At 49.6% G+C, this 143,017-nt stretch overlaps 2 protein-coding genes across 2 annotated transcripts; one reads left to right on the plus strand and one right to left on the minus strand.

Moving 5' to 3' along the window:
- Window positions 1-22,191: 22,191 nt before the first annotated feature.
- CSPG4 (chondroitin sulfate proteoglycan 4) lies at window positions 22,192-105,986 on the minus strand. The gene is made up of 10 exons (XM_084640927.1): window positions 105,834-105,986; window positions 57,505-57,668; window positions 50,759-54,343; window positions 48,942-49,421; window positions 47,058-47,231; window positions 34,640-34,838; window positions 33,496-33,630; window positions 32,084-32,250; window positions 27,737-27,920; window positions 22,192-27,096 (listed from the first exon to the last, which is right to left on the minus strand). The coding sequence occupies exons 1-10, from the start codon at window positions 105,919-105,921 to the stop codon at window positions 25,142-25,144; spliced, it is 7,131 nt and encodes a 2,376-aa protein (XP_084497053.1). The 5' UTR covers window positions 105,922-105,986; the 3' UTR covers window positions 22,192-25,141.
- A 22,277-nt stretch (window positions 105,987-128,263) lies between these two features.
- On the plus strand, window positions 128,264-140,127 carry CIMAP1C (ciliary microtubule associated protein 1C; the record flags this gene model as incomplete). The annotated part of the gene is made up of 4 exons (XM_084640928.1): window positions 128,264-128,381; window positions 129,711-129,821; window positions 130,435-130,545; window positions 139,652-140,127. 4 exons carry the CDS (start codon window positions 128,264-128,266, stop codon window positions 140,125-140,127), a joined length of 816 nt encoding a protein of 271 aa, XP_084497054.1.
- Between the last annotated feature and the right edge of the window lie 2,890 nt (window positions 140,128-143,017).

Here is a 143,017-nt window from a genome sequence, read left to right on the forward strand (position 1 = left end):
CGGCCTGGCTTTGGGTGAGGACTGTGGCCCCTCCCTGCCCTGTGAGTGCACATTTTAACAGATTGATTAAACGATAAACAAATCCACTTCTGCTTCTCTTCACCCCGCAAAGCTCGCTGCAAAGGAATATGCTGCCTTGGGGGTGGGGGGAAGAGGTCAGGCAGGGGATTTGGGAAGGAAGTGCAGGGAGACCATCTAGTGATCTCCAGTAAATCCTTGCCACAAAATCTGATATCTTCTCTTTGTGCATCTTTGTAGCACCCCTACCCACTCCACCTGGAATCTCACCTGTCTGCACCTACATAGTAATGGAACTGGGAATGCCCATTGGTTTGGGTTGGCAGGGTTAGAAACTATTACATTTCAATGTGGCTAAAACCAGCCCAGTGCAAAATAGCTGTTGATGTGCAAGATCAGTAACTCCAGCTCAGATTCGCATATCAAGGTTGGGCTCAACTAGCCCAAGAGTTCAGCTTGTTCACACTTTCCAGTCTAATCCATGCCACCCACTCCTGTTTTAGCTAAGGTTTACTGAATAGAGCAGGAATGAGTACCTGCAGTACACACTTTAGAACACTAGAGGGTGCTCAGGTAGGGGAAAGGAGGAATGAGATGAGAAAGTGAGATGGTTGGTCTTTTACACTGGGGAGTTGGTGAAAATAAAGGATTCTTGGTCTCCCGTTTATGGTTAGATGAGAATTAACAGGACAAAGTTCCATTAAATAACCTGCCTAAGGTCATACTGGAAGTCTGTGGAGGAGCAGAGAATTTCATGTCCTAGGCTACTGCCCTAACCAGACCATCTTGTCACACAAGTCCCACTTGAGCCCTCCAAATGAGGCTTAAATGGGACTTAAGCAGCACATAAGCACAGTGCTGAGCCTCTGCACAGAGTAAATTTAATCCTGCATGAATGTTAAGCTTGCACTTTTAAGCACTCCAAAATCTGAGATCATCAAAATTGAACTCTCCCTCCTTGAGCACAGGTGTCCTTACGATACTGTCTTTCACTACGTAAGCCCAGACTGCCTCTTGATACATCACATGCTGCTTCTACAGCCTTGGACCCAGGTACATCAGTCAGAGTCCATCTAAGGCATGTGTGTGGAAAAGTGCACAGTAAGCTGTACGTACGCAGCCCACTCCAGGAGGAGTGTAACATCATGGGGTAAAGAGGAGAAACATGCTGGTGTGTGCAGGCCCCACCTAGCTTTGCGGCTCAGCTACTTTTGCAGATTGCTGCCCCAAAGCCAGTGAAACTAAATCCAGCTTTGCACAAAAAGCTGGACATTTGGGGAACTCTACGTAAGGGCAGTGTGAGCTTGTTTTCAATTTCAGCGGCTCCTCTAATTTCCAGTCTGCCCAAGAACGGTCTCACCAAGCAACCCTGGCTTTTTGCCTGCCCTTCCTTTTAAGGGATGTAGTATGGGCCTGATCCAAAGCCCATTGAAGTCATTGAAAAGATTCCCATTGACCTCAAGGGACCTAGCGATACAGCCCAGTAGGGGTTCCTGCTCAGGGAATGGATGAGGTACCTCACAGTGGCTGAGGCAAGGGCTGCAAAGTTTCCTCATGTGCTTCATGTACAGTCACAGCTCAGCTAGACACACACATGCATGCATAGCCTGGCCTTCCTTAACTGAGTTTACACCCGTGGAGGAGGTGGGTAAGGTGTGCTGGAGAGGCAGAGTATCCAGTTTTTTTCTCACAATGAGGAAAAGGGTTGTTTTATTTTCCAGGCTCCATGTTCTTAAAAAAGCCTACCCCGTTTTGGCTCAAAACTTTCCGAAAGAGTTCCCCTTTGGGCATGGATGAAAGTCTAGAAAATATCTGTCTAAAAGGTGAAAGTTTCAGAGAGTTATTAGTGCACAGGAAAAGGGGGTTGGAATGGAGACTGTCATGCAACATGCATTGGGGCACTTGTAGTGGGTGCCAGCAGGGCCCGTACATGCCAGCTAGTGTGTGACCCTTTGGCACAGACTAGAATTTACACCCCACGGGTGTGCACTAATGAATCGTGTAGACAAGCCCTACAACACCTCCTAACCTCAGCTGGGAGTTAGGGAAATGTCCTTGTCCCTTAGTGGGAGAAACAGAGGGCCCAGCAATGTTAACCAGTGGCTTACCCAAGCTCACACAGTCTGTGACTGGCAGACCCAGAATCAGAATCCTGGAGTCCCAGCTTCCAGGGCTAGATCTTTTGCTTCATCAAAGTCACCTGGGCTGTGGAGAGTTGCAGCCCCTGAGTATCTGGCTGCCTGGCTTCTGCTCTAATCAGGCTGGCAGGGAGGGAGGAAGCTGCAACCCTGATAGGCTGAAGCAGCCCAGTACATCTGGGGCTGGGCTTATCTTGCTCAAGTTCCTCTCAACTGTTTTTACGCATTGGCTAATTACCCAAGGTGATTGTGAGTAAACAAAGCCTTTCCTTGTGTCCTGTTTAACCCGGCAGAAATAACAACAATTATAAATACTTCTACAGCACTTTCCATCTCAGGATCTGAAAGCCCTAACTCACATGCGTGAACAACTCTGTCTCCCCGCAAGCTTCTGTGTAAATATCACCATGAGGCATACAGGGAAACCAAGGCACGAGGGACTTACACAATTAGTTGTGAGATACAAAGTTATACACTGTGATATATAACTTATTGACTTATGGGGAGAGGCTGAGGGAACTGGGATTGTTTAATCTACAGAAGAGAAGAATGAGGGGGGATTTGATAGCTGCTTTTAACTACCTGAAAGGTGGATCCAAAGAGGATGGATCTAGACTATTCTCAGTGATAGCAGATGACAGGACAAGGAGTAATGGTCTCAAATTGCAGTGGGGGAGATTTAGGTTGGATATTAGGAAAAACTTTTTCACTAGGAGGGTGGTGAATCACTGGAATGCGTTACCTAGGGAGGTGGTGGAATCCCCTTCCTTAGAAGTTTTTAAGGTCAGGCTTGACAAAGCCCTGGCTGGGATGATTTAGTTGGGATTGGTCCTGCTCTGGGCAGGGGGTTGGACTAGATGACCTCCAGAGGTCACTTCCAACTCTGATATTCTATGATTCTATGTGTAGACAGGGAATTATGATTCCACCGCAGGGCAAGTCAGGAGGAATGGACCAAGCTCTTGTTCAAACCTCCTTTCCTAGATCTGCAAATGGAGACCCTTGGCCAGCAGATCTCCCTGCTTCTGTGTGGAAGGGGGCCTGGCTCAGCCATGTCCATGACACTATCCCATTCCCTGGACACAGGGGGACCCGCATGCAGACTATTTCATGCACCCTGGAGTCTCCATGAGGGAGGTTGTGGGAGTGGGCTGGCAAGCTAGGAGGAGGAGTAGATGGAATGGGCTGAAGGGAGGATGGTCTGGGGGCTAATAACCAGGCCTGGGAGACAGGTGACTTTGGTTTCATTCCTTGCTCTAGCCACGCTTAAATAATTCATGTAACCTCTCTCTCCCTCAGTTTCCCCCACCTGAAAAGCAGAGCTAACTCCTGCACCATGGGAGTTGGGCAGGGAGGGTCAATAATGTTTGTCAAGCACTTTGAAATCCTTGAGGGAAGGAGTGAAGCACAAAGTAAAATAAAACGAATGAGGTTGAGTGCAAAGGAAGTGCAGGGAATGCGGGGCAAGTACATTTCCTTCAAGTGAAATCAGCTTCCCAAGGTTGCTCTCGTGTGAAAATCCTCCTTGAAGAATTCTCCGCTGGAACAAAATGCACCAGAGTGACACATGGAGGGTGGCAAGGTCAGAGAGAAGAGGGAGGATACAGCCATCGGATGCTTCCTTCCTTAGAAGCCCCCAGCACTGGACATGGCTGGAGACAGGAGATCGGCCTGGCAGGATCATTGGTGTAATCCAGTCTGGCAGTCCCCATGTCCTGTTATCTTGTTTCCTGCGCTCAGCTCCCCCACCAGCCAAAAAACTCAAGCTCAGCTGCTTTTATTCTCCAGTTCAACTGTTGTAACCCCTCAAAAGGCCTTCTGGGAATGAATCTCTCCAAAGACCCCCCACGCACAAGGGAGGGACTTTTGTGCCGAGGCTGGGCTGAAAAATGAGCCTCTTTATTCACAAAGCAATGGACTCTGCCGGGAAGCCAGTGCATTTCGCTTTCCTGTTAGTGCAGAGACGTGTGTTTGGATTAGAGATTCCCCCACACCACGCGCACGCATGCAGCTTCTTCTATGAGAGGCAGGCCCTGAGGTTAAGGGCAAGGATGCGGGGGCAGGAGGACTGGCTTCTGTTCCCAGTTCTGGCGCTGTGTGAGAGCTAACTGTTGTTATTACTCAGCTGGATCGCCCAGGGAAGCTATAGTCCCATGCTACTGTGTGTTCACTTCTGGGGCACCACAGCGTCACCAAAAGCTCCGTGCGGGTAACATAGAGCTCCTACTCTGTGCACGGAGGAGGGTGTAGCAGTGCCACCTACCTGGATGGGCTTTGGGCCAGCTACTGCCTCAGTTTCCCCCTTAGTTCGGGGCCAATCGCTTGCCTACATTCTCTGCCACATGTGGGCTGCTGATCTGATGCACTGACTGCCAGGCCAGACTGTCTTTCCAGGAACAGTTTGATTCTTCAACATAAAACTTAGGTACAGTGGCAGAGACAAAAGCAGTTCCCCTTTGCCCTCGGGGCTTTCCCCCGCTTCTCAGTGCTGAAAGGAGGACACACCCGCCTCTCTATCCCCCTGCTCCCAGGTGACCCACCCAGGGGTGAATCCCCCCCGCCAGGGCACCACTGGCTCAGGGAAGTGCAGTTTGTAGCTTCCTGGGCTGAGAGGAGATGAAGACCGTAGTGGATCAGCATGGAGGGGATGATGAAGTGGGGCTTTGACTTCAGCACTGGATGAATAAAGGGGATGGGGCAGCTGGGCCATGAAGGAGATCAAAGAGCCAGGATATAGCACGAGAAACGGCTGAAGCCACACCGGGTGAGCAGGGCTGCCAAAGTTCCACCCCCCCACCCCAGGAGAAAAGCCTCTTTGAGGAAGGCGGGAGTGGGGAAAGACACATAGACTGTTAAACAGCGCAGTGTATTCCCATTGTACATTGTAACCAGGAGCTCTATGGTGGATCAGGGAATTGAACCCGGTTCTCACATGTCCCAGCCTGACCTGGGCTGTCATACCCTTAATGGTTTTCAGCTGAGCACCGTGGGGGTGTGGCTTCTCTGAGTGCCTTTGTTTCCCCACCCCATCATCACTAGGCATCAATCTGGCCATGAAGTCTTGCTGGGAGCTCCCTCCAGAAGCCGTCGCTGCCCTTCCAAACATGGTTGGACAGCAGGGATCGGCACTCTGGAGCAAATGTTCAAATGGATGTTTGAGCAGGTGGAAGGTTGTAGAGCATTGAGTTAAACTGCAGAGTCCGGTTTCTGATTATTTCATAGGCCCATTGGAGTTGCTACACCAGACACAGCCATTGGCACAGATAGTCTCAGGGGAAGGCAATATCCCCAGCTGCCTGAAGGCACTTGGTCAGTTGTGCAGTGTTCCTTCCTGACTTTTGTAGTGAAGCATGAGACTTGATTACCCCAGCCTAGAATATTCTTTGGATGTGCTGAGATATCTTACTTCAACTGTGACTGGTTTCCTGCAAAACTCGGCCATCCCCACTGCCTTGGTGAGCACCTGCCTGACCACACATAGTCGCGAGGGTGAGTGTGGAGGCGATGAGAGCCCACGGGCCCCAGTTTCACATTCTCACCATCAGTGGCTTCTGGTTTTCCACACTGAAAGAAATACTGCTAGGCAACTGTGTGCTGGGGGAGCCAAGGGAACCAGAGCAGCTGAACTTTGCTTTGCGGATTGTTAGCTGGCCGGTTTGGAATTACACTGTTGTTACCCTGTTTGCTTTAGCCGCTCCCTGGGCACAGGTGTGTACTGTACACCATTACGAAGAAGCAGGAACAGGTGGGGTGAGGGGGAGTTCACGTTCTGAACCTAGGGTGGAACAATTTAAGTCACTGCATGAGCCTTTTTCTTCCTTTACCCACCTGTGTGACACGACTTGCTTTGTGAGCATTTGCCCAGTGGGAAGGTTTGCAAAAGCAGCAGAAGAGTGCGTGTGTGTGTGTGTGTTGCCTTTACTGGACTCTCATTTCTGAGCAGTTTTTGAAACACGTGCAAGCAAGGTTAAGGACTGACACAGCTGGGGCTGGTGCTGGCAGATCAAAGTGCTGGTGTGGCAGTTGGCACTGACAGGACACTGCTGCGAGGAAGCTTGCAGTCCTGGAGTTTGAACTCACATTGCCAGGCCCCAGAGGAGAGGGCCCTCTCCTTTCTGGAGTCTCAGCTGACTGTGGCAGGGCAGAATTTCCACTGCCCAAGCCTGAGACAGCTCTAAAGATAGGTTCCCTGTGGTAACGTTAGCTGCTCATGAGTCTGGAGTCCCAGCTGCCTGGTACGAAGGCTCTGCTGTGAAAAGGATCACCCTTTCTGAATCACTTCCAAGGCCAGCTGATAGGAGGGCACTGCTGGAGGAAGATCACCTTTCCTCCCAGTCAGTTATGCAGAAAGTAATGGGATGGCTCTATTTCTTCCTATCCTCAGTTTCCATGTGGGTAAATTTATGACCTCACAATCTTAGCATCTATGACATCACAGCTAGTTACCGTGGAGAGGTGATGTCAGAAGTCAAAATTCCCCAAGGCCGCATTTGGTTCCAGATAGCTTAATGGCCAGTTCCTGTTAGAGCAAAGGAAAAGCAAATCATCTTGCCAGGCGAGAAGAGAGAGCTCTGCTGTGTGCGAGGCGCGCTGAACTCATCTGGCTTTTGACAACAGCTGAAGCCCAGAGAGTGGCTGCAGCTCGCGGTGACACTGCAGCCTGCCGGTGGACAGAGCTGGACCTCTTCCAAGTAACCCAAATGACTGAGCCTTTCCTCTGTTTTTAATGATTTCCTATGATGTCCTGGGGGACTGTTGTGCTCGTGAAAATTACTGTGTGTGTTGCCTTTGCTCTCATTCCTGGGCAGTTTTTGAAACATGAGCAAGCAAGATTAGGGGCTGACACAGCCTTGGAGGCTGAACTCCTTGATTTATCCATGGACAGGCATGGGGAGTAGCAGCCCTCCCCTTCATCCCCCAGTAATGTGCCTTTGCCCAACCTGGGAAGGGCCTCCTTAAGTAGGGTTAGGGGCTTCCATAGACCACTGGCATCCTTGGTCTCTGCTGAAACTGCCCAGACATGAGTCTCTGGGTGATGGGCACTGATGGCCTTGGGGGGGATGCTGGGGAGCAGATGGTTTAGGAACCCGCACTGAGCCCTTCCTGGTGACAGTGGCCTATCTTCCATCACTTGAGCATGTGTGTGTGTGTGAGTGAGAGGAGTGTGTGTGAGAGACAGAGAGAACCTCGTTTGGACTGATTCAGGAGTGACTCCATGGGATTAGTTGGTCAGGCCCAGCAGCACGGCTGGCTCTGGGCAAGACACAGGTCCCTGTCCCAGGAGTTTACAAGCTGCATCTGAATTACAAAGCCCCTTTTGCAACAGCTCACACACTCTGCCTCTGATTTCTGCAGACTCAGGGCAAGGCAGTTGTGTCTCCTGTGAGTGCTGGAAGGTTCTTGTGGGTCGGTTATCAGAGCCAGGGCTCAAGCCAGAGTCAGAACCAAGAATCGAAGCTGAGGGTCAGAGCTGAGGTCAAATACTAAATGCTAGAACCAAGGGTCACAGAATCATAGAAGATTAGGGTTGGAAAAGACCTCAGGAGGTCATCTAGTCCACCCCTCTGCTCAAAGCAGGACCAACACCAACTAAATCATCCCAGCCAGGGCTTTGTCAAGCCAGGCCTTATTCCACCACCTCCCTAGGTAACCCATTCCAGTGCTTCACCACCCTCCTAGTGAAATAGTGTTTCCTAATATCCAACCTAGACCTCCCCCACTGCAACTTGAGACCATTGCTCCTTGTTTTGTCATCTGCCACCACTGAGAACAACCTAGCTCCTCTTTGGAAACCCCCTTCAGGTAGTTGAAGGCTGCTATCAAATCTCCCCTCACTCTTCTATTCTGTAGACTAAACAAGCCCAGTTCCCTCAGCCTCTCCTCGTAAGTCATGTGCAGCAGACCCCTGATCATTTTCGTTACCCTTTGCTGGATTCTCTCCAGTTTGTCCACATCCTTTCTGTAGTGGGGGGCCCAAAACTGGATGCAATACTCCAGATGTGGCTGCACCAGTGCCGAATAGAAGGGAATAATCACTTCCCTTGATCTGCTTTCAATGCTCCTACTAATGCAGCCCAATATGCTGTTAGCCTTCTTGGCAACAAGGGCACACTGCTGACTCATATCCAGCTTCTCATCCACTGTAATCCCCAGGTCCTTTTCTGTGGAACTGCTGCTTAGCCAGTCGGTCCCCAGCCTGTAGCAGTGCATGCCAGAATCAGGGTTAGAGGTTGGAGGTGAAGCTAGGAGTGGTCACTGAGACGTGAAGGCTAGGCGTCCGGGGCAGGAGGAGATATCTCCCGGCCTCAGGATATTCCAACCCCAGTAGAGCGCTCAATTCCCCCTTCCCCCTCCCCCTCCGCCCCAGGACATCTTGTTCTGCAGAGGATCTGAGCCAGAGAGCTACCTAGAGTGTCTGATCTCCTGCCCTCCCTGAGTGCAGGATTCCCTCAGGATGTCCTGGACTTTATCTGTCTGCTCGCAGGCAGCCTCATTCTCCACAGTGCCTGATGCCCTGAGATGTCTCAGATACCCAGAATGTCTGATTTCCACCCCCACCCCCCGCAAGATCCTTCTTCCCTGGAGGTCTCCTTCCACCAGTGTTTGATTTCCCAGGACTGCTGTGTGCTGCTGAAGGGAGTGTCATGTATGTGCTGGTCTGCCTGGGTGTATGGTGACCTGTGTGTGTGTATGGGAAGGGGAGTTTGTGTGGGTTGGAGAATGCGCGGCAGGTTTGCTGCCAGTGTTGGTGTCTGCAGTGGCGCATGTAGGAGCTTGTGGCTGTGTTCCTGCTTGCTTACATGCCTAGCCTCTGATGTAATGCTCCTCGCAGCATTCAAGCCTGGAGTGACTTGCACTGTGTGCGATTTCTGTTAGACAAAGAAGAGTTCAAGCTGGCCTGGAGCGTTACACCCTCGGCAAAGAAAAGGCTTAACCCCCTGCTGGCAGTAGCTGGAGGGTTTGAGCTGTGCCCACATCCGCGAGCAGCTGAGCGTTACAGAGCCAGAGCTGGGATGCCTGTAGTTCTGTGCTCAGTGCTGCATGCTGACTCGGGAGACCTCTGTACTGGGTCCAGAACCAGAATCCACCCTGGTCTCCAAGAAGAGAAGCTGCATCAGTTCAAATGAAAAAGCTCTGCCCCCCCCCCCCCCGACCCCACAATCTGAGTTTATTTCAGTTTGGTGCCATCTGTTTCTTCCAGAAATAGCCTTTTTGCAGTATCACTCCTTTCCTGGTATCCAGCTGCCCATCCAGGCAACCCCAGCAGCTGGGATTGACGTTCGCTTTCCCTGATAACTAGGACTGGTTCAAACACCCTGGCTGGACAGTGGATGTTTAAAAAAAAAAAACAGAGCAATTTGTATGCATATTTGGTAAGGAGCCAGGTGGAGTTATGGGAGGGGAAGCAGGAATGCTGTTGATCAGGTGCCCTTGGCCATCTGATGGTCCAGACGTTGAGGTTCTCTGGGAGATCAACTCCCTAGGAGAGCCGGACAGTCACTCAGAGGCGGGGAAGTCCTCGGGCATCCCACATTCGGGGGCAGAGAGGAGAGGGGTGGACTATCCCAAGACACATTAGAGAATCCCCTGGAGCATCCAAAACTCTTGGTGAACGGGATGTCCGGGGAAATCAGACACCAGTGAGAGGAGACCTCCAGGGAAGAAGGATCTTAGGGGTGGGGGAGATCAGACATGCTGGTGGGAGTAAAACAATCCGGGTATCTGAGATATCTCAGGGCATCAGGCACTGTGGAGAATGAGGCTGCCTACGAGCTGACAGATAAGGTATGGGATGTCCTGGGGGAATCCTGCACTCAGGGAGGGTAGGAGATCAGACACTCTAGGTAGATCTCTGGATCAGATGATCTGCAGGACGAGATGCCCCAGGGGGCATCCAGCACTCTGCTGGGGTAGGGAGATGTCCTGGTGGCCTTGCATATCAGGAGGTAAGACATAACGCAGGATCCTGTGTCCTAGGCTGACTGGCTCCCTCCAGGAGCTGGATCTGTCATCCTGGGTTGCAGGAAAATGCTTGGTTTTTATCAAGGGGCGAGGAACCCTTCTCAGAGAGGGGCCATTTTCTTTCCCAGTGTTTCCATTGAGCCTCAGAGGGTGTGCTCCCTCTGGAGGTGCGGGGAGCCCTCTCTCCGTCCCGTTTGCTGGCTAATTATCAAGCTCCAGAGGCCCAAGGCTTGGCAGTTTGGTGACCTCTCTTTCCCACTCCATCCCCTGTCCGAGACTCAGATGATCTAGCTAACCCCCAGAGAATCCCCTTGCTTTCCAAATGGAGCTTCATGCTGTTCCCAGGCAGGGCGATGGCACCCTCTGGTTGTGTTTGTCAAGGGGGAAGCCAACACATGGAGGAAGGTTGCCAAAGAGAGAGAAGGCAGGTAGGTAATTCTAGGCAGCCCGCCAGCCAGGCCCCACACTGCGCCTGCTCAACAGGATTCTTGCTGGAAACAGTCGGCGTGGGGAAGGGGTGTACCGTGTCAGGCAGTGCACTAACAGACACCGGGTGCGTGGGGAGACTTCTCTTCGTTAGCTGGGCCAAGCTGGAGTACTATTCACTTCAGCCACAGAGGCAGCGCACATACTTGTGCAGGGAGCTGTCCGCTACGTAAAGGGACGCTCTGCAATGATGCATGCGACTCTTGGTATAAAACATGACCTGCCTCCGAGCCAGACTCATCCAAGGGCCCATACTTAGTCATAGAGTTTAAGGCCAGAAGGGCCCACGAGATCATCTAGCCTGACCTCCTGTAGATCACAGGCCACGCACCCCACCCAGCACCCACACAACATGGTCAACAACCAAAACTCCATTACAGCTCACGGGAGACTAGACTGTTATGTGCCACAGGCAGAGAATAGGATGGACTCAGGTGTACCGGTGCCTGAGGCACTTGCAATGGCAGGGAAATGATTCAGTGAGATATACCCAGATAATCCTGGCAAGGGACCGACACCCGCATGCTGCAGAGGAGGGTGAAATTCCCCCAAGATCACTGCCAATCTGATGTGGGTGGGAAATTCCTTCCTGACCCCACCTATGGCAATCAGTGAGCCCATGGGCGGCACATATCGTAGGCTGGGGGAGGCTATGTGTCCCCAAACAGCCCAGCGTGGCCTCGCCCACGTTCCGCCCAGAAGAAGGCCCCCTGCTGCTTGCCCTTTCCCCTTGGCCCCAGCCCAGGCAGGCTAGCGGCTCCTCTTCAGGGAAGTGTGCTGGGGCTGGGGCTAGGGCGATGGCTAGGGTGGCCAGAGCCGGCCTGCGGTCAGGACTTGGGATGACTGGAGTCGCCCAGCGCTGGGGCCGTGCTGCCTACCCAGTGCTCGGGAGCCATGGGGGGCCATGTGCCACCCGCCCAGTGCACTGCGGGGGAGGAAAGGCAGGTGGGCGGAGGTGGTGGTGGTGGCTCTGGGCTCCATTGGGGGAAGAGGGGCGGGACGGGCGGGGCTGGCCAGGGTCTAGCCTCCCCAAGACAGCGGGTCACCTGGAGCCCATGGATGAGCCCCTGAGCATGTGAGCAAGAACCAGCCAGCCAAGCACCCAAGAAAGAGAATGCTCAGTGTCACCTGAGAGCCCTGAGCCTCGCCCTCCCACTCCCCTCATCATCTGGCACAAGCAAAGGTTTGCAAAAAGCTACTATCCTAGTCCCATGGGCTGAGCTAAGATTAGGCTCCCCCAGTCTCCTGAGTCACAGTTTACTGCAGGGGTTCTCGAACTGGGGGTCGGGACCCCTCAGGGGGTCGCGAGGTTATTCCATGGGGGGTTGTGAGCTGTCAGCCTCCACCCCAAACCCCGCTTTGCCTCCAGCATTTATAATGGTGTTAAATATATAAAAAAGGGTTTTTAATTTATGAGGGGGGTCGCACACAGAGCCTTGCTAAGTGAAAGGGGTCACTAGTACAAAAGTGTGAGAACTTCTGGTTTAGTGCTCTAGCTGCTAGTCTGGGACGCTGGAGTGGCTAGGTAAGAAGAGTCAGTTGGGGTTGTAAGGAAGTTCTACCCGTGAATTTTGAAACAGTGCTGAATGTGGTTGGGCCTTGGCAACACCTGCAATTAAGCTACGCTCAGTGCCAGTTGCTCTGCACCCGTGTCTCTCATGCCTGGCCCAGCTGAGGGTTGTTTTGTAACACAGCTTTGGATTCTAGAGCACAGCTGTGCAACCAAGAGTGGGGGCTGTGCAAATTCTGCAGCTCTAGATGAACAGAAATGCAGAGGGCCCGGTGGGCGCTCGACAGGGTCCCAAGTAGCCGGTGATGGGTATTTTTAGAGTTGGATGAGCAGTATTAGCAACCTCAGGTATTCAAAACCCAGGAGTCAGGCCCCAATGAATCATGAGCGTGTCTTAAAAATCATAAGAGAACAAAATAATAAATTCTGGGTTGTGTTTGTTTGCGTTCTGGTCTCTGAGTCTTTCCAGAGCCCTTGGTTTACATTTTCCACGTTTTCTTCATGAGAGCTAGAAATGTACTTATTTTTGTAAATGAAAGCTGAGATTCTCCCAATTCTGAAGCTTTACGATAATAAAACACCAAAATCTCAAGAGTTGGCACCTGGAGAAGCGTGCAGATGCTGTTTGCTCTGTGTGCAAATAAGAAATGGGCCTCTTTCTAGATAAAGCACATTATAGTTGTAGCCCAAGGTCAGGTGTCTTTGATCTTTTGCTCATTACAAGTGGTTCACTGGCTGAAGCCCCATGGTCTTCAACCCAGCCTTGGGACTGTGTAATCCAGACTCTGATCTATCCCTCTGTGGCATTTCTTGCCCTGTATTTTGTATAGCCATGTTGTAATTGCAAGGTTTTTCTCGTGCGAGTTGTAACGTGGTGGGCATTCCTCGCTGCTTGTGTTACTATTTTGAGGAACACTGTTTCACTGCGGTTTGGTAAATGTCAGGGTTAGGTCTGACAGCATATACCGGCCTCCTGTCTGCTTTTCTTTTCTTGTTTTCCAAGGGCATGTTGGTGGCTTTCTGGAGGCTTTGATGTATGTGTGACCAAACGGGCAGCTTCAGATTTTGTGCTGGGGCCAGTTTGCTTAGCCACGTCCTCGCCTGCAGGGGTGGTGGCCAAAGATTTTCCAAAGGGATCAGTGATTTTTGGGTGCCTAGCTGGCGACAGCCTGATTTCAGAAAGTGCTGAGCACCCACTTGCTGGAAATCAGGGATCTCAAGTTGGCTGCTCCAAAATCCCTTAGTCCCATTGAAACATCTTGCCTGTGAACTCATTTGGTGGGGAGTGCTGGGGCAGAGAAGACTTTTGTGAGAATAATCTCCATGAGGTTGAGTGGGTGTATTGTGGAGGATGTCTCGCCTAGAAGAGGCATCCATGTTGCATAGAATCCAGTAATGTTGCGTCCTGGTTTTCTTTTAGGTGTTGTTCTGTGGTGTTGGGAGTAGCATGGAGAATGATTGATTTATCCTTCAGGCCCGCCTGCTTTGCTGAGGTTTTTGTGATTTGTTTTCAAATGCGGACATGGGCTGCTGCAATCTCTGCTCCATCCCCTCTTTGAATGTTGCACTACCGGACACCTGAGACAGTTGCTGTAGGTGTGTCAGTATTCTCAGTGCCCGTGTAGCTGGGGTATCAAAGGAGGCAAAATCTGGAGAGGATGGAAATGTTTTGATGGAAATGTTTTGTTATTACCCAATTTCTTTCTTGAGTGTTCGCAAATAGTTACGGTGCTTTTGACCCCGGTGCTCATCTGAACTTTGATCTTTGCGGCATGCACAGAGGGGATTGATTTCACTGATGTACCTGGAAAGCTGATTTCCTGTATGGGCGTGTGGTCTCTGATATGCAGGTGGGCTGCCTGATAGCATTTTGCTGAGGTTTCAGAAAGCAGTTCCTCTGGGTGCTTTACTGGCCTGCAGAACTTGAAAATGCACATCCAGAGATCAGAGCAAAGAAGTTGGGAGTATTGGGGGTAGGTGCTGGAAAAGGGATGGGAATCTGCAGGTTATTTTCATTTCAAGGAATAAAGGGGGCATCGAAATTGCTACACCAGTTCAAACCAGTGGCCCGTGCAGTCTGATATCTGCCCCAGCAATGACATTTCTTATTTGTGCAACGTGTAGCGCTTAAGGGCCCCAACCAAGATCAGGTCCCGTTGTGCTAGGTGCTGCACAAACACCTAGTAATAGACAGTCTGTTCAGCTGAAGAGCTCATGATCTAAGAAGACCAGACAGACACAGGGATGGAGGGTAAAACAAAGGCATAGAGAGGGGAATTGACTTACCCAAGAGCTCAAGCAGGTCAGTGACCGACGTGGGAATAAAACTGACTCCCCCCAGTCTAGTGCTTTACCCCGCCACTCTAAAGATCCTGTGCAATGCTGCAGGGGGAATGTCAGAACCAGCATTCTCCTGGCTCCTATGCTCTGCTCTAACTATTACACTGTGCTGCTTTGCTCCTACTCTGCATGTTCAGGTTAGCCAGGGAACTGGACATCTGGTTTAAATCTCTTTTAATGCGTTCAGCTCGATGGAGGTCGATTTTGTGCTACAGGGCAGTTCATGTTTGGATGAGTTATTATTTCAGTGTAGCGGAAGCCCTCTTTACTTCACGCTGGGCTCAGGATCACAGATTCCTGTGGGTGGGCAATCCCTGACTATAATGGCTACTGTCTTTGGTTTGTTGATTATGAAAACGGAGATTAGGTTGAATCTCTGTTTTAGGTGAAAGACTTCAGCTTGGCCTGCAGGCATTTGGCTTCATGATGAACAGCAGAATGTCATCTGAATAAAGCAAAATTCTCTTCTCTTCTCCCTCTGTATTTGTGCCTTGTATCTGTGAGCTATCGCAGATCAGACGAGGCAGGGGGCTGATTGCTGAGGCAAAGCACAATGAGGATAGAAATCCAGAGCCTCATTTTTGTCTTCTATCCCCGTTGTTTTTTGCATTGGCAAGCAGCTCCTTGGCCAAGTGGATATGCAATAACTCACGTATTCCAGGCATAGATGGAATTGTGTCCCATCTGCAAGATGCCTCTGGCAGCACGGTGCCCCCTTAACTCTGTGCTGGGGCTTTGCTTCTGTACTGACTGCAGGGAGGGCACTGCTACCACTTCCCGCAGCACTCTTTTCTCTAGAGCGTTCTCATTCAAGCCCTGTCCAGCCCAAGCCTGCTTAGTTTGTTAACTCTGCTGAGCTCCCAAGGTGGGACAGCTGCAAGGTTCCTGTCCAAACCAAACTACATTGTGCAAGACCTTAGAAACCACCTTCAAAACCCAGGCAGTGAAGTAATAAATGAAGCGTTCACTGGTATTCCAACAGAGAAGAGTCTGAACCCAAAATCCGAATCCCCTCCACCTCAAATCTGGCTCCTGTTTTTAAAACAGGTTGAGCTAAAACGGGACCTGATCCTTTGTGGGAGTTTGGGTCTGGGTCCAGACCTGAACTTCCATCTCGACATTTTAGGAAGATGCAGATTGGAATATTCATCAACCCTCTGGAAGTGCCTGGAGATGCTGCCTCGAACCATGGCATTTCTCTCCAGGAGGCTGCGAACTTTGTACTATCCAAAGCAAACAACCGGGAGCCCAACTGAGCTCTAATCTGGATTGTGGCACCAACTCACCATGCAGTCAGGGCCGCATTAGCTGGAAAAGACCTGGAAACGCATCCCTACCCCAGCAGGATCTCACTGAGACTCTGCCTTGGAGCTGAGCTGCCCAATGGAGAAAGAAGCTGGGACATGGAGCAGGAAATGGTTTGTGTACAGAGCTCTCCTCCACAACAGACTCAGTGCAGCCCTGCCTCCTTGTCAGTCCAGACAGGCAAATGCCAGTGCCAGTCCATGCTGCACCCACTGCTCCCCTGCCTTTGTTGCTCAGTTCTGAGAGAATAACATGCAAGTTTCTCTTCTTCTTGCCTGAAATTCTGGGAATGTGGCCTCTGACTTCACTGGATCAGATTTTGATCCTCCCCTCCCCACAACTCAGGAAGTGGAGTGGAAACAGTCCGCAGATGGATGGCTTGAGGAAATCCGTGTCCAAATGCTTCTCAGTCCTTGGGCTATGTTAGCTGAGTTGCTGGGATTAAACGAAACCCATGGTAACTGGGGCTGGTAGGCAGGCTTGTGAGGAAACCGATTCTAAGGAATTTAGGAGGGGAAAGATGACTTTGTGGCTATAGCACAGGGCTGGGAGTCAGGAGATCTGAGGCCCAATTCATCCACTGAAGACAGCTGGGTTACACAGGGGTAAATTTGGCCCGTTGGCTCTATTTTTATCTCCTCCATGGATTTACCCTGTGATGTTTGGCAGTTTCTTACTCGCCGTGCCTCAGTTTCCCCATCTGTGAAATGAGGATAATGATACTGTCGCATAGACAGCAGTCCCCTCCACAACTGCTTAGTCCTGGCCAGGACTCAGGGAGACGCTCTAGAGAGAAATTGGGCAGCACAAGGCTGCATTAGTCAGTCTGAGGAACAGAGAGAACAACAGGGTTTGTCTGTGTCCAGCAGCCTCAATAAATAATCCTCTTTATATCCATTACAACCAAGTCCTGTCTCTTCTCTACCTCGAGTGACCCTGCACACACCTCACATGGGGTTTTATGAGTCTTAAATCGTTATTGCTTGTAATGGGCTTTCAGATCTTCAGGTGGAAGGTGCCATAACTTAGCACAACTAATTCCTGCTGATTAGCCTGGAGGTCAAATCTAATGTGAGGAACTCGAGACATTTCCCATTTCTATTCCGAGTTCACCTGTGGCTTCCTCATGGCGTAGGAGTTTGCAAACCTCTAACCCAGAGGCTAGGAGCTAGGTAAAGGCCCAGAGCACTCCGAAAGCTGTGGGATCACACATGCATTGTTCCTACTAGATTCATGAAGACAGCAAGCTCTGCTGTAGTAGGTCTAGACTGCTGGGCACAGTATTATTATTAATTATTTGTATTGTCGTAGTGCCTAGCAGCCCCAATCCTGGCCCAGAACCCGTTGCGCTAGATGCTGTACAAAAACAGAACAAAAAGGCAGCCCCTGCTTGCTCCAAAGCGTTTACAGTGTAAAGAATCTAGCTCAGGTGGTTCTCCTTGTCTCTTCAAATTTCAGACAGGCGACCACAGCTCGGGTATCCAGATACCAGCGCATGGCGTCTGGGTAACATGAGGCAGATGACAAACGTGCTGTCGTTCAGTAGCTTTCTACATCTGCAGAGCTCAGGTTTGCGAAGGTGCTTCCCTTGCCCCCCCCCATATCCTTTTTCCTTAACAAAAACAAACAACCCCCCCATCTTTTTCTTTTATATGCATGTGAAATGTGTGCTGGTGCAAAGGGAGTGCAAAGGAGGTCTAAAATGTTCCCAAATCACAGTGGTGATACCACTTGGACTTAAGTGACTATGCAATGCGCTGTTCAATGGAGAATTGGGCCCCTGGTTTCTTAAACATCACCATTAATGCTGTTAATCTTTCAGAGGAAACCAGAAACACAGAAGCTCCCATCTGCTCTGGGTGGACATTAATGACCCAGTCATGCCTTTCTTATTGCTGATTTATTTCTTTGCCTTAGACAAGTCCTTTGGGCTCCCATTCAAAGATCAGAGCTCTGCAGGGAGTTGCTAAGTTTCTCAGTCAGGTTTTCTCCTCCCACCAGCTCACTGATTTGTGCAGTGTACTTTTTGCAGACTCCTTTTTGCCATCCCGGGTGCAGCGGCTGCATTTCCCTGGTGCTGTATGTAGGTAGATGGAGGGGATGAAGGTTGCTGTATGAATGCAAATTATTCTGAAGGTTATGGTCTGGATTAGGCATAGGGTGACCATATGTCCCGGTTTTATAGGGATAGTCCCGATATTTGGGGTTTTGGCTTATATAGGCACCAATTACCCCCCCACTCCCTGTTCTGATTTTTCACACTTGCTGTCTGGTCACCCTAATTAGGCAGCAATGGAACAACCCTGCTAAGTTCCAGCATGTGAAATACAAAGGTGTCCCTGTGTGGGACTGAATCCAGCAGGCCTAGTAGATCTACTTTTCTGCATGGCAGCCATGGAAGATTACAGCTTGCTGCTCCTTTAAGAGCCCCCCTCCTTGGCAGGAGTTCAGGGCTGAGCAGTGAACTCCTCCTCTTGCAGCTTGATCCAGGGCGGGTGGGAAGCGCAGCCCCATTCTAGCCTGAGAATGCTGCCCTGCCGTTTCTATGGGGACAGATTCACAGTTAGCTTTGAAGTGGGCCTGAGCACTGAAGCTGGAGTTTCCCTGCCAGTTAAAGGTGCAGTCCCATCACTCCCTGGCTCTGCTGGCAGCCAAGGAATTTGGCCTGGCAAAAAGAAGTCCGCGCTAACCAGCTGCCTGGCTGAAAGCCCCTGGGGACTGGGAGGGCAGCCCTGAGCTTTAGAGCCTGGGATTTGAAAGGGGCTGGCCTAAGGAGCAGTGATAACGTCAGCCTTTTGCAGCTCTTCCTTCCTCATCTGCTGCGCAGTGGCTCCTTCTGTCGAGGATTCGGAACTGGGGACTTGGGGGCATTATTTCAAGGCTCCACTCCTCTAGATGCAGCTCCACCCCACGATTGCACTTCCAGCCATGTGTAACCTCCCCTCCAACTGTCCTGCTCTGCTGTGGGGTGGAAATTCCACCCCCAAATCCGTGGGGAGCCTCCTGCAATGGATGTCCTGGGTGCCCTGTCCCTCTGATCCCGGTCACTGGGCCAGTGGAGAGTGTCCTATAAGAAGTGTGCATGGGAGATCCTGCACCCGAGTCCTTTCAGGATAACCTTCTCGGACATTTGTGCAGGACGCGTGGGTGGGTGTAAGTTATGCCAAATACAGACCGGTGGCGACCCACTCAGTGCAGTCTCCAGTGGCTGGCTGGCTGTGGACTGACTGCTGCAAAATGCAGGACATACTCACACACCGAATGAGGCCACCTGCTAATTTTTAAAGTCCACCTGCTTGGCCCAGAATTAAAACACGGAATGATCACAGCGCACGTGCTAGTGTTACTACTCATCCCAAACAGGGCGGCATCAGGACAAGCCTGCAGGTAGAGTAGGGCATGTCAGAGCATCCAGATGTCTTGCCAGTGGAGATGTGGCAGGAGCTGAAGGAATTACCCCAGTGGTATTCAGGAGATGGTCAGCAGGTCCAGGGGAAGTGCTCTGTGAGAAGCAAGGGGTCCTCTAGCCATACCCCGCTGAGCTGTGATCCGATCAGTTCTGCCGAGCTAGGCGCAGCTTGGCTGGGTCAGCAGATGGAGGGCCCTGCTCCAAGGAAAGCCCATGTGCCACAGGGGAGGTGTGGCTGACTGAACAGATGCTAATCTTCTCTCTGAACCAGTTCTGAACCAATGCTCCGACCTGCTGGCAGGGGGCTCTGGAGGTGCTGTCTTTCCAGTGTGAAGTAGCACTGTGGCCGGCTCCTCCATGAGTGTGCCTGTAGAGATCCCAGGCAAGAGGAGGACATTAACCCTGGTGTTCTGTCTAAATCCCAACTTGGTTCCCTTTCTTCTTTTTCTTTAGTGTCTACAGAGGCCTGTTGGGCTGGGGCCCTTTTCTGCCAGGGGCCGTTTCCTCCTTTCTACCTCCCTGCAATCCCCAAGGCAATTCCAATGGCATACAGTGGTCATCCCTCCCTGCCCTCAGATAGGGTGTGGTGCCGTGTGCTATGGCGCACCCCGCAGGGAGACAGTGACCCCTACCCGTATCGCTTACCAAGCTCACAGAAGGCATACGGGACTGTTGGGAAGGGTTTTGAGGCCCTTGGGTCAGTGGTGCCAAGGCTGGTTATTAAAGGTTTTGCAGCTAAGGGCCTGGTAGCATTCATCTCGAGAGGCTGATGCTAATGTTGTAACTCCAGGCTAGTGCAGGCGCGTGACAATAATGCGGCAGGTGTATGGCAGTGCCAAGACAGGAGCGTATCTGGCCTCCATGCCTAGACTGGACGTGTAGGCAGGGTTAATGCATGGAGGAGGGCAAGGACTGGCAGACTGCGTCCCCCCCTTTGCCACCTGTTTTCTGGAATCGTCCGGCTTCTTTCGAGTGCATTCGTATTCCACAGGGAGAACAAATACCTTTTATCTGACACTCAGCTTCCTGCTCAGGTTTTGCCTCTGTTTCAAAGGAACAAAAGCCACGCTGCCTCCCCAACCAGCTTGTCTTGCTCAGGTTCGGGTTGTGATCTACCCCTGGGACTGCCTGAGAAGGATGCCAGAAGTGGATGCCTATGGAGACTGCATTCCCCTCTCTCCCCAGCAGGAGGTAGTCTCTTCCAAATCAGGAATAGGATCTGCTGGTGGAGCTGTGTCTTGGAATGAAGGAGCATGGAGACTAAATTCCCCTGTCCGCCAGGAGGGGCCAGTCTTTGACACAAGGCAAGGGAGTGGACCCTGTGGTGAGCGCACATGGGTGAATGCCAGGGCTGGCTGAGACTGAGCTCCACTGATGGAGCAGGGTGAGGGTGTGTAATCTGGGACATTGAACTCCTCTGTCAGCAGAGGAAGGGGATGTCGAGCGTTGCGTGATCTCATCAGGGCTCTGTGTCGCCTTGATGCTCGGACCGTGCTGTTGTCCTTTTGCCTGTGGAGTGGCTAGGCAGAGACAGCTGTGGAGTGTCAGCCCTTGGGAATAAACACTCCATTCATTCCACAGCTGACCTGCAGGACCCCGTTTCCCAGAGTGCCCCCTCTCACAGAACACAGTCCCAACTGTTCCTTCCCCACACCATGTGCCTCAACCTTTCTCACTCCGTCCCTTTGTAAGTAGCCTTAGAAATACAGAAGCCCCATTAGTTCCCTGCCACATGGGGTTATCTTTAATGGGCAGCTGCTTGGCTCCATCAAGAGGATGGGGATCTGTGATCCTTGCTCACATTCATGGATCTCAGCTGATGTCCCAGCTGGCAATGCCAGAGCACTATGGAGGGGAAGCCCACACTGCTGGAATCCCAACTGGCAATGCTAGGGCCTGCTGGGAGGAAGCGCATGCTGCATGCTGTCATTTCTAGAGCGCTGCTCTGTGGGTGCTCACAATGCTGATGTCCTTTTGAGGGGCGAGACTCGTCTAGTCAGTGTTTTGTTGCGACATCACAGGGCCCGCTGAGTTTAGAATGACCGGAGGTCTGTGTGGGTAGGGATGTACATAGGCATGTGCCCGTGTGAGCACGCTGTGTAAGTGCTAAGCATTAGTATTGCACGTGTCTACAGAATTCCCATGCGTGTTTCTTCAGGTTGTGTTATTGTTAACTTCTGTGTTAATGAAGCCAACCCCCGGAGAGAGGGCCACAGTTTGTGAGCTGCGTCTGATCACAGCTTGGGAATGGCGCTTCCCTCTCAGCAGGGCCCACTGGACTTCCTCCCTGATGTATGCCACCCAGATTGTCTCCTTGCCCCTGCTTTTCTCTTGTCCTGGCCATGTGCTTAGTGTGGAGGAGTCCTGTCATGCAGGAGGTAGGACACCGGCTTAGCCCTCCGCCACAACACAGCAGTAACTGGGCAACCCATCAGAGAAAGGGCAAGCAGTAAGAAGAAAGGGATCCAAGGGATCCCCCCAGCTTCTGTGTTGGGTTCTGGGGCTTCTCTTCCCTGCAGGGTTAGTTATCCATGCTTGTGTCTGCTCTGGAGCTAGTCTCGCTCGAGGAAGAGCGGCCACACTGCACAACAACCCTGCAGCCGCCCAGCTCCGGATGTTTGACAGTAGCTGAGCACCTGGCCTCCCTATGTAAATGACACCTCTAAGGTGGGATAAGATCAGCCATGCTGGAAAAATACTGGAAGACTCACCCTGGTGAGAGACACTGTAGCAAGGGCATCGGCGTGCATATGCTGCTAGGAGTGCAGATTTGGCCGTGCAGGGACATGCGCTGAGCTAAATTCTGCCCTCAGATTCACTGGCGTAAATCCAGAGTAACCCGAGTGAAGACAATGGCCTTGTCCTGGATTTACATCGCACTGTAATTGGCAGCAGAATCTGGCCCGGTATATGGTTGGGCTCAGGTTACAGTAGATCTGATGTGTCCTGTGGCTCGATTTTTCCTTCGACAGGGAAGTCTCCAGATGACCATGTGCTTTAAAAATAATTTGTTTATTTCAATGTTCATTACAAAATTGATCACTTTATTATAAATTATCCAATCCACTGCTGTGAAGCAAAATGTATAGAAAGGAAAATATAAAACCAAACACTTTAAGATAGCTTTAAACACCGTTGCTGCTATTTGAACTATTCACATGTCTTGTCCCACCCAAAGGCTCCGTCTTTGACTCAGTGATTCCTTTGTTATTAGACAGGTGAGGTACAAAATTCCAATCTGGGGCTAATGTGGGAGTAGGGGGAGAATTTGCATTGCTTTTATTATGTGAACGTGAGCAGGATGAGGAAGCCTTCTGACGCTAGCTGTGACATTGCTGGAATAGTAATACCTAGCTCTTTTCATCAGTAGATTTCAAAGCACTTTACAAAAGAGGTAAGCACCAATATTGTAATTTTTACAGATGGGGAAACTGAGGCACAGATTGGGGAAGTGAGTTGCCCAAGGTCACCCAGCAAGACAATGGCCAAGCCAGAAATAGAAGCCAGGTCTCCCGAGTCCCCGTCCAGTGCCCTCTTCGCTAGGCCATACTGCTTCCCTACAGCAGAAGGCCTTTGCAGGTCAGGGCTGATGTGTTTTGGCAGAGCTGTGTGGAGTCCTGATAATGGCCTAATGTGCTGATAAAAATCTAGATGGGGAAGTGTAGGCAGAGCTGTGTGGAGGTCTAGGAGTGTCTCCTATTGGGATGGGAGTGTATTGGCAGAGATGCACCTGGAGTCGGACTGGAATGGCAGGGTTGCTGCAGGACAGAAATGAGATGCATTGGCAAAACTGCACACAGACCTGGCCAGAACTGGAACAACAAAGATATTTGTACTGGCAGAGCTGTGTGTGAGAAGCCTGCGCTACCCTGCTCCAGTCAGTGCTGTCAGTCTTACTTTCTTGAGTGCTAAGTTTTTAGTGTCATGCAGAGAGCATGCATCGTTGCTGCAAATGAGGAGGAAGAGAACTTGAAATGAGTCTTTGCCTCCCTCTTCCTCCCGCTGGAATGAAACCTAGCCCTCAACTCCATTGCAGTTTGTTACAGCCCTTCATGTCCTATGGCACAAGGGCAGTCTCAGAGACAAGGTATTGGTTATTATAGAAACCCCGAGGCCAGATTTTCGGAAGGGTGCATGCTACACTGCACATGTATTTCTAAGCATGCAAATACCAGTGTATGCATGCTTTGATTCGCCTCTGCACAAGGGTAGCTGTGCACACAAAACAGGGTTTACACACACACACACACACACACATACACACACTGGAGTTTAGGATATCAAGAGTCCGACATGCAATTTAGCACCCACAGTTCTAAAGATTCGGACCCCTACGTACACAGTAAACTTCAGCATCAGCAAAATAAACGTCTCTTTTTTGCGTTGACACTAGATATAATATAACAGAACATCACAGGGGTCCCAGGACCAAACAGTCGTTTTGGAAGGAACAATAAAAGTACATTTAAATTAAGGCCAAGTTCTACTGTGAGTTAGAATGGTGTACATTGGCTTTAGTGGAGTTACACCAGTTTTACACCAATCTCAATGAGAGATGAGATTCTCAGCTGTAGCATTACAAAGGACTATTATTGGGTCAGAGCCTGAGCTCATAACTTAGTTTTTCCTCTGTCTTTACTCAGGTTAATTTCCACTGATGTCAATGGGAATTCTACCTGCGTAGAAACTGAGGAAGACCCAGGATTTGACCCATTCTTTCCAAATGTTGTTCTAGAACTAGCAGGGCTGAGAATAGGTCTGGAGGGCATCCCCCCTGGAGAGTATCAGAATGTTTGTTTAGAACAATATGATCATATGATCCACCTGGAAAAGGCACTTTGTTGTGGGTACTTCTGCTGGAGTGTCCTTATAACAGATCTAATTCTTCTCTCATATGTATCTCCTTTGACTTCTATGGGGTTACTCCTGATTTACACTGACATAAGGGAGAACAGAATCAGGTCCGATATAGCACAGGATCAGATCCTCAGCTGGTGAAAATCAGTGGAGCTCTGTTGACTTACATCAGCTGAGGATTGGGCCCCATACGTTTGTTATCTGTTTCGTAAAATATATTCCACACACCAACAGATGTCCCAGATAGTGGCATCCTGATAGACCCTAATCACTGCAAACATGCTCCAGTTTTGTAATCTGTGACATTCCTTCCACCTGTTGTGCAATATGGTAAATGACTGTTCAATCCATCTGATGCAACACATGACAAATATTCAAAGAAAAAGAGATTGCTTTTCCGAATGGGTGGGGACCGTTTAAATTCCGTTGGCTTCGGCAGTGGAGATTTTCTGACCCTACGGGCCAGTGCCTCAGCCCGCCTAGCCCTGGGGAATTTGGAGGGCTCTGTGTCCACCCTGCCTGAGTGCAAATTGCTCTTAATCTTGCCTTGTGTGCCAGAGAAACACCCTGGCAGAGAGCTCACGTCCCAGCCTCACTGAAATGATTAAGTGCAGACACTCCCGTGCATGGGCTGAGCGAGATGGGCCAGCCAGGACCTACCTGTCCTACGATTTATTGGTATCTGTAACTCCTTCCCAGAGCAGATGAGCTATTGAGGTTGTCAAATATCTGCCTGGAAAGGATTCACTGGGGGCGCACTGTATTCCCACAACCTTTCCTTGTCCATTACACTGCACAGTTAATTCACTCACAGGAGTTATCTGGCTTTCAGCCATCCTTTCCCTCCCCCCTCCCATCCCACTCAAACAACTGGGAGACCTGGGATGTCAGGATATTTATTCCCTTCAGGGAGATTCCCTGCTGTCATACCATTGAGACTCTGGAACCATCTGGGAGGCCCAGCATCCCCAAGAGTCCTCTTGTGTCAATGGGATTGCCTCCTGTTTGTCAGGGAGGAGGAGGAGGAGGAAGAGGCAGGATGACTTCATAACAATCCAGGAGGCCGATGAGCTCTGCTTGGAGACAGTCTTGCCTTTTAGCCTCTCGGCCCAGCGTTCAGACCCAGTACTGGTTATTTTTTAAGGCGGGGTTGGATGTCCTGCAGTACTGAAGTAGCTCGGGGTCCTGCTGCCCTCCCGGCCCTTTGCCCGTAGGCCCTGATCCTTTGGCCTCCAGAGCGTTCACAGTCGTTAAAGGAATGGCTTGGTTCGGGTCAGTCTTGCGGAAGGTTTCCTGGTCGACCACTGCCCCGTTCTTGGGTTTGGAAGTTGTCCCCTGGACGTTGTGCTTCCCAGTCTTGTTGCGTTTGTGGAGATAAAAGAGCAGGGGAAGGATTAATCCCAGGAGGAGGATGATCAGGCAGATTGGGATGATCACGCTGAACATGTTGGCTTCGATGAAGCCGAGGAATGTGCCCCCCTCCAAGGGAGAGGGGCTCGTGGTGGCTTCGTGGCCCCGCCAGGCTGTTGGAAGCGTGTCGTGCTTGCTGGTGTTGTGGCTCAGCTGGTCGGAGCCCTGGGGCTGGGTGGCCAGTGTTTGTGAGGAGGGGCTCACCTCTTGGGGCGTTTGCCTGTCACTCATCTCCGGGAGGTGGGGGGCTCTGAGCAACGGGGTTCCATATGGCGTAGAGGAGTTGTATGGCTCTGTGGTATACCGCAGAAATTCCAGGGCAGGTGGCACCCCATCAGCTGCCAGCTTGAACAGAAAGCTGTCATTCAACAAGCGGTGGCCAGCATCTTCCATTTCCAGCACTTCCAGCCCGACCAGCCCCTGCTCGAGGTCGTGCTGAGTGAAGGTATCAATGGGTGCATGCTGACTCTCTTTATCTCCTGAGACTTTCACAAAATGGCTGCCCTTCGGGGCTCTGAGGATTGTAAAAGCTGGGATGCTCTTTGTCTTGTTGGCCAGCTCACTGGCATCAAGGACACTGGTGTCCAGAAGGGCGGTGGTTCCCCTCGGCCACTGAATCTCCTGCCGTGTCCTGACCAAGGCCTTGACTGTCACATTCACTCCCCCTGATGTGTTTGCTCCTTTGGACATTGAGAGGAACTGGAATTCGTCCCTGGTGGAGGTGAAATCTGTGAAAGTAAAAGTCACTTCACCATTGTCCACTTGCTTCTGGGAAAAGCTTCTTGCTGGGCTTTGATTGACCCTCAACTGGCCAAATTTTGGATCCCTGGTGATTGTGTAATGGACCTCTTGTTTCCCTGGGTGTGATGCTCCCAGGAGGTGCTCTCGAGACAGCGATGCAATGTTTAGGCCCTGGGGTATCTCCAGGGGTATCTGGCTCATCACTGTGGTCACTTCAGGCAGAACCTCAATCTCCAGAGAAGTGAAGATGGGTGGATTATGCCCATCGGAGATGCTGAACTCTAAGGACCCAGGAGAACCACTCCCATTGGTGATGAACATTAGGTGCCCGGCATTGATATCTGCTTGGGTAAACTGCTCAATAGGCACCTGTTTGTTGTGTGTGTTGGCCAGGAAGCCATTGGATGGCCCCTTGAGGATTCTGTATTCAACCTCTTCAGGGGAACTGTCAGGATCTACTACATCCAAGTGATCCTGGGAGAGCACCGCCAAGGAGCCTTGGAGAACCTGCAGAGCACGGCCTTGCTTTGCGAGGCGAGGTGGTTTCTCTTTGATCTCGCTCACTGTTATGTTGAATGCTTCAGAAATGACCAAGCCCCCCCCTTCCTGTGGAGGCCAAGTAGACTCCATAGCCCGAGGCTGTAGTGAAGCCTTAAATCTGAAATTATCTTCCTGGGTCCCAGACCCATGGTGAACGTATTCCAGGTTACCTACGACCAGATCGGACTGCAGGAAGTAGGGATGCTCTTCGCTGATGGGTACGTCCACAACAGAAAGGTGCCCATGGATGGGCAGCTCCGTAACTAGGAACACTACGTCATAGGATGCCCGCTTGGACTCTGGAACTTTGGTCAACAGGTTGGAAGCATCCAGCACTGAGGTGTCAATTTGCGCTCTTTGAGCTTCCAGGATCCTGAGGCCTGGAAGAAGAGAGAACACAGTCCTGTGATTGTCTTGACGACAACAGCACTCAGTCAGGAGGAACCAGAAAGGGTGAAGTGATGCGGAGGGGAGTAAGGGCTAGGACAGAGAGACGGTGGAGCTAAAACAGAGCATGCTATGGAGGAGAGCTCAAGGAAGAGAGGTATAAAGGAAAGCTGGAGGCAGGGGAAGGAGAACAAATGCAGTATATCACAATGGTTCTGCAGGAGGAAAGGAAAGGAATCGAGGAAGGTTGAGAGCTACAGAAGGAAGAGGGAAGCCACAGGAAGGGAAGGGCTGAGAGAAGAGAAGTATTAGAGTCCTTGCTGCAGAGGGGCCACGATTCAGGAAAGCATTCAAGCACTTGTTCAGCTCCCATTATGCTGAGGTGCTGTCCGGCATGGGGTTGCCTTCCTGAACTGAGATCTCAGTGTGGAGATTCTGAATGGCTGTTCCTAAGACTCCTCGGTAATACAGAGAGAGAGAGAGAGAGAGAGAGAGAGAAGCTAGCAAAGTTCAGTACAGCTCTTGTGTCCCTTGCTTCCTGGATTACATTGTCTGCACCCTCCTCCCCTTGGCCACAGCCTGTTCATGGGAGCCAGCGCAGCTTTGTTCCCAACAGCCCCATGGCTCTCTTACCTTGGTTTCTCCACAGCTTCGTTGAGGGTTGGGGACAGCTTGCCTCAAACGAGACCAGCACTCTGAGGATGTATGAATCGGTTACTGTGGGCGGGGAGGTGACTCGGAAGTGAAAAGCATCCTGCGTAAGCCAGAATGGGTGCTGAGGCATGTCGTGCTGGTAAAAAATTATTCCACTATCCACCTGGTTTGAAACAAAAAGCAAACGAGCAAAGAACCTTTTAATCGTAGCAAAATAAAACAAGAAATAATACCCAATACCATTTCCTGGACAGGATCCTGCAGCCAGCCAGCATGCAGAACTGCCGTTGAATTCAGCAAGAGATCTGCCCATCTGTTTTGTTTATAGATCTCCTATCATTGCGGTATCATTATCAGTTTTGTACAGGTGGGGAAACTGAGGCACAGCGACTGCTTGGGTCGTATGGTGAGTTGATGGGAGAGTAGGGAGTAGGAGCCAGAATTCCTGATGCCTGACTCTCTGCTCTAACCACTGGGTCATGCTGCCTCCCAGTGCCCCTCTCGGTGTCCAACACAGAAGAATGGGAGAATCAAGCCCTCTGTTATGCTGAAAGGTGCTAGTGGCTGCCACTGGGTGGGGGGAGGGTTCAGATCCTAAAGCCAATGGGGTGCCAAGCACCCTCTTTGGGGTGTAACAGAGGGAGCAATAAAAGCTTTTTTATTTAATAAAAGCAGCTACAGATGATGGCAGGTCAGAGCTAAGCTGTGGGCACTGAGGGCTTTCCCTGGTGCAAGTTCAGGAGTTAAGCTATTGGTTGCAAGCAGTGTGTGCTGGAGGCAGAAAGCCAGGAAAATGAGATGTGTGTGTGACCCGCAGAGGAACAGGGCTTCTTGGGCACAGAGCTTGCTGGAAGAGCAGACGTGGGGATTTCTGAGCCAGGAAACTGCCTGCTCTTTGTTTCTTTATGCTCACAGAAAAAGATCTGTGTGCACACAGTAAATACACAAGTTTACATCTAGAATATAACTGACTTGTACTGTTGATTTCTTGTCCTAATGGAAACAACACTGCAAGACCCCGAATTTTGGCTACCTGTTCAGGCCACAGGTGCAACACTTCAGTTTCTGTAATGGGCACAAGCAGTGCTGAAGGGGCCCTCAGTCTGCATTGGGCTGAGAATGGAGGGATGTGGGCAGGAGTAGAGCAGAAGGGCAAAGGAGTGGAGCCAACACTGAGATAGGAGTAGCTTAAAACAATGATTAGTAGTGGTTCTGAGCATTGGTCTAGTGGGTAAGTTACTAGACTGGGTATTAGGAGACTCTAGGTTCCATTCCTGACTCTGCCACAGACATGCTGGGTGATCTTGGGCATGTCACCTCCCCTCTCGCTGTTTGTCTGTCTTGTTTATTTAGATTGTAAGTGCTTTAGGGCTGGGAGCGTCTCTCACAATGTCTGTACAGTGCCTAACGTCATGGGACTGGGATCTCAGGTGGTATGTATAATAATGATGTTGTCAGGAGATGCTGAAAGACAAGACTGATTCTTCTCCCAGCCCCTTACTTGGTGGGCTGAGAATGACTACTATGGAGGGATATGGGAAGCACAGAACTGGAGAGATCTTCATTCTGAAGTGGGCTGAGAATAGCTCATGTGGGAAGATATGGGAAACCCATTCATAGCTTTACTAGCAAAAGAAACAGTGACTTGAAAGCTGTAGCTGTTTAAAGCAGGGCTAAATTAGTGTGAGAAGCCTCCCTTAAATGCAATTCTCCAGAACTCAGCAGGCAGAATTGCACATGCAAAAAAATATGCCTAGTTTGTATGTGCAGTCACCTGGATTTTTTTGCCTAAATCAGCTAATTGTGGGTACAAATGGTCAATTACACAATCCTGATTTGCATGTGCAGCCACGATCAATGTGTGCACAATTTAGATGTGCAGTTGTACTTGTGTGTGTGCCTGGTTACTTGTGCTTGATTTGGATGGCAGGCCCTTGCTGGTTTGCACTGTAAAAGTCATTAACCCTCTGCCCTCTCTTTAATCTAGATGTTTCCACGTCTGCACCTCCCTCACTCTGTTGAAGGCAGTAGATTTCTGGAGGGGGAGAGACCCCTAATTTGAAACCCCAACAGAGGTGACCCAGTTTGAACATCCGCCTGTTCACATGTTGCTGGGGACACTGGGGCCATCGTCTGCCACATCCTTTCTGGAGTGTGATGTCAAGGGAGCCATGGCAACTGCATGCGTTGCTGTGGTAACCCAGTGAATATTTCATTGGCTGGTGATGGCAGAAGAGTTCAGAGCCTATCTGATGGGATAGTGTTTACAGCCCTGCTGCTTGCTGGGACTATCCAACAGGGTGGGGATTGAAAAGAGGATGAGAAACGAAAAACAAAATGTGGTTTGAGTTCTGTGCTGGGGATCTCGGGGGGAGTCTGAATCAGAGCAGCGCTGGGTGAGAGGAGCAGCATTCTCCTGCGTATTTGCTCTTTCTTCTGTTCTGACAGATGTGGTTGGGTGCTGAGCCCTCAGAGAACAGAACAGAATAGTAGTAGTACTCTGTGCTTGTATAGCACGTTTCATCCAAGAATCTCAAAGCAGATTACAAGGTGGGTGACTATCACTGTCCCAATATTACCAAAGGGCACAGAGGGGTGAAGTGAACTGCTGAACAACTTAGTGGCATTGCTGAGAACAGATCCCAACTTCCTGCTTTAATCACTAGACCATGCTGTCTCAGTGGGCAAACTGAAATCAAATCATGCCTACCAAAGTTTAGAAGCTACCCAGGAATGCTGCAACCTTCATGGAAAGTTCCTAGAGAGAACAATCAGGCCACAATTCGATAGAATGTCCAGGCCAGCCTTTTGAATTTGTGTAGCCGGAGTAAAATTCTCTCTTACGTTCAAAAGGGTGTGAGAGTCATTTGTGTAGAATCCTATTAGTGCATTTACTGTAGCATTTTGTAAGACTTTTCCATAAGAGAGGGGTGTGTGTTGAGTTAGAATGGTGGTGGTAGAAAAAGAGAGAGAAAAGAAGGAAAAGAAAGGCAGAAGGAGAAAGATGAGAGAAGAGGTGAAAGAGATCAACAACCTGCAAACTGCAATGTAATATATAATCTGAGAAATGTACTAGGTCCCATCTGTCCCTCCATGGAAGGAAAGGCAGCAGGTGAGTGTGCTCAGTCTAAGCTTGCCTGATCTTACAGCCTGCTCTGCAAAATAATGTAGTAGCAAACCAGGGAGTGCTGCTGCCAGGAGGAGTGGAAAAAGCTGAATTCTGAATTGGTTGCTTGCTATTAAAGGCAGGGCTCCAGAGTTCCAAGATTCCCATGGCAGACCTGAGGGGGTTTCAGGCCCCAGGTTACAGTGGAAGCTGCCAGGACCAAGATTTGTGCTGAAACGGGTAGAGTGTGGCACCCGGTGGAGAGAGACAATGACGTCTTTTTTTGGTTTGGGATTTGGAGGAAGGCCTCACTTTTGGCCAAGGAAGGCTAGCTGCTCAGCTGATACTGTTCCGTTGACTTTGATGGTGCTGTGCTGCTCTACCGCTGCCATGGATCGGGCCCTCATGTTTCATCCAGGAATGAGCAGTGAATTCAGAGCTGGTGCAACATGCCAGTTTGACAAGGCTGGAGGCACATGTCCTCTGTCTACTTCCAAACACAAGGGCAGGCTTCCAGAACAGAGCCTGATAATCCTCCTTAACGCCAAAGACCTTCTGTAGGGCCAAAAAAGCCAGTTGTCTCAATGGCCTCTTCTCTGAGGCCGCCAGCAAAGACATTGGTTGTGCTGATACTTCTCCCATGCACTGGGAACTGGTCTGAGAGACCACTGACTCACGTCGCAGAGACCACCAAACACCACAGGGCACATGCAACAGTGTTTGGTCATGATCAGCTCTGGCTGGATTTGCCCTGGTGACAAGGAGGTAAATGGCTCTGCTGCCTTGAGCCATCCGGTCTCCTTGCATATATTTCAGCTGTGACTAAAGAAGACTGCATTGTGCTGTAGAATCCAGTTGTGTTAGTCAGGCTGGGAGCTAGAGGGTTTGCGAGAACTATAGGGTTTGTGCAGGTGCAGCACAGTGGCATAGCTAGGAAGGGAAATTTGTGTGGGCTGCAATTTATGCTGGACAGGCAGTGAGCAAGGTCTGCCATCGGAGCAGATCATTGATATTGCTCATGAAGAACTTTACTTATGCTTGGCATTCAGCCATGCTCAGATTTGAGCCGGCCTGGCTGCTAATAGGGTGGACCACACCCCACCCCGGCCCACATGTGGCAAAGCCTCTGGTGCAGCAGCCTCAATAATGAATCAAGGCACCTAAATCTTGTCTCTTCTCTAACCCGAGGGACATGACAATGGGGAGGCAGGAGTACTTACCTCAGCCTGGGTGAAGTTCTCTAGTGGCCCACTGGCACTGCCCAGATGGTAATTCACCAGCCTGCCCAGTTGTGGGTGCTCCTCTATGCTGTAAAATAAGGGGCGGGAATCTGCTTTGCTGTTGGTTACTGCTTTCAAATTCTGGCTTGTGATTGGCTGAAGGGTCCCTTTAAAACAAATAGTATACAGTGCATTTATTCACAGCACCAATCAGTGCTCCCGCCCTCCCCCCTTTATAGAAGGATGTATCTTACAGGCTAAGATGTCTCTAACTGCATGGGTACCTGGCATAATCACACAGATCAGAGTGCATTAGCTCCTTTACCATCTCTTTCATTCATATCCTTACACCCATAAATTCAAGTCCCATCCCAGAATTTGGACTAATCCCCTGGATAGAAAAAGGGCAGGTAGGGCATTGATACGCATCCGTTGGATATCATCAGATACTTGTCCCTGCATCAGTGACATCAGTGGGAGTTTTCAAGTGGATTTCAGTGCTAGACATAAATATTTATACACACAAATATATTTTAAGCTAACCAACCACAGCCTTTAAGGGCCAGCTTTACTGCCCATTTAAGCGCACACAAAATGTCTGCCTGATTTGCCTCCACACCTGCCATGATTCCAAGCATGGATCGGTTATTTACATGAGCAAATGATCATAAATGCCCCATCTGCACAAAGAATGATCCTGATTTGCGCAGGCCGTGCAATCTGGGGAACTGCGTGCAAATGGGCAGCTTGGGCTATACTGCTGCCTGTGCATTTTTCTGAAAATCTGAGTTCTTACATCTCAGGGGGCAACAGAAATTCCTCTTACCATGTCCCCCTCTCTCTGTGCTGCTAGGCTGGAAAGTGTCACTTGAGTGTTAGGTAAATGCCACAGTAGGAGGTGAAATGCCATCTGTGCTCTCAGGAAGGGAGCGGAGTCACAAATCAGGCCAAGGGCTCTTTCTTGTGCCAGATCACGCACCCCATCGCCTCCCACTGCAGCATGCCTAATTGTCTGCATGGAAGAACAGCCGTGCACTGGATCCTCTGGGGGAGGGCTGCTGGCAGTACCGACATAGTAGAAGCCAGTCAGGACAAAGGCCCAACACGTAGCTTTCAAAGCATCTACCTTTTCCTGCATTGTCTTTCATTCTTCCTCCATCACCGCCCATAAGCTGTTACCATCAGCCCTCTCTCCTTTCAGCCTGACACACCTTACTCCCACTCATGTTTCTTTTAACACAGTCTTCCACTGATTTTTCTTCTCTCCTTCTATAAACCAACCTAGCCCAATAGCCACTGGAGCTGTTGGATGCTGCTAATTCGATGACTTCTCAAGGCTCTTGCTGACCCAGCTCCCCTCCTTTCAGCAGCCCCAGCTGGAGTCACCCCTCTTTCCTCTGTGGGCGACTCACCTGGACACACAGTGAGATCCTGTTTGTTTTCCAAGGTGATGACCAACTTCTTCTGGGCGCTCACAGTGAAGAAATGCCTGGGGGAGATGTTCTCGCCATCAGATAGATTGAAGGAGAAGCCACCATCAAGGGGTCCTGCAGAAAGCACGTCAGTGGGACAGGGATCAGTCAGCAGGATCCAGGGGCATGACAGTGACAACCCTTACCCCACAGGAGGGGGGCAGAGGGTGAGAGACACTGGTGGAGCAGCGTAGCAAAGCTTGTGAAGGAATGAACATGGAGACTAAATTCCTCACTAGCCAATGTTGGGGTGCACTAGTGACTTGGGAAGCCTTGTGCAGGGCTGAATGAGCAGGAAAACTGAATTCCCCCAGCTCAGCACTGGGGTGGGGTCCACTGGTGACTTGTGTGTTTGTGTATTGGGTGTGCGCGTGTGTGTGTGGGAAACTAGCCCAGCTCAGGAATGAGTAAGCATGGAAGCTGAATTTCCTCGGCTCACACCAGGTCAGGGCTGGGCTCTATTGTAGAGTCCCTTGTGTCACTACGCTGTCCATGATTGCCAAATTATGGTCCATGGTGCCCTTCCTGGTGGTCATCAGAATAAAACAAGAGGACAACCAAGAAGTGGGGGGTTCGGGGATCATGTGGGGAGGCGGCTGCCCCAGCGGCCTATCTTATGAAGTGACAGGAAGACTGAGCCCTTGCCGTAGGTGCCAGGCTGTCGGACACAGTGCCCGAGCTCAGTACATCACAACACAGGTTAATTGTGTGGGAGGGCCAGGCGCTGGGTGAGTTACACATCAGAGGAAAGCCAACTTCAAGTTGAACGAACTTGCAGGACTGTTGTAAATCTGGAGTAATGGCATTGAAGCTGAGGAGGTTACTTTGCATTTATACTGGAGCTAGTGAGAGCAGGATTTCCCTGGGAGATGGCAGTCTCCTCTTGTCCAGGACAGGGTGTTCTTTACAGCTGTGGGCTGTACCCTAGTGTTTCTGGGCTGGGCAGTGCCACGTTGGGGTATTTGACTGGCCACAGTTAGTTTTCCTTAACACACAGCTCTCCCCGCATTGATTCACAACAGGCCCCCCAGCACCTTGGCCTCCAGGCCCGGGAATGTCCTGCTTACACCTGTCCATTACCTACCTTCATGCACAAACTGAACAAGCCCACTATTTATCTGAGCCTGAGTGAACTGCAGGATCCCGTTGCTAGGAGACGACCTCAGCACAACCTTCCCATTGGCCGGGGGCCTGATGGAATAAACCACTTCCTCCGGAGGGGAGTCCTCATCCTCACTTCTTAGGATATCGGGAGTGATCTCTGTGGTGGTATCTTCCTGCATCTGGGGGAAAATGCTAAGCAATCAGCCAAGCGTGAACTTGACATAGTTTCCCAAAGGGGTGGAGAGATTCCACCAGTGCCTTCAGAGAGCTAATTTCATAGCCAGCTGGGGGCCCAAACCAAATCTCCTCCCATCCCCCCGCCACAGCCTCACTGACAGCAGCTGGACTACTTACATGAGTGTACACAGAGAGGGGGGATATGCAGATAATCTGGTGGTTTCATAGGCACCATGCCACTCTGTGACTGGACCCCAGCTGTTTGGAACTGATGTTTCATGGCACAAGCTGGGAAGGCAGGTGCTCACAGACATAAAGCCAATTGTATTACCAGGGCAGCATCGTTTCTTGGTTAGAACAGGAGAGTGGAGGGCAGAAATCTGGGGTTCTATTGCCGACTCAGCCACTAACTCACCATACTTCCTTGGTCAAGTCACATCACCTCTCTGAGCCTCAGTTTCCCCTTCTGTGAAGTGGGGCTAATGATACTGACTCACCTCACTGGGTGCATGTGTGGCTTAATGAATCTCCATAGAGGGGTTGGAGGCTGGTGAGTGAGAATTCATTCTCTCCACCAACGTCCTCTGGCCCACACTTTTACTAGGCTTTGTGTCTTGGGATCTCACGCAGACTTCACCACGGCACTTTCAACTGGGTCACTGGTTTTGAGCTCTCTCCACTTAACCCCACTCGGCCAGTTCTTCTTTCCATATTATTGTCTCATTTAGCTTGTGCTACAGTCTCTAACTGAAAAGCTTCCAATCCTATCACCCTTATCTAATGAAGCCTTAAACTGCGCCAGCAAACTCTTGTGGAATGAAAAGTATGTAAACTAGCTATGCATCATGTAAAGCCATGGCGGCAAGTTGTAACTGTCTGGGAGCAACCTTCCTCAGGGTGATGAGCTATTACTATTATTCAGATTACACTAGCATCCAGAAGCCTCATCTAAGATGAGGGACCTGTTGTGTTAGGTGCTGTGCAGACAGTCTCTGCCCCAAAGAGCTTTCACTCTACGAGACAGACAAAGTGTGTGTGGGGGGAAGCAACTTGCCTCAGGTCACACTGCAGGAGGGGAATGAGCAACAGATCATGCAAAGTGTAAGGAATTTGCAAAGCATTTGGAATGTCTTCCCTGTTAGATTGATAACTGCTAGGTGTGGCCACTGATCCCTGGACTCCCATGGGGAGGAGATCCTGCTGGGGCAAAGTTACACCGGGGGATGGATTTGGCTGGGAGACTTTCTATTGCCTTAAATAACTGGTACATTAGATTTTAGAGCCAGATATTTATTGTCTGCGATGAGCCAAATTCTTTTGGTCTTTAATGGGGCCAAATTCCCATAAAAATCAATGGGAGCTTGGCTCCCTGGAGGACTGTGGGATTTGGGCCAATGCTACTTTAGAAACGATCCAGAACCAAACCCCAGAGACCAAGCTGGAGGTTCTGATTTTGGGTATTGTTGCTCAGCCCCCGTCTCTACAAAACAGTTGGAAAATGAGGCCAGGCAGAAAGCGTGGAATTGTTTTCAGCCTGATGATGTGCGGGCTCTGTCATACTGGGCTGGGCAGGGCTCCTCACAGCAGGAAGTCAGGCCCAGACCCTCTTTGGCCTTTGAGCAGCTCCGTGTGTTAGAACAAGGCACACCCAATCTGTACACACTGCAGCCTCAGCTGGAATGTTTGCTCCTAGGAGACACTACAATAAAATCACCCTTTCAGCTCTGGGTTCCAGGCACTCGATCTCGACTCAGGCAGTTCATGCGCTCACCAAACCCTTCAATTGAAAGCTTTCCATTGTCTGATTGGGTGTAGCTGGTTCTCTTCCTGGGGAGGGATAGCTCAGTGGTTTGAGCTCTGGCCGGCTAAACGCAGGGTTGTGCATTCAATCCTTGAGGGGGCCATTTAGGGATCTGGGGCAAATATTGGGGATTGGTCCTGCTCTGAGCAGAGGGTTGGACTAGATGACCTCCTGAGGTCCCTTCCAACCCTGATATTCTATGATTCCTATTGCAGTGACAGGATGTTGCTGTGGAGAAAGTTTTAAATAAAGAACATTCTTGGAACCCTCCAATTCTGCACTGGTGTCTTAGGCACACAACTTTCCTTCTTCCATGGGACAGGTGGACAAGCTAGTCCAAGAGGATAAAAGCAAGCTCCTGAGTACCTGTGGTCGCTTGGCAAGGGAGCAAGTACCCCTTGTGTTCTACTGACTTACTTGATTCTCCACTCCCTGCCCTAAAATCTGATGCAGTGGGGACTGTAGGATGCATGACACCCCAGAGGTGGCTACATTTTATGGATGAAGGGATGCCTGTGATGGCATATATCTGTTGAAAAGCTGCAGCATCTATTAAATGTGCTATATCTCCCTGCAACTTGCATGGTGGAGATAAGGCCCAGATCTTCAACGGTATTTTGATGCCTAAGTCCCCTAGGCATGGCAACACTTTGACAATCTGAGCCTGAGGGCCCAATCCTGAAAACTCTCCAAAGGAGTTCTGGATTAGGCCCTAAATGACGGCAGTTACTAATAACTGTACTGTAAAATTGTGGTCACAAAGGGCTTAATCCAGCTCCCCTGGATGGGTATTATTTGAGGGCATCTCCTAAGCACAGGTACACTATATGACATGAATGGCTCGGTCCTACAAGCCCTCCACCATGAAGCAACCAGTGAAGTCAATGGCAGTTCTAACAAATTTATTTGAGCATAAGCTTTCGTGAGCTACAGCTCACTTCATGAAAGCTTATGCTCAAATAAATTTGATAGTCTCTAAGGTGCCACAAATACTCCTTTTCTTTTTGCAAATACAGACTGACACGGCTGCTACACTGAAACAATGGCAGTTCTGTGAGGACTCCCATGGCCACTCCCATAGTTCTGGAGTCTGGGGTGGAAGATGCTCTCTAAATACAAGCCAGGATTGAGGGGAAACATGCCTGTTTTAGAGCGTCCCCTTTAGAGTCAAAGCCATCCCAGTGGAAGCTGCTGTTTAATTTGTGTCTGGGATCTAACAGCCCCTGAGGGTGGCAATAAATAGCTGAGGGCTCTGCACACATCTGTGTTGCATTCAAGAACTTTTGCATTCCGTCTGCCAGGTACCTGTGGCCTAATGAGGAAATAAGGTCTTTTGGAGGATTTTTAATGGCAGGTAAACTTTATAGTGGATTCAGCACCATCCTGAATTCTCACCGGCTGGGGCTAAAATGTGCGGTTCTGAGCATGTGCAGCAGTGGCACATTTCCTAAACCAATAACTCGTTGTAATTTATTTCTGCCCCATTGAAAAGCATCATTATTCCCCATTGCAGACTAATGGAAAGAACTGCAGCTCGGTTAGACAATGCTTCCTGAACAGCAGGAACGACTAATGGAATGTCTTGGGCCTTTACTCTTCGGGGTTTGTTACAGAAAGCCTGCTCTGCAGTCACTGAAGTGCTTAATTATATTCCACATCCCCTCTGAATTATTAAAGCTTTGCACTTGGTTTCTGTTCTTACTTACTCGTCTTACTATATCCGGTCAGACTTTGTGTCGCCTGTGTTCTCTGTGAGCACCCGGTGTAGTTTAGAGACTAGCTCCAGGAATGCTTTAGCCGGACTTGGACTCACTAATGGGAAGGTGTTGCTGTTATGAAGGGTCAGCCCATGTACTGATTCCTTTCTGTGATTTATCCATGAAAATGCTTCTTTTAAAGGGGCTGAGCATCTGAATAAACTCCAAATGATCTTTTTGTGTTTGCCTTGTGGCTGGTCAGTTTCACTTGTGTTTCTAGTTAGTTTCGCTTTCAGGCCACAAGGTCTGCAAGGTTGCAACCACAAGGTGGCTTAAACACCAGGGAGCCAAACAGTGCCTGCGGATGAGCTGAGTTCAGAGCAGACAATGAAGCGGAATGGCTTTGTGTATCCCCTGTGCCGGGGGCTGCTTTGGCCTCTGGAGGAGGTTAGAGCAGTCTGAGGGCTGCCTTGACTTTCATAAGAACAACAGAATGGCCATACTGGGTCAGACCAATGGTCTATCTAGCCCAGTACCCTGTCTTCTGACAGTGGCCAGTGCCAAGTGCTTCAGAGAGAATGAACAGAACAGGCTATTTATCAAGAGTCCATCCCCTGTTGTCCAGTCCCAGCTTCTGGCAGTCAGAGGTTTAGTCAGAGCATGGGGTTGCATCCCTGACCATCCTGACTAATAGCCATTGATGGACCGATACTCCAGGAATTCTTTTTTGAACTCAGTTATACGTTTGGCTGCACCCTTCGCAACATCCCCTGGCAATGAGTTCCACAGGTTGACTAGGCGTTGTGTGAAGAAATACTTCCTTTTGTTTGTTTTAAACCTGCTGCCTTGGGCCTTTACTCTTCGGGGTTTGTTACGGGGTGGGGGGGGGGACCTTTTGTAGTGATAATCAAGGTGGCCCATTTCCAGCAGTTGACAAGAATGTGTGAGGAACAGTGGGGCGGGGGAGGGGGGAAATAAACAAGGGGAAATAGTTTTACTTTGTGTAATGGCACATCCACTCCTTTAGTCAAGCCTAAGTTAATTGTATCCAGTTTGCAAATTAATTTCAATTCAGCAGTCTCTCATTGGAGTCTGTTTTTGAAGTTTTTTTGTTGAAGAATTGCCACTTTTAGGTCTGTAATCGAGTGACCAGAGAGACTGAAGTGTTCTCCAAATGGTTTTTGAATGTTATAATTCTTGACATTTGATTTATGTCCATTTATTCTTTTACATAGAGACTGTCCAGTTTGACCAATGTACATGGCAGAGGGGCATTGCTGGCACATGATGGCATATATCACATTGGTAGATGCGCAGGTGAACGAGCCTCCAATAGTGTGGCTGATGTGATTAGGCCCTATGATGGTGTCCCCTGAATAGATATGTGGACACAGTTAGCAACGGGCTTTGTTGCAAGGATAGGTTCCTGGGTTAGTGTTTTTGTTGTGTGGTGTTTGGTTGCTGGTGAGTATTTGCTTCAGGTTGGGGGGCTGTCTGTAAGCAAGGACTGGCCTGTCTCCCAAGATCTGTGAGAGTGATGGGTCATCCTTCAGGATAGGCTGTAGATTCTTGATGATGCGTTGGAGAGGTTTTAGTTGGGGGCTGAAGGTGACGGTTAGTGGCATTCTGTTATTTTCTTTGTTGGGTCTGTCCTGTAGTAGGTAACTTCTGGGTACTCTTCTGACTCTGTCAATCTGTTTCTTCACTTCAGCAGGTTCTTACAACTACAATACCCACCTGCTGAAGTGAAGAAACAGATTGACAGAGCCAGAAGAGTACCCCCTCCTCCCCCACTCTCCTGCTGGTAATAGCTCACCTTTCCTGATCACTCTTGTTATAGTCTGTATGGTAACACCCATTGTTTCATGTTCTCTGTGTATATAAAATCTCCCCACTGTATTTTCCACTGTATGCATCAGATGAAGTGAGCTGTAGCTCACAAAAGCTTATGCCCAAATAAATTGGTTAGTCTCTAAGGTGCCACAAGTCCTCCTTTTCTTTTTGCAGATACAGACTAACACGGCTGCTATTCTGAAACTCATCCATGAGAAGACCTCTTATCCTAAGAACTTGTCCTATGACTGCCTGCAGGCATTTCACTCTTGTGACTGTTACTTTTAATTTCTATTTAACTAGCCTTCTCTTCTTTCTTTATTTCCCCTTTTGGAAATTAAATGCTACTGGGGTGGGTTTCTTTTGTATTTTTCCCCCTTCAAGGATGTTAAATTTGATTACATTATTGTTGCTATTACTGAACCGTTCGGCTATATTCACTTCTTGGACCAGATCCTGTGCACCACTTAGGACTAAATCAAGAATTGCCTCTCCCTGGTGGATTCCAGGACTGGCAACTCCAAGAAGCAGTCATTAATGGTATCTAGACATTTTATCTCTGCATCCCATCCAGAGGTGACATGTACCCAGTTTAAATCCCCCATTATAATTTGGTTTTCTGTTTTTGTAGCCTCTCTAATCTCCCACAGCATTTCACAGTAATGGTCACCATCCTGGTCAGATGATTGGTCATATATTCCTACTCTTATTATTCATGCATGGAATTTCTAGGCATTGAAATTCTATGGTACTGTTTGATTCCTTTAAAATTTTTACTATCTTTGACTCTAGGCTTTCTTTCACATACAGTGGCACTCCCCATTCTGTGATGCCTATTATATCAATATCCTCATTTAATACCAGACACTGAAGTTTAACTATCTTCTTATTTAGACTTCTAGCATTTGTACACAAACACTTATAAAATTTGTCCGTATTTAGGTATCTGCCTTCATGGGATGTAACTGAATGGGACTGTGATTGTTCGATTGTTTCTCTTCAGTTCCTACCTTCACTTCATCAACTTTGACCCTCTCACTTTACTAGAATATAGAGTATCTCCTTTAATAATGACAGGTTTCAGAGTAACAGCCGTGTTAGTCTGTATTCGCAAAAAGAAAAGGAGTACTTGTGGCACCTTATAGACTAACAAATTTATTTGAGCATGAGCTTTCGTGAGCTACAGCTCACTTCATCGGATGCATACTGTGAAAACTGCAGCAGACTTTATATATACACAGAGAATATGAAACAATATCTCCTCCCACCCCACTGTCCTGCTGGTAATAGCTTATCTAAAGTGATCATCAGGTTGGGCCATTTCCAGCACAAATCCAGGTAAGATGAGCTATTACCAGCAGGAGAGTGAGTTTGTGTGTGTATGGGGGTGGGGGGGATGTGAGAAAACCTGGATTTGTGCTGGAAATGGCCCACCTTAATTATCATGCACATTGTAGGGAGAATGGTCACTTTGGATGAGCTATTACCAGCAGGAGAGTGAGTTTGTGTGTGTGGTTTTTGGGAGGGGGGTGAGGGGGTGAGAGAACCTGGATTTGTGCAGGAAATGGCCCAACTTGATTATCATGCACATTGCGTAAAGAGTTGTCACTTTGGATGGGCTATCACCAGCAGGAGAGTGAATTTGTGTGTGGGGGGGTGGAGGGTGAGAAAACCTGGATTTGTGCTGGAAATGGCCCAACCTGATGATCACTTTAGATAAGCTATTACCAGCAGGACAGTGGGGTGGGAGGAGATATTGTTTCATATTCTCTGTGTATATATAAAGTCTGCTGCAGTTTCCACAGTATGCATCCGATGAAGTGAGCTGTAGCTCACGAAAGCTCATGCTCAAATAAATTGGTTAGTCTCTAAGGTGCCACAAGTACTCCTTTTCCTTTAATAAGTCCTCCCCAAGGGATGTCTGTGTGCTCCTCCACACTTGTTGGCTTTCCCTCAGCCCTTGATTAAAAATTTTTACAGGCCAGCAATCTTGTTCCGTTTTGGTTTAGGTGGAGCCCATCCTTCCGGTATAGGGTCCTCCTTTCCCAAAAGATTCCCCAGTTCCTAATAAACCTAAATCCCAACACCATTGTCTCATCCACGCATTGAGACCTCACAGTTCTGCCTGTCTAATTGGTCTGGTGCCTAAATGCAATGACTCCATGGGCTGTTCTGAGAATACCAGGCCACCTCCTCGCACACCTTCTATGCTGGAGCTCCTACTGGGCTTAGAGTTGACTATGCCAACGTTTCGCCCCTTATGCTGGAGAATTCCCTGGAGGGCTCACTGAGGTAGATCTGCAGCCCCGTTATGCCTTAACGCACCCAGAACATGGCCCCCTGTTACAAACTCAGCAGGGTTTAAATCAGGCTGTTCTCCCTGGAATTTAAACACATAAAAATCTTGCAGTCCTTCCTATTAATGTTAAGTTTTGCACAACCTAAATCCTGGACCTAAATTGACCTGGCTAGGGTCCCTTTAAATAGTGAAGTCATTCATTTTAACAGCACAGAAATAGGCATGCAGCCATCCTTTCTGATGTTTGATTGTTTTAAATAATGTCTACAGCTTTAAGACACCAGGGGAGATTTATTTGTTGAAGCCCCTCAGGAAACAATCCCTCCTTGAGCTGACACAAGCGGGGCTAGTCAGTGCGTGGGCATGAACCCAGTGTCCTTAGGGGAAGGGCAGTTAGCCTAATGGAAGTGCTGAAGGGCCCTTGCTTCTGTAACAAAGCTGGGTTTATTTCTGGGCTATGGTTTTAGCAGCATGCCCTGGAGGGATGCATATGTACATGTGAAAGCAGCTTGGTACTGCGGTAATGCACTGTAATGGACTGGGTAATAATAATAAGCCAACAGCTGAGGCTCCCCCGCACCCCTGCATCCCACTCTTGCAAAGCAGCATACACAATGACCCTGCTGTCCCGCCAACGATGCCCTGCTAGCTCTCTGCTCGGGTTTCTCCCAATGCAGCAGATGCAGGGGCACTTGTAAATGGGTGTTTGCCCTCCCCTGCTCTGAGCGCATCCTTGGAGAGTTGGCAAGGCAGCAGCGTCTCAGCGGAGCGAGAACAGGCAGGTGTGGTGGCTGGTCCTTTCTCTTGACTGGAGTGCAGGGCTCTCCCTGCGTTCCCGTTAGAGAGCGCGGCTTCCGTGCCATGTCAAAGGGGCGGGTTGAATGGGATCCGGAGCATGACCCAGGCCATGGCAATGATAATACTCCTGGACTGTAGCACCTGACCAGGGAGGGAAGGCGCTGCTGTGAGCTTGGCAGAAAAGGGATTAAAACGCTCTGTGACTTGAGGAAGCACCCCCAGGTGCCTGTGTCTGGAGCGCAGGGGCTTGCTGAGTAGCAGGCCCAGGCCAACTCTGGGGAATAAGTGACGTTCTCCCCAAGACACTATTAGAGGGATGTCTGTGGGGAGCTGGGTGCTGAGTCTGGGACTAGCTGGGGCAAAGGCTGGAGCTGAGCATGGTGCTTGGCTTCAACCTTCCCGGATGTGTCTCTTTACCTCAGACTCTGGCTGTGAGGTTTGAGTTTGGCCTTAAAAGACCCAGGGCTGTCTTTACATTCACCATTTTTCACCATAAAGCTTGCCACAGAGGTGGTTCAAACCCCTCTTTGCGGTTCAGAACGCTTCCCTGCTCCCACCAGCCATTCAGTTCACCAGACCCTAACTGAGCTCCGTGATCCTTTGTGTGGCCTAGTGTGCAGAGGGCTGGATGGGGACTCGGGAGACCTGGCTCCTAGTCCCTGCTCAGCTGCTGGCCTGCTGGGTGACCTCGAGCAAATCACAGCCCTGCTCTGTGCCTCCGTTTCCCCATCTGTACAATGGAGCTGATGCTACTGCCCTCCTTTGTGAAATGCCCTGAGATCTGCTGATGAAATGTGCTAGACAACAGCTAGGTAGTTATTATTATTATTATTGTACACAAAATACCAAGGCAGACAGAGAGGTGAAGCAATTTGCCCCAAGTCACACAGCAAGTCAGTGGCAAAGTTGGTCCTGGAGCCCATGAGTCCTGGCTCCCACCCCCTTCTCTGGCCATGCATGCACATGTGCTTCTCCCTGAGTTTTGCTTTTTACTGCAGCTCCCGTGACTTCAGCTGGAGTCGGAGGTGCTCAGCACCTCTGCGAATCCAGCCCTAGGTTATAGGAACAGAGACAAATGTTGTTAACTTAACCTTTGCGCTGCTGATGAATAGTGTGAGGGTCGCTTCCTTGCATTAGGGCCAGGGACTGGCTCTTTCTCTCCTTTGTTGGGCCAGGTTTCATGAGAGTGATGCTGGTTGGGAGCCCTCCAAGCTCAGCTACCATTCGCAGGGAGCCCGCAGGAGCCTGACTTGGCTTGACAGTTAACGCAGATGCTTCCCTGGGGACTTGATATCACTGAACTCACCCCACTGTATCCAGGGACACTGCCAGCAGGATAATGTTCCTGTGACCGTGCTGGGCTCTTATTGCAGTACTTTGTGCTCATAATACTGGGTATGAGAGTGCTTAACAGGGTAGGCCAGCGTTGTAACCCTGGTTAGAGACAGAGGCACAGACTAGCCGAAGGGCAAAGAGCGAGTTAATGGCAGAGTGGAGAACAGAACCCAGAAACCCCGAACCCCGCCCCCCATTCTAATTGCTGGAAACCCTGCTTCCCAAATGACATCATGCCCCATTTTTCTCCAAGGGAGGGAATTCCCTTGCTGCAGAGTCTCTTGTTTGCCCTTAGTGAGTTGACCTGCTGAGGGCAGAGTTTACTGGGGGCTGGTTCAGGAAGGTATGTGTCAATAGGGCAGATGCCAGCAGTCAGGAGCGGGAAATACCCCAGGTTGGGGGCTGGGGCATTCCAGGCACAAAGGCTGCAGTGGTGCTGAGCCCTGGCCTGGGTGCCAGGCCAGTGCCGTACCAGCACAGGAGTAAAACTGGGGCGGGCCTCCATTAGATGATCATGATGGACCCGTCTGACCTTAAGGAGTCTATGTAAAATCATCATGTAAATGAGTCACACAGGCTAACCCCTTTACAGAACCAGAGGCTGCAGAGTGGGCAATGCTCCCATCTTGTGTTCACCAGTGGCATTGCAAGGTGGAAGATGGAAAACCAGATGTAAGATTTGACTGAGTTCATTTACCATCCAAGGAGCAGGTTTTTTTCTCTCATAAAAGCATCCATGTCAAGGACCAGTGGAAAAACTGCACAAGTAGCAGAACTGCCTCAGTTCAACTGCTTTTTGCTTCCCCACCCTTTGCTTTGCTCTGGCACTGCTGGCAGCCCGCTCCTTAGCAGCTGGAGCCGAGACCCACAATTTCCTTAACTACCAGGGAGTCTTTTTGTTTTATAGTTTTCCTTCTCTCCTGACACGTGGGCTGGCATCTGACTTGTGAAAGCGAGTGGCAGATAGCCACAAGAACAGGTGCTGGGCAAGCTTCCTGCAGCCCAGTTCTGCGGATCATCTGGATCCGGATCTGCAGGCCCCTGTGATTCCAGCCCTGGGATCCCCACACACAGCTCTACCTATGCACCTCAATCCTGACCTGCAGCGCCCCAGCAATTCCAGCCCTGTACCCCACCCAGCTCTGCCGGTACCCCTCAGTCCGGACCTGCAACCTTCCCTGATCCAATGTCCCGTAGGGACTAAAATGTATCATTATTACACATGATCATACCAGCTGATTTTGTTTTCACCCAGGTCCTTGGGAGCAGGGTCTTATATGCTAACACCTGCTGCTCCACATGTCTTAGCAAACCTCTGAGGCGGTCGGCCAGTGGATCAGTGACATGTACCAGCATCAGCAAACCCAGGCCTAGGGCATGATTGCTGGTCACCTCTAGTCTGTACAAAGGGAAGCACCAGATGCACACCTATCTTAGGCGTGCAGGAGGGAATCCTGCAGCACCATGCTGCCTTTTCCCGTCTCTGCTCAAACCCTCCGGTGCAGAGCATGTCGCACTCCTAACGCTGTCCTGGCCTGGTCCCCATCCCCACCCCCTGGTCAGCCAGCAGTGTGCACTCAGCATGCAGGCTCTGGTGGAATCACAGGATCTTCAGCAGTGGCTTGCCCCTTTCCCCCGGAGTTAGGCTGACATGCCCCGAGGGGCTTAGGGAGCCAGCATGAATGCAGGGTGCATTGCCCGCTCCCTGAGTCACAAGTAGGCAGCAATCAGCTGTGCGCTGTGCTGCCTGGTGTTCCTGCCCTGCTGCTGCAATGCTGTCCCCCGCCCTGTGCAGTAGGGAGAACGGCCGAGATGTCGTTTGCAGAGGAGCAGAAGAGCAGGGTGAGACCTGGCTCCTACAACCCCAGTGCAGAGTCAGGTTACCCGGAAGTGACTCTCTTCCCTGGGCTGAGCTGGGGGATGGCTGGGGATTGGACTCAGAACTGGGCAAACTGGATGGGGGCTTGCACAGGTCTGGTGAGGGGTGTGTGTGTGACAGGGTATTGCATGGATCGGCCGGGATGCATCTCCAGACTGGACGTTCCCCCTTCCTGCATTGGCACCTTGGCAGACATTGGGACACAGGACAAAGCGACACAGACCTAGGCTGCACGGGGCTGCAGCAGTTGGGAGGGGATTTTCTTTAGCGGGAATGGGGGGCTCTGTATTCTGGTGGTGGGGCAGCAGCAGTGCTGGGACAGAGTAGGGCAGGGGGAGACAATCCCACTGGTCAGGAGGAAAGGGCAAGGAAAGGGCAGACACAGTAGTGGAGGGTGAGGAGATGGGGTAGATTCTTTCTGGGTCTGATTCCCCCTTGGGGTCCAATCGGCTGCAGAGGGGAGGGATGAGATGCTGCTCTGAGGGGGCAGGAGATGCTGCCCTGGAGGTTGTATGGCTGGCAGCTTGGGTCACAGGAGCAGAGGTCACGGTGCTATGTGTCCTGGCAGGGGAGGATTACCTGCAGCCCGGCGTTGATGATGATTGAGGGCTCCTTGTTGCGTGGCACGACAGTGATGGAGATGGCTTTGGGCTGGCTCTGCCGGTTGACCTTGGAGGCGTTGGCCACGATGGTGAAGCTATCGGCCAGGGACTTGCTGCCATCGTGCACGTACTGGATGAGCTGCTGCTCCACCTGTGGGCAATGGAGATCTGAGGAGTCTGGGAGGGGCTCACCCTCTAGCAGGCTCTTCTGAGAAGCCACCGTATGGGTGGGCCTGTCCACTCCCTCGTGCAGGGATGCCGAGGCTAATGGAACTACAGCAGGGGTAGCACAAGGCCTGTGCTCCCCAGAACAGGCTCCAGTGGAGCTCTACAGGAAGCAGGTCATCTGAGCTGCCATGGGGAGCCGTGGGAGGAGGACTATGGTGATAGGCCTCACATAGGCCTCCTGTTCTGAGTTGTGCACCCGGGTTCATCCCATCCCACAGACCTGGCTGTGTGCACACAACCCCGTCCCCCCTTTCCTGATACCGGGGGAAGATCTGTGCAGGGACCAAAGGCAGGAGGTGAACCTCTGTGCACCTTGACCTCTGAACATGAAACAAACGTGGATCCCTTCAGCTGTTGTGTCTGTTCAGCTTCCTAACCTCCGGTATCCCTGGCAGTGCCAGGTTTACAGTGGCTCCATGGAGCCGGGCCCATGCTCAGAAGGGCCCCTGGCCTGCTCCACTTGCACTGCGCCCTGAGACCCCACTGGCTCCCCCCACCCACCACTTGCTCATCTTGGCCTGCCCGCCAGCTGACTGAGGGCTCCTCTCCGCCCCCTGGCTTCACCCCTTGCTCCTCAGGCCCCTGGCCAGACCCCAGTGCACCTCCGGCTCTGGGCAGTCTCTGCTTCCTACCACCTGTGGGGCCCCACCTGTCTCCCGGAGCTGAGCCACCTGGGACTGGTGCAGAAGCTTGGCCAGTCTCAGCCAGGTGTGTGTGTGTGTGGGGGGAGACAGTGCAGAGGGCTTGGCTGTGCCTGTCCAGGCAAGTGCGTCTTGAGTGAGCCCGGCCGGGGCAGGTCCTGGCCTGGCTGATTGCATCACTCCCGAGGGGCTGGAGCAATTCCTGGCCCTGGGACCAGCTCTGGCTGCGCTGCCGGCTCAGCACATCAGACACAGTCGCCTCCCAGCAAGGCCAGTGAGTGCAGCCGGGAGGCAGGGCTTGGGGGAGTGGGTCTATGGGGCGTATGGGGGGGGGTGCTGGGCTGTGAAGGGGCAGGGAGGATCTGTGTGTGTTGAGGCACTAGAGAGTGGGGGTTCGGTGGGGGGTGCTGGGCAGTTGTGGTGGGGCTGTGGGCAAGGATGGTGTTGTGCAGGGGACTGTGCATTTGTGGGTGGGTCTGGGCAGGGCACTTGGAATAGTGGGTCTCGGGGGCCTCTAGGGAGTCGGGAGTTGTTGGGCTGGTGGGGCGGGGGGCTGTATGGTGTGGCATGGGCCTGCCCCCGAGGGGAAGGGGCATGCTGGCAATATGGGGCCGGGCAGGCCACTGTGCGTCTGGCAACTGCCAGTTTGTAAATAGTGCCCTCGCATTGGGTGGAGCAGGGCTGCCCCTGCCATGCCATCCCATTGCCTCTGGCTGGCCCCTTGCTCCAGGGACTGACCTCCCCGCACCATGCTCCATTGCCTCTATGGGGGCCCACAAATATGTTTAGTGCTGGGCCCACAAAAAGTTAATCTGGCCCTGTTCCCTGGGGCCTGATTCTGATCTCGCTTTGCACAGGTGTAAATGAGGAGTAACTCCACTGGATCTGTGGAGTTCCACCACTGGGGGATCAGGATCAAGACTCTGGGTTTTAACTTGGCACAAAGCCTTTCTAGACGTATCAATCAGCCTCTGGAGAGGTCGGCTCCATACCTCATTCCAGGTGAAGAAGTGCAGGTTGCCCTCTTCAGGTCTGACCATGTTCTGGATGACGCCATGTCTCGGGGGCTCGGAAACCATGAACTCCACATTCAGGGCTGTGAAATAGGTGTTGGGGATGGTCAGGATGTCTGTGGAGAGGGTTATGGAGCTCCCTTCAGTCACTGTGAAGTTGTGGATGTCCAGGGGGACTGAAAAGGGAAGGACCTCCAGGTCCACCACAATCCCCTCCAGGGCCTCTGCCCCACTGGCCGTGATGTCCACGGTGAACTGGTCGCTCTGCCCCTTGGGCCTGGAATGCAGGTAGAGCACTTGGCTTTCGTTGATGTCCTCCTGGGTAAAGGACTGGATGGGGTTCAAGATGGGAGGCTCGTTGGAGGTGCCGCTGTGGTAAACCATCATCAGGGATCCTGAGAGCGGGGGACTGGTCACTGAGTAGATAATCTCCTGAGGAGGGATGTCCTCGTGGACTACCTGTGTCCGTGAGAGAGAGAGAGTTGGCAAGGCCTGGTTGATTCCACCCTTTGATGGGAGAGGCACTTCATTCTTTCTGGTGGGAGCAAGTTGTGACTCCTCCCCCATTGACACAGGGAGCCCGACTCTCAGTTGGACAAAAGCCCCTGGCAGTGCCCAGAGGGGTTAAAGTGGGCATGATTTACAGAGCAGATGAGAATGAGGCCTAGTCCATTCTACTGAACACCATGGGCCTGGACTCTGTTGCCTGGTGCCTGGTCCATTGCCACCAGTGACAAGGGGTGTCAAGCGCTACCACTCTGAGTAAGTATCATTGCACACCCACTGAGCACCAGTGGAAATGGCTGTGCAAGGAGCAGGGCAATGGAGAAATCTTGTATTCAGTGGGGCTGGTTCTTCAGGCTCCTTGTTTGCAGCATGGCTCTAACCTGAGAAGTAGCTCTGTAACAATGGCATGGTGGGGTTCCATGCTCACTGTGTCTCCTGACCCCCAGATCAGATTTATGCAGATTGCAGCTACAAAGATGGGATTTGTTAGTAGCCAGCCTTGCAAACTCCCCTGAGATCTGAGAGTCAAGTGGGCCTCTCCCCTCCTCACACATCAGCAGTAATCAAGGCTCTCCAGGGCCAATTGTACCCGCAGGTCCACGTGTGCAACACCATTATCTCAGTGACACCTGTGCCAACCCACCAAGACCTGTTGAGGACATAACCTCAGACAATAGGATTGCACAGGTGTAGAAGAATTTGGATGGTAGGATCTTCATTAGCAGTGCTGATGCACAAGATGGCACGGACTCAGTCTGACTCCCAGGTCCCAGGGGGTGTTTGCAGGGCTGGGCAGTTAGAACTGTATCCACACCCAACCTCCACCACCCCATCTTTTTACATGCAGAATGAGAAACTTTGATCTGGAAATCGGTGAGCGAGGATAACCCGGGAATCCCACAAGGCAAAAGTACTGGGTTATCCTTTGTGGTAATACCACACTTTAAGGGATAAGTGTTCCATGCACCTCTCTTTGGGAGCTCCGCAGAGCACAGTAACTCCAGCCCTCGGTTGTTTTCAGGGGTGGTGTGTCTTGTGCAAGGCAATTATCACCATGCATCATCCTCCCTGTGGGAGCCACCTGCATTCACAGATTATTAGTCTGTCAGTAGAAAGGATGCCCTGGGAAAATTCATGCCCATTTTAAGCTCTTTCCCCTATTCAATTCCAAGAAGATCCTATAGGATTTACTAGCAGAATTTTGCTATCCCATGTCCTGTAGCCAGGAAGACACATGGGGGGAGGGTGAATAAAAGCATGGGCAGATGCCTACAGAAGGTGTTACTTACTAGTAAGTAGTCTTTCTTAATCTCAACCGGTTCTCCTTGGAAGACGTGTATCTTCTCATGGTGGATGATGGTCAGGGGACTAGGATGGGTGTCCAGGAACACGGTGATCTCCAGCGTGTCTTCCACAGCCACCTGGTTAGCTTCTACAGAGAACTGGAATTTGTCCTTGGCATTCCTGCTGCTGTTGTGCTGATAGATCACTTCTCCTGCCAGCAGGTCCTTCTGGGAGAAGGAAGTCACTGGCTGGGCCCCTTTCAGCACCACCCCCCACCTTGGTGGGGTAGTTATCTGGAACCAGATTTCCTCGTCATTCCTTACGTCCATGTTGGTCTCCAGGCTGAGAATGGAGGAGTCAATGGTCCCCTGGCTCCCTTGGTGGATGACTAAGCCAGTGTTGTTGACAATTTGGATGTAGGGGTCCGAGGCCTGTACTTCCAGGAGGGCTGCAGTTTGGTGCAGGCCGTCAGAGACCTGAAGCTGTATCCAGCCCCGGTCCGCTCCAGAATGGACAAAGAGAATCTTCTTCTTCCTCAAGTCATCCTGTGTGAAGCGATACACCTGGCGGCTCCTGTCATCAATGGAAATTATGCTACCAAAGAGAATGTCCTTCCTCACCAGCACCAGCTGTGTGTCAGAGAATCCGGAGTCCTGATCTGTGAAGGCGATGTCATTGGTGGTCAACAGGCGCTGCCCATTCCGTACTACATTGAAGACCTTGCTCACTACCTGAACTGGTGGGTGGTCATTGACAGGCTGGATGGAGACTCTGAAGACACCTCTCACTTCCTCTGCATCAGAGTCAGCACTGCCCTCGCCCTGCTTGATGGCCACAAATGGGATATCATCCTCTATGGTCTCAGAGTTGTCATGCTGATACAGAAGCCTGCCCTGGAGAATGTCCTCATTGGTGAACTCTGTTATGACCTTCTCATGGGAAGGCCAGTTGGATGGTGTCCTCCAGACCAGCTTCCCATGCGTCGGCCCCTCAATCACCTCATACAGGTAGTCCATGTTATTCAAACTCCTCACAAACAGGTGGTCCTTGGAGATGACAGCCTGCCCTCCTTCCAGGACAGATAGGAGGACATTGGTCAGGACAGGTGCATCTGGGTCCCCACCAATGCTTATCATATAGGTGTACATGGGGGAATACTGGGCATCAGCAGTGACACGGAACTGGAAAGAGTCCTCAGTCTCTTTAGAGTTCCTGATTGTTGCACTGTAGCTTAGGTGTTTTTTCTGCAAGTCCTGTTGGGTAAATCCAAAGCCCTCTGTCAGCCTGGTACCAAGAAGCTCAAGGTTTCCCTTTTTGGGTGCCTGGATTATCATGTAGTAGAAGGAAACTGGGTCAGAGCTTGGATCTTCCAGTGCTGCTTCCATTTCCCTGGTGGTGATGTTTTGGTGCCGCTTGTTCTTCATCTGAAGGGGGACCAGAGTCCTCATCTTGATGGTGGCCTTCTTGATCCTGATTAGGAAAGTGTTGTTTGGTAAGGTCTTCTGGCCAACTTGGACCTCGAACCTCAGCTTCTCCATTACATCTTCCAGCTGGTGCTCAGGATCCATGCTGAAGTACTGTATGCGCCCTTGCACAATGTCCTGCTGGTGGAAGGACTCGACTCTCTTCCACTCCCCTCCCATGCTCCCTTGCTTCTGGACTTCGCCATACCAGAGAGGCTCTGTGAGGCGATACAGGATGTTCACTCTTTGTTTCACGGCATTGGTCTCCACAGAGAGGTTGGCTGTGGTAATTGGAATGGCACTTCCTTGTGAGACAAACAGGCCAGTGTTGTTGCGCACTTGGATGTCGGGCTCTATAGCGATGACTCTTAAAGTGGCCACCGGGCTTCTTGCCAAGCCATCACTAACTTGGAAGATGACCTGTAATGCTGGGCCAGTCTGGTGGACGTAGACCACGTTACCTGCTTCCAGGTCCCTGCAGGAAAACTCTTCTGTGGGCACCCCAGGCTTAAAGTCATATTCCACGTAACCTTCTTCCATCCTCTTGCCACCAAGCAGCTGGAATTTCAGACTGTCACAGGGTGTGTCATCATCAAGGGCCTGGATGATGTCTGTGTTTAGGTGCTTTCGCGTGTGCTCCAGAATCACCATGAGATCTCCGTGGGGGAAGATCACCTGCGGGGCATCATTGATGGGGCTGATCTTTATTGGCAGCAGGTATGTCTGGCCTTGCCATAAACACTCAGGAATCCCCCTTCGGGTCGTGACGGTTACCTCCAGCATCAGCTGATCCATGGGACCCTCAGAGCCATCATGAACATACTTGACTTTCCGATTTGCTATGTCTAGCAATGTGAATTTCCTTCTGCTCCTAGAGCTGTGGATGTCTAGTTCCAGCTGGCCATGTCTGGGTTCATTTGTGACACTAAAGAGGACTTGAGACTGTCTGATGTTTGTGCTGCTTAGGTCTATTGTTGGTTGGGTATGTTGCCATTCCAGGAAGGCCGTGCTTCCTTCAGCTACGACCAGGGGGCTGACATGCAGCAATCTGGTGAAGTTAGCAAAGGCGGGAGGGAGGTTGGGGTCAAGGTGGCATGGTTCTACCACTGGGTCTAATGCTCCCTGCCAGACATCAGGTGTTGGGGTGGTGGGTGCCTCGTCTCGCTCATATGCATCCTCATAATCTGAGTACTGCTCCTGCATCCTGCATCCGGGTGTTATGTCCTTTGTGACCAGAGCGTCTTGCAGGCTCTTCTTCTCCAGGTTGACCCTCAGGTCCTCCATGCAGCCGATGAAGGAGCTGTTGGCAGTGCTGCCTCCTGAAGTGAAAGCAAGCTGGCGTTCCTTTAGCCTGCGGAAGGCGTTTTCGTTCATGCCGCCGAAGAAGAGGCTGCCCTGGAGATCGAGGTAGCTGTGGATGCCCCTGTTGGAAGTTCTCGAGGCATAGTAGTCGACAAGGATCTCAAACTTGTAGATGTCCACGTGGAGCTTCACGTAGTGCTGCTGCTCGTCACTGATGAAGATGTTATTGTGCAGGATGACGGCCCCATTGCCTTTCTCCACCACCCCCCTCAGGCGCCCGTCGTAGATCTCCAGGTAGAGGAAGTCATTCTGCAGCCCCGACTGGTAGATCAGAGGGGCGTGTTTGATGCTTGTCACAATCACAAACTCGATAGTCCCTTCTTCCCTTGCGCTCCACCCCGGGAAAGCGATATAAGAGCGTGGGCCCAGGAAGCCGAAGGGGTCATCTGGCCCGGCAGAGAACTCCTCGCTGCACCCCTCTCGAATCTCGTGGAACATTGTAGAGCCAGCGTCAGATGCCCACGGAGAGAGAACATTGAGGCCATTGAACTTTGCCATATGGAGGCAGCCTCTGAACGGAGAGCTGGACCCAGTGAGGTATGGCAGCTCCAGACTCCCTGTCCCGCCCACATAGAGGCCGTACTGAATGTCCAGCTGCTGTAGGGGACCTGGGATCTCCACAGAGGTGTTAAAGAGGCCATCCACGGCCAGAGTCATCCTACCATCTCCCACCGACAACTCAGCATCGTGGGTTACTAGATTATTGAGGCGTGGCACTGCTGGAGACTGGATCGTCACTTCTTCTGAGCCCAGCTCTAGTCTGACCTGCAGTGAGAGAGGGTGAAAAGTAGAGTTAGAACCTTGGGACAAGCCAAAAGTTCTCTGGCATGGACAAGGACACAGGGCATGGCCTGGTGTCCTTGTGCCCCAATGATCTCCAGCTGCCAAGACAGCCCCTTGGGGCAATGAGCCACCTGATACCAGTCACAGCAGCCTTAAGTCTGCTCCCATTTATGCTGAAGACCAGCCCAGCTTTAGGCTGGCCTTAGGATAAGGACAGCTTAAAGATGGCTTAAAGATATCCTTGCTCTGCCTTCCCCTCTGGTTTTGCACCAAGCACAGCTCCATAGGACTGGGAGATCTAGACCTCTTTCTTTTTCTGTTATGAAGAATCTTCACTGAAGATATAGCTGTTCCAGGATTGGCTGATGTGCTCTTGTCCTGTGAGCCCAGCCTTGCAGAAAATGTTATGGGTCTCCAGCCAAACAACTAAAACTCACACATTAGAAAAATCAGGTCCCTGCCACAAAGAGCTTTCCATCTCTTTAATGTTAAAAACAAAGAAGGAAATGAAATGCAAAAATGATGCCAAGGCAATTGTAAGGTTGCATAGTTAAAATAAATTTAAAAAGGACTTATGTAATGCAAAAACAACCGGGGCCAAATTCTCTTCAAGTGTAAGTGTGCAAAGCTGCATTGAACTCAAAGGAGCTACACCCATTGTGCTAACACAGAGTTTGGCCCAAGGTTTCAAAAGCAACATTAACATGGCTTCTTTGCACATCCTAGAGACATTGACATAGGCAGAGCTATATTAAGCAGCACATTTCAGAAGGAAAAACAGGAGTAGGAAATAAAGGGCAACTTAATGATGCTGCCTTAATGTTGCATTGATGCGGTTTGTTGCACATGAATGCTCAGGGCGATCGATTGCCATGTACAAAGCTCAGCATTTGCTGACAGATATGACTCAGACCTGATAACTAATCTGTTCCCCCCCGTACCTAGAATGGGGAATCCCTCTGGGAGCTGTTGATAGCTGTTGGCAAGTGCTGGCTTTTGGAGGGTAGTCGCTGTGGATGTGCACATACATATAGACAGTCTAGGTAATTCAGCGATAGGTATTTCTCTGGTGCTTGTAACTGGGCTGTCTGTCAATCTGTCTTGTAATTAGGCATGTGTTTGATGCTCATCAGTTAAGGCTTGGGGGTCCCTTAGCCTGTGCATCTGTCCAGGGGCATAAGGAGAAGTCAGAAAGTCCTTTATGCCTCTGCACAGGCAGCCTAGACTAAACGTTTGGGTGTGCGGGGGTGAGTAGGTACCTGCGGCTCTCCACCCTAGAATGGGGGCGGGGGAGCATGGCAGGAAATGGGTGAGGTTTGGCTCTACCTCTCCCCCAGTTTGCTGGCCTGCAGAGCTGAACTGGGGTGGGGTAATAATTTATCGCTGGGTTTATAGGTGCTGGAATTAGGAGTGCTGGGGGTGCTACTGCACCCCCCTGGCTTGAAGCAGTAACAAACACCAAACACATGCTTTCCTTCTTCAGCACCCCCCTATACAAATTGATCCAGGACCCCTGGCTGGGATGATAGTGCGGTGGAGTTGTGGATCAATCGATTGTCTGTCTATCTGTCCTACCCTCCCTCTCTATCCATCCTGGGATACTCCCCCAGTCCCTCCACAGGATATTGAATTTGAGTTCCAGATACTTTCTCTAGAGGCTCCCTCCTCTTGGCTCCCACCCTGCCTCTGAGCCTGGATCAGCAGCTCCATTCCAGGCTCGTGTCTTGAGTCGGTCAGATGGGGGCAGCGCTTTGCAAGCAGTGGGGCCAGAGATCTTCATTGACTGCAATGCTCTACCTCCCCCTCCCACACAGAGGAGACCAGCCCCGTGCTGACTCTTCATTCCTGATGTCCTCATTGCCAAGGGGCTGGCTTGGCTCTGCTCCGTAACCGCTGCTCTCCCTGCCTGCCAGGGAAATAGCAGGCTTGGTTTCCTCAGCCGTCCCCACAAAGAGCAGCCTCGGAGCCGGGCTAAGTAGAGGGTTGGAGGAAGGAACCTGAGGGAAGAGGCGGGCTGGATCTCTCCTGACAGATGGCCTCCATTAGAGAAACCTCAACCCATCATCTCCCAGGCACTGCAGCCTACCAGGCTCTGTGGTCCGTGGGGCAGCCCTGGCGGCTCTCTTGGGCCTAGAGAGGTGTGGGGGAAGGGAATGTGTGTTGGGAACACTCCTTATTCTTTCTTTGTGACAGACCTTGGTACAACCACACAGATGTGGGGTTCATCCCTCTGCCCCACTCACCCCCGTGGCAGTCTGGGCCTTTTCCCAACTGGCGTCCTGGATTTGGTCACTTTTCTGGAGCTGCCCTAGCCGGCTACCGGCCGGTCAGCAGGTGCGGCATTAGCATCAGGCTCTCGTGCGGTGCTTGCACGGCATCCTGACGGTTGCTAGTTGGGCAGGTGGCAAGTGGGCTTGGATTAAGGGCTTTCAGAGCTTGGTAAAATAGTCAGCTCCACAGTGAAGTTGTTGGGGGGAAGGATGCTACAGATTCCGTCTCCACCACGATTTGGGCTTTGGCAGAGCTCCTGGCTGGCAGCCAGGGGAAGGGGCAGAGGGCCATTTAGAAACAACTGTAGGGCTCGGCACAGATGGAGCAACATGCTCTCAACAGAACTGACACACTGGGCAATAGGCCAAGACCCACCCTCCCTCCTGGGATTTCCCGCCAAAGCCGGAGATCCCTCCTGAGGTGGCTGTTTCCGGGGCTTCCCACTGCAGGATGTCCTGTCACTCCCGCTTGGTGTTCTTTGCCTTAGACACGCCTGCTTGGTCTGACTGCCAGGGGAGGTAGCAACATGGCACTGCACCCCCGTTCAGGGTCCCAGGACCTGATCCCTGCTGAGCCTGACCCCTGGCCCCACAGGGTGTTTTGTGGGCTTGGTTAGTATCCAAAAAGAAGATGCTGTCCTTAGAAACATGCAGCATGTGTGGGCGTTAGTGCCCAGATAACACTGCCAGGCTCACAGCCCCCTATTCCCCCAAGATCCCAGCCTCCCCACTGTGCTTCTCACACTGGGTCAAATCTCGGAGTAAGCAGGTACAGCCCCACTGATGTCAGCGGAGACCTGCCCGCCTACCCTGAGGCCAAATGTGGCAGTAACCTTGCCATTCCTGCTGCAGGGAGGAGAGAGCGTTGCTGACCTGCAGGACGCCAGAGCGGAGCTCCACCAGGAGATAGTCAGTCTGTCCCGCAGCCAGGAAGAGGAGCCCGCTCCGCTGGCTTGTTGAAAACTGCAGGTGGAGCTGGACTGTGCTGTACACCTCCACCAAGGGCATCTCCACGTAGCCGTCTCCAAAGAAAGAGGCTGAGAGGGAAAGAGAAGAGGTTCAGGGCCTGAGCTCCTGTTAGGTGACTTGACTACTGCATGGGGCCAAGAGAACTCCCCTCCTCTCCCCTGCAGAAGGGCCTCTGCCCTGTGACTTAGCCACAGGGCTCCCATTGTAGACCATCAGCCATGTTCCTAGGCTGTCCATCAGAGGCTGTTGGTGAGCGACATGCCGCACACTCTCCAGTCAAAGGGGTGAACGTTTGGTCTACTGGATGGGGCCTCGGGAGACCTGGATTCTATTCCCCGCTTTGCGGCTGCCCTGCTGGGTGATGTTGGCAAGTCACTTAACCTCTTTCTTTGCTTCCCCTCCCACCCTTCGTCTGTCTTAGCTGTTAGACTGTAAGGTCTTTGGGGTGTGGACGGCCCAAGAGTACCTAGTCTCAACGGTGCCTAGCACACTGTGGCTCTAATCTCATCTGGGGCCTCTGGCACAGCTGCATTACAACTGGGGGCTGAGTGTCTTGCCCCCATAGCGCCAGCTGCAGCCAGGCCAGGAGGAGAGATGGGGAGTTAGGGATTAAAGCCAGCACTTTCACCTGGCAGTGCAGAGCAGCTGCCGTCTGCAGGAACCCAAGTATCTTCGCTATTCAGGTTTATTTTTTTCTGATCAATCTTTTGTTTTTAACTTCAAGGAACCACTTACGGGGCTAAATTAATGGGAGATCTAATCTCCTTGTTGGATTTCCATCAGCCAGGAACTGAAATACTCTAACATCTCCAGCCCCTGTATTATTTCATCACCCTGCAACATTCAAAAACCCTGTGAAAAGCAAACACAAATATAACTGGAGGAAGCTGCACATACCCCTCACTGTCACTAGGGGGGGAAAGCAGGTCAGCAGACACACACAACGCTGTCTCTTTTTGCTACCCACTGCCCTCCTAAAACCTCTCTCTCTTCTGGTGTTCAGCAGTGCATATACCCAGAGCAGTGTTATTTAAGCAGCTTCCCTCTCTTCCTCTCAGGGGTCTCTGTTGGTGTCACCTTCAGGAGCTGGCCAGCTCTAACAGCAGCATGCTTCGCTCCACAGAAATGTGTTGCAAGTTGTTGAACATCGGCGGCACAGGAAAAAGGAAGGAAAGTGCTTCAAACAAATCCTTTCCCTTTTTCTGGGTGTCCCTTTCCCATGGGACGCCATAGAGCTGGGTGGTAAAGACGAGGAAGGCTGTGGTTCTCAGAGCACAGCTGGCATGAGATTGGGCTGGAGTGAGCTCTTTCCTGTCATCTTTTCACAAGAGCTGGTGTGTGAGCTGTAGCGTTCTGGCCAAATTCCAGTTTTGGACATGGCTGGTAGAGGTGGAAAGGCTCATTCAATACCCCACTGCAAGGAACAGACATAAGACTTCAGTCGTGGCTGTATCAGTCCCTGGGCTGGAACCTCAACTGGTGTAAATCAGTGTAGCTCCACTGAAGTTGACAAAATGACCTTGATGTACACCAACTGAGGATCTGACCTGCTGACCTTATTCTCCATTTTGTTTTAGGCAAAGGGTATGTATATTCTGCCTACCAAAATTCCCTCTGCCGTTGCAGTTGGATACTGTATTCTTCTTTATTCTCGGTGTATGCGACTGCATGCTGTTGCTTTGCACTGTTCAATAGTTGCTGAATTTCACCCCCAAAGTGGCTTCTTTTCGGTGACAGGGAAGTTTATTCTTTTATACGTCGGTGTGTGCACAATGTATCTCTATACAGCTATTTATTTTCCATACCAAAAAAAAAACCACATTCAAAGAATTTAAGATTGCAAAGTCAAGCACTCCAAAGTTGGGAAATGCTCGAATTAGGAGCAATTAGAAAAAACGTATGTGCTCCTGTAGTTAAAGACGTGGTCATAATGCGTATGTCCAAGGGGGCAGAATTAAAGTTGCTCAGGCAACCCAAATTCTGGCATTTCCTAACTTTTTAACTTTTGAGTGCTTGACTTTGCAAAGTTTTAGAACATTTTAATGGAGTTTTTGTATATATGTGTGTGTGTGTGTGTGTGTATTATTTAGCTTTTCTGCACATTGGGCTACCCGCATTTGCCATTGTCACCTGTCAACTGCCCTTCTCTCCAAATCTTCCCATTACGTGTTGAGGTGCTTGATGTTGTTCAGAACTGTTCGTTTCCATGTCATTCGTGGTCTTCCTCTCTTTCTTCTAGCGTTTTCTGGCTTCCATTCAAGTGTTCCACTTCCATTGGTAAGTGTTCTTTTTCCATTCGCAGCACATGTCCCAACCACTGATGTCTTCTTTTGTAGATTATTTGTGAGAGATATGTGTGTATGTATACACATATATAATATGTATATGTGTATAGTACATATATGCATATATGTATAGAATATGTATGCATGGTAGATAAATATACAGACACAGTCCCAATCCGTGCCGTCTCTTAAATAAATATAAAAGTTTAAAACAAAACTTTGAATATCCCAGAAATGACCTTAACTCTGCTCGGTATCACTGCCCGGTTTCAACTTATAGATCAGAGATCCTCTTACATTTTCCCATCCTCCATCGCTATTGTCACAAAACACTGCCCATTTGTCACAGACCCTTGCTGGTTCACCCACCCATAGGTGTCCAAAGATGCCAACATCTTGCCTGTTATCCTTCATATACAGAACAGAGACTTGACTCTGCCCAATCCCAGCAACCGTGTATGATCAAACTATAACATGGCGTATCTTGGGGGACAGTCTTTGAGGATAAGAAGGTTTAGGGCTTGGCTTCTTTGAATCCTACAGCCAGCATTTTCAAATGTGCATTACCTAAAATAAGGCATCTAACCCCATACTTAGGTATTTAAGTAGTCTGATTTTCAGAGGCACTGACCTGTCCATGCCCTCCTCCCTGGCCGTGCCCCTTATCCTGGCAGCCATGAGGCGGGGTGGGAAAGGAGCCACCATAACAGCTCCCCACTACACCAGGTTCTGCCAATGCAGGGGAGATTGTCTAGAGGCTGGTTCTGCTGGGTTCTGAGCTATTTTGCATCAGTGGAATGCTGCTTAGGACCGGGCCTCTCATGTCTTCAGTGGATTTACTCCTGATTTACCACTGGTACAAATGAGAGGAGAATCCAGCTCACTCCTTGCAGTTTGTTTGCCTTCCAACAGCTCCTAAATATCAGCTGCCTTTAGGTGTCTGATTTTAGGAATTTCATCGTTGTGTCCAAACGATCACATTCTACGTGACGCGTCTGCAGTTTTTAACAACCTCAGAAGCTTTCCTGCTTGACTTGAGATTGAGCCCAGTTATCTCGGTGACTGAAGCTGACAGCTTCTAGAACTGACAGGAAATTAACCAGGCTTATCCCCTGCAGGTAAAATTTGCTAATACAGACTGCAGAGCAAACGGAAAGCAAACACAGCACTTGGTGACTGTGGAACAGCATCTGTAAGGGAGAGTTTGAAATAAGCCCATCATTGGAAAGGTTACAGATAATGACACTGACTTGCCTGGAAGAGGTAAAGCCAGGGCTCCTGCCTCTTTGACACATTTTCTTGCAGATTCAAAATCCTGTGTTTGTTCTTTAGCTAAACCTTGCTACTTTGCTGAGGTGAGTTGCTGCTGTACTCTGACCCATCACTTTCCCCTATGTAGAGTTTGCCATCTGAGCTTTCAAACGGTCTTCTGAATCCTAGCCTTTAGGGACCGCCTCGCGGCTTCACTAACTTAGAGGCATCCCTGATGTTATTTAGACACATAAACAATGTTCTCATTCACCTGCAGAGTGGAAGCTGCCCATTGGTCTCCCTTTGAGAACCACACGTGTGTTACATGTGTCTTATACGTGTATTACACCCACTTTTGGCTGGGCAGAAGAAGCTGCGTGTACACGCTTGTGCTCATTTGACACCCGCCCTCCTAGTTAGCTCTGGGCACGTCTGAAGTGCTTGCTCCTTTCCTGGTTGTTACACTTGCCCTTGGTATGTGTCATTTTGGAAGCCTGGCCCAGATGAATCACAAGAGGTGTGCTTTTAGCCACGAGGGCATTGTAAGTCACTGTCTTCCTCTGAACATTGTTCCTCTGGCCTTTAAAAAAAAAAGTTTGCCTTTCTTTGCTGCGTTGGCTGTTTCACTAGGAGGCATTCTTCTCTCTGAACCGGCACTGAACCAGTGCCTGGCTGAGGGTATGTCTACACTATGAAATTAGGTCAAATTTATAGAAGTCGGTTTTTTAGAAATCGTTTTTAAATAGTCGAGTGTGTGTGTCCCCACACAAAATGCTCTAAGTGCATTAAGTGCATTAACTCGGCGGAGCGCTTCCACAGTACCGAGGCTAGAGTCGACTTCCGGAGCGTTGCACTGTGGGTAGCTCTCCCACAGTTCCCGCAGTCTCCGCTGCCCATTGGAATTCTGGGTTGAGATCCCAATGCCTGATGGGGCTAAAACATTGTCACGGGTGGTTCTGGGTACATGTCGTCAGGCCCCCCGTTCCCTCCCTCCCTCCCTCCGTGAAAGCAAGGGCAGACAATCGTTTCGCGCCTTTTTTCCTGAGTTACCTGTGCAGACGCCATACCACGGCAAGCATGGAGCCCGTTCAGCTCACTGTCACCGTATGTCTCCTGAGTGCTGGCAGATGCGGTACTGCATTGCTACACAGCAGCAGCAACCCATTGCCTTGTGGCAGCAGATGGTGCAATAGGACTGGTAGCCATCATCGTCATGTCCGAGGTGCTCCTGGTCGCCTCTGTGAGGTGGATCAGGAGCACCTGGGCAGACATGGGCGCAGAGACTAAATTTGGAGTGACTTGATCAGGTCATTATCTTTAGTCCTGCAGTCAGTCCTATTGAACCATCTTATGTTGAGCAGGCAGGTGATACGGATTGCTAGCAGTCCTATTGCATCATCTTCTGCCGGGCAGGCAAGAGATGAGGATGGCTAGCAGTTCTATTGTACCATCTTCTGCCGAGCAGCCATGAGATGTGGATGGCATGCAGTCCTTCTGCACCATCTGCTGCCAGCCAAAGATGTAAAAGATAGATGGAGTGTATCAAACAAGAAATAGACCAGATTTGTTTTGTACTCATTTGCAACCCCCTCCGCCCCCCATCTGGGGGACTCATTCTTCTAGGTCACACTGCAGTCACTCACAGAGAAGGTGCAGCGAGGTAAATCTAGCCATGTGTCAATCAGAGGCCAGACCAACCTGCTTGTTCCAATAAGAACAATAACTTAGGTGCACCATTTCTTATTGGAACCCTCCGTGAAGTCTTGCCTGAAATACTCCTTGATGTAAAGCCACCCCCTTTGTTGATTTTAACTCCCTGTAAGCCAAACCTGTAAGCCATGTCATCAGTCGCTCCTCCCTGCGTCAGAGCAACGGCAAACAATCGTGCATCTGAGTTGAGAGTGCTGTCCAGAGCAGTCACAACGGAGCACTCTGGGATAGCTGCCGGAGACCAATACCGTTGAATTGTGTTCACAGTACCCCAAATTCGACCTGGCAAGGCCGATTTAAGTGCTAATCCACTTGTCAGGGGTGGAGTAAGGAAATCGATTTTAAGAGCCCTTTAAGTTGAAATAAAGGGCTTCATTGTGTGGATGGGTGCAGGTTTACATCGATTTAACACTGCTAAATTCGACCTAAAGTCCTAGTGTAGACCAGGGCTGAGACATGAGCCGGTAAGGCGCTGCCAGATGTGTATGTAGGTCCTTAACAGGGCATGACTTTGTGCTCTCTATCTCACCTTTACACTTCTACAACATCAGCCTGCTTGTGGGGGCATCTACCATTTTGTGAGCAGAGCTGAATGCAGCATGTTTCAGAGGAAACACACACTGTGCTCTGGCTCACAGAGAATTCTGAACGAAGTGGCATCCAGACTGATGGTAAATGGCTGCTCTGCGTATGGAAGAGCACAGTCTTTGAATGAGCGGTAACCCTGAGCTTCTGATTAATGACACCTTTTAAAAGATTAAGCTAGAGGGAGCATGGTCTAGTGGATATACTGTTGGACTGGCTTCTGTTCTTCATTCTGATACTGACCTGCTGAGTGCCCAGACCCTCTCTTCTCTGTACTTCTGTGTCCCTTGCCACCCTTTGATGTCTCTATTTAAGCTGTAAGCTCTTTGGCTGTCTTTCCCTATGGGTGTCTTCACTGCAGAGCTCAGCTGGGGGTGGATGCCTGGGTTAGCCAAGCCCAGGCTTGAGCATCCCCAGTGCTAAGGGAACACTCAGGTCAAACCCGTGTAGCCACATCCACGCTGGAACTGTGGTAAACCTGGGTTAGGTGTTGGGATTTCTGGGGGCATATCTCTTGGTTCTTAGTGCTATATGAGGTAGAAAGGCAGGAAAACATGGCCCCTGGGGCACTGTGGGAAGATACTGGAGGAATATCAGGACCTGGGTTCTGTAACCCTGTTAACATCCTGTATCCACGCTGCAAAATAGGTGGGTTAGACTAGAGCTCCCTTAAAGCGGAACCCAGGCTCTAACGTGAGCAAGCCCAGGTTCCAAACTCATATGAACCCAACTAAAAGGCTTTTGTGTGCGGATGGTAGGGGGGCATAGGGCTAAAACCCAGGTAAGAGCCTGAGCTAGCTCTGCAGTGAAGACACACCTATGTGTTTGTATGGTGCCTAGTGTTATGTAGCTCTGATCTTGGTTGGGGCCTCTAGCTCCCACTGTAATACAAATCGTAATAAATAGGGTCGGGAGTTTGACCCTGGCCTTGGTAATCAGATTCATAGTTTGTGACGCCAGAAGGGACCACTCTGATCAGCTAGTCTGACTTCCTGCCTAGCACAGGCCAGAGTATCTCACTCAGTAACCTCTGCATTGAGCACGTTCTGTCCCACCTAAATCCCCCTGCAATTGCCAGAGAGGTTGTCCTTCAATTTCTCTGCCAAAAGAAAAGGTTGTATAACGTGCTGATGAAAGATAGCTGCCTCCGGAGAGATCTGCATTTCCTTGGTGAGCGAATAGCCCTTCACACAGCCTGCAAAGTGCTCTGGGATTCTTCCCTAGGAAAAGCACTCTCTAACTGTGAATTATTGTTGTTTGTCTCCCCGTGTCCCCGCTTTATTTCAGCTTTATTATCTTTCTCGTCTCTGCAGCCAGCTCCGGATGGGGACTCTATCCAGAGGCAGTCGAGTTGCGGTGGAAAGGCTGTCTTGAGTTTAGTGATTCAGTTTAAAACAAAGCTGAGGGTGTCTGGGATTTGAAGACGCAGGTAAAAAGAAAATGTTAGCATTAAATGTTCCAGAGTGATCTCGGATTTCTTTATAAAGTGTCAAGAGTTTGTGGGGGGATATTTAGGCACAAAAGGTAGCTTGTGTTCCCAACTCTTGCAATATTTGGTGTTTTTCTTAAAGGCCCAGCTCCTGGAGCCCTATGATTACATGGGACTCTCAGCTTTCGTTTAAAACCTGCCCCAGATTTCTAGTCCTCAGGGCTGCAGAGAAGTTGAAAACGGGATCCCTCGTGGCTCTCATTTTTAAAAATCTCACGGTTTCTAAGCCAATCTCGGGATTGTTTCCAGGATGACCTGGCTCGTGATTGTGGAATGTCTGGGGTGGAAAGTCAGCGGAGGTTAGGTGTCCAGCTGCCCTTTCGTGCCTTTCAAAACCTTTCTCTTAGTGCATGTGAAAACGTGGACACCTAGCACTGCATATACAAGTACTCCAGGCTTTGTGTAAAACTCCCCTCAATGCCCTGCCGCTTGCTTCACTCTTGACATGTAACATGCCCTGCTACTCCAGGCCAGCGTCAACAGATGGCCCTCCACCCTGACCTGCACAACTGCCGCTCCAGTCTTGGGGCTCCACACAGCTCTGCTAATACACGTCAGTTCTGGCCGGCTCTTCCAACCCAGGGACTCCACTGAACTGTGCCAAAGCACTTCAGTCCTGACTTCCAGGCCCCTGTGCTCTTCCCATCTTAGGCACCCCTCCCCCCGGCTCTGCTAGTGCATGGCTGTTCTGAAATGCAGCCCCCTGGACTATTCCAGTCCTGGATCCCGCCCACAGCTCTGTCAGTGCATGTCAATCCGCTGGCCACCTACCCAGCCAAAGCATCTCGCTCCTCATTCCCAGAATCTCTGCAGTTTGCATCCTGGGCTTCCACTCTGCCAACGGTGGTAATGTCTAGCAGCTTTCCAGTGTGGGGAAGTGTGTAGGGGGCACTGGGATGAGACCATTACGCTGAGGCCCAACCCCAGCTGGACTCTGGGATTTGAGTTGCTATTTTTTTCCTATTACACTTTACTCGTTGGGGTTTTTTTGTCACACATTCAAAGAGCCAGTGTAATTGGGATGGAGATGCTGACCTGGGGGGACCTGAAGTTCCCAGTCACAGCTATTCTTAGCTAGCTCCTAGTTTAGCTTGCTGCTACAATCACCTCCTTTGAATGATTAGCCCCATATGATCCACCACTCCTGGCTGAATGCCTGGTTTGCCATTCATAAATAAGATCATCTGTGCTTTGGGGCAGGGACTGTCTTGTCTTAAGTTCTCTGTACAGCATCTGGCCCCATGGCACCCTTATTCTGTTTGGGGCCTCCGGCACGGCTGCAGCACAAAGAAGTAAGAAGTGTCTGTGGTGCAGGCACTAAGGTGGTTGAGAGAAAGCAACTAACCAGCAATGGGTACAAATCAACCCCTCTGATCTGAATTTTAGGCGGTTCAAAAGCCCTGAGCACACAGCTAATCCAGTTGTGGTGTCGCTCTGATCAGCTGGTGATTTACACCTGGGGGAAGAAGTGGGAGTTTCTGCCTGTTGCACGTGATGGGTGAAGCTGCTTTCCTGTCTAAGGTACTTATCTGGCCCCATCGCTGTAGTAACTGAGCTCCTCCTCCCAGGTGTTAATGTCTTTATCCTGAGGACACTCCTGTGAGGCAAGGCAGTGCTGTTACCCCCGCTACAGAAGGGAACCTGAGGCACAAAGAGTCTAAGGGACCTGCCCGAGTCCATGGCAGAGCAGAGAACTGAACCCAGGTTTCTGGTAGCACTCTTCCCACTGGACCATCCTTCCTCTCTTCCCTGTCTCTACTTCTTCTGTTTTCTGGGATTCCCCAAGCCCATTTCCAGTCCCGTGCCCCTTTCAGATGCTCCAGCCCTGCCGCCCCTTCTTCCCCTCCAGAACCAGTCTGATACACACCAGCTCCCAGGGGAATGGCTTGTCCCTGGAACTGGATGCAGCCACATCGCTCTTCCTTTCCGAGCGGATAATAGCCGCAGTGTTCACTGCTGCATGGCGGTGGGTGGGAGCCCATCCTGATGGGCTGTGCTGTGGGGCTCTACGGTCACAGTGACCGTCTCTGGTTGGGGTGCTCAGCCCCAGAGCTAAAAATACCTCCTGTTCCCAGCTCCAAATGTCCCTCAGGAAATGACTTTCCCCTGCCTTGCCAGAAGCAGAGACCATGCGAGAGAAAGGCGTGCACTGAGAGGCCACAGTCACAGTTTCCAAGTGCTCGGCCAGCAGCCAGTAGATTATAGGCTGCTGCTCTGTGTTTCCTTTTTTGTGACCAGCATCTCCACGATCTCCCACCCTGTGTGATTACTGCCCCGGAGAAGATGCAAACAAGCGAAGGCTGAGTGCTCCATCCGGGGCCGCCTGGGCTCCCGCAGGAAGCAGGCTGCCGGTGTGCACCCAACGGAAGAGCTGCCAATGGGCCAGGTCAGCAATGGATGAGTCTGGAAAGCGCTGGGTGTCACTCCCCGCCCCGGTTCCCCTTTCGTTACTTCAAAACACGCTATTCTTGGCACAGCCACTGTCTGGAGAGGTATTTATGCAGCCGAGGGGCTCCCCGCCCTCGCTCTCCCAAGCAGTGATGCTGCCCTAGTGGCTAAACCAAGCCGCTTTGTGCAGGGGCTGGCTGGCTTCTCCACTTGGGTCCTCCTTTGTCTTGTGTATGGCAGCTCCCTCCACCTCTGGCACTGAGGCATCAGCCTCGCCTATAATAGGGCAAGAAAACAGGATGTTTTTTCCCCTCCCACGCCCGCAAGATGAGTCACCCCTCAAGATGCTTAAGGAATCAGAGACTTCAAGTAATTCCCTAACTTGGAGCTGGCTGGCAGAGAATGCCCTGCCCTGGGGATGCTTCAGCAGGGTAGAACTTTATCTGTTCCCTGGCATGAGCCAGCACGGGACAGCCCAGGCTCGGGGCCTTTATTGAGGGGGGAGATTTAGCCAGACTCAGTTGTCAGCAGCCAGGGAGGCCCTGCTTTGGGAGAGGGGACCCTTAGTGCTATCCTGGCGTAGCTCCTTGTCTGCTGAGGGAATTAAACCCAGCATCTTACGAAGGCAGCACCCTCCATCAGTTAGTGTATTGGGTGATTGCTTTGTGATAGGGTGTATCCCCCTCTCACTGACACTGAAAGGGTTAAGGGGAGCTGGAAAGCTCAGGTAGAGCATTTGTTGGCCACTACAGCAGAATTAAGGATGAGAGCCAGCTGGGGTGGGGCTGGGGGAAGGACTTCAGGGCAGAAGGAGGCAGGAAGTCCAGGGCAATGGTCTGGGGGACCTCACCCAGTAGAGAACTCCGACAAGAGACCGGGAGAAGCCACCAGGGTGGAGCAGGCTGCAGCGGTGGGCAGGATCTGGCCTTCTGGGAGGTGTTCAGCCGTGGGACAGAGTCCAGGGGAATCTGAAGAGGGAGAATAGGTCCTGCCTGTGGCTGGCAGCAGTGTTTTAAGTTTGTATCTTCATTTGGGACTTTTTTTGGGGGGGAGAACCTGGGGGAGGGTGAACCTAGAGAGGCTGTGGAGCCTGGGGAGAATACCGGTGCACATTGGGCCCAGGAAGGGCTGTGGGAAAGGGCTGCTGATGGGCTGAAGGAGGAAGAAGCCCCGGGAAGAATCTGGGGGAGGTGTGAATAGACAGACCTTGCCTGCTCACTGCAGGTTCCCTGGGCTGGAACCCAGAGGAGGGGGGTGGGACAGGCCCACTGAGAAAAGTGCAATGACCCTGGAGACCAGGGTTGGGCCAGGGAGTCTGGACTTGGATCCAAGAAACAACGTGAAGTCGGACTCTCATTTGTTGGGCTCTCTTTTACCCTGGATGGGGGGTCTATAAGGGATCTGGCCAAAGGCTGTGTCATGAGAAAAAGCAGACCCCTGTAAGGCTGGCATGGCTGTCAGCAGGGGCGCTAGATGAAGAGAGCCCACTGTGCTATGTCCTGCCATGAGGGGGCTTGCCAGTGATGAAGCTACTCTTCTGCACATCTGTCAGGCACTTTTGTTCACGTTGCCCTGAAGTGTTGCTTCTCCCGCGCTCAGTCATGAGCAGGCGTATTGGGGATTCATCTGAACAGAGACCGTCACAGCATCTGGCCCTGCCAGCAAGCTGAGATTGATGCATCCAAGCCCTGCTCCCTGGGCTGGACCCCACAGTGAGGACTCTTTTCTGTGCTCTGGAGAGGGGCCCACAGCAGAGAAGAATAGCTTAACTGAGAAGCGCCTGCCAGAAATCACGGAGCACCAAGCAGACAGCCCCTTCCTGTGTGCATGGCTGGAGAGTGTGGATGGAAAGAGGTGGGGGTTGGAGGTCATGGGGAGAAAGGGGCAGGCAGGGCTGCCTGGGATTAGATGGAGACGGAAGAAGTCAGCTTGGAACATCAGGGAGGCTATAATTGCTTACAGCTGGCCCTGCAGCCTCCGTCCAAGGGGAAGTCCCAGAAGGCTCTTTATTAATGGTTACAACTCATCCATCTCTGATTCCCTCTCATCAAAGCCTCATCTCGCTCCCCTTTCCTGGTCTCTTTGTTGCCCAAGGCTCATGCTTGCTCTTTCTCTTACTCGGCTTTTCTTTCTCCTCTGATCTCTTTACCCCTCCACTTTACTCTCCTTTCTCTCTCGCGCGCCTTCACTAACAGCAACACCCCGGAAGGTTCACAACCTGGCTCTCATCGGAACCACCGATCAGTGGGCTCAAAGGCACCAAGGTCAAGCTGAAAGAGACTCTCCTTTTGCTGGAGCTCTCTGGGCCTCCAGTGACGCGAGGGCATTCTGTTACACCATGCAGACCCTGGGATGAATGAACAGGGAGGTGGCAGTCAGTGCCCTCTCCTGGGGAGTGTGATTCTTCCAAGTGTTGGTTCTAGTTGCGAGCTGAAGGACGGACTCCACATTGAAAGGACACAGACTGAATTTCCTTCCGGACTATAGCTGCAGCAGATTGTTGTACCAGTTCTTAGGCAGTTAGAGAGAGATAACTCAGTCACTAATCTGCAGTGTGGAGAACAGATGTGCAGCTTTCTGCTGTGATCATGGCCCCACCAAGCACTAGGAGTAAGGCTTACAGTATCTAATGTTTTGTATACGGGCCCCTCTTTGTATCGGGCCAGCCCCCATGTGGGATTCCCTCCCCGGAAATCATAGAATACCAGGGTTGGAAGGGACCTCAGGAGGTCATCTAGTCCAACCCCCTGCTCAAAGCAGGACCAATCCCCCCAATTTTTGCCCCAGATCCCAAATGGCCCCCTCAAGGATTGAACTCACAACCCTGGTTTTAGCAGGCCAATGCTCAAACCACTGAGCTATCCCTCCCCCCAAAATCTGCAATCCTTCAGCCATCAGAAGGCAGGTGTGACAGGTAACACTGGAGCAGATCTGATCTCATCCCTCAGAAGCCTAGCTGGAACATCACAGGATGTGTGTGGAAGGATGTCTCCTGAGGGCATGCAGACATCTGTCTCCTCTCAAGTGCTTAAGAGAGGGAGAAGCACCAGGTCTGGCCTGTAGTATGGCCTGTGATATTCAGTGTGACTCTCCAGAGCTGGAGCACTAAATCCCCCATCTAACAGTTGGTGATGGTCCTTGAAGGTCAGTGATGGACTTTGCGGAAGGATACTGACTGCTCACTGAACTGGTGAGGTTTCTCTAGGGAAGGGGGCCACTGAGTTCCAGGCATAGGAATCCCTCATCAGGCTAGTGCCGTGTTCTAGGGAGGGTGTCACTGACTCCCCCTGACTCGTTCCTTGTGCATTCAGTGTCTGACGGCCCCAACCCTGGGGGCTGAGGGATTGGCAGATTAAAGAGCGATCCATCCTCACACTCACCATGTAGCTGCCAATGGGGGCTTAGTCCACCGTGAATCACTTACAGCTGGTGGGGGTGACTTCCATGAATCCAAACCACTGGGCTTTCAGCCCAAATGGCATTCATACCACATAGCTGGAAAGAGGAAGGCAACTACTAAGGTAGTGTTAGAATGGGCCAAGTTCATTGCTGCTGTAAGCAGATGAAGCCCCCTTATCTACTATAGAGTTGTACTTTTATTGTTCAGGGCTGCACGTAACCCAACGAGTATGTTTAGATGGTTAGTTGTGCATCATTGTGTAACACTGCATATACTGTGTGTGTCAGAAAGTGTATGTGTTTGGAAATATGTGTGTTTGGGTGTGTATACGAGAAGATAAGTCTGCAGGAGAATGAGACTGGGTGTGAATGTGTGTTGTGGGGCATATTACTTCATTCACAGCTCCAAAAGCCCCTATCTGATACTCTAGGGCCAGGACACACATACACACATTCAAAAAGCTCACCAAGTTGTTTTCAGAGACTGTGGAACAGAAGGCAGGGGAAGGGGTTTGCATGGACACACTAGAGATGTTTGGCTGAGTGTTTCAATGTGTGTGGTTATTTATATGTGACAGTCAAGCTGTGTCTGTGCTGTTCAGATGGGCGGGCGTATACACGGGGGTTAGCCCGAATGGGGCTATGACTATGAGTGTCTTTAGGTATATTAGCACATGGCTCATGGGTTCCCCACACCCATGGACAACCTGTGGACAAGTTTCAGGAGGTTACAACCACCTTCCGTTTTTTTATGGTTGGATGGCAGGGGATTCCCAACAGTATGTGAGCTGGGTCCCAAAACTTTGTTCTGTTCTAGCCAGAGATGACGGTACAGGACAATTTGAGGACTGCTGTGTCTGAGTGAGATGAATTCTGCAGAATAGCTTCCATTCACATTGGCTTGCATTTGAAGTGAAATCACTTCGACCGGGTCCACACCTGTTTCGTATGCACTCTTTGCTCTTCTAGCAAATGCATTTATTGGCAGGAGTGTTGTGCCGAAACAGTGAGTGGCAAGCAAGTATCACGGAATATTCAGAGCAGGTAATTTAGTGTTCATACCTGATTCAAAGATTCATCCAATCAGGGTACAGAGACAGGCCATGTGTCCAATCAAACCAACTTGAATTCAAAGTATCCAGCGCTCCCAATGAGCGAGCAAGAGAGCAAGGAATAATGCAATGAATATTTTCAGATAGTGATTATATCTGAGCAAATCACAGACAAAAGAGACAGAATTCAGAATAGATGATTTGTTATGGATATGTTTGCCCGGCTCTGATATTGGTGTATCCTTCAGTGGTTTGGGGCATGACCATACAGAAGGGCAAGGAATATGCAGGTAGCCTAAGACTAAGAACTGTTTGGGTAAGTGACATGCTAGGCCTTGCTAAGGCTCATGCTAAAGCTGGCAGGGCCAGAAGTTGTCAGCCTCCGTAGCTGGGCCCTAGTCTCAAGCCTTGAATGCTGTTGCATGCTCTGCATTCTGGGTGTCCTGAGTCGGGAGTACAGAGAACGTAATGTTAATGTCCAGAGGCACTAAGGGACTGTGATCAATCATGTTCTCATCAGAAGGTAGCAGGGGAACCGCAGAAAGCGCCCAAGGTGTGGTAGGGGAGAGGGCTTGCGGCATGACAGGGTTGAAAAGGTTCTTTGGAGGAGGACCCAGACTTATCCATCCTTATACACTGAGCTTGGTGTCCAGCGCATCAGCAACTTCGTTCTTCCTTTACCACAGAAGGGAGTGGGGAAATGATTGCCTCTTTTAATTATGGTTGATGTGACAGCTTGGTATTTTCTTTCCCACTAGGGTGCACATTGCTACCATCAGTCAATGGGACTTCTGCCGCCAGGAGGAGGCCTCCTTGGACGGGATGAAAAAGCTCCCATGGGCAGGAAGGTTTTGCCTCTCCCTTGTTTTGAGTCAGATCTGCTGTGACCTTTACTCGCTGCTGTGAATTGCCTCCGATCGCAGCTTTGCATGTCTGTTTGACCTATGTGCACCGAGATGTCGGCATCCTCCCCGTCAGCCTCCCCTGCTCGGTGCGGGCAGGAGAAGAAGCCAGTGTGAAATCTGAATGGCTGGGTAGGTGTTTCTCAATAAAGTCAATTTACGGGTATATCTGCAGGGAATCCCTCGTGCCCAGGGAGGGAATGGGAAAGGAGGTGGGTGCCAACGGAAAGTTTCCATGCACGAACTCTTTGGACACTGCTTAGCAGAGAGAGACATAATCTCTGGTCAAGATTTTCAAAAGTGGCCAGAGATTTTGGGTGTCTCACTGTGTGTGTGGCTCAACATAAGACACTTTAAAGGGGCCTAATTGTCAGAAAGTGCTGAGCACCCACCACTCTGCAAACCACTCTCTCTATTTTAGGGTTTTATGCCTCTGCCCATCATCATAGCATCTGGGCACTGTCCACATACAATCAATGGCAAAGTGTCTGACGGACTGCATAGATTCTCTGGCTGCTTCTTCCTTTCTGGGGTTAAAGTTCTACTTGGGGTATGGATCTTGGTTTTTTGTTTTTTAAAGTATTAATTTCCTTTTTTTTAAGGTTGATTTGTTTCAGGTTTGGTTTGTTGGGGTTTTTTTGGTAAAGGGGTATCAGTGTTGTGAGTGCCTTTCTTATGGTGGAAAGGCCCTGGAAAATTAGGCCTCTTTTAGGCATCTGAAGTTGGGCACCCCAAATCACTGATCATTTTTTAATATCGTGGGCTATAGCTAAAACTCAGCTTGGCTTCCAGTCTGGAAAATGCCAGTGCTATAATGGTTCCTAGTTTGCGTTTGCAAGGAGAAGCCTGTTTGAGAGAGAATGTGCACGTGTGTACTGCACCTAGCACAAGGAGGCCCTGATCCTGGTTGGAGCTCGTTAGTACTACTGCAGTACAAGTGATAAAGAATGAGAACATTATGGGAAATCACAGGGGCACATGCGCATTCAATCTTGGGGAAGGCATCATGGATGCATGGGGATAAGGGTGCATGCATGTGTGAAAACACGTGTGCCATGTGAAAGCATGAGTTTGAGCATATGTATGTGAAAGAGGGGATTTGTACATGTTTTTGGGAGAGGTGTGCATGTATGTGCAGGCGTGTACGTGCAAAATTGCATGTGTGTGATGGAGAGAGAGCAGGTGTGCCCCTGTTTGAGTAATTTAGGCCTGGAAGTCCTGAGTTCTAATCCCATCTCTGATGCTGACGCCATCTGTGGCCGTGGGCAAGTCATTTATAACTGCTCCATGCCTCGGTTTCCCCCTTTTTAAAATGGGGATAACTCTGCTTAACTTGCCACCAGGGCTGTAGTGAGGCTCAACTCGTGAAAGTGTGCAAAGCACTGAGAAGATGAGTAGTGCTAATGAAGTCTTACTGGGTGTGTCATTGGGACAGGGGGTGTGTGTGTGAGAGAGAAAGTGAGAGAGGGCAGGTGCGTGGGAGAGAGTGGGGTGTATGCATGTTCGTGCGTCTGTGTGCAGGGAGGGAGAACAGCTTGCCAATTATATACAGAACATTAGAGCTTGTTCCAAGAAAACCACACACACGCGCCCTCCCTGAAAGGGGTTGTGTGTTCCCAGCCATTTCCTGCCCTAGCTGTACAGTTTTCTTAAGGTGGGAAAACATGCCAGGCGTTAAGGTTCCTTGTTGCTGGGAACAGCTGCTGGCTTGTCTGTGGCGGTGTTTGTGGAACACGGCTGGGAGCAACACTGCTCATTATTTCCTGCCAGGGAAGGAGAAACTGGAGCTGCCTTTCAGAGGAGGGGAGGTAGCTGTGGACAAGGAGCCCCGTGTTCACCTGAAGCAGCCGTTGGGGTGGGAGACGGGAGGGGTGGGAGACGGGAGGGGTGGGGCCCACCCAGTTCCCTCTTTATCTCAAGGTGACATTAATCCTTTCCAGGCAACCACAGGGAGGCCAAACCCTAGGGAGTCCGAGTGCCTGGCTCTATGGGGCTCCCTGGGGAGACATTTACCCTCTAGGGATCTTAAGGTCTGGTCTTTCGTCCTGACCACCAAGGACAGCACGGCTGCACCCAAGGCTGCTCCACAGCTGGGCTCTCCTAAGGCAGGGATGGAATGGAGGCTCAGAGCCTTCAGGGAGCAGCAGGTTATCTGAGCCTGCCCCAGCCCAAACCCCTCTGAGTGCAGCCCTGCAGGGAGCCCCTGGAGGATTTCCCCGCCCCGGAGCCGTTAGGGGCTGGGTCTACCTGGAGGCAGCAGCGCCATGAGGGCACCGGACGTGTTGCACACAAAGCCCCAGCCATGAGGGTGCCTTTGGTGTCTGTAATCTAACCTGCCCTGTACACCTGCAGTACCAGAGCCATCATATTATGGTTTCCACCCTGCTTCCAACACAGCCCTCATCCTCCTTCCCAGAAAAGCTGACAGCGATGGGGCCAATCCTGCAAGGCGCTGAGCGCCTCTTGCAGTTTCAAAGGGAAGGGGAGCCTCGACAACACCTCACAGGATTGCATGCTACATGAGGCTTCCTCAGGGATGGGAGTCTCTGCTAACTCCATCCCTCTTGTTCTTAGGGACACAAGGATTGCCAGACTGGATCAGACCCCAGGTCTGTCTCTCCCGGTATTCTGTCTCTGGCAGGGGCTAGTACCAACTGCTGCAGAGAAAGGTACCTAGAGCCCCTGTAGTGGGTCATGATGGCATGAGTGGCCCCTAGAGGAAGCGTCTGTTAGCGAGTGCCCTGTGCCCTGAAGCAGGTGGGTCTTTATGCCTTCTGAAACCATCGTTGTTTCCCTGTCTAATACCACTCTGGAGGTTCTCGTTTTCCGCCCTCTTTGAGCCTGGCTGAGCTCTTGGCCTCAAGCATATCTTATGACAAGGAGTTCGGCCCGCTGACTGGGCCTCGAGGGTAACCACGTTTCCTTTGATGAGTTTGAAATGTGCTGCCTTTTGATGCTATTGAGCATCCTCCTGCCCTTATATCGGGAGGGGGTCCCATTTGCCTTCCCTGGACCAGCCATTACAGTGTATAGCTCTATTCTCTCCCCTCTCATTCATCTCCCCTCAGAACTAAACAGTCCCAGTCTTTGGAGTCTCTCCTCCTACTGAAATTTCCCAGGCTTCCAATCCTTCCCCCTGCCAGTCTCTGCACCCCTTCTCCCTCTCTCTCTCCCTGTATTTTCTCTCTCTCTCCCACCCCCGCTTCCCCTCCTTCACCCCTCTCCTTCACTCTCTCACTGTCCTGCCCCTTAACACTCTTCTTGGCTCTCGTACATTTTCTCACATCTCCAATTTCCAACCTTAATTTCAGGGGGGAAGGGATGGCGCCTGCAAAACCCTGGGACTCAGGGGATTGTCTCTTCCCCTGTTGGGGGTTCCTCCGCTGTTGACAAAGTAGATTGTCATTCGGGCCATGACTACACACCCAAAAAGTGGACGGCATTGACTATGCTGGGTCAGTTACAGTGGTACAACCTCCATCCTGTGGGTTCAGTTTCAGGGATATAAAGGTGCTCATGCCAGTGTAGCTCACGCCTGTGAGTTCAGGGGAATGCACTGTACCAGTATAAGGCACCTTTATACCAGTATTGCTGCGTCCACACTCGGGGTTTTACTGATTTCAATCATACCCTGAACTGAAGTCGTTCCATTGGTACAAAGTCTGTGTGTAGCCCAGAGCCTAGATAATATCAGTGGCACTGTGAGGCTGCCAGATCCAAGGGCCTGTCCCCTCTCAGTCCCACAGGAGCAGCCCCAGTTAGGCTGAGTGTGGCCTCCTGAGAGGTCCCAGGGTGAGGAGGACTCATGTAAATGGAAATACGTTAGAAGGATGTGTCAGTTGCATCCATCTTTCTGAGCCACAAAGGCTGGCAGAGGAGTGGGTCCTGGAGCTGGGCCAAGGGGAGGCCAAGGGACAGGTACCAGGGCATTGGCAAAGGGATAGACCCTAGTGTGGGTGTGTGTGGTGGGGGATGTCAGAGGGCAGATTGGAGGGGAAAAAAAGGGGAGCGGCCCTGTGATAAACAGGCCCCAGGAAAAGGAGATTGGAAGGAAAGACGCTGGTGGAGGAATAGGGTCAGGAGGGACACATCCTAGGACAGGACCTGTGCTGGGTTGTGTCTGACCATTGTATCAGGGCAGCCCCATGAGTGTGCTGCTATTGCTGTGCTTTACCGCCTTCTCAGATCTCCCACAGGGCTCAGGGTGGGTCCCCATGCCCTGCGTGTGGGGCATTCTCCCAAGCCCGGCTCTGCCCTGACAGCTCACTGGCTGGCCCGTGCACAGGGGAGGCTGTGTATTCCTTGGTTCACAGCGGTGCGGCCGGAGGCAGCGTCATCAGGAGCAGCATTCCAGGGCCTCAGAGTTTTTTGTGACTTTATAAGGTGAAAAGCTCCCTCAGCCCTGAGCCAGCTCCTCTCTGGGCCAAGGCCTTCTGTTTGGGATTTCTATGCAAACAATACACAGCTGCCTGACAGAGGGACAGAGCCCTCTTGATTGCAGTGGGGCAATGCTGATTTACTCCAGCTGAGAATCTTGCCCTGGTTCCAGAGCTGGGACTGAATCAAAGCCCTGGATCCACAGAGAACTTTGGATCCTGGTTCGGTCTCAGCAGTTGGTACCAATATCTCCCCCCAGGAGCAGAATTAGAAACCATGATCAAAATCCCTGTACGCCAGGGAGGTTCAGATTCCCGTCTGGATCCCGAGCTGAACTGGGCAGTCTAGGCAACCACTGGTGCGTGTAGCTTTCTTGCAGCGTCTTATCAGAGCTCTTAGTGATGCAGCTGGGAGGTAGCTGGTCCTCCTTGCCCCGTACACCTAAAGGGCCAGTCATTCAGTTCTCTGCACCATCAGGATGAGTGTGCAAAAAATACCCCCTACTTGGTTGCACAGGCAGACTCCCCTGGGCATACGTTTGCACGTGCAGATTTGGGGCTTCAGCCAGGCAATGGGTGCCTGCACTTTGTGATGCTCTCTTGGCCATAATGTTCACTGTGCTAGGAGGCTCTCCCAGAGCCAGGGAAGGACAGGGGAAGTCTTCCCTTAAACTGGGGGCCATGTAGCTGTTATTCCAGGATAACAGCCCTCCCGCACATGCTGCAGTCAGTTTCCCAGCTCCATGGGTAGCTCCCTGCTCTCCAGCCCCTCTAACCCTGGCCTGTGCTCTATGATCAGTCTGATGAGAGATCTGCATGAAGATTAGCCCTAACAGTCTGAATTACCAGACATGGCTGGGGACAGGAGCTTCCAGTAGACAGCCACAGTGCCGTCCCTGTCTCTTCTCCCCAGGGCCCCCGGGACTGAGTGTGTGTGCATGGGGGATGGGACAGGCAGAGCCCCCTCCTGAGCCTTGGGGTCTGATGGGCTTTTTTAGAAAGGCTTCATTGTATTGCACGTTCCCTTAATTGTATATAACAGTTTTATTTATGGCCAGGGAGGAAATTAACAACTTGCAAAGCAGGCTAAGGAAAACACAGCCTCCACCGAGCACGCTTGAGGGTTGTCTGGGGCTTTCCTGCCATTCGGGGTGTGTGTTTTCTATTCAGGAAAATAAATGTAGAGGGGTGGGGCTGGGGAGTCGGCGGTGTGGGGGTGGGAAACCAAACGAGGTTTGAAGACTTTTACATAGTGGAGCTGACTCTAATAATGAGGCCTTGGCGGCTGCCTCTGGGTCTGTTTCCGTACCAGCCTGCAGTGCCCACCTTGCATGGGCCTCAATGCAGGCTTTATGTAGCCTGGGTGGGATGGCTGGGGGATTCAAAGACACGCCCTGGCCAGGCCTCCACAGCGATGAAATCTGTGGCCAAGGCCGGCTGCGATGGTTCTCCAGTGACCTGTGTGGACATCCAGAGGCACTGGACAGGGCTTGTTTTCAGGTCAGCGATGGATTGAGAGTGGACTGAATGGATTGGGCAGCTGCGGCTCCCCTCCATGTCCATGACCCCTGGGCAAGGGCTTGGAGCACAGAGGGGAGCAGCGTGTCACTCCAGGAGCCTGTTAAACCTGTGAATTGCACTGGCTGCCTCTTGGCATCTGGCTTGATTTTAGTATGTTAGCTTTGAGCACAAAGCCCTAAATGGCCTGGGATCTACCTGGGTAGGAAACCTCCTCTTTCCCTATGAGACAGGGCTACAGCGGTGAGCAGAGGCAGCTGGGCTCTGGTCCCAGTGATACAGAAGAGAGGGGGCTGCCGGCTGGGTATTCTCTACTAGGGCCCTGTGCCTTTGCAGCACTCTTTGTCCACAGTGGCTAACCTTCAGGACTTGGTGCAGGGCCCATCTTTTCTCACTGGCTGGCTGCAGGGAGCTGGGATGGGGCGATAAGGTTTCGTACCTCCTGGTTATACTCGTGCAGTTATAAGAGGCTGTTCAGGGCATCTCTAGAGTCTGACACTGGGGCTCTCTTATGGAGTTGTTATAAATGTAAATAAATACATGCCAAAAGGAAAGAGCCTCCCTGGAAATGAAACACTCAAGCCCCTGCCCCGGAAAATAAATAGAATTAATAGATTCCAAGGGCAGATTGCCTGCTATGATCATCTACTCTGACTTTCCGTAAAACATAGGCCAGAGAACTGCCCCCAGATAATGCCTAGAACAGCTCTTTTCAATCTTGATTTAAAAATTGCCAGGGATGGATAATCCACCAGGACTCTTGGTAAGTTGCTCCAGTGGTTAGTTACCCTCACTTTTAAAAATCAACACCTTATTTTCTATCTGAATTTGACTAGCTTCAACTTCCAGCCATTGGATTGTATTCTACCGTTCTCTTCTAGATGGAAGAAACCATTATGAAAAATTTGCTTCTCATATAGTAACTTATAATGCACTCCCCTTGTATGCAGAAAAACATGCCCGGAGGTGGGAGTAGGACTCCAGATCTGGGGCTTTAGCCTGTCGAACCTTAATTTGGCCCCATGTTAAGCCTTCAGCAAGGCAGATGTATCCAAGGGTTAGAGCTGGCGGCTGGGAGGCAGAGATCCTGGGTACTATGCCCAGCTAACTCTGCCACCATGAGCTCTTGGGTGAGTTGGTTCCCTGCTCTGTGCCTCAGTTTCTCTGTCTTTAACATGGAGATAATGATCCTTACACCCACGGCTCTCAGGTGCTTTGAGGCCTTTGGATGAAAAGGGCTATAGAAGTGTCATTGTTATTACTGAACCTGTCCCTGGAGGCTGGGCTGGTGTGATTGCCCTTGGCAGGGGCAAAGGGGATTTGCCAGGTAGGTTTGCCAGGTTAGCCCTATTTCCAGGGCATTGGCCTAAGCTATTTCAGCCTGAAACTGCACACAGGACCATTCATTTTTATTTTTTAAACCATATGCGATTGAAATTGGTTGCATGGTTTTAATCTCCCCAAGCTGGTCCCTCCCTCGGGAGGAGTGGTGTGGGAAGGGGCTCTCTGTGAGGGCCAGCCAGCTGAGATCGCTTGAGAGGAACATGAGACATATCTCCCATGGGGGCTGCCACCTCCACTGTTGTCCTTACCCAGGCTGGACCCATGTGGCTCTGTTCAGCTGTTTCTAAGTCTTCGGTTGGCAAAGCAGAGGAGAGGTCTGGTGCTCTCAGATTGTTTGCTGCTTTAGACTCTACTCTGGAAAACTGGTGTGTCAAGGACATTTGCAGTAGAACATGCAGGCTGGCTCAGGGCAGTTAGAAATGCATCTTTCTAATGTAATTCTTGTCCGCCTGTCTGCCTGTCAAAACACATATGGGGCCAGATCCTCAGCAGGTGTACATCAGTCATGACAGCAGTGGGACTACCCTGCTTTACACCCATTGATATCTGGCTCATTGTTTCTACTGAAACAACCCAGATCTGTCACACACTGATCAAAAACTCCTGAATTGTATGTGTCCGAGGTGGCCCTGGCTTTGCAATTCAGTCAGCCAGGGCCATTCTGTGCTAGCCCTCTGGGCACAGAGCCCCTCTGTATCAGGAGTACCCTTTGGAGAGGCCCCTCATGGAGTACCCTTTGGATCAGGCCCTCATGATTGCAATGTCATACAGCGTGGGTATTTTCTGTACAAGTTGCAATAGAAGCACTAATGGTGGCTGTCCAGCTCTCTGTCTATATCAGTGGTTCTCAACCAGGGATCCAGGGCCCCCTGGGGGGCCATGAGCAGGTTTCAGAGGGTCCGCCAAGCAGGACCAGTGTTAGACTCACGGGGGCCCAGGGCAGAAAGCTGACCCCGCGCCACACAGGGCTGAAGTCCAGGGCCCTGAGCTCTGCCACCCGGGGCTGAAGCAGAAGCCTGAGCAACTTAGCTTCGTGGGGTGCCCTATGGCATGAGGCCCCAGGCAACTGCCCTGCTTGCTACCCCCTAACGATGGTCCTGGCTTTTATATGCAGAAAACAGTTGTTGTGGCACAGGTGGGCCGTGGAGTTTTTATAGCATGTTGGGGGTGGGGGCGGGGGGGGCGCGGGATCAGGCTCAGAAAGGAAAAGGTTGAGAACCCCTGGTCTATTTTGCACTCATCACAGCAGCACTGAGCAAGTGGAGTTCTCTGCTTGCCCCTCCATTCATTTGTCTTCGGTTTGATGGAAGTGGTTTTTATCACAGATGCCCTGACCTAGGAAGCAGAGATCCCTAAAGCATCCCCTCACCTGGGGAGCAGAAAGGCACAGCAAGTGCAGCACCCATGCTCTGTGCAACACTCTAGACCCTGAAATGTACAGACACGAGACTCCATGCTAAATAACTCCAAGAAGCACCTGAGTTTTGGCGTACAAGCTCCTAAGCTAGGAAACCCACGACACAGCAGAGAAACAAAAGGGTAAACGGCTGCTGTTGGTATACAGCACTTTTCCACCTGGACTCCTGTTTTGCACTTTCCTCTGTTTTTCTCTGTCCCACTAACTGTGTGTCACAAAAATCAGTGAGGATGTTTTGTGGATAGCAAGGCCCAGATTCTCCATGGCTTTAAGTGGGAGTTAGGTGCCTAAATGTCTTTGGGGATCTGGGCCCACTAACTTGCAAATCAGGGAGACGTGCAACCCATCTGCATGCACAAGAAGACCCTTCATTGCTTATATAGGTGTGCACCCGCTTTTGCAGGCAAAATCCAGCGCGCACGCAAGGAACAGAGGATATCTGAAGGTGGGACAGAAAGTTGGCCTGTAATGCCTGGATTCACTGTGCATGCGCCATGCGGCGTATTGGTTTACAACTCTGATTAACAGGATGGATCGTAAGGAACTGTTGTGGTTACTGTGTCAATTCTCCACTAGCTACCCTTCACCAGACAAAATAAATTATATTAACACACCCAGCTGGATTCCGGGCAGATGAAAGGGCTGAACTGCATCCAGGGAGGCATCGTTGAGCACCACTCTGTCATTAACTCCCCCTAGTGCGCCTCACGTTACAGAGCGAGCACAGACTGTTCAGCACATGTGACACGCCCCAGGCTGAGCGGAGACCCCCCTTCCCTCGCAATACACAGGCCTGAGCAGCGGAGTTCCAACTCAGGATGCTAATGCTGCTGTAGCCTTGTTTCCCCTGGGCTGCTGCTACTGCCAGTCATCACACTGATCCCTAGCACTCAGCGCTTTTCATTCATTGATCTCAAAGCACTTTACAAAGGGGGTCGCAGTCATTTTACCCTTCTTACTTGATTTCGGGTCTCCAGCTTGAGACTCGTGTAACACCGAGACACCCCGGTCATTGGCGGGCGGGATGGAACCTGGGACCTCTGGAACTAAATGCATGAATCTCTATTGCAGGAGCTAAAAGCCATATGGCTCTTAGCTAAAGCTTTAGAGAAGACTCATTAATCTCTCTCTAAGTGGTCTTGGTGCCATTGGAGGGGACAGAAAACCACACCCAGGAGGTGTGTGGGTTACACTCGCTCAGCGGAGTTTGTCTGATTTCAGAGGGCAGGTGCTCAGCCTTTTCTGAAAATCAGGTCTATTTAAGGCATCTCTTGTTAGATCATCCAAACCCTGAGGCCCCACAAATCACTTTTGCAAATCTTAGCATATATTTATTAAGCTGGTGGCCCCCCTCCCCCAGCCCTGTTCCCCCTCTTTACTCTATTTTCTTTCTCTTTCCCTTCTCTCTGCTCCCTTTTCATCAGTGGTTCTCCCTAGCAGGAATGTGATCGCTCCAATTTGAGAACCCACGCTCTTGTAGATGGTTGAAAATGAGGCAAATCACGTTTGCTCGTCCCTAAATCTAATTGTGATGTGGCTCTGTGGCTGGACCCAGGTGGCTTGGCCTCAGTATGAGAAAGAGATTTGTAGCGGCAAAAAGGATCGAGCTGCTTTGTATTTTTTGCATAGTTGAACCCAGCTGACTCTAACGTGTCTGTGGTTCTTCTCTGCTGTTCTTTGGCTCCCTGTCTCCCCCATAATTCCCAAGTAGAGTAAAGGAGACTCTGGATAGCTGCATTTTGTACAGCAGAACCCAGAAGGCTTGGTCGGCTTGGCCATGTGTGATGGACCCTTGCTTATCCAGCGTGGTTTTATAATGATTCTAGAGGTTCTAATGCTGATGGCATTTCCTGCACTGTCTGGCTCTGCCAGATGCAAAACCATTAAGGGAAGGTTAAGGAGGAAAGGCCAATGATCACTGCAAAACAGGCCACAGCTGGAATGAGCACATATGATTGAGTCTACCTTAAAAATGTCACATTGTTTTTTAAAAAAGAGGGAGCCAACAGCAGGTGTAACCTGGCTTGACCCTCATCTGGGGGACTGAGGCTCAGTGTGTCTGTCAGAGGGGACACAGTCTCTTCTGCTTGTTTATTTCTTTGCATGTGTGTTCGCCTGCATTTGGAAGGAGTATGCTTGTATAGCTGCCCATTGTGACTCTGGCTGCGTTGGCATCATTCACCACATGTCCATTTCGGTTGCCATTGCAATGAAGTTAAACGAAAACAGCTTGTCCTTCTGGGGAAGGAGCCCTGGAAAAGAATCTGGCACCAGAAGTCAAATTCTTTGCAGTGCAATGTGAAAAGTTGCCTTTTGAGTAGTGTGAAGTGCGAGTTGGTGTGAAGAGTCTCTGTGTGACAACGAATCTCTGTGTGGTGATGTGTGTGTCTCTGAAGTATTGGTATGTCCATGTGAATCGTGTGTGGACACATTACAGTGTGTGACTGTGATGTTTGTGTTAGCGAGCACTCAGTGTTTGACTGCCCTTGGCAATGTGCATGTATGCATACATTCTGCATGATTTGATGTGTGTGGGCGATGCATGCGGTGATGTGTGTCCCTGCCCAGACACGTTACAATATATGTGACTGATGTTTGCATTTGGCAGTAACCAAGCTCTGCATTTGACGACACTGAGCAATGTCCATGTTTGCATGTGGCTGTGTAAGGTATTCTGCATGAATGACACATGACTTTGTGTCGGGGGGAAGAGCGATGGATGTGGTGACAGGCATGCATGTGAAAATGGGGAGGCACGTCTGTGTGAGATGGGTAGCCGTGCCCATGTGTCACACTTGATGTGTGAGCCCATGACTGTGTCTAATTGGACATGCTGATGTGTATTAGCATGTATTTTGAATGTCAAGAGCTTGTTTCTCCACCAGGAATTGGACTGTATGGCTCTCAGCTTTGGAATGTACCATTGACATTCCCGCCAAAGCCCGCATTGGAACCACTCTGAAACAGCAGTGAAGAGCAAGGAAAAGATGAAGGGATTCTAGTTACATGTCTCTACCAGATTCCAGGGGGCTGAGGGACACATCCCAAGTTGGAAGCAGCAGCTGGAGCTGCTGAGCTGAGAGAGAGAGACAGGAGGGGAAAAGAGGGAGGTTTTGGGGAGCGGTGAGGTTAAAAAGGCCTTTGTGACGTCTGCTGCAGTGTGACTCAGCCTCACTCGACAGCTCCAGGCTGCCAAGAGAAGTTGGCCTGGAAAGATTGTTTCAGCCTTAGAGGACGTGGTTCACAGTGTGTTCCAAGTCGGCCTTTCTTTCTCTCTTTTGCTGGAAGGATTTCTGGACAACGCTCTGCATTCACTGTCCCTCACACCCACAGCTTTCCCTGGTCTCTTGTAACTGCCAGAAGGGGCTCAGCGTGGGGACCTGGTAGGGGAGCAGCAGGGGGAAGTGCCCCCTTTGTAAAATGAAGGGAGGGTGTTTGATTACATTACACAGGGTAAATTCTGCACCACATTACCCTCCTGCAACTCTGCTGCAATCTGTAGAGTTGCACGGGGTAGAATTTGGCCCACTAAGCACATTTGACTACACACATGTGGTCTGCAGGGTCGCCTTTTTGTTGCCATGTCTTAGAGTGTGTGCCATGTGATGTATTGATTTATGCTGATAGGCACTGGGTGTTAGTGTGTGCGTGTATACAACTGCACACAAGGTTGTCAGCTCTTGGGATTTGATCTCAAGTCTTGCGATATTTGATATTTTTCTTAAAACCCCAGCTCCTGGAGTCCTGTGATTACATGAGAATCTCCACTTTCATATAAAAAAGAGGATGTTTCTACCCCTCGTGCTTGCAGAGAAAAGATTGAAAACCTGACCCAGATGCACCCTAAGGTATGTCTACACTGTAATTAAAAACCCATGGCACTCAGTCTCAGAGCCCTGGTCAATTGACTCGGATAAAAATAGCAGTATGGACATTCAAGCTCGCCTGGGCTGGAGCCTGGACTCTGATACCTGCGTCCTTCACAGGGTCTCAGACCCTGGGCTCCAGCCCAAGCCTGAACATCCACACGGCAATTTTTAGCCCCGCAGCCCAAACCCCACAAGCCCAAGTCAGCTGACCTGAGCCAGCTGTGGCCATGCCACAGGTCTTTTATGGCACTGTAGACATACCCATAGTGCTCAAAAACCCCAAGGAAAAGAACCACAAATCGACTCTGTTTTAAAAACCTCATGATTTTTAATACAATCTCATGAAACGCCTGGGGTTGGAAATATTGTGTGTGTGTACCTGTGCATTGATTTCTGCACATCTGTCTTGGTGAGGTGTGTCCATATATAGCTCTGCACTATGCAGGTGGGTGCTTGAACACATCTAAGTGCATGTGGGTTTGCTGAGAGGAGTTTGAATGTGACTGACGTCTTAGCCTCGGAAGATTCTCGTCCATATCTCTGACCAGGCCTTTGGAGGAAAGACCAACTCTCAACTGGTCCACATCAGGTTTTACACTGGGGCCACTGCATGCTGGGATAGGACTTTGACAGCTTAAGGTCTGGTCTGATTCCCATGAAGGTCATTGGGAAGATTCCCATTGCTTTCCATAGGACTTGGATTGGACATTGAGTTAGTGGTGTGTAAACGTGCAGTGAAGCTGCCACTTCAATGCAGAGTCACACCACTTTCAGTGGAGAAGCTCTCAGTGCCTTGTGGAACTATCTGAGTGCCTTTATGTTGGGGACAGGTTTGATTATGGGGATGTGACAGATTTAGGGCAGGAGTGTGTGCATGCAGAGGTATTAACCATATGTATAGAGGGGCTTGAACTGATTGATGTGTGTACATTTGTGCAGGGGGTTGAATGTTTTAGTAGGGGTTTATGAACGTATGCATGAATTGGTTTCTCTATGAGGCATGCCAGGAGAGGGAGGGAATATGCTATGTTTGTGTCTTGTGGTATAAATCCTAGGTCCTCTATTGTTCTAGGGGTGGGAGGAATTATTTATTTACTAAAAGCTGTTTAGATGCAGTGAAGTTTTGGCTGTTTGCTCTGGGACCATAGTGGTGCCTGCTTGATCTATGGGGTGTGATGTAGGTTGCCTGTCTCTGATCAGAGGTATATGTGCTGATCAGCATGTGCCAGATGGTTTGTGCAGTAGGTATGGGGTATGGAGCAGCTCACAGGAAGACACAGGAGAGTTCTAAGTGAACTCTGTATCTGGAGTGGCACAGTCCGCAGGGTCCCTGGCTGGCCTCTGGCTTCTGCTCATCCTTTGTGCATGGATTTGAATGTGAAGAAAGATCTTATAGGAAAATATAATTATCTGGGAAAAAGAGCTCCCTGTTCTTAACTAATAAAAACAGCTCTGTATTGCCAAGAGGCAAGCGCACTGGGAGGAAATGCAATCACCATCAAACACAGCCTCCCCTAATCCTACCTCCCCACCCCACCCCACCCCATCCCAAGCCCCTGCTGGGTACCAGGAGCAACAATGCCTCCTGAATTAGTATGGGAGGGTGGGAAGGGCCCAAGAGATATGCTGGGGATTAGGTAAGAAAAGAACCATTAATAGGTAGACAACTGGTGGGTGAGGTAATCTCTTTTACTGGCCCAGCTTCTTTTGGTGAAAGAGACAAGCTTTGGAGCTATCCAGAGGTCTTCTTTCATCACAGAAGTTGCTCCAGTAAAAGCTATTACCTCACCCACTTTCTCTCTAACTTCCTGGGACCAACACGGCTACAACAAAACTGCAGATAATAAGTGTGTGTGTGTGGGGGGGGGGTTTAGACTCTGCTCTCTTGGATCCCTCCGAGCTAAGGGGCTGAAATCCTAGTTTAGGAAAATCACTGTGTGAGCTCTCTTGCTATTCCTCTGCCCACCCACCAATCTAACTCTTCTCCCACACTGAAATCTGGCTAGGCTTCACCCATCCCCAGCGTCAGCCCTATGCATGTTGGTTTCCTTTGCTGAGGAAGCTGACAGGAGAGAGGTGATCCCCACAGGACCAAATCTCCAAGATTCCTGGTGTTGAGTTGGGAATGAGGTTTTCTACAGGTAACCAGATCAAAGTTTGAGAAGGAGGAGGAGCGAGCTTTTTAAGAAGCCCACGAAATTCATCAGGAAAGATTCAGGATGCATTAGAAATAGATTATTTTTATGAACTGTACAGTAGCATGTAGCGACCCGCCTAAGATCAGGGCCCCCCTGTGCTAGGCCCTGTACATACACATAGCAAAAGCCCCGCCTCAAGGGCTAAAAACCAAAATGGATATGACAGACCAAGCATGGGAGGGGAAAGAGAGGAAGTGACTGACCCCAGGCCACTGTAACAAGGTGCCCATTAAGGACCAGGGCCTACCCAGCTCTGTTTGATTATCAGACCCAGCTGGGAAGGGTTCAGGTGTTTTCTATAAAGGGCTGAGAGACTCAATTGGAGGGAGATGGGCTCCTACAGTAAGGGGCGAGCGAGCGAGCGAGCAGAAGGGAAAAGAAAAGAAAAGAAAAGAAAAGAAAAGAAAAGGATAGGAAATGTATGTATGTATCCATCCTTTCAGCACTGAGAGAGGAAAGGAAAAGCCTTAGGGAGTTGTACTCCCAGGGGCAGAGGAACTGCTTTGTTTTGCTCAAGTTTTATGTTTAAAGGGTAAAACTGGGAGCCGAGTGAAGGGCATGAAGGACTTTGGGTGTGGTGTTAGGCCTTCCTGGGCTGGGCAGACAGGCCAGCAACTCTGTGGTCACACTGGAGCTCTCTGGAGGAGCCAGGAGTAGAGCCCCAGGCTCAGGTCTCCCTGTCCAGTGCCTTGGCCACTAGACAACACTGCCTCTCTGCTTTGAACTTTGTTTTTCCTGCTGCCCAGACTCGGGTAGGTGATAGTTGTTGCAGCCACCCATGTGAGCTCTGTTTAGCACCCCTCTCCTATAGCTGGTGTGCAGAGATAGATTGGGAGTGTGGGACTAAACCAGCAGCTTTACTGATCACATCTAGCTGCAGGGAGACCCGCACAGAACTGACAAACACTCAGTATTCTCTCCCAGCATCCACTGGCCGCAGTGGAAATCCTGGGATGCCTTGTTCAAGACCTGTCTCAACCTCAGTTGCTAATCATTGCCTGCCTGGTGCAGGAGCAAGAGTTTCTATCTGGGACATTACGACAGGGAACATAGGAACCACAGAGCAAAGTACAGGAGACATAGAGAGCAGTAAAGGGGATTTCTAAATTTTAGTGGCTAGATCCTCAGCTGGTATAATTCAGCAGGCCCAAGATTTCTAAACCTAACATGCAACTAACTATCTTCACAACACTGAGATGCAAGGAGAATTGATCAGCTTTAACAAGGGCAGGAAAAGAGATGTTTAAAAAATAGGCAGGCATGTGAGGCGCCTTTTGAAGCTCATACAGGAGCTACCTGCTGTGCTTAATTTCAGACTCTAAAACTCTCATTAAAGGGAGAGGGAGGGCGCCTTTCATCTCCGCAGCACGTTGCATCCTCGCTGCTCGCCCCAAACGTTTTCATCAGAATCTCTGACCACTACAATACACTGAGCACATAAAACCTGTGTGGGACTAGGCATCACCTTGGGGGCGGGGGGGGAAGGTGGAAGTTATGTCTCTTTAAGCTGTTACAGTGACCCACCCCCCATGCGATGGGGGGGGGGGGGTAAAATTAACCCTCCACTATTAACTGGAGCAAATATTTGCAGTTTGGGACATGGAAGAAAGAAAGATGGATTATTTGGATTTTCTTTGATGAGAGAAAGGAAAATATGCTTTATTTTCACAAAGAAAGGAATATCCAGAACTACTTTCTTTCTTTTTTTGCTGTGGGTTTTGTAGCAGGAGCAGGGTTTGTTCTCCTTCCAACTTTTCTTTCTCTGAGAAACAAGTCTGGAGTTTGTGTTTATAGAGACAAGAAATGCCTGCCCGCCCCTATTTATAGTGCGGGATTAATGTATATATAGACAGGCCTGTATGTGTGGGAGTGTGCACATCCTCTCTGAGCTGTCCAGTGGGGCAAAAAGCTTTTCTCAGCCACCTCCACCTCGGCCAGAAGTTTCCTCTCTCAGCCTCCCCCGCCCCAGTTCCCAGAGGAAATGACAGTGTGAACCCAGAGATTCTGTGGGACAGGATATATAAAACCTCAAACTCTCCTGAAGCCAAGCCAGGAGGATCACTCTAGCTCTGAGGGGCAGGCGAGGAGGGGAAACGGAAAATTCCTCCCGAGTCCCTGAGGGCTGAGCACGGATCCATCCGCTTGGTTCTCACATGCATCAAGAGCTTTTCTTTCTTTCTTTTGAAGGGTGGTAGGGAGGAATTTCAATTTTTAGGGTTAGTAAGCAATCACATACTGACCCGAGTCACTTACTGTGCAGCACTTTAGTTCCTATCCCCACCCTCTCCCACAATGAGCAGCAAGCTCACCTCCTCAGGAGCAGTCAAAAGGCCCCAGTGAATGGATTTGATTGTACAAGTATTTTCTTTCTTTTGCACAGGGGAGTGGGATGCAAGGAGGAAGATCGTGGGAACTTTTGGTATCAGTACCTTTAGACTGGTCTGATTCTATCCCGGGGGTAAGCAGGGATCTTGTGTAAAACAGTGGTGTTGTGCCTGAGTGGGGTTTTGGCGTGGTGTCACTAGCTAGTATTTCACTTTCTTTTGAGGGAGGACAGAAGTTGGTCAAGGAAAGATGAGCCATATGGGCAGAAAATTGGAAATTGTATACTACCTATTTGTATTCCAATAGTGCCTAGAGGCCCCAACCAAGATCAGGGCCCCTTGCACAAGGGGCTATACGCACACCCGTAGCCGGAGACAGCCCCTGCCCCACAGCGTTTAGAATCTGAATAAACAAACTGTATGATTATCAAAAAGAAAAGGAGTACTTGTGGCGCCTTAGAGACTAACAAATTAAGTCCTCCTTTTCTTTTTGCGAATACAGACTAACACGGCTGCTACTCTGAAACCTGTATGATTATCCTTACTTTACAAATGAGTCACTGAGGCACAGAGAGGTTAAGGGTCTGATTCGCTGTGTCCCTGGCCCATGTGTGGCCGTTGACGTGTGTGCAGTGTGACAGCAATGGGGGAGCAGAAGGCTGAATCAGAAAGGTGGCGTTTCACATGCACTTTGCACTGGGGCTAACGACTACTGGCTTGTCCGCGTGGGACAGTGTGACCAGCTCTGTCGATAGAGTGAGCCAGGTTTAGCATTACAGGTGTAACACCCTGCTCTGAGGGAACTTAAAGTCCTTGTCTGCACACACAAGTTGTACTGCTTTAGCCATACAAGTACCGATAAAATGGTTCAACCGTCCTGGGATGGAAGCCGACATATTGATATGAAGGTGCTCTATACCGTTATGGTTTCATAGGCTTTAAAGCCAGAAGGTGCCATTACCTCATCTACTCTGATCTCTTGCATCATGCAGGTCATTAATTTTCACGCAGATACCCTATATTAAGCCCAAAGTTAGACTAAAGCATTTCAGCTCTCAAGAGACCAAACTATATGCCACTGGCAGAGAACAGGAGAGACTGAGGGGCCATCAATGCCCGAGACCCTGGCAGTGGCAGGGGATTGATTGCATGAGATACGTATAAGTGAGAACAGAATAGCTATTCCCATCTAGGAAGGGGAATAAGCTATCGCAGGATATGGGACCTTATACTAGTATATCTGCATCCACTTTATTAGTTGTACTGGTATAACTGTACTGGTAAAAAAAAAATCAACCCCCCACACCGAAATAGTTATAATGGTACCAAAACTGTGTAGAGCAGGTCTTATGCTGGTATAACAGGGCTTGTTCTTGGGGACAGCATAACACCCTTCCCAAGTGATATATGCAAAACTGAAAAAGATTGTAACTGGAATCAGAGCGTCCATGTGGGCGGGTGATACCTGTATAACTATAGTGCCTGAATTCACACCATCATTTACCAAAACAGCTTTTCTGTGTGGATAAAGCACATAGCAGTGGAGATTACTTGTGGGGATCTGGACCTCCCAATCTATTTAGGCAGTTAACTCCCACTGGTTAAGTTACTTGTCCAGAGTCACCCACGGAGTCAGCAGATCTCTCTAACAGCCAGTCCAGTGTCTTAACTCAGACCATCCTTCTTCTTAAAGACAGGAAAAATCAGAAGTTCCAGATAGCCTGGACAGCCCCACTACCTCACGCATCTAGGAGACTATGATTCAGGCAGCACAGAATTAGCAATTAAAAACACATTTCTTCTGTAACTAATCACAGACTTAAGAGCAGCTGAGAGGTGTTTCTGTGTGTGCTGATGAGCCACCGCCCTTCCGTTCCCTGAAAAGGACTTTATCCCTCCCCATGCCCTCCGCCCCAGTCCGCAAATAAAAAACATTTGAGCAAAAGGGAAAAAAAAAAAAGTTCTCCACTCAAATTTATAACTGACTCATTACCAATAAAAGCTCCCTTTTAAACTGGGTGAGTCATGGCATCATGCTGTGGCTTTTGCGCTACATTACACACATGTTACTTTCTTCCTTGTTCAGCTGAAGGGATGCGGTGGGACCCCTCCCCAGGCCAGTCAGGTGCCCGCCCGGAGGCTGTGCAACCCCCTGCTTTTCCTGCCAAGTGATATTTTTGGCAAATCTCGAGAGGCTGTCTGGCTGCTACTGTCTGTTGAGCAGCAAACGACTGCCACGCGGGACAGCGCAATACCCAGTGGTATTGCATGGAGCCCAGCAGGATTGCAACACAAGACGTGTGCAGCTCAAGAGAGACAGGGATGGAAAATCTGAATTTTTTCACTCTATTGAGTCTTGGGTGGGGACAGAATTTATGTCCCGCCATCAACTGGAGAAAGGGTGTGTGTGTGTGGGGGGGAGAATTTAAGGTGCAGGTGAAAAGTGCTGTTCTTCCAAGGAAATATAGTGAGTTGGGAAATCCACTTTCTATCCAAGACTAGTGCAGAGAGTTGTATGCTTGGGATAGGCGCAGGGAGACTGGTTAAACCCGCTTCTCCCAGAGGTATCTTAGCATCGGCTTCTGTCAGCCTCTGCAGCCAAACTTTCCACCAATCACCTCCTGTAACTCTAGCATCCAGCCCCTGCACGCCTGTCCAGTCTCAGCATTCACCCTGTTTTCCCATTTCTCTTGCTTAGCACCTGCCCCAGGGCTGTTTCATGCGGCTGGGTATCTTTCACTGGCTCTTCACGTCCCAGAATCCAAACGTGGCGATTATGTGCAATTTGAACTTGTGACACGTGAGCTGATTCAGATAAAAATCAATCTGACCCAAACCTTCCCCCCAAACTTGAACCAGCCCTGCACCCACCACTTCTGTTAGGTTTGGAAAAGCTAGGACCAGAAGCAGAATTGCAGGAACACAGTGAGAGAGTCTGTTTGCATAGAACCTCCAGATCAGTTTGGCAGATTTAAGTGTCATTCTAACCCAGGATTAAATTTGGCAAATAACCCCAATCTTTGCAACGGAACAAACCAAGCTTCCTGAACTTTGAAGTGTCTGAAATTTGGATCTGAATTTTGTAGCTTCATACTACCTTTAATAGATGCACCCCAGACAGGTATGCTAAAACACACAGAGGCATGCTCACCCCATACATGTTCACACAGAAATACTCACCCAACTCTCACAGACACACAAACATGCCAAAAAAGCATTAGCACCTGAAAATATTGTGCTTGCATTTTTTTGTGCCCACAGTTCACTGCAGGTGCACATGTTGGCAGTTACATGGTTAACTGCTGAACATCTTGGGTATCAAAATAAGCTAGTTAATTTCACTCTGATTTAAAATCAGATTCTAGTCCATTTCATTTCCCAGTTAGTATGCATTAGCAAAAAGGCTGCAAGTCTTATTTGAAAACACTGCAGGCAAATTCTTCTGGAGATGGGATGGGAACTGTTTCCACCTTTTCAGTTAAAAAAAATCCTAGAAACATTTCTATTGGGCTTAGTTTTTCTGTTACATTTTATTAATAACCTAATTATAAAGCCAAATTCAACCTGACACACAACATGATCAAACGTTAAAATATCACTAGGTTATTTTGATGAACATTCAGTTTCCACAATTGACCTGCAACTGCAGCTAAGCCTTCCACAGAGACCAGGGCAGTTTCAAATACCTGCTATACTTGTGAAATTGGGGCGGGGTGTGTGTGTGTGTGTGTGTGCCGTTGATCTGCCACCTAACCTCAGTGTCGGCCCAAGATCTGTGGAAGTGTCTCAATTTAAGCTGCATCCTGGGTGGTTGGCTTGCAGACTGACTACAGAGTCCTGAATTTATTTTAGGCATGATGTGTCATGCACACTGCACTGCTGCAGCATGGCTTTGCAGTGGTACAATATGCCATTGCATCAATCTGTGATGCTGTTGCTTCATGGTGTGAAGATTCAACATCATCACATTATTTCGGAGTCATTTTATAAAGGCGCAGCTGTCCCAGAAAAGACTAATTTGGGATTGAGGAATCCCTTACTACAGTAATTTTGCTGGGCCCACCCCCAAACCCCAGAAGCCGATTTGGTGATATAGATATCACTGAAAGCAGGGTCATTTATGTGGACTCCTACTAAGAGCTGCGTGCAGCAGAGAGACTACAAAAACATTTCTCTTGATTGGCATCTCTTGATTCGGAGGTTAATTATGTATATGAAACCAGCACTTGCATGACATATTGGGCCAAACCCAGAATCCATGTCAGCTAGGTATGAAAATACGAACCAACGATTTTCCTAGGAGTGTCCTAGGGGAAAAATGTAGGTTAATGAAGCCTGCAGCTGCACTAAGACTAGACTCAATTTAGGGAATCTAGATCCTAAGAAGAGTCCTAACTGGATTTCTGTGGCCACCTGGAATGGACTCTGGGAACAGCCATGGGAGCAGAAAACGTGGACTGAATTTCTCTCTGCCTGTTGTGAATGGTCTCTGTTTTCAGCCAGTCAATACATCAGACTTAATTTAGACTCTAGGCTAAGGTTGTCTGTGCCTATGAAATTGTATCACCATCAACTTTAAACCTGACGTTAGTGAATGTAATCCACAGCTCGCCCTGTGCTGCCCCTGTTTAGGAATGTGCTTATTGTGAATTTGCCTGAAGCTTGCCACTGCTAAATATAAGAGTGAGAAGAACATATTCCTACATGGTTCCCACGATAGTGACTTGCATTCTGTTCCTTCTCTCTCTTACAGTTTTTTTTCTGCTCTTTCCCATCAGCTGGAAACTTTTCCAACTGCTTGGAACTTTGACCTCAACATATGTGGTGCATTTGCAAAAAAAAATAAAAATAAAAAAAAAATTTAGATTTCTCAACGTAGCACAAAAGAATCTCCAAACTGTAACACTTTATTGCTACCCATAGTCCAATGGAGGGACAGACCCAACCTCCCTTTGACTTCTGAGTGAGGAATGTCTAGGCAATCTTCATAGGTCTCAAGTCCTGTTAAAAGAGGAGGTCAGGCTAGCCGCATTGGTCTGCATGCTTAGCTGACCTGCTAGAGAAGTAGTAAAACACAGTAGTAACTTCTCCATGACAAAGGCCAGGTGGCGTGGCTGTCCCAGCAGTATAGGAAGGGCACTGATGTAAAGAAGAGGAAATTGGCAGGGTAATTGTCTACCTGTGAGGAGTTTGGCCACTCCTGCAGAACCAATTAGCTTGGAAGGGACTTCCAGGGAGTCATTTAGGCCCAGATCCAGCAAAGCACTTAAGCATGTGCTTAACTTTAAAACAATGACCCAAGCAGTCCTATTGAAGCTAATTGGGGTACTCATGTTCTCAGAGTTAGGTGCATGAAGATTGAATTGGTGCCTGCATCCATGTAATTTTTCAGAACCTCCTCTGAGAGACAGTTGTCAAGTCCAGCCTCTTGACTATGTCCACTGGAGGGAGGTGTCTCCATAACGTCCCATGGCTGTTTTGTTCCATTGCTTACTAGAATATGCCAAAATCAGAGTCAGGCATCCAAACACCCCTGAACTTTGGGGAACTTACCATCCAGGTAGAGAGCTGCACTGATTCTTACAATGTTCTCCTTCATAGAATCATAGAATATCAGGGTTGGAAGGGACCTCAGGAGGTCATCTAGTCCAACCCCCTGCTCAAAGCAGGACCAATCCCCAACTAAATCATCCCAGCCAGGGCTTTGACAAGTCTGACCTTAAAAATATCTAAGGAAGGAGATTCCACCACCTCCCTAGGTAATGCATTCCAGTGTTTCACCACACTCCTAGTGAAATGGTTTTTCCTAATATCCAACCTAAACCTCCCCCACTGCAACTTGAGACCATTACTCCTTGTTCTGTCATCTGCTATCACTGAGAACAGTCTAGATCCATCCTCTTTGGAACCCCCTTTCAGGTAGTTGAAAGCAGCTATCAAATCCCCCCTCATTCTTCTCTTCTGCAGACTAAACAATCCCAGTTCCCTCAGCCTCTCCTCATAAGTCATATGTTCCAGTCCCCTAATCATTTTTGTTGCCCTTCGCTGGACTCTCTCCAATTTATCCACATCCTTCTTGTAGTGTGGGGCCCAAAACTGGACACAGTACTCCAGATGAGGCCTCACCAATGTCGAATAGAGGGGAACGATCACGTCCCTCGATCTGCTGGCAATGCCCCTACTTATACATCCCAAAATGCCATTGGCCTTCTTGGCAACAACAGCACACTGTTGACTCATATCCAGCTTCTTGTCCACTGTAACCCTTAGGTCCTTTTCTGCAGAACTGCTGCCGAGCCATTCGGTCCCTAGTCTGTAGCGGTGCATGGGATTCTTTCGTCCTAAGTGCAGGACTCTGCACTTGTCCTTGTTGAACCTCATCAGATTTCTTTTGGCCCAATCCTCTAATATGTCTAGGGACCTCTGTATCCTATCCCTACCCTCCAGTGTATCTACCTCTCCTCCCAGTTTAGTGTCATCTGCAAACTTGCTGAGGGTGCAATCCACACCATCCTCCAGATCATTTATGAAAATATTGAACAAAACCGGCCCCAGGACCGACCCTTGGGGCATTCCACTTGATACCGGCTGCCAACTAGACATGGAACCATTGATCACTACCCGTTGAGCCCGACAATCTAGCCAACTTTCTATCCACCTTATAGTCCATTCATCCAGCCAATACTACTTTAACTTGCTAGCAAGAATACTGTGGGAGACCGTGTCAAAAGCTTTGCTAAAGTCAAGGAACAACATGTCCACCGCTTTCCCCTCATCCACAGAGCCAGTTATCTCATCATAGAAGGCAATTAGATTAGTCAGGCATGACTTGCTCTTGGTGAATCCATGCTGACTGTTCCTGATCACTTTCCTCTCCTCTAAGTGCTTCAGAATTGATTCCTTGAGGACCTGCTCCATGATTTTTCCAGGGACTGAGGTGAGGCTGACTGGCCTGTAGTTTCCAGGATCCTCCTTTTTCAAAGATGGGCACTACATTAGCCTTTTTCCAGTCGCCTGGGACTTCCCCGGATCGCCATGAGTTTTCAAAGATAATGGCCAGTGGCTCTGCAATCACATCCGCCAACTCCTTTAGCCCTCTCGGATGCAGCGCATCCGGCCCCATGGACTTGTTGCTCGTCCAGCTTTTCTAAATAGTCCCGAACCACTTCTTTCTCCACAGAGGGCTGGTCACCTCCTCCCCATGCTGTGCTGCCCAGTGCAGCAGTCTGGGAGCTGACCTTGTTCGTGAAGACAGAGGCAAAAAAAGCATTGAGTACATTAGCTTTTTCCACATCCTCTGTCACTAGGTTGCCTCCCTCATTCAGTAAGGGGCCCACACTTTCCTTGACTTTCTTCTTGTTGCTAACATACCTGAAGAAACCCTTCTTGTTACTCTTAACATCTCTTGCTAGCTGCAAGTCCAGGTGTGATTTGGCTTTCCTGATTTCACTCCTGCATCCCCGAGCAATATTTTGATACTCTTCCCTGGTCATTTGTCCAATCTTCCACTTCTTGTAAGCTTCTTTTTTGTGTTCAAGATCAGCAAGGATTTCACTGTTAAGCCAAGCTGGTCGCCTGCCATATTTACTATTCTTTCTACACATTGGGATGGTTTGTCCCTGTAACCTCAATAAGGATTCTTTAAAATACAGCCAGCTCTCCTAGACTCCTATTCCCCTCATATTATTTTCCCAGGGGATCCTGCCCATCAGTTCCCTGAGGGAATCAAAGTCTACTTTTCTGAAGTCCAGGGTCCGTATTCTGCTGCTCTCCTTTCTTCCCTGTGTCAGGATCCTGAACTCGACCATCTCATGGTCACTGGCTCCCAGGTTCCCATCCACTTTTGCTTCCCCTACTAATTCTTCCCGGTTTGTGAGCAACAGGTCAAGAAGAGCTCTGCCCCGAGTTGGTTCCTCCAGCACTTGCACCAGGAAATTGTCCCCTACGCTTTCCAAAAACTTCCTGGATTGTCTGTCCACTGTTATATTGCTCTCCCAGCAGATATCAGGGTGATTGAAGTCTCTCATGAGAACCAGGGCCTGCGATCTAGTAACTTTCGTGAGTTGCCGGAAGAAAGCCTCGTCCACCTCATCCCCCTGGTCCCGTGGTCTATAGCAGACTCACACCATGACATCACCCTTGTTGCTCACACTTCTAAACTTAATCCAGAGACACTCAGATTTTTCTGCAGTTTGATACTTGAGCTCTGAGCAGTCATACTGCTCCCTTACATACAGTGCAACTCCCCCACCTTTTCTGCCCTGCCTGTCCTTCCTGAACAGTTTATATCCCTCCATGACAGTACTCCAGTCATGTGAGTTATCCCACCAAGTCTCTGTTATTCCAGTCACATCATAATTCCTTGACTGTGCCAGGACTTCCAGTTCTCCCTGCTTGTTTCCCAGGCTTCTTGCATTTGTGTATAGGCACTTGATATAACTCGCTGATCGTCCCTCTTTCTCAGTATGAGGCAGGAGCCCTGCCCTCTCGCGCGCTCCTGCTCATGCTTCCTCCTGGTATCCCACTTCCCCACTTACCTCAGGGCTTCTGTGATTCTATGAATGCTTTATAAGTAATTGATTGATTTTGTTAATGATAATTTATTCGTCTGTGGTTTCATTTGTGCTGAAGAACTAAACATAAAGTCTAAGGGCATGTCTTCACTGGCAAAGTTAAAGCTACCTTGGACCTTCCTGGCATTACAAGAGAAACAAAGAAACTTTTTGCTTAATGACTGGGTGCTACCCCTTGATTAAATAAAGTCATCTCCTTTGGAGACAGTCTGGTTCAAAGTCTGCTCTCATTTACACCCCGTCAATCCTGCTGAACTCAGTAGGGGTCTGGGGTCTCGCTGAGGGTGGAATAGTGCACAATAACTTTAAAATCATGGGCCAAAATTCCAGACGTACATGTACAAAATGGGTGAGCACATTTACATGCTCCCAGCTGGGATGTACAACCACCCCAGTGCATGCCTGTATGCAAATTGCCTTGTGCCCACACAATCAAGGATGGCGCTTCTCCATCGGGCATATGCCCTTCTGAAAAGTCAGGCCCTAAATCTCCATAAATTGAAGAAAAATATATGACCTGGCTTGGGAGGCGGGGGGTACAGTGGAGGCATTTTAACTGGATACTTCTGTTGTTCATTACCGCCCCACCCCTGCTGCAACACCAACACTCCCTCCTGGAAGCATACTGTGAGTAGTCTTTAGAGCAGTCCTATGGAAGGCGATTTCATTATCAAGGTTTTACCCCCCCTGTTTGTGCTTATTAAAAATGCTCAGCTAGAAGATAATGGGAGAAAGGGGAATTTAGCATATGTGTGGCCTTGACAAAAGCTGGAAGAGAGCAGAGGCACATCTTCCACTGAAAAATCAGTTTACTAAATCATCACAGTTCTATGTTAAGAGCAAAGGTTTTCAAGTTGTTGGTATTTTTGGTATGTGCGATGCCCATTTCCATTTGGAAATGGGCAGAACGCCCAGGGTCCTGAGCAGAGATGCCCTCCTTGCTAGTCTAAACATGGGCCATCCCTCTACCATCTAAATATAGGCCCTTCTTAACCCACCTGATGCTGGTCCAAAGCATGCATGCTAGGGGCATGAAACTATACATGTGCGGAGATGGGGAGGGCTGGCTTATGGGGGGGATCAACCAACAAGTATTTGATTCTGAGGCTTGGGGCCAGATGTTTGCCTCTGATTCCCCCTTGTGATGGCAGCTTTGATGTAAGATTGGTTTGTCCAGCCATCTGAGGGTTCCCCAGCGTGCTGGAAACCCCAGTGGCGTAGAGCTGGCATAGCTGGCACTATACGACCCCTCGTTGCAGCCCCCAGTGTAGGTGGTCTGTAAGGGACGTGGCTGGGAAAATGTGTGTGGCCAGAATTGCCCTTGTGCTCTGACGTGTCCCAAGTCCTGGAATGGTCCCTTCAGCTGTTGGCAATTGGCTATCAGTTGAGCAGCCTCGAGGCTGACCTGATTTGGTTGGGAGGTGAACTGGCCCTAGCACCAGTGAACCAGAAAAGTGGCGTAAAGCCACCTTTTTTCGCTGCCCTTAGGACCTGCACCAGATGGAGCTCAGCTGGTCCCAAGGGCTGGGCCCTGGGACTAGAAAGGCATCTGCACAGTTCCATTGATGATCATACGCCCAGTTGGAGATCTGGTACTTTGTGTGTGTTCAAGAATTCAGTCTACTCCTCTCTTTCTTCACCACCATGCTACAGCCTCCCATTGACTGCTGGAAAATGCCCAAGAATAGTCAAGTAAGTAATAAACTGCATTCTCCCAACCCTAGCACCCTCAAGTCTTCCAGTCTCAGTCAGCTTCTCCTCACACCCATTCTCTCCTACAGAAGGGACAAGCTGGGGTGAATGCATAAGGAAGGCTCCTGGGAAGGTTGAAGCTGGCACCACTTGGCAGAAGACGCGAGAAACCATTGACTAACCATCCCTGGTATGGTGATGCTGTAAACTTTGGAAACAATTAGAGTGTTGCATTATGAAACATCTAAAGTGAGTGCCAGAAAGAACATTGGAGTCATCTTGGACAAAGAAATAAGCAGTGGCTCTGCCTGGGTAGCTCTTTGTCCAGTGAATAAAAGCCAGAATTAGATGGAAGGTGATCACTTTACCCAATAACGAAGCAGAAGAGAGAGAATTTTTCCACTTAGGTTGCCAGCCACTACAATATTTTGGCGAGTGAAGAAGATAGTGTGCAGCAGACAGTTATGGATCCTTGCACGTCCTGGAAGCACAATTGGCCTGTGGAAAGCACCATCTTGGATGCTCTGGGTGCCAAGGAATTTTGCAATGAACAGGACACCGATCCACAACGGGTCAAGGCCGTGGTTGCCTTTGAATCTGAATCAGGAAGGTTCACGTGAAGAAAATGGCTGGGAAGCAGAAAACTAGAGCTGGTGGCAGTTTTTCATTCCACAAGGTTTTTAGACAAAACACTGTCTGTTTTCTAAAGAAAAGTTTTTGAGGAAAAAATTCATTTCTTTCGAAATTTCCCAGTTTTTCAACCAAACATTAAAACTTTGGGGTTTTTTGAAAACTGAGTACAAAAAAATTGTCCAAAAAAAAAATTCCAGTAAATTTTTTGGGGAAAAAAAGAAAAATTCATTTCTTGCAATTTATTTTCTGACAGGAAAATGCGTATCTTTTTCTAACCAGCCCTAGAGAAGACAAAGTGGTTGAAGTTTTGTGGACCAGTTGATGAAGGAGTCCAAGTCAAACTTTGAAGCTGGGTTGGAGATATGAAACCCTGTCAAATGAGGAAGAGGAGGAATTGCCTGCGTTCAGTGGCAGAGGGGGCCACTGAGGGAGTGGATCAGGTTTAAAGAAAGGCTGAAGGAGGAATGATTGGACCAGCTGGGAGAGCTGGAAGTCCTTGGAAAGCCAGTAAGAAGAAGAGCTGATTGAATAAAACACCTGAGCCATGGATGGGTTTAAGAATGAAAGTGCCAAGTTTGGCTTGCCCTGACCCATGAGCTCATGCACTTCATTACTCTGAGTGTTCAAACAGACACTGAGCAGCCAGAAAAAGGCCTGTAAATCCCAGAGTGTGAGCATTCACACTGGAAACTCATGATTCACTGCCACCCTTGGAGCGCATCCTGGTCCTGGGGAGAGCCATTGCACAGGCAGAGCTTGACCAAGGAGTGAGGCTGTCTGCACTAGGACAAAGTGTTCCCTCAAAGTGGAAATATTTGCTCTTGCAGCCTGTTGCTACCCCTCTCCTCCCTTTCCGGAGGCAAAGATGCTGACAGGAAGAGTGACTGGAGAGTTAACAAATTTTGGCGGGAAATGGGAGAGGCAGAGGGAGGGGGAGCCCTCTGCACCTCCTCCCCCACACTCTCCAAGGCAGTGGTTTTCAAACCTTTTTTCTGGCGACCCAGTTGAAGAAAATGTTTGATGCCCGTGACCCAACAGAGCTGGGGATGAGGGCTTTGGGGTGTGGGAGGGGCTCAGGGCTGGGGCAGAGGGTTGGGGTATGGAGGTGAGAGCTGAGGGGTCGGACCGGGAATGAGGGGTTCAGGGTGTGGGAGGGGGCTCTGGGCTGGGGCAGGGGGTTGGGGTGTGGGAAGGGGTCAGGGCTCTGGGCTGGGGTTGCAGGCTCTGGGGTGGGGCTGGGGATGACGGGTTTGGGGGGCAGGCTCCGGGTTTGGGGGGGCCTCAGGGCTGGGGCAGGGGATTGGGGCGCAGGGCTGCGGCACAGGCTTACCTCGGGCGGCTCCCGGTCAGCGGTGCAGTGGGAGTGCTAAGGCAGGCTTCCTGCCTGTCCTGGCACCATGGACCGCGCTGCACCCCGGAAGCACCGAGCAGCAGGTCCAGCTCCTAGGCAGAGGCACACAAGCGGTGCTGTGTGGCTCTCACCTGGAGGCACTGCTCTCCCCCAGCTCCCATTGTCTGGTTCCCAGCTAATGGGAGTGTGGAGTTGGTGCTCGGGGCGGGGGCAGCGCACAAAGCCCTGTGGCCCCCCCACCTAGGAGCCGGACCTGCTGCTGGCTTCTTCCTGGGTGCAGTGCAGTGTCAGAACAGGTAGGGGCTAGCCTGCCTTAGCCAGGCAGCACCACCGATGGGACTTTTAATGGCCCGGTCAGCGGTGCTGACCAGAGCCGCCATGACCCAGTGCCTTACATTCCGTGACCCAGTATTTGATCACGACTTGCAGTTTGAAAATCATTGCTCTAAGCAGCTCCAGTCGCTGCTCTCTGTCCCCTGGGAGGGGAGAGAAGGGAAGGCAAAGTTTGCAATGGGCTCCAGAACACGCATTGCCTGCTAGGCTTTGAACCTGGGCCTCCTAGCCCTGGCTGTGGAAGCTGTGCCTATGCATGCTGGAAGACATAAGGAGTCGCTTCTTAGACCAAGAGCACTGGTTCAGTGGACTGGTTGCCATCGGAGCCTGTTCCTGAGACACCTCAGTTGAGCAGCTCAGCTGACCCCAGTTAGTGCTGTGGCTGCTTTTGTGGAGTGCCCCAGGAGATGCTCCTGCAGCCATTGCCTAGTTTGTCAATGAGTTTGGAGACCCAGGACAGCCTGGAGGCAGGATTGGTTTTGTCCAGGTCTCATACACCCAGGCTTCAGCAGAAGATCACTGAGCTGGGCCACAGGTTTATAAGGAGCACTCAGCTTGCCGGATCCCAGCACCTGTCTAAGGCTCTTCCTTGCCCATTGCCTGCATCTTTCTCCCACACCTGTCTGACAGTGCTGGGCCCAGAGCAGAGCTCTCAGAACTGTTCTGCAAGACTATTCAGGTCCTGGTCGGAACCCTCAGGGATCTGATATGAGTGGCCAGTGAGGCATGGAGTAGTTGCTAATCAGAGAAATGGTTAATTTTTTGTTTGCTTTACAAAAGACTACCTCTTTTTATCCCTTTCCATGATAAGCATCATCCCCCACCCTCACTGCTTCGTGCTAAGACTTCTCATTGCTTGTCTCCTGCCTGGGTCTGTGACGGCACAGAGCACTATCAAGGGTATTGGAATTGTCCTCAGGGTCAGGCATCCATGGCCTATATGTCCCCATGAGAGTTGGAGGCACTGCTAACTGATTGCACCCAGACCAGTGGCTATAAAATAGGTGATGCCACAAACCTGGCCAATGCTGCCCAGGATCCTCATGTATATCAGCTGGCACTACTTAGTGGAATATGGGTTATTCAGGACCCTCCTGGGTAAAAGTTCAGTCATCCAATTAGGGAGAGAAACAATGCCTTGTGACTAGTGTGGCCAACCCCAAGGAGATTAGGTGATGAAAGCATCCCTAAGCATGTCCCCCTTTTGCATGGAGTGGGAAGCAGGAAGGCAGGGCGCGGCTGTGGTGGAGTCAGAAGAGAAAGGGCTGGAGATGTTCAACAAGGGCTGTATTTCTGGAGGAGGAGCAGCTGCATGGCACCTGCAGGCCAGGCCAGCAATGGACGAGGCCAGCATGTCAGTATCACCTTTAGTCTGATCTGGATGAGGTGCCTATTTCCCAGATTTATGACTGTCCTGCCAGATGTGAGGGATACAGCTGACGGAGAAAAGACAAAGAGAAGGACAGTGGAATTTCAGTCGCGGGATGCTGGAGCAGGGAGCACCCACAGCTCAAAGATCTGCCAAGTGCTGTGTGGTAAAACTTGGCCAGTTCATGAGGGAAACTAAGAATAAATCAATGCTTTGCATTCCTGCCTCTCCTGTGCCCAGCAGTAATCCTCACTGGCTGAACAGAGACTGGTTCATTCCATGTGTGTGTGTATCTGTTCCAGGCCCTGTGGCGTCCCCTCTTAGCTGGGACAGAGATCAAGCCCTCACTCTGTGCTGTTACAGGCTGTGCCTCCTACTGCACAGAGCACATCTGATGTGGTGGCACCTTTCCATTTTCCTGCTCCTACTAATGCACCTCAACCTCACACATCCCTCTATAAGGGGGAGAAGATATTGAATTACCCGTGACAGCCGGGCTGCTGATTTCTCTGGAGGCTGGAGTTTGCACCTGAATATTCAGCTGGAGAAAACCACACAGTGTGTGTATAAATGCCTGCAGCGTAGCTATAAACCATCTATTTTCCTAGGATTGTGTACTGGTGCCCATCACCATGGTATCTGAGCACCTATTAGGGAGAAAGATGAAGACCGCAGGCCAGACAAGGTGGAGACCAGGAGGTGAAACACAAGTGCACAAGCCGCATGTCCTCCATCTGTTACTGATGATAGTAAGCCACCCACTGTACTTTGGATGAGAGAGGGTTGAAAACTTGACTCTGCACAGCATTACAGTTCTAACTCAAAGCCCACACATGGACAGAGGGCTGGGTCTGTTGCTCCCAGGCTTTGCCCTCTTTAGGGAGATATATTGGCTGCATCCCTGTGGCACAGCGCCAATACCACAAAATCACAGAGCAGGGACAGCATTCACTTTGATTTCTCCCCATTCATTCCCCCATCCTTCCGGAGTTCCAGCATCGCCCTGCTAACAGCAATGGGAGAAGTAAACTGAGCCCAGTTCAGCCACCCCCAAGACAAAACTACCAATTCCAGTGGTGAAGGTCAGGTACACGTGGGATTGATACCAGCACAGCTAACACAGCCTGCTTACTAAAAGCTGGCTCCTTCATAGAACAGCATGATGAGGATCCTCCTGGTTCCCTACTGCAGTGGCTCTCAATCTTTCCAGACTACTGTATCCCTTTCAGGAGTCTGGTTTGTCTTGCATACCCCCAAGTTTCATCTCACTTAAAAACCACTTGCTTACAAAATCAGACATAAAAATACAAAAGTGTCACAGCACACCATTACTGAAAAATTGCTTCCTTTCTCATTTTTACCATATAATTATAAAATAAATCAATTGGAATATAAATAGTGTACTTACATTTCAGCATATAGTATATACAGCAGTAGAAAAAAGTCATTGTCTGTATGACATTTTAGTTTGTACTGACTTTGCTAGTGCTTTTTATGTAGCCTGTTGTAAAACTAGGCAAATATCTAGATGAGTTGATGTACCCCCTGGAAGACCTCTGCGTACCCCCAGAGGTACATGTACCCCTGTTGAGAACCACTACCCTACTGAACACTTGATGGAATCACATTCCCGGACAGAAGGGAGCTTACAGCACGACCTGCTTCATAGAAAAACCCTGTTTTAAAACTAGCAGCTTGTCTCCTTGATCCCAGGCACATGCAGCATGGGGCTGAGATCTCATCACTCTGCAGTGGACCCCACTGAGTCCCTGACTTCAGTGCTGGGTTGTCTGAGACTGACGGTTAATTGCCTTGAAATCTGTACTTCAATCCCCCTGATGCTCCTGGGCTGGGATGCAGGGAGCTGGCCCTGAAACCAGTCCCCTTATTTGCTCCCTGCAGCTGCTGTCCCAGTATTTGGACTGTCTGGGCTTTGAGACAACTCCCCCTCGAGTTCATTCCCTTCTTTTTCTCCCTGCAGCTGCAGTCCCAGCGTTGAACAGTCAGGGTTTGAGGGCTAATCTTTCTCCAGTCCACTCTCTCTCACCTCTCCCCATTGATTTTTCTCTGCTCTATTCCCCATGCCTCTCCCTTGCATTGACCAGGTTTTCCCCGTCATCTCCCAAAAAGCCGGGCTCTAACCAGCAGCAAGTGACTTTGCATGAGGGAACTTACCTCCAGACTCTGGTCCTGCATGGAGGGGCTGCATCTGCAGAGTGAGCTGGAGCAGCAGCAGTGCTGTGGGAAGATCGCTGGACCCCATGATGTAACCTAGAGTGGACAAGCCGTTAGCATTCCTCGCACAGCGAGAGAGGAGAAGGAGCAGGACAGAGCCTATCTGTTTTCAATTGAGGGCTCTGCCACTACTATATTTAATAAACTGCTGCTGAGGGAGGGACCTTTGGATTTTCCCCACCAGTCACAAATCAGACTGGGTTAAAACAGGCCCCTCTCAGATTACAAGTAGGTTCCCCTTAAAGGGCTAGTGCCTCACGGCTGCCTCTCCCCCATGCTCTGAATGGTTCCTTGTTCCTCGCACCGGGGGGGTTCCCTTTCTCTCCATGGCTGTTTTGGACTGCCCAGGCCTGAGGCTCGTGAGGCTGATGTCTCACCGCCATGCAGTTGCTGGTGTCAGCTGAGAGAGGAGTAGGGTGTTGCCGTGAGCGTCGAGTAGCCTTTCTCAGAGCTGGTGGGAGCTATATTGTCAGCACTGGCATTGGCAGCTACTGAGAGTCTGAATCTCCCAGGAGTAGGCCTATGTATGGAGGCTAATACTGGGAGCTGGAATATGCATCTAAAATTCAGATATGGATAAATAAGAAGAGGCCCAAGGGCAGTATCCATGTGCCAACTCCCAGCTTGGCCAGAAAAGCCATCTGAGGCCTGGCGCGTCCTAAAAGCAAAACCTTCTGTGAGGGGTTTCTCCAGCATGGCTAGAGGACAAAGGCTCCAACTGGTCTTGTAGGCTGATGGCCCAATTAAAAATCATGTATAAATGGAGGCCTCACAGAGCATTCTGTTTCTTGCCCTGTATCTGCCCAGTTCTGCGGTATCTTGGCTGACTGGCTTAGCTGCTGTTAGGAGAAGAGTTCACCGCAATTCCCAGCAGCCATCAGGCTTCAATCCCAACCAGTCTGGGTGAGATTTCTACACTCTGCAAGGAACTGTGGGATTGCAAACAAAATGGCTTTTGACAGTGAAGCTCCACTAGGCTAGCAGGGAATTTTTGATGATGGAGATGGGCGTGTGGCCATCCACAGCCCTTGGAGATGGAAGACTTTATTTATTTGACAAATAAAGCACTGAAGAGCGTGTGTCCCATCACCTCACTGAATCTCCTTCCCCCTCTAACTCTGAGGAGATGGCCCCCCACGTGGTGAGCTGGAACACCATGCTCCTTGCTGCTTGCGTGTGTGGGGGTGGGAGGGATGAAAGGATGAGAGGCTTTTGTAAAAAATATTTGTTTCTCCTTTGCTGGAAGCAGTGTATGCCTTATTCAGAGCTCAGATAGTGGATCCCAGTGTCTTGGCTTCACTTCAGGTTCTGATAGCCCAGCAATAGAAATTGACAGTGGATAGGACTTATTAGATCATCCAGTCTATTCTTTGGTTTCCATGGCAGGATTGTTCTCTATGCCATGACCCCTCTGAGAAAGATAGGTTATAAAACACATATTGTTTTAAATAATTTAACCAGTTGTGTGTTTCTCACTGTCCTTTGGATCTGTGTTCCTTAGCTAAAGGACAGCCTGGAGAATTATTATATATTTATTAGTTTTATTAGTCAAAATAGCAAACAAGCAATTACAGAAAGCAAAATAAAGTTGGTTAGATGATAGTGTTCATAATATTAAAAAAATAATTAAACTCACCATGGGATGTTATAATTTTTAAGAGATAATAACTCAGTTCAATTAAGTCAAGGTCTAATCACAATCTTGTTACAAAGACAAAATTTTATCCTAGTTCTATGCTAGTCTGGGCAGATGATTTTGGTACCAACATGGTACTATGGATCCTTAAATATAGATCCTTATTTCCAGTCAAATTTATCTGCGAATGGAATTAAGGGACTATTATGTCAGCTTAGCCGGAACAATTCTACAGTAGGATTTAGAAACTGAGACAAGTTAATTAACAAAGAAAGCCAATTCAGCTGATGTGACCTTTAGTCTGACCTTGCCCAGGTGATACTAATAGGCAAATGTTGCCACCTATACATGCAAGACTATCACACTCTAAACCCAAAATACAATAGATAGATGATAATTTTGAAGCATTTCTAATGTCTCTCGAATTTCACCAGTGCTGTAAACTCTCATGCCACTTTAAGCAAAGTTTCAAGTAGTGGTAAAATTGGTAGCTTACAAGTCCGTTCAAAGCTTCTTCCTCTTTTTGTCTAAGAAGCTGTCATCGGTTCTCTTGACCAAAGAATGGTATCAGGCTTTGGTAATGAGTTTCTCCCACCTCAGTTCTTTCAATTACCTATTGATTTAGCATAACTTCTAGACAACTAAGATTAAATTTCTAGTGAAATATAAGCACACAACATACATGTGAGTCATTCTGAGGGTTTTAACTCAGGTGTGTAGTTTCTGAGAAGCAGTTAGCTTAACATAACCAAGTTGTCATTTGGGTAAAAAAAATGCATGGATAAAAGTCATGTTGCTGCTTATCAGCTGGAACTGGCTGTGATGTTGCACTCCACATGTTTATGGAAATATGCTTATGAGTGTAAATATAATGTAACTGGAATATGCTTTATGCAAAAGGTCTGTTGTAAGGTATCATTACAAAGCTTACAATCTACTGAGTGTGTTCATCCTATTTGTATGAATGTATCATTCTTGTATCTGAAGCTAGAAATATGAAGTATTACTCTAAAGTCCTATAGTAATTATGCAAAGTGTGGGCCATTAATGGTGGTTGGGAATCTTGATGGCTCCCATTAACCAGGACAATTGGTTGTAAGTGGCTCTGTTTACTTGTAAGCCTTCCTGTGTTCATGTGAGTCAGGCTGGAAAGAATGGAGGCTTGGGTGTCTCAAAGGACATGTGACCATGTCACCTGGAACTGGAATCCATCTTAAACCTGGTACTTTTTCATTTAGAAGGAGGGGTGGGAACCCAGAGAGAGACAAAGATTCCCGCCTTGTGCCAAAGCTATGACAGGGGTGGAACAGAACAAAGGGAGGCCAGTCATGAGAAATCCCCTAGTTACCACCTGAGCTGGAACTAACAAGAACTGTACCAGGGGAAAGGATTGGGCCCAGATTAAGACTGAGTCTAGTCTGTGAAAGAAGCTTATTGGAACATCTCTGAGGGTGAGATTTACCTGTATTCAGTTTCTTAAATGTATTAGGCTTAGACTTGCGGGTTTTGTTTTACTTTGCTTGATAACTAACTTTGTTCTGTCTGCATCTGAGGAAGTGAGCTGTAGCTCACGAAAGCTTATGCTCTAATAAATTGGTTAGTCTCTAAGGTGCCACAAGTACTCCTTTTCTTTTTGTTCTGTCTGTTATTTCTTGAAATCACTTAAATCCTACTTTTTATACTTAATAAAATCACTTTTGTTTATTAATTAACTCAAGTAAGTGATTAATACCTGGGGGAGCAAACAGCTGTGCATATCTCTCTATCAGTTTTATAGAGGGTGGACAATTTATGAGTTTATCCTGCATAAGCTTTATACAGAGTAAAACTGATTTATTTGGGGTTTGGATCCCATTGGGAGCTGGGTGTCTGTGTGCTGGAGATAGGTAACCTGCTGAGTGGTTTTCAGTTAAAGCCTGCAGCTTTGGGGGCGTGATTCAATCCCGGGTCTGTGTTGCAGCAGGCTAGCGTGTTTGGCTCAACAAGGCAGGGTTCTGGAGTCCCAAGGCATCAGGGAAAATGAGCTCAGAGATAATTTTAGCACATCAGGTAACAGTCCCAAGGGAGTCTCTGTGACTGAACCCATCACACTGGCATAATGGTGGGTTCTCCAGCTCAGCTCCACAGTTGCAATGGCTGGTTTATTGATCTATTGAGTTCCTTGAGGTGATTTGCTCAAGGCATTATGACAACTGTATTCCTATTCTCTTTCTGGATTTTGCAGCAATCTCCCGAGATAAGATTTTATCAGACAGGGTTGATAGAGTTCTTGTCAGCAACAAGACTTTAGTTGTTATCAGTCAGGGGGCTCTCTCGCTGGCCAGGTAATGACAATCCTGCTCACAGTCTTTCTCATCCAGATATTTTGGCTTCAGGGAGCAACGTGTTGAACAACACAGGGCGTTTTATACGTTTTCTGATGTGCCGCATGGTCCAGTTCCTCCTCTTGGCAAAGCTGATGTGGGCCAGTCAGGCAGTGACCTATGCAAGTACAAGCTGTGTCCTCTCTCACCATCCAACAAGAAAACGAGGCATCTCCTTTATTGCTTCTTGAAACTTGATCTGGGAAAATACCAGTATATTTTGTGCAAAACATCTTATGCCATACCAGTTTGTATAAGAAATGTTGGGCCATACGTTGAATGTCAGCTGGTTTAGCTCTGGTCAGCACCTACTTTGGGGGGAAGGATAGCTCAGTGGTTTGAGCATTGGCCTGCTAAACCCAGGGTTGTGAGTTCAATCCTTGAGGGGGCCATTTAGGGATCTGGGGAAAAAATTGGGGATTGGCCCTGCTTTGAGCAGGGGGTTGGACTAGATGACCTCCTGTGGTCCCTTTCAACCCGGATAGTCTATGATTCTATGATACTCCTGCAAGTGAGCTTTCTTGGGCCTCTCTGTGGTGTGTTCCTTGGCCAACTTTGCATGACACCATGCTCTTTCCTCTGGCACTTTTTAAAAATCTGCCTGTAGAAGTATCCATTCTGAACTTAGGACAGAGTCTTTATGCAAAGTTTCTTTACACTTCTGGATGGTTCTGTCGTTGTTTATTAGTTCATCATGCAGCAATATAAAATGAGCAATGACTCATTATCTTGGTCCATCACCAATAGACTATAACAATTATTGAAATAAAACAGCAGCACATGCCTCCATACCAGTATTTGATTATTCCCTAATTCTCAGTGACAAGATTAGTGGGATCAATTAATATGCAAAACTCTCTCTGTGCAACTGCCAACTGATTGGCAGTTGCACAGAGAGAGTTTTGCATAGTCATTTAGATCTTATCAAGTTTTGGTTGATTCATATAATGGAATTATAGAAATGTAGTGTTGGAATGGACCTTGAGAGGTCATCACATTCAGCCCCCCCGCGCTGAGGCAGGACCAAGTAAACCTAGACCATCTCTGAAGAGGTGTTTGTCCAACCTGTTCTTAAAACCTTCCAAGGATGGGATTCCACAGCCTCCCTTGGAAAGTCTATTCCAGAGCTTAGCGACCAGTATAATTAAAAACTTTCCCCAAATATCTAACCTAAATCTTCCTTGCTGCAGATTAAGCCATTACTTCTTGTCCTACCTTCAGTGGACATAGAGAACAATTGATCACTGTCCTCTTTATATCAGCCTTTAACATATCTGAAGACTGTTAGCAGGTCCCCCCTCAGTCTTCGTTTCTCAAGACTAAACATGCCCAGTTTTTTTAACCTTTCCTCATAGCTCAGGATTTCTAAACTTTTTATCATTTTTGTTGCTCTCCTCTAGACTCTCTCCAATTTGTGCACATCCTAAAGTGAGGACACAGTACTCCAGCTGAGGCCTCACCAGTGATGAGACGAGTGGGACAATTTCCTCCTGTGTCTTCAGTATTACTCTTCTGCTAATACACCTCAGAATGATGTTAGACTTTTCACAACTGTATCACATTATTGACTCAAATTCAATTTGTGATCCACTAAAACCCCCAGATCCTTTTCAGCAGTACAACCAAATAGCCAGTTATTTTCCCTTTTGTAGTTGTGAATTTGATTTTTCCTTCCTATGTAAGAACATAAAAACATGAGAGTGACCATACTGGGTAAGACCAATGATCCATCTAGCCCAGTATCCTGTCTTCCAACAGTGGCCCATGCCAGATGCTTGAGATGGAATGAACAGTACAGGGCAATTATTGAGCGAGCCATCCCCTGTTGTCCACTCCCAGCTTCTGGCCACTAGAAGCTTTTGACACTCAGAGTGTGGGGTTGCATCCCTGATCATCTTGGCTAATAGCCATTGATGGACCTGTCCTAAATGAAGGAAGTGCATTTATTGAATTTCATCTTATTGATTTCAGACCAATTCTCCAAATTGTCAAGGTCATTTTGAATTCTAGTGCTGCCTTCCAAACTGCTGCAATCCTTCCCAGCTTGGTGTCATCAACAAAGTTTCCAAGCATACTCTCCAGTCCACTATCTAAATCATCAATCTATTGAATAGTACCACACCCAGGACTGACATCTGTGGAGCCCCACTAGATACACCATCCCAGTTTGACAGCAAACCATTGATAACTACTCTTTAAGTATGGTCTTTCAACCAGTTGTGCGCCCACCTTATAATAATTTAATCTAGACCATATTTCCTTAGGTTTTTTTATGAGAATGTGATGAGGGACTACGTCAAAAGCCTTATTAAAATTAAGATATAAAACATCTACTGCTTTCCGCCATTCACTAGGCCAGTAACATTGTCAAAGTTTAAAGATTTACATTTCACATTGGCTTCTCAACATACCATTTGACTGTATTAGGTTCTTTAATACAAAACGAATATATTGTATATATACCTTTATTAAAGATGAGTTATATATCTCCCATTGAGATATATAAAATAGTTCAAACCATGCTGTCTATTTGCAGTGCTTTTGTGGTCAGGTTGCCAAGGCAATGAAACTTCCTCAAACTGAAGAAGTCTGTTACCAAATGCTTTAAATGGCTTTAATTGTCTGGTCTAGTTTCTTAAATCTAATTGACACCTTTTAGTGTTCTTTAATAATAATACTATACCTGATGATATGATATCAAATAGACTAGCTTCATCTACTGTATTTCCATTACAAATGTATAAAATAGAAGAAAAAGGTAACAGAAAGTTACTTCCCAATTTAGCAAAAGCTTGTGGTGAAGCCGGGCTAGTTGGCTGCAGCAGTAACTCAGGCTACATTTCCTCTGCGTGACACACAGAAACTGCATTTGCTGTTTGATGTGTTTTAAGGTGTAGGCCTAAGTTTAACCAAGATTCTGGCCAATGTCTGGATGTCTCTAATGTTGTTGTTGTTATTAATAGGCTCCGTATTTTCTGTATCATGTTTATACTCTGGAGTTTTATCCAGTCACATTTTAAACAGAGATGGACCCAAACAAGAGGCCCAGATCCAAACACCCCCAAACTAAGGGAAAGTTTGGATGCAGGTATGTGGCTTATCTCATCTTTTGTTTTCAAACGGATCAGACAATGGAGCTTTTTATCTCTTCCCCTTGGGAGACTATTCCTCAGACCTCAGACATTTTGATTCATGGTCAATTTTCCTTTGCTCGTCTTGGGTGCAGCACAGGGAATAGGCAGGGATGTGGGAGGACATGAGAGAAGACAGATAGGAGGCAGAGATGTGAAGAGCCTTGAATGTAAGGACAAGCAGCTTTACTCTGATGCAACAGGGGATTAGGACTCAGCCGCTGCAGTTCCAAGGCATGCTCAGTCAGAGCAATGGGAGATCATATTGCCAGCAGCAAAATATAGACTATATGGAGGGAGCAGATAGGAGATATGATAAGTCCACAGAAGAGGAAGGATCAGCTGTAGGTAGCTTCACCAGTATCCTAAGGCAACTGCTCCCTTGGCCAGCGTTGCGATGCCTCAGGATATATACCCCAAACTGCATTGGCAGTCTTTGCTACTGTATCTCATGTCCCCCTTGCTTCCCATTATCGTGCCTAGATCTTGCATAGCATTGCCACCTTCCAGGTGTCTCCTTCCCATTGAATGTGTATATTTCAGATTGTTTCCACCCAGATGTTTTTCACTGTTGAATCTCATTCGGTTTATTGCTAACATCGTTAGGACCCTTTGTGCAATTTCCCTGTCTTTGGGAGTGCTCGCAACACCTTCCAGCTTAGTATCATCTGAAAATTTAATCAAGGGGTTGTTTACTCTTGCTTCCAGATCATTAATAAAGACATTAAATAAATCTGGTCTATGCCTCGTTCTTCATGACTTTTTATGAGTAAGTCCCAGTGGTTCAGTAAATTCATTAGCTGATTCTATTAAATCCCTGGGTTACATAATATCCAGGCCTGCTGGTTTATACAGAGTCAATTTTATCAACTGTTCCCTTTCCTGGTTTTTATCTGAAGCTCTATTAACAAGGTCTGCATTACTTTGCCTCCTACTTGTCCTCAGCCTTTCCCCTGTATTTTCTTTGTTTAAAGATTGATTTAAAAAAACAACTTAGTGGCTGGACTATTCCAGCTCACCCCATCTTGATTCCATCTTTATTTTTGTGTAACAGGCTCCCTAAATGTGTACTGGCCTTCTCTCCACAGAGAGGACAAGAGCCTATTACTACTACTGGAAAACAGAGTTACCACTTGAGATAATAGAGTAGAGGCCTGTGCTTTGGTGCGGGAGATCCCAGGTCCATTGCCTGCTGCTGATTTCCCTTAATAACAGTCTCTTTTTGGCTCCTTGTGCTCAGGGAGCATAAAGATGAGCAAAGATCTGGCCCCTGTCAAGGACTGCAAGGTGGGGAAAGGCTCCTTACATTCCATACATCATCTTGTGTACCCTCACAAGGCCAGGCCCAATGCAGCTCCAGAGAGCCACCCCTTCACCTCTCCTTCTTTCTCTGTCTCTCCTGAGTATGTTTTGCACTCCTCAGGACTAACAGTCTGCCTGTCACACCCATCTCTCCCAATGTCAGGAACACCTGCTAGGTCACACTCCCCATACTTTGTTATCACTTCCAGCTCCATTGAGCTTATTTCCCACATCCTTCCATCTGGGCAGAGAAGCTGAGGTGCATTTACCACCCCTTTAATATCCCTTTTACTGACCCTTTGCTACAGAACGTCTCTGGCTTCTTTAGCATTATTCAGACTGGATGCTCAGGGAAGATTTTAGCTAAGAGAAGGCTAAAGTGTGCCTAATAAGGCCTGGAACTTCTCAACCCAGGGTCTGTTTGCTCAGGTGGAGACCTTAATCCAAGGTCTGCTTCTCATTGCAGCAGGTGAGGTGTTCCAGTGCCTCAGAAATCCCAAACCCTCCTCTCTCAGCCAATGGCACCACTTGGTCTGCAGCTTCAGCTTTCATCTTTCTGTATTCACACTTCGCATCAGAAAGATGAGCTCTTCCCAGGGCTTCTCAGCTGTTTCTGCCTCTCCTCCTGATTCCCTTGTGGGGCACAATAAACAGGAGTTCTGCAGCATCCTTCTGGCTGTCCGTTGCCATTCTTATCACATCTCTTTCCTCGGCATTCAGGAAGCATCCTCATCCTATTCTGTTCTCTTTCAGTGGGTCACAGATAGCCCTGGACATGACTGAGTAATCAGCAATGTCCACTAGCCTGACCTCCATCCCTTCAGCATTTTCCTTTTGATCGCATCATTGGCTGTTACTCCCCTGAGTCTGACCACTCGCTAACCTGCCCAGGGAGGACTATCTCTTGCCGGAGTCTAGGTTGAATGGCTTCCCAGGGGCTTCCTTGCCTTGTCACATTATTCCAGTTTCATTCGTCATCCTGTGCACCTGTCACGCCTGAGTGTGTCTCCTCAGTGTGCCTCCCTTCATGATCAGCTTGGATTCTCTCACCTAGCTTAGCTGCTGGCTCAGCCCCTCCAGGATGGAAACTACCTGACTCCATGGTCTCGCCTGCTCAGTCCGACCACCAGCCGAGGTAAACTCGGATAGACATATTCATTATTGTTTATATTAGGGTAGCACTTAGAGTCCCCAAGCAAGATCAGGGCTGCATTGTGCTAGGTGCTGTACAAACAGAGGATAAGAGCATACCTACCCTGGAAAGCCGACAATATAAAAGCCATGACAGACTGTGGTGCAGGTAAAAGGTGTGCATGAGGGTCACTGGCAGTGGAAGGACTGAGTTACTGGGTGTAGCAGCAGGCATAAAATCCCAAAAGGTTTAAATTTAATTTGTATTTTATATGAACCAGTTTCCCCACTCTCCATCGCTACACAACAAAACACACATAGCATATATTTGTAGCAATACTTCCCACACCAGCCTTCTAGCCCCTTATCCCTTCATGTGCATGCCTGTACACACATGATTACACACCTTTCTACATAACCCCCCACACGCAACACACTCACCTCTCTCTCTCTCTCACACACACACACACACTCCTCCCTTTAGAATTTACTCACCCCCACGTACACTCCATACACACAAGCCAACAGTCCCTCAGACACCTAACACACCGCCACACACGTGCACACACACACATGCTTACACACCTCTATTTACTCACACAAACACACACTCCAGCACCCCTTTTCACACCAATATACCCCTCCCCCCCCGCAGAGACACACATTCTTCTCACACAATTCCACCTACCTAAGCTCTCCCATCCACATGCCTGCTCCTCATACCCTTAGATGTACACTTCTCCCTCACACATACACCTAGTCATGGTGGCTGGGTGTCTGGCTGATTATTGGAAGGCTATGTAGACATGTCACCCCAGTGCTGCTGAGGGCTGCTTCTGTTTATACCATCAGTCATGCTCGCCCCTGTCCGAGAGTTTGAGATCATAAACAGAGCTACTGTGAGGTCTGACATCCATTCCTGGCGGGAACAAGCAGCCTCCAAATACTGTTTATTTGTAACTTGTACACAGCTCAGGAGCTAATGCAATTCCTGTTATACACAGCAAGGTTTCCAAGACAAGATGTAGCCAGGGCTGAGGCGCTTTGTATAATGGACGCTTGCTCTGGGAGCCATTTCAGCCGGGGGACTGGCCAGGTGTGATGCCTGGCCAGAAAGAGATAAACATCCTGCAGAATAAATAACTCTCAAAAGACCTGTAGGGAGATAATATTTGTGTGTTTACATATGTATGAGTAGGGTCCACAATGTAATCAACAGTCCCTGTCTATGCTGTAATCTGATATCATTTAAATGAATTGTAAACACGGGATATCTCGGTATGCATCTCTATGAATGTACTATGAATGGTGGAGGAAAAAGCAAATACAGGCGCTGACTTCTTCTGGCGCCGGTTCGTGCTCAATCCCCCTTTGCTCCCATCCTCATCCCGACTCCACCCGTGCCCTCCCCCCTCCCGCCCACATTCCAACCCCTTCCCCATAGTCCCCGCCCCAACTCTGCCCTCTCCCTGTCCCTATTCGACTCCTTCCCCAGATTCCCACCCCTGCCCCGCCTCTTCCCCGCCTCCTCCCCTGAGCGCGCCACATTCCCGCTCCTCCCCCCTTCCTCCCAGAGCTTGCTACAGCTGTTTGGCGGTGGCAGGGAGGGAGGGAGGAACGGAGATGCAGTGCGCTGGGAGGAGGTGAGGAGGAGGTGAGGCAGGTGGGGGTGGGGAGCTTGGCTGCCGGTGGGTGCAGAGCACCCACTAATTTTTCCCCACGAGTGCTCCAGCCCTGGAGCACCCACAGAGTTGGCGCCTATTACAGCAAATGGCCTTATGTTAATTTGTATAGCTAAGTACCATTGGTGGACCTCCTTCAAAGTCATCCTAATTACCTTTTATTCTCCGAGGAAATCCCAACTTGTCAAAGAGGACATGAAATTGTATAAAAGATCTTTGGGTCCTGATTCTGTCATCTCAGGTCTGCTTAGGCTTCATCATGGGACGTTTGAGTCGCAAGACTGAGGTCCCAGTTATGCTGGTTTGCCCTGAATATGAGATTTGGACATTGGACCTATGAACTATTTCTAAAAGAACTCTTTGCAACTATGAAGCTCACCATCTGTGTTATGAATCTGCACCTCAGTGAACTGAACTCATGCCTGTATGTATATTGATCTTTTAACCATACTCTCTTGCTTTTGTTTTTTAATAAATTTTAGTTTAGTTAATAAGAATTGGCTGTAGCATGTATTTGGGTGAGATCTGAAACACATTCATTAACTTGGGAGGTAATGTGTCCGATTCTTTGGGATTGGTAGAACTTTTTTTTTTTATATGATGAAATAAGATTTACAGAAATTTTCATCATGTTTGACATGGGTATCTGTATGGAGGCCTGAGGCTGGATCACTTTAAGGGAACTGTGTTGTTTGGACTTCTCAGTAACAGAGAGGTAATAAAGAAGCTGTTTTTTGCTGGCTTGGTGAATCTAGGTACTGTATTGGAATATCCAGCAGCTTTATGGGGATTGTGTGCCCCATTCTTTGCAGTTCACCCTAATTGAGTGACCACAGCTGGCTCCCCACTAGGACCATGGTCACAGTGGCGTGGTCGTGCTTGGATACACATCATCACAGGTTAATTGGGTTTTTGGGTACGAACCCCACACGCTTGTCAAAATTTAATTTTGATATTAGAGAGTTTAAGGGTTAAAAATCAGTTTCAGTGTGTGACCCATGATCAAGATCCTGACAGAAAAAGCCTGGAAGAATTGTGCTTACAGAGAGGGTTGCATTTTAAGCAAAAGGACCCAGAGTAGGAACTGAAAAATCTGTTAATTGCCAGTGATAAGGAAGCAGACCCAGCGAAAATGCTTGCAATGAGAAACTAGCAGCTAGAACTTGAACAAAAGCAAAAAATAGCTGATACAGAGGGAGAAGGTGCTGAAAGAGAACGCCTGTGTTTTGAACATGAACAAAAAATGGCATATATTCAACTGCAGAAAATAGAAGCTAAGGCAAAAGTGGACAGACTTAAGCTCCAACTCAAGAGAATAAAGCAGGGGTGGGAAAACTTTTTGGCCCAAGGGCCACATCTGGGTATACAAATTGTATGGCGGGCCATGGATGCTCATGAAATTGGGATTGGGGTGTGGGAGGAGGTACGGGCTCTGGGCTGGGCATGCAGGTTCCAGGATGGAGCCAGAAATGAGGAGTTAAGGGTGCAGAAGGGGGCTCCAGGCTGGGGCAGAGAGGATGGGGAGCGGGGGAAGGGGGTATGAGGGCTCCAGCTGGGGGTGCAGGCTCTGGGGTGGGGGTGAGGATGGGGGGCTTGCGGTGCAGGAGGTGCTCTGGGCTGGGACCGAGGAGTTTGGAGGGCGGGAGGGGGATCAGGGCTGAGGCAGGGAATTGGGGCATGGGGGAGAGCGTGGTTCAGGCTCTGGGCGGCACTTACCTCAAGCAGCTCCCAGAAACAGAACATGTCCCCCCTCCAGCTCCTATGCAGAGGTGCGACCAGGTGGATCTGCTGCGTGCTGCCCTGTCCTCAGGTGCTGCCCCTCCAGCTCTCGTTGGCCATGGTTCTTGGACAATGGGAGCTGCGGGGATGGTGCATGGGGTGGGGGCAGTGTTCGGAGCAGAGCCCCCTTGCTGTCCCTATGCATAGGAGCCAGAGTTGGGACATGCCACTGCTTCCAGTAGCTGCATGGAGCAGCCCCTGACCCTGCTCCCCACAGGAGCACTGGAGCGAGGCAAGCCCCAGACCTCGCTCCCCAGCAGGAGCTCGAGGGCTGGATTAAAACAGATGTGGCCCACGGGCCATAGTTTGCCCATCCGTGGAATAAAGGAAAAGAACTATATCATCCTGAAAAAACAGTTCCTCTCAACTACAAAGATGGGGATAGAATCTATCCAGTTTGTAGCTATGTTGGTATGTTGTTTGACTCTAAGCAATTGTCTGTGTGTAACCAAATTTACCCCAACACTGCCACCTTTTATGAAAATGCTTTTACTGTGAGCTCAGGTGAAGGTAACCCCATAACTTGTGCAGAGAATGTAAAAGTCAATGGGAAAAGCTGTTTAGGGCAAATTACAGCTTCTAACATCACTCTTGTTAAAACAGATTTTGTCAAAGAGGAAGATTATTTACCAACTCAGAGTGTGAATATTGTAATCCTCTTACTGTATGTATATCGATCTTTTAACCATACTCTCTCGCTTTTGTTTTTTAATAAATTTTAATTTAGTTAATAAGAATTGGCTGTAGCAAGTTTACTGTAAGTGTGCCTTTAGCCAGAATCCATCTTGAATGGAATGGTGCTAAACTTGAAGTTATAGCCGGTGTAAGGAAGTTATTGCCTAAGGATCTTTTGATTGGGGATGAAATTAAAACTTCATTCAGTCAAGCTGATGACATAAACCAATTACAGGAAAGAAATAATCCTGAACCTGTGTCTACTAGGGGAAAGGATTTGCCTATGGAGGGTTTCTCCAAATGTTTGTATGAGGAAGATAGTTGTTTGTCTGTGCAAAGAAGCAGTGCATATGTGGAAAAAAATTCTGATTGTCTGTCTGGTATCTCAGAAGTGAATCTGGCATTAGATAAGGCTCAGAAGATGTTTCTCTAGAGCAAATTAAAGTTGGTGATCAGGTTAAAGCCCTAACTGAGGAAGAAAAGGGTAATTTTTTTATGGGTGAAGGAATGTTGGCTAGCAAAGCTTGGGAAAGTGAGACTGACCCAGGTAAAAGTGATGTGCTTAAAGTAGCTCAGTGTAATAAGACACTATTTGTGGAAAATAGCAGTTTATCTGTTAAGGGAGGGCAAGGCAAAGAAAGTTTAGATGAGCATAAGCAGCCTTCTGAGCTGATGGCTTTGCCTAATCAGCAGTTTGGGAAGGCAAGGTTAGTGGAACACGAGTATCCCTATACCTGGGGTCTCAAACTCAATTTACCTTAGGGCCAGTGCCAGTCCTCAAATGTCACTGAAGATGGTGTTCAGAAAAGAAAATGTTTATATTGTATTTTTTATTTCAAATTTCTTAGAAATAATAAAACTGTCATACAACGTTCTACAATTCTTTGCCTGCCAGAGGGTGTTTAGTGTTTGCCAGACATCTGGCAACGTTTCGGTTCTGTCAGTTTGTTGATGTTTGGCCTCAGAGACTGAGCAGTTGAAACCTTCAGGATTGCAGCAAGGTGTGCGTCAGAGAGTTGTGTTCGGTCGTTGTGTTTGACTTGTTTATATTCATTGTGGAAAAAAGTGATGCTGCCTCCATGGCTGACTCTGCCTGGCAACTAATGATGCTGCCTCCATGGCTGACTCTGCCCAGCGACTAGTGATGGTATCTCTGTCCCTCTCCCCCAGCCAATGGGAGCTGCGGGGGGTGGTGCCTGCAGCAGACATTGGGCAGCATGTCTGCACACATCTCTCCTCCATGGGCCGCAGAGGGGAGTTCTCGGGCCGCAGATGGCCCGTGGGCTGGGACTTTGAGACCCCTGCCCTATACCTTACCTGTTACCAGTGTGTAGAATTGTGACAGTGAAGGAAATGTTCCTGTGTCTGTTAGGGATAATGACTAGCCCATGAAGGGAGCTACTCCAATCTCCAAGCAATTGCCTGTGAACAGCCATGTGTGCTGGCACAAAGGAAAGGATATCCCAAGCTGTTTGTCTGTTAAAGGGGAATGTTTCTCCAGCTTTTTTCTGTCTGTAAAGCAGACAGAAGAAGCCTGTCAGCCTATGATGGTTGAAGATTTATCAATTAACCCAGAGCTGATTTTGGATACAACTAAAGCCCAGGACGGAAGTGGAACTGAATTTGTGTCTGCTAGGGATGATGATATTGTAGCTAGGTTGCATCCAGTTGACGGCATAAATAGCTCCCAGAGACCAAGTGATTCTGGTGCTTCTATTTTGCCTGTTGCTAGTGTATTGCTGTGTAAAGATATGACAACCTTGGCTGATCAGGGTGACATCATAGCCAGGACACAAGGAAAGCTATGAAGGTGATTTGACTGTTACCCACTGACAGAGTGGAAACTTGTAACAAGCTAATCTTTTGACTATGAAGTCTAGCAGTTTACCTGAAAGGGGTTTTTGTGAAAATCCTCCTGATGGGCCAGAGGTGATTCTGGATGTATGTGAAACTCAGAAGAAGTTTGGTGATTTGTCTGTTGTGCCAAAGTCGGTTCTGGACATAAATAAAGCTCAGAAAGAATCTGTTTCAGTGCATGATATTTCAAAAGAAAAGGAATTTCTTAGTGAGGTCTTTAAAGTCTGTGAGAAGGAATTGTTTCCAATTATCCTTAATGGGCCATCGTTGATAGTAAAGAGGTTCTCTTCTGGGGAAAGTGTGCTGGTGACTAGTGGCCAAAGTCTTTCAAATGAAAATGAATCCACGGAGTTTGCTTTGGAAAAAATCCATTGTGGATAGCTTTGAGGAGATTTCAGATGGAATAAAAATTTTTAGGGAGTTTAAACAGCCCTATAAGCTTAACTAGCTTGTTGGGGAGACAATGGTGTTGGGACAGGACTGTCTCCATATTGATTCTTCGAGTAAACAGTCTGTATCTCTGGTTCAGAGGGAAGACTAGACAGTTGAATCTTCAGAGCAGGAGGACAGTTGTGCAGTTAATCTCTCGGGAATATAGGGGATGGCAGGTAAACTTTCATCTCTAGATAATTTGGATATGACTTGTAGTCTCTTAGTGGACTGGACATCTGATTCCATGCGGACGCAGAGGTTGGTAAGGGAAGAACAAAAAAACCCTGAGTCTAACATGCTAGTGGGAATGGATGGTATCTCGTTAAGACAGAGTCTAGCCTTGGAATTGATAAAGGTTGAGGATTTGAAAATGAGTAAACAAGCTAGTGTCTGTGTTGATGCAAATTACTTGACTGACTGGGAGGAGAAAGACTTGCGCATAGCCATTAGCAAAGAGACCTACGTGGGACAAAGGGTTAACTCATTGGGTTTCCACAGCTAGGTACCATACTTGGGGCCAAATCAGGCTGAGGCTACCAGTGGAATGAAATTGGGTGGGTCTAATCACCAGTGGAGATTTAACGGCATCACAAAAGCATCACGTTGTCTGGCCCAGCTAGAACCATTGTCTGTGAAAGGCATGGAACTGGGATAGCAGGAGGTGCTGCAGGTCCAGGCAGAGGTGCATGTTCAGAGCAGGATGGGGGATGGATGATTGGAAGAGCAGGAGATGTTGTAAGGCAGCACTGAGATATGATGATGAAGCAGATTGTTTTCAGAAGATTGGGATGTCAGGGAGTGTAGGCAGGGAGGATTGGGGTTCACTGGCAGAACTGCGTGTGCAGTGCAGGACTCGAGGAGCAAGGGGTGCTGCAGGTGAGGAATGAGAGCCCTCAGCTACTGGGCATGGAAAATCTAGGGCTGGGCTAGTAGGGCATGTGGAGAATCAGGATTGAGCTGTTTGTGCAAAGCCTGCACTGAGCCTGCCTGCATCGCGTCGTGACAGGCTCTGTATTAATTCCTCACTTTCACCAGCACCAAATTCATCCAGTTTGAAACAGACAAACAAACAAATAGCCCAAACCAATGAATCATTCTAATGAGAAGACTCCGGCTGGTCAGTGAATCATCCCAGAGAGGCAGCCTTAATGAAGAAAAAGCCCTACTGTCTGATCGGTTAAACACAAGCCTTGTCAGGTGGTGCTCTGTCATATGAGAGGCTGGAAGAAGCATTCAAAGGGAGGTGGCCCTTGTGGGGGCAGGGGAGAAGCTGAAGTTGACTTGTGAAATATGGGCATCTGTTGTGCTGCGATAACTAGTGGGAACAATTCGATTATCCTGGCTGTGTGCTGTCATGGATGTTTGGCCTGCCCATGGAAGTGGGGCTCCCTTACTCTGTCCTACATTGCAGAAGGAGGGCAATTGATGTCAGTGGGAATCCTGGATGTCATCAAAGGGTGTGTCTGGTTGCAGCATCGGTGGAAGGCCAGCTGCCTGAGCTTAGACCCATAGGGTAGTGCGGGCTTGAGCACCAGTTGCTAGCTGGAGCCTCCACTGGTGCTGCAATGTCCACACAGCGAGTTTGAGCTCACTAGCTCAGGCTGTGCTAGCGCAGCTGCCATGTAGACATATCCAAAGAGAGCATATAGCCCTAGGTTTGTCTCTTCCCCATTCTGTGGGGCAGACAGCACAGAGATCCATCAGCGCCCCTTCCACATTAGAGAGGCGCCCAAACCAAAACCATGCATCAGAACATGGCTGTGTCTGGTCTACAGCTGGATCAGAGGTTGGCAAACTGGGCCCATCTCTTCTCCAGACCAACAGCTGCAGAGGGGGCAGTGATAGGTTGCGTCCATTGCCCCATAACGTCAAAACACATCAGCAGCTCCAGAGTTCAGGTTGGCTTTAGATTTGCACTTTCAGCTGGAACAAAGTTCTGGAAGCCTATCTGTTAGTGCTTGTAAATCTATTCATCGCATGCCATTCATGCGTGAAGGCGCTAAAATCTAGTTTGTCATTTGCAGTGTTGCGTAATTTTTAGTTTAGTGTGGTTTCTAAAAAATGTCTAACCTCATCTGAGGCGCAAGTGAAGAATGATTGGTCTTTTTGGGTTGTGTGTATGGGTTTATGTGCTGTCCTGTGTAGCCTGTGTGTATAAATAGAAACTCACATGCGAGAACTTGTGTTTGCTAGTTAAGTGAACTCAACCTGTGTTTATGGGATGGGACTTGTTAGGGTTGTCTCATGGCAGGAAGATGCTGTGATCTAAACATCAGATTCTGCAGTAGCAGATCAGTGAAATGATTAACACTAAACGTGTGCGGAAAGCTAGCAACAAACAGAGCAAAGGATGGGTAAGCTGGTGGGAACATGCCTCAATCACAGCCACATACAACCCATCAATGGTCAGAGTTAAGGTTACAATTTACAGGGCCTGTGATGGTTCATTGTGCTGCACCTTGCATAGACTTTAAGGTCAGAAGGGACCAGCATGATCATAGTCTGACATCCTGCACACTGTAGGCCACAGAACCTCACGCAGCTGCTCCTATAATAGACCCCTAACCTCTGGCTGAGTTACTGAAGTCCTCTAATCAGGTTTAAAGATTTCAAGTTATAGAGAACCCACCATTTACACTAGTCTAAACCTGCAAGTGACCCATGCCCAATGCTGCAAAGGAAGGCGGAAAAACCCCAGGGTCTCTGCCAATCTGATCCGGGGAAAAATCCCTTCCTGACCTCAGATATGGTGATCAGTTATATCCTGAGCATGTGGGCAAGACCCACTAGCCAGACCCTGGGAAAGTGTACAGCAATACAAAGTGTTAAACACTCACCTTGCACTCACTTTGCACAAAGTACGGGGGGATGGACGGCCAGGGAATCAGGCCTTGCATTATGGAGCTATGTTGCTAATGTTTGCAATGTGTTCTGTGAGAAGCCTGCATTATTGGTGAGTTTCCTGAGGACATGTGGATTGCTGATGTTTTACATTTTTGTTTCCTTGTTTCATCATGCTTGTGTTGGTGATGCTGTATGTTGGTTCGTAACCTTCACTGAATTATTGTGTAGGATTTTTCCCTAAATGAATATGAATAAGGGAGGCATCAGGCATCTTCCAAGAGTTATATATTACTGCTGCAGCATCACCCACAGTTCCCCTCTCTCCTCCAAACTGTGGGGTGTCTGAAATGTCCAGGCAGGTGGGGAGAGACTTTGGGAGCTTTTTTCACTAACAGCATAGATGTTGGGTCATTATTTTTATCGTTTATCATTTGCATTGAAGTGGTTCTGTTGTGTAGTGCTGTACACACAGCCAACAAACGGGATCCCTGCTTCAAAGAGCTTGCCATCTAAGTATAAGATGTGAAACAACAGGTGGATACAAGAAACAGAGCCATCAAGCAGAAGGTGTTAGGGAAGTTAAAACAGGGCTCTCCCTCGTACCTCAAACCCCTTTGTATTCCACTCTGGTCAGTCTTTTTAGCACAATAAATAAAGGAAATAAATGAATTTGAGGCAAGGACAAAAATGCTACCTCTGGATGGGCTCTTACAAAGAGAGACACAGCTTTTGCTGCAACTTCTCCCATCCCTATCCCTCTCTTTCAGCCACCTCATTCAAGTCCCCCATGTATTTATTACAGCTCTGCAGCCTGCTGTAATGTAAACTCAGGAGAAGTCCAGGGTATGGACAGCAGATTTGTTTCTCTTGTGAGGCTAGGATGATGGCTGTGGGTTTGTTTTTCTTTCATAGTCAACATCTGGATTGATGCAGAGGAGAGCAAACTGCAGTGGACCAGTGCCTCCGAGAAGCAAAGCTTCCTGTTCAACTGAAAACTACTAATTTGGGGCCTACCAGCTCTGCCAGTGACCCTTTAAGGGCGGGACTGCATCTTTCTGCAATGAAACCTCCCGTTGAGTGGCTCCTTGGCAGATTTCAGGGAATTTACATTCTCCTCTTGTATAAGAAACTTCTAAACCTGCTAGATTTCCCTTCCCGAGTACTCTGTGATAAAGATGCCAAACACAGCAGCACACGAGCAGTGGTGTAACTGCAGTACGTACACAGGTGGTACTCGTTAAGGGTGGTACTCGTTTGCTCAGCACAAGGACAGCAAGCAGTTCTGCTGCTTCCCAACTGGAGGAGAAACAGTTAAGTACCTGGGGGCATATTAAAATGCCCCTGTAATCTCACTGCTCTCTGCTGTTACAATTCTTACTCTTGAAGAGGGTGTAGGGGTGGCCATGAGGTTGGCACAATGTGTGTTTTTAGTGTAATTTGTGTCCTTGTTTTATTGGAGACTCTCAAAGCACTTTACAAAGGTAAGGAAGTGTTATAAACCCTCTTTTACAGATGGGCAAACTGAGGCACAGAGTGATTAACTGGTTTGCCTAGGATCATACACATTCAGCGGCAGCGTGAGGGACAGAACCCAAGTCTGCTCACTCCCTGTCCCATTCAAACCACAAAGCCAGGATGGAATTATTAATTGTAATTAGTAACTGTGCCTAGAAGCCCCAGCCAAGACTGAGGTCCCATTGTGGTAGGCACTGTGCATACGCACTGAGAGACAATCCCTGCCCTAAGGAGTTTTCCATCGAAATAGGGAGCACAGGCAACGGGTGAGAGGGAAACAGGCTGAGAGTGGAGAAGTGACTTGCCCAGGGCCACAGCTGATCAGTGGCAGAGCCAGGGTTGGAACCCAGTGCTGAGCTCCCCATGGAGTGCCAGAGCCACTAGGCCAGTGGTTTTCAAACTTTTTTTCTGGTGACCCAGTTGAAGAAAATTGTTGATGCCTGTGACCCAACAGAGCTGGGGATGAGGGGTTTGTAGTGTGGGAGGGGCTCAGGGCTGAGGCAGAGAGTTGGGGTGCAGGGGTGAGGGCTGTGGGGTGGGGCCTGGAATGAGAGGTTCAGGATGTGGGAGGGGGCTCTGGGCTGGGCGGGGGTTGCAGTGTGGGAGGGGGTCAGTGCTCTGGGCTGGGGGTGCAGGCTCTGGAGTGGGGCTGGGGATGAGGGGTTTGGGGGGCAGGAAGGGGCACGGGTTTGGGGAGGCTCAGGGATGAGGCAGGGGATTGGGACGTAGGGTTGGGGCATGGGCTTACCTCAGGTGGCTCCCAGTGAGTAGTGCAGTGGGAGTGCTAAGGCAGGCTTCCTGCCTATCCTGGAAGCATCGAGCAGCAGGTTTGGCTCCTAGGCGGAGGTACGCAAGTGGGTCTGCGTGGCTCTCACCTGCAGGCACCCCCCCACCAGCTCCCATTGGCCGGTTCCCAGCCAATGGGAGGTGGAGCCAGTGCTCGGAGTGGGGGCAGTGTGCGAAGCCCCGTGGCTTCCCCACCTAGGAACCAGACCTTCTGCTGGCCGCTTCCAGGGTGCAGCGGAGTGTCAGAATAAGTAGGAACTAGCCTGCCTTAGCCGTGCAGCACCGCCGATGGGACTTTTAACGGCAAGATCGGCGGTGCTGACCAGAGCCGCTGCAACCAAGTGCCTTACATTCTGTGACCCAGTACTGGGTCGTGACCCACGGTTTGAAAACCACTGCACTAGACACCCTTCTTCTTTAGCTCGAGACAAACTATTTTGAGAGCTGCCTGGACACATCAGCAGCCTGCCCCTTTAGAGGAGTGCTATTGGGGTTTTTACAGACTACATATTATTCTCTGATAACAACTTGGGCTGCAGGGCTCATAAAAGGTTTGTTTGTTTTTTTTACTAAATCTTTCTTTTACAACGGCAGCAATGGTTGGTAACATGATCAGCCTTTGGAGCCTGGCTAGACCGTGTCTCAGCAACTGCCTGTGGCTTTCTCCTCCTTAGTGGTCACTATGCAGAGCTAATGCCCTGGATCATATTGGGGGCTAGTCTGGCCCCCTTTGGCTCCATACACATCCTTCCACAACATTCTGCCAGCACCATGGCAACATGGAAATAAACAGACCTTCCAGATTCCACACTTACGTCATCCCCTTGGCAACCAAAGGGCTAATCAGAGCAGGGGCTGCCATTTACGGTCCAAAAAAAGAAGTCGAAGGCAAGTTTGAGGATCCGGGTGTTTGGTTTTTTGTTTGGTTTTTTAAATTAAGCTTTTAATCCTTGGCCAAGTTGAAGCGGCAGCAACGCGAGTCACTGGTCCAAACTGATCGTTAACGCAGAGCCCGTCTTTTCCCCACGTACGGTTTGCAAATGGCTGCTTTGACTTTGTCATGCCGCCCTTTCGGTTCATCAGTGCCCTCGTCCCTCTAGCAAGAAGCCAAGCCTGGGTGCCGTGGAGCTTTATTTATTGATTGATTGATTGATTGATTGTTTTCTTGGTGTGTGTTTCCAGGGTAACAGCTGGCGACGGACGCTATAAAGACTCCCCGAGGCCTCCCCCAAGGGAAATGTCCAAGTCTAAAGGTCCCAGCCGAGCTGGCAATTATGGCCCTAGCACCTGTAGAACCTCAGGCACAGCACCAGGGGGAGTCAAGCAGTACCCACCAATCAGTGCCAAAATCAAGGGTGAGTGAACTTCTCACCCGGGGAAACACATTGGAACTAAACCACGTTAGGGGAGAAATAGCCCTACTTGTCCCTGCTTTGCTCCAGCTAGAGTGAAAGAGTTGCCTCGATACCATGGGGATAGGCAGAGAGATAGACGGAAGAATACCTGGAATAAATGGGAATTACCCAGTACAGTATCCCAAGATGACAGATGGATAGATAGATGGTGCTGCTGATGCTAATAGTAGTTAATAATAGTTAGCACTTCTCATCCTAAGGCAGGCAAGTGAGCATTTTTATAGATGGATTTGCTCTAGATAGAAAGTCAGAAAGACAGAGCTGGGGGGTGGGAAAGGGACTAGTGGAGAAGCTCGTATGTATGGAGCCAGACTGGGTCCAGTAGGCCACAGCCAGAGTTCACAGGGAACCAGCATCTCTAGGTTGTGCCTGTCTTAGTGGGATGCCAATGGCTGCTCAGGCTGATGGAGAATTGGTTACATCTGGTTATCACTGTGGCTTGTGCAAAATCTGAAGTAATCGCATTCGAACCAGGGAGTAACTCCTATAGGTCATCTGCAGCCTGGGAGGGTAGGAAACAGAGGCGCTGGAGGCCTTCTTGTTAGGTCAGTGAGTCTCAAATGATGGTCCATGGATCACTGCCAGAGCCCTGCAGAGACCTTCCAGTAGTCCATAATTGACAGCCAAGCAACAGAGCTTGGAGTGTTGGGATTTGGGGGTCCATCGGGGAATCTTTCTCTTATGAAGAGATGCTTTCCAGGATGGAAAGGTGAGAAAGCTACAACCGTATGGGACAGTCACCTTTGCAGTCACATTTCCATCTGGGGCTGTAGGATACAGAGAGCAGAGATTATCTCATCTGTGCCCTGGAGTGACAAGAGGGAGGAGGTGATACCTTCCATTAGGGACGGTAACACCTACACCATGGAGTTCTGGAGAACAGGAGGCTAGGAACCTTCTGGTCAGGGTAACTCCTTCAGGGTAAACCTTCTGGTAACTCCCATAATTATATAACCATGCCAGGGAACGGGATAGAAGGCCAGTGGAAGAATAAAGACCTTGTCATTAGAGGATGGTTACCCTCATTATTAAGCTCTGAAGAATGGGGTTTAGGGCAGGAGGGCTAGAGACCTTACGGGACATTAGTCACAAGATCGCTTCCTTGTCTTGGACTGAGATGATACATGGGTAGGAGGAGAAAGGAGCTTCACAAGGAGCATAGGGTGTGACTCTCTTCTGGTTGAACCTTTTATATAAGTTAAAGGGGGGGCTGGCCCGTTCCTCTCTTTATGTTAACATTGTACATTCACATTTCCGTTTGCATTCCAGGGCCAGGGGCTGGAAAATATGGCCGGCAGCCTTGCACTGGCATCAGGAATCATGACTTCACCATGTTTGCAGAACCAGCCTACACAATGCGTATAAAACACACGGAGAAAAGTGAGTTACAGACATGGAGCCAGATCCTCAGCCCGTGTGAATTGGTGTCGATCTATTGACATCAGTGATTTACACCAGCTGAACATCTGGCCCACAATGCCTTAGAATACAAAAATCCAAAATGAGTTTGAAACTCTGTAGTCGGAGGGAAAGACAACCTGACTAAGCCTCAAAGGCCCAAGGACTCAGCACCTGACGAGCATGTGGATAGTCTTAGTCCCAAGTGTCCATGGACCGAGCACCTAACTTACAGAAGGTTACAGGATAAATGACATGTGCTACAGTCCCTATGGGAGAAATGCATTGCTTCTTGGATGTCTCCTACCCAAATGGTAGCAGAGTGCAGGAGTGTTCCTGTGGTGCTATCAGCCCATGGGCACAGAACCAGCCCATTTCTGGCACTTTGTCCTGGTTGGGGACGAAATCTTCAGCACAAAGACATGTGGTCATCATGCCCAGCTCCTCTAGAATCCGAGTTCTAAGGGCTCTAGGGGAAGCTAGAGGGACCAAAAAAGTCAAACCAGTGCAAGATGGTGAGTTGAGGGTCAGATCTCTCAGCTGTGGCTTGTGAGCTGATACTTCCTGAACTGAATTCTTCTCCTTTCTCTTGTAGTCTTGGCTGACACAGTCAGTCCTGGTGCCTTCTTCATAGACCCTCACCTCTCCCGCTTTGGGTGGTGGAAGCCGTCGTCCTTCTGCATACAGAACCGAGAGAAGAGTCTAAGTGAGTAGCAGTAACATGGCTGGTCTGTTATTTCAGTGCATTCCATGATGGTTAGGGTATGATGGACAGATAGACGAGTGTAGTGTCACAGGTTACTTGGAACGCCTTAAAATTAAGTGAGGTACAGAACTCTGAGCTTTTCTGATCATGTCTGCACTGTGTGACTATCTGCCCAGCACTCCCTAAGCCCACAAAGTGCTGTCCCAGTGGACTAAGTGGGAAAACTAGAAGGTTTCTCTGGGGGACTGTCTTCTCTGGTTGTTCCATTCTTGGGGCGGAATCTGGAGACTAGGTCCCCAGGACAGTGCGCCCATAGGTACCTACAGTAACCCTGAGCGCTGGCATCACAGTTCCTGTCACACATGCTACCTACCTCTGTCCTGGTGCCAATGGCAGCAGCTCTCTCATCCATCTGACTGGCTCCCAGTCCCCTAGCCCCATGTGAGCTTAATCAGGGGCACACCCATGCATTGGGAAAGATCTCAGTTCAATGGGTTTTGGATCAGGTCCAGAACCAGCTGTTGCTCCACCTAGCAGCTGTTAACCAGGTGGGGGACTGTTTCCTTTTTAAAGCAGGCTCCCCACTTGCTGCCATGGACTCTCTGGCCCTGAAAAGCTGATTCTGTTGTGCTTCCCACCACACAAACCTTGGAAGGCAGCATGCATGGAACGTGCTGAGAACAATCACATACGCTCGCACCAGGAGGAGTTAGTTACTCTTTCATAATTTCTTGGCATACGACAGCCCAAGCCCTCTCGGTGCTTTCGCAAAAAATAACTAACACATTGGATCCAAGCAGGCCAAATTCATACCCAGGGCAAGCCCATTACACTAGGGTGGAATCTGGCCCATTGATTCTCACTGGGCCAGCTCCTCTGCTGGTGTGTATTAGCCTAGCTCCATAATGGAGCTACATTGGTTTACACTAGCTGATGATCTGAGCCTGCATCTCCTAACCTAGCTGGAATTCTGATGACATTTATGAAGTCTCGCCCTGCATGGGGATGAAGGAGCCAGAATGTAGTTAGACCTTCTAGGGACCTTGGTGTTGCAGTGGGTAAATGCACTAGTTTGTCTTCTCTGCAGATGTGGGTTTCAATACGACATTGACTGCAACTGACATGAGGTTGAAGGTCTCATCCTCGCCCTTAGTGGGCATTTGTTTTAGCATGATACCACCGGAGTTTGTCATCACTTCAGTATGCTCAGGAACATACTGCACACCTTCAGTGCTGTTCAGGAATGGCCCATGGCACTGGAATAGCAGCTCAGAGAGAGGTGCATTGGTAGAGCTGTGGGAGATACAAGACTGGAAGAGCAACCGAATTATTTTAGCACGGTGGTGCATTAGCGATGTTATTTGGGAGGACAGTCACTGAATAACCGGGCTATTGGAGGCCAGACTCCACATGCATTGCTACAGCTGCCGGTACTTCCCCCTGCTCTAACCAGGGCTATCAGTGTCTAACTTACGTGTCCCCAATCCACCTAATGTTTATTAAACAGACGCTCTGCAGAGGGTCCCAGTTGCCTTGTGCCTGTTTAACAACACACCCACCATTTGGTAGATGAGCGGGAAAGACCTTTACCCTCTCCTCTTGGTGAATCAGGGGCTGATCTGCAGCCCTTTCAGGCCAGTGGAAAGATTCCCATTGACTTCAGTGGGCTTTGGATCAGACTCTAAGGTGGTTTGTTTTTTTAACATTATTTAGAGAGGGCAGACACGTCTTCTCCCATGTGACCTCCACATCCTCTTTGGGAATCATGGGGTGAGGCGAGAAATGTATTTAATGGGAGGAAAAAAGTTACATTGATAAACTTCCTATAGATGCATACGCTCCCTCCAGCCACTATCCAGGCTTACCAGACACACAGTGGACAACTAGCAACAGTAACTGGAAACCTCTAGCTTTCCTAAGCACAGGAAAGACTACACGTAACAGGGCCACAAATAAAGTAAACTGGCAAAAATGCCATTATTATTAATTATACAATCAACAATAATAATCGTGCTGAGGATCAGGACCAGAGAGGACCAGGACCAGGAGCATGGACCAGGACTCTTATTGTGTTAGGTGCTCTACATATACAGGACCAACAGGTGGTCCCTGCCTCAAGGAGCTGACAGTCTTAGCATATGTTACTTCAACTCGTGTTAGAGAGACAGAGAGCGCGAGTGTGTACTTCTACTCCCACCCTCGCAAACACATGTGGCTTGTTGACAGCAGCCACATCTGGAATTTTGTTGGCTCTATCCAGCTGCCTTCTCTGCCTCAGCTCAGGGAGCAGGTGATGGGAAACATTGTGGCTCTGTGTAGCCGTTAGAAGCAGCTGGGCAGATGTGTAAATCCCTGTAGGGTTTGGTTTATGCAGACGAATGGGAAAGGATAACAGCAGGGGCCAATTTGGATTGTTCAGTAAATCCAGAACACCTCATCTTCCTAAAGCTGGGGGACTTGGAGAGTCTGAGTATGTGACTGCCTGAATGAACAGACAGCAACGCCAGTCCAAACCATGTGGAAATAATGGCAAGGAATCCAAGAGGGTTATGTAGCTTTAGTTTCATAATCGAGAACTTTGGAGGTTAGCTATGGAATTAAAGATAAGCAACCATGAATGACAATGCCATTGAGGAGTTTAGTGGTGATATCCTACACCACCACAGTGAAGTCCTCTGTTATAATAACTGTGGGGAGAGGGACGTGAGGTTCCCGTGCATGAGAATTGGCTGTCCTGCATCGCAAAGCAACTGCTGACAAGTCTGTCTCTGATGTCTTCAAATAGTTGTGCCCATGTGAGGGAGGAAGGCTGGTCTGCAGGGTAAGGCACAAGACTAGGTGCTGGGAGACTGGGGTTGAATTCCTGACTTTATCACAGACTTCCTGCGTGAGTCTGGCCAAGGCGCTCAATACCTCAGTTGCTCAATTTCCTGGCCTGTTAAATAGGCATCAGACTGTTATGGCAGGTGGCCCTGTTATATATAGTCTTCCAAGTTCTTTATTGTTTAGCATGTGAACAAACATTTGGTCTTGTGAAGACATGCTATGTGGTGTTAGTTTGGGGTGAGGCAAGGTTCTGTGTGGCGGCAGCTTCTGGGGAGGGAGCCCTGTGAGCCGCAGGAGAATTTGCTCTCTGAGTCAGTTCCTGTGGCGGTTACCCCCTGGGAACTGGGCACTGGCGTGGGGCTGATTTTCCTGGAAGAAGAGATTGCATGCAGTTTGTGACCACCTCTGTTCCAGGACTGACAGAGCCCCCGCCCAATCCATGTGGGCCAAAGACCAAATCTGAGGGAAGATACCCCAAGAGTTTCAGCCAAAAGGCCTCCAACTCAGGGACCCAGAGGGCACAGGGAAAAAATAGAACATCACAACTCATGATTGTGTAATTGAGGGATGCTTGTGAATATGAGTCCAAGCCAAGGCTCCTGTCAGAATACAGCCTGCTGTTCCAGATGATATCATTTCCAGCTCCCCACAGAAACCACACAGCCCACAAGGGCACAGCTACTTCCCTGGGCGTAACCCTGCAAAGAGGAAGCCAGATTACCTCACGTCTTGATCAACCTCGCATCCAGAGAAACAGCAGGCTCCTGCTCTGCACAGAAAGCTTCGTCTACTCCTGTGCTGACAGTGCATGATGACATCTCCAGACACGAATATGCCTTTGGCCTGCAGGCAGATATGCGCTAAGTGGCATTCCAGACACCCATCTGTCACGTATGGGTTGGGATGTGGCAGCTGGTGTGCATTGATACAGAAATATAGGAGAGGGTATTGCTCAGTTTCAACTTCTTCCTTGGCTCCATCCACCTGAATTCTCAGCTCCATCATTGTACTCTGCTGGCCCTCCTCCTTTTCCCTTCTGGATAGCCCTCCTGTCCTATCCCCTTATTTCCTTGCTGGACTTGTCCCCTGAACAGACACCTTCTGGTCCTTAAACTCTGAAACTTGTCTCCACGTCATCCCAACTGTACCACACCAATTTGTGCCTTTAGACTATAAACTATTTGGCGCAGGGACTGTAATTTGTTTGCCACATTTCCCTAAGGTCCTTCCAGGCCTGCAGTGCTGTATACACGGCTAATAACAACATGCAAACCAAGCAGTGCAGGAGCTGAGGACCTTCTGGACCTAGTAAGGATCTAGTAGCTTGCTCAGGGGGCTTCTGCTAGGCTCTGGCCACTCCTATTGCTCTTAGCCCCCTGCTGGGCAAGTAGTCCTCCTTCCAGTTCAGTCTGGCATCGGATGGGACATCCTCTGCCCCTTCCCAGCTGTCCAGGAGGAGAGGTTGCCAGCGCTGAAGGTTCTGTCCATGCTGCCATGGGAGTGTGTGAAACTCCAAAGGGAGGTGAAGGATGTGCCACCATTGTGCTTGCTGATGTTCTCACACCTCTGTCATGTTATCCATTACACGACCCGCTGTGTCTGTCCCAGCAAACCCTTTTGGGGGTTAATGGTTTGAATTACCAAGCGCACTGACTCATCTGGCCTGTGGCACTTACTTAGTGAGCCTCTTAAAGGTCAGTGCTGAAGGGCTGGGATGCCTGTTTAAGGCAGGGTGTACAAATGTATCTCAGCCGTTCACTCGGCACCTATGACAGTCACGCCAGCACAGCATCCAGCCCTCAGTGCCTAATGTGGGCCTTGCTTAGAATGCCCTCCCTTTAGCACTGCTCGATCTGGGCAGGTCAGTAGCAAGCAGGGCAGACGAGCTGCAAGCCGGAGGGGTCACCAAGAGAATGGAACTGTTCCTCAGGAGAAAACACGGCTCTTGCTGGAAGAGGCAATGAGGGGTGAAGACCCTGCTGCTGAAGTGAGCTGGGCATTCAGGGAGAAAGAGATGAAATCGGTCCCCTGTGGAAGTGAACAGAGGTGGTGGGCTCTGCGTAGAAGGGCTTTGAAGAGCGAAGATAAAGGCAGGAGGTCCCCGAGGAGAATAGACAGAGAGGCCAGCACTAGAGCCCCAGGGGAGATGCTGATACCCGTAATGAGAGCAGTTAGTGGCATGTCCCAGCTGGACCCAAGCAGCAATAGTTGCTCTGGTCCTTATTAACCAACTGGCAGCCGGGGAGAAAGATGAGCAGAAAAGCCACCGTGCCAAGCATTGCTATTGCCTGTATTTCTATGCAGCTGCTAGGGCCTAGAGGCCTGAGCTACGTGGGCTGCTGCTTTAGCTTCTTCACTTGAAGAGTTCATCGTCCCAGTGAGGGGGCGAGGAAATAAAAAGCAGCTGATGGCTTGTGCAGGTCGGGTCCCAGGAGCCCTTATGTTCCCAGTGCATCATTGTGTGGAAGAAGGGTACAGACAACGCTCTTCAAGAGCTCAGCAGCCTGGAGCCAGTTGACTCACTCACCACAGATGTCTCGGAGGGGCAGCCCATTCAAAGGGAGAGAGAAACAGAGGCAGCGAGCACAGTCTGGTCATGGCCTATGGGAAGTGCTGTGTTTGGGAGCTCCCAGATAACAGTAATGAGGGAATGTTGCAACCCTGATGATTTCACCCTGCCAGATACTCCCCAGTCTGCTGTACTGGACCCCACCCTGGGGGCTCACAGGCTCTTGCTTGTTGGGGGTGGGCAGAGTTTAGGCACTGTTTGTGGGCCTCCAGGCAAACCCCCCAGGTGCAGACCCCACGTCTGACCCCATGGTCCAATTGCATGTGCTGGCCAGTTGTCTCCCGCTTCAGGGATGGCGTGACAGTGTAAGCAGGTACCACTCAGACACTGCAAAGGAGTTTCTGAACACACAGACACACATACACACACTTTACTCATAGAAAAAGCACAAGAGGTATACAGATCTGTACAAAACTAACAAATACCTGCATGTAAATCCCTCCTTCCAGTGTCCTCACCACTCTGATTACCCTGTGGGTTTTGGGCCACCCTTTTAGGGATCCCAAGTCCTTCCTGCATCCCTCTCCTCAGGCTCAGCCTTCAGCTTCGGGTCTTCCTCTCCTTCTCTGAAGATGACTGGTGAGAGAGCTTCCTTTCATAAAGCTGCAGTCTCCTGTGTCAGGTGACCATCCTCAGTCACTTCAAGTCCCTTGTCAGGTGATCCATTGCTTGGTTTCCATCTCACCTGGAAGGATGGGTTTCTCTGGGCAGTAGCTAGTTCATTATCCAAGGTGCTTGCCTTTCAGCAGGAGGCCCTCCAGGTTAATGACCCTTGATTGCTCTGCATTGTCAACACTTCTTGGAATCCTAGTCCAAGATGGAGGCAAAGAGACAACAGGGAAGGCGCAGGACAGTATCACAACCAAAATGGTGCTTACAAAACAAAATGAAGACATACGCTACAGATATAGATTAAATCGTTGTGATGCAGACAGGCCTGTGAAAGGAGAGGAGATGATGGAGAGTCATGGGGACAGGGCTGGGGCTATTTGTGTGGTCAAAGGAGGGCATATTGTTTCGGGCTTTCTTAGGTGAGAGGTAGGAAGGTAAAACTGAGGTGCTCTAATAAGGATTTGCCTTGGGAATCTGCCCATGTGGCCATTAGAGAGGCCCAGGGAGAAAGCGGAGATGAATGAGGGTGATAAGCATTCAGGTTCCTGACTGCCACTTTGGCTCTGCAGGCAGGTGCTTGGAGAGTCACTCACTGCACTGGTCCCAGCTGTCCCTTGTCAAGCACCATGGGCAGAGGCAGGAGGCTTCCCTAAGGCTCAGGCTGCAATGGAACCAGATGAGCCTTGTACTGACCAAACCCTGCCCCCATTGCAGTCAATGGCAAGGCTCCCATTGGCGTCAGTGAGACCAGGGCCTGGCCTGTTTCCTCTGACCCTCCTGCCATGTGAGCGGAGGTGCTGAGGGCCTGCTGGCCCCTCCCTGGATCTGCTTGTGTTTGGGGTCGTTTGGCAGGACCCTGTTTAGCTGGTCACCTGGCCCAAGCCTCTCCGTGGCCTGTGCATTACTATGAAGATGGAATGAGGGCCGCGCTTCTGCTGCATAAATAAACAGGGATTTGCCAGCAAACCCGCATGTCCCCGGCCGTCGCCTTATTCCCATGGCCCAGCGGGTGTCTCCCCCTCAGCCTCATGCCCATCTGGGCTGATGTGTCACTGCCCTGACCCCCTAGAGTCTGCTCCATGGCGACATTTACCCTGGAGGGAGAGCGGCAGGAGAGGGGGGTCTCTTCCCGGGTTCACTGGTGATAGACAGTACCGTGCCGCCTGCTGTCTCTGGCCTCTGCACTGCCCCTGCCTGCTCTGGCTCTGACCTGCCAGCCAGTCTTCTGAGCCTTGTTTCACTGTAACGCTGCAGGGGCCTGGGGCGCTGGAACGGCTGTGAGAAAACCACAGCGCAGAGACTCGTCCAGGCCCCCACAGGGAGTGGAGATCAGGGCTGCTGTGTGTCCCCCTGAGCCCCTGCAGTCACTGCTCAGAGAGTAGGGCTGGGAATGTGCCATTTACCAATCCATCTCCTGAATGCCATGGCATCAGGGCGTGACGCTGGGGACCTGGCTACCCCCTCCAAGAATGGCCCTCGCCCTGAGGGAGGGGGTATGTACTGAAGGCACAAAGGCCAGTCCATGCCTGAACACCCCTTGTCTGTGCAGAAGTGTGTGTGTGTGAAACACTGTGCAGCTGTTTGCCCCCCAGAGCAGCAGGATGCTGAGCAATGTCGGAGGGGTCGGCATTGCCTGCTGGCGGTGCTCTCTGGCTGTGGGAAATCCAACACACTGAGATGGTTTCTTCAGAAAAGCATCAATAACATTTACAACGGGACAGCCCTGGCTGATTGGTTAATGCCTCAGTAACTCCTCCAAGGGTCGGAGCAGCCCCTGCACCCAGGAAGGCTGCAGTTACCTTGAGTCCTAAGGCAGTGCCTGGACCCTCTTGGTCTGATGTCCCAGATCCATGTCTTTGGAACAGCTCCTCTTTGTGAGCTGGAAATGGGGTTGTCCCAGGAGATGTCTCCTCCTCTTCTTGGCACAGGCCACTTTCCCTTCCACTAGAGCCAGAACAGTGGGCTGCTCCCAGGGATCAGCACACCTTTGGGTGGGCCCCCGCACTATATAGTGAGGGGACTTGCTTGGTCGTGACTCTCCATTGACTAAGGGATATGCTAGTATCTTCTTGGTTAGCCAGCATATGAGGAGATATTTGACTTGTATCACGGATAGAGCTCTCATTGACTTCAATGGGAGCTGGGCAGAATCCTTTATGGGCCCCAGGGAACACAAAGGGTGGGATTAGATTTCTTAGTGCATCTAAACCCTGGTGCATGGGGTTGGGGTGGTACAGGAGTGCATTGTCTTCTGGGCTTCTAAAATTGCTTTTGGACATGTGAGTCTCATTGAAAATGTGTTCTAAAGGGAATCACATGTAAACAGTGATGGCAGCATGAGATTTTCTTGGAGTCCCCAGGTGTTTATAATATCAGGTGGCAGGAGACAGCTAATGCACAATTTGCCTCATATAAGGGGATCTAGAAGGCATGAATCCAAAGAGAAGGCAGAGTGCTGGTGCAGCAATGGGGAGAGGGGATGGGGCTACTAGGGGACAGGCAGGACAAAAGAGAGACCAGACTGTGCCAGAAGCTGTTGCAGGTAGCACAATGTCTGACAAAGTCCTGTGACAACTAACGGTGATTTAATGGTTGAAAATGTCATTCAAACTTTGAAATATGTGAGTTTTGCCCACTGCCAGGCATAGTGAAGGCAAGTGATCTTAAAAACGTTGGGCTAGATCCTCGGTGTAAATGGGTATCATGCCATTGAATGAAATGGAGCTGCACCGATTTACACCAGATGAGGGTCTGGACTGATTCTCAGGGCTGATGCACAATGCCCTCCCCTGTTAGCATCCCACCCCACAGCTCTACGAATGCACCCTCCTTTCTGACTGCTGGTCCCCTGCATACAGCTCTGCCAATCCATCTCAATTCTATCCACACCATTTCCCCAGGCCAGAGACACTCTGGTAAGACAGAAACTCTTTTGAAATGCAAGCCACGTTTGAAGTGAGGTCTGCTGTGGCCAAAGGCCTGTTGCATGACCCCACAGCGGGCACCAGCCTACACCTCAGGGTGCAGCCAGCTTCGGAAGTAGGCAGAATCCAACCCTACCAGAGTAACATTGATACCAAACTGCCTCTTGGCTCCCAGGTTTGATGAGCACACCTGCCCCAACTGAATACTACACAGAGAAGGTGCATCCGCAGGGGGAACCCTACGCACCGGCTTATTCCTTGGCTGACCGCACTCGTTACCGTGAAAATGATCCCAACCCAGCTCCCAATGCCTATACCCTCCCAGGGATGCTGGGACCTAGACTTCCCATCAAGCCATCTGCCCCCTGCTACAGCATGGCCTCCAAAATGGACATGTGGAGCAATGCCAAGGAGCTGGCGAGAGTCCCTGGCCCAGCATCCTTTGTTGTGCCTGAACCGAATGTCTACTTGCACCGGCAACCTGCCTACAGCATGTGGAGAAAGTACAACTTCGTAAGGGACTCTACTCCAGGGCCGGCGGACTACAAGATCAGCCGTGTCACCATCACCAAGCCGAGGGCCCCGGATTTCAGCCTGGGGATCCGTCACTCCGAGTACCTCACCCCCCTGGTTATTGATGTTATGGAGTGAGCCAGGCCACTACTCTGGGCTGTGGTCTTTTCTTTCCCTGAGGCCCCAAGCTGGGCAGTGACCATGTGACACCAGCATATCACTGCATATTAGTCCTAGTAGGTACAGTGCACTTGAGGCCTGATTCAAAGCCCTGAAAAGTCAATGAAAAGACTGCTGTTTATTTCAGTGGGCTATGGATCTGGCTCTTGGCTTGAGACTTTCTGACTTCTGTCAGTGAGGTTCACAGCGTGATATGACTGCACTTGCCCAATGCTACCCCCTGCTACCCTCACGCTACCCCCACGGCTGGTCTTGTAGTCCCCCTCACATCACTGAATGGTTCGCTCCTTTGTTTTATTTTTAAAATAAATCAATAAAGCCTGTTTATTTTTAGCCTGGTTTTAGGGTGTATCGGGTGAGGAGTTTAGCTGTGATGTTCCAGTATTATCGGGGTTTCCAGCCCCTCCCAGGCGCGGCATTGGTCAAATAAGGACACCCGTTGTTAAAGCCAGATAAATATTGATCGATGTATTTTTAAAGGAGCTGGTTCCCGACAAGCTCTGAGCAGAGAGCTGCTGTGTGACCAAAGGATCCCCTGTGGGCAGGGCACGCACATGCTCTCTGGGTGGTTAGATGGCACACAGGAGACTGTGTTTTGCACATCATGGGCTCTGTTCTCCCCTGTGTTCCAGCTTTGCTCAGAGGGGCCCTGTCAGGGAGACAGTTACAGCTCCCTGATTCAGCAGCTATGGGGGCCACTTTGACTTATGCCCCTGAGGGACCATATGCCAGTGGAAAATTGGCATATCAGAGCCACTGTCAGCCTGCTCCCAACCTGTCTCCCTCCCTGGCATGTCCCATGCTGGGGTGGAGGGGCAGCTATTGCAGGAGCTGCTCTGCCAGCTCCCCGGCTTTATGCCTGCCGGGCATTTCCCCAGCACAAGGAGAATCCTCTGCTGGCCATTTCTGGCTGGAGACCATCCTCTTGGCACCCCCAAGCAGTGATGCTGCACAGCACAGAATGCGCCCTGAGTCAGTCATGTCCTGGACCCTACTGCAGGAGCCTCTGGCTGGTTTTCTGATGTCGCTGACACCTGCGGAGAGGCCAGGGACTGAGTGGGCAAGTCACAGGTCCCCTCTGAAGGGGAGTCCCTCCCTGTCAGATGGAGGCCATCTGGTGGGGAAGGGAGGGGGCACTCTGAGGGAAGCTTGTTCTGCCAGCTCCCAGGCCTGTGGTGTTTATTTTGGGCATAAAGAGGGGCCTCAAATCTGCAGCACTGGGCCAGGCCACCATGGATTCACTAGCCACAAAGAAACCCCTCTTCTGGATCTGACACCACTTACCTGGTACAAAGGCCAGCCTATCTGATCTAGTGCCAACATTCTCGTTCCCTACCATGGGCCTGAGCAAGAGCCCATTGAAGTCACTGAAAGACTCCCACTGAGTGCAGTGGGATTTGGGTCAGAGAGCATGTTCTGCTTAGACCTGTGCTCTGCATCTGGGAATTGAAGGCAACACGACCTGATGAGTAGGACAGACTGGGAGGTCAGCTTGTTGAGGAGAGAATGCACTGCAGCCGGGTAGAAGGAAAGCAGGTGGGGATTAAGTGCCAGGGGCTCAGAAAGGGCTGCCATGTCTGAGTTGAGATGTGTACATAAGCAGGTGTGTATACAGTGCATGTATGTACCTATAATGACCCCACCGACTTGGCTTTGAACCTCAGACTGTCAGCACTAAAAACATGACCCTCTACAACTTGAGCTAAAGGAGCAACTCCCTCAGCTGACAGTAACAGTGGGCTTGTATTTTCGTATGTGGGCCAGCTGCTAACCAGGGTACAGCAATTGCTGTGTGTTAGCGGGGTTGCACACATGGCGTGCATGTTGAGATCAGGGTCAGCTTTGGAGCTGTACGCCCACTTTGGCTGTCAGTGTGGCAGAGTATGGACCCATGGTCGACCTCTGGCCAAGGAAGCCATGCTAGCAGCACTCTAGGGAAGTGTGCTGGACCAAAGCTCTCAAGGGCAAGGTGCTAACATGGTTTCCCCACCCAGGGCCGAAAACTCATGACAGCAACAGATACAAGGCCTGATCCTGAGGGGGGCTGAGCACTTCCTGCCAAGTGCTGAGCACCCACTGTGGGAGCTGCTGGCACTCAGCACTTGGCAAGATTGGGCCCCAGCTTCTTGGGCCTGACGCCCCGTTTGCCATGCACTTTGCCCAGTCATTTGCACCAGGTGAAAGGGGGGATAAAATGCTACCGAATGAGAATAGCAGCAATTTGAATTGGGGGGAATGTCTGCTCAGGCTGCAGTGAAATGGATTCAGCAGGATGTGTTGGTGCAGACCAGGTAACCTGTTTGCCCGGGAGAGAGACAAAGGGTGGAGGAGGGGCAATGGGCAGGTCTGAGGTTGGGCTGCTGGAAGCGGGTCAGCTTTGTGGTTTGGGACTCAGAGGGGAGGACAAGGGTCTTGGGCTCTGGATTATTTCTCTCTCCCCAAGATGTACTTCACTGCAACATTCCTGATTTCTGTGCTAACAAGATCTGTTCTACGCTGTATTCCCAACAACTGATAAACCTTCAGTTTTACAATGCTGGCTGAGCATCACTTCTGACTGCGAAGTTGAGGTGCATGGCCCATTGGGGGCATGTAAGGCTTCTCCAGGTATTCTATCTAGGTGGACCTGCAGGGAGCCCACAGTGTGAACAGAGGGCTGAATGCTCCGAGGTCGGACCCAGGAAGAGCCGAAGCCGAGCAGGCTTCTTGCCCTGGTGAAAGTGTGTCCTGAGGAGAGACACACTGCACCTTAGTCCTGGCTGAACTTCATTCAGAGCAGTTCCAGAGCACCGAGACTGTGACTCCATGGAGGATCAGGCCTCCAGAATTTTATGGACGAGACCTGAGC

Source organism: Lepidochelys olivacea (assembly GCF_965140295.1).
Source record: "Lepidochelys olivacea isolate rLepOli2 genome assembly, chromosome: 10".
NCBI lineage: Eukaryota > Metazoa > Chordata > Testudines > Cheloniidae > Lepidochelys > Lepidochelys olivacea.

Coding starts and splice junctions, on each gene's coding strand:
- CSPG4 (XM_084640927.1), bottom strand. CDS start 105,921: ATGGGGTCCAGCGATCTTCCCACAGCACTGCTGCTGCTCCAGCTCACT. Junction 54,344..57,504: donor TCCGCTCTGGCGTCCTGCAG/GTCAGCAACGCT, acceptor CTCTCACTGCAG/GTCAGACTAGAGCTGGGCTC. Junction 27,921..32,083: donor AGAACTTCACCCAGGCTGAG/GTAAGTACTCCT, acceptor GTTTCAAACCAG/GTGGATAGTGGAATAATTTT.